This window comes from Tyto alba, unplaced genomic scaffold, assembly GCF_018691265.1.
Source record: "Tyto alba isolate M040663 unplaced genomic scaffold, T.alba_DEE_v4.0 Super-Scaffold_10, whole genome shotgun sequence".
NCBI classification, from domain to species: Eukaryota; Metazoa; Chordata; class Aves; order Strigiformes; family Tytonidae; genus Tyto; species Tyto alba.
The window spans coordinates 14,598,930-14,743,108 of record NW_024881262.1 but is presented as its reverse complement, the minus strand read 5'-3'; the positions used below and the strand labels follow the sequence as shown (position 1 = coordinate 14,743,108).

Genomic DNA, 144,179 nt, shown 5'->3' with positions numbered 1-144,179 from the left:
AGTTGCTCTTTGTTCTGCACACATGCCAGAACATTAAAATATCTCACAGTTTGGCACCAAAAAGACAGAGACCCAAAGCTAGAGACTGCTTTTGGAAACAGGAGCCATAAACTCTTTTACTTCTGTTTTCCCACGTGTAAACAGGGGATGCCAATTCTTGCCCGCTACTTAGGACTCCCAGGCATTTGCAAAGCACTGAGGGCATCCTGTAGACGACATAAAAGCGGCTTGCAGCACTTCTTGCTTCATCTGTTTCTAAAAAGTTAGTAAGGTGCTGGCTGGACACCAGTAATGTTTGCTACGTCAAGCACAAAATAAGATACTGTTGAACATGCTATAAAATAAAGTACTATTGAGCATGCTGAATACAGTGGTTGCTTTTTGACATTTAATCCGGTGCATTATATTCTATCCTAGACAAGGAGTAAGCGTGTGAAAATAGTTGAGCACCGGAGATAGCTTTAAAAGAAGAGAAATATAAAGTTTCAAAACTTTCTCTGCCTTGCTAGACTTTTTTGCACATAGCTCTCCCTGTAGAATTTTTGGGGAGGAATGTGCCTGCGATAGTATTTGCATTTGATAGGTGCCTTTTTGGAGCAGCATACCTGCGTTGCACGCACTGCTACGCACAGCAGAGCCGAGCATGCTGCTCTGCAGCGATGGGGTGTAAGAAATGAGCACGGAACTTTGCTCTGCAGCCAGTGTCCGTGGTCTGGATGTGTCATCTCGGCTAAGCGGGCAGAAACATGCTGGTTATTCACCGCTGATCAGTTCTGACGCCGTGATCTTGCCAGCACCCAAGGAGCTGTATCTTCCATTACAAGAGACCTGGGAACGGGCTTGATGGGCGGTGTCTGCTGCCGTGGGAAGAGGAGTGATCTCGGAGCTCCTCCTGCATAGGGGTTATTGCGGGCAGCAAGGATGCGGTGAGCAGGAGAGTGCCTGTCGCTCCCCACCTGCCCAGGGGTGAGTCCGGCAGCACATGTCCCTCACTGTCACACCCCACCAAGTCTGCTGGGACATGCCAAGGCCAGGGACTAGTCCTCACTGGGGCTTTTTCAAATAAGAAAAAAAAAGTTAAAAGTCAAATAAAATAGAGCAAGAAAATAAAAGTCTCATCTTGTGTTCTTCTGGTCTCCTTCATTCCCAGGAGTCTCTGATGCCTTAAAAGAGTGGCGACATTTCTGAAAGCAAACCTTTTTGATAAATGATGCAGTTATTTATTTTGCAGAAAGCCAAGATTTGTCATGATGCCGTTTTCAAAGTAACATAGCATCTAACAAAGAGAATCATAGGCAATTTACTGCATGACACTCCATTCGTCTCAGAGGAAGAAAGACCTTGTTTGACCCTCTCAGGATTTGAACCTGTAATTCCACTGAACCAAGGGCTTTGAAACTTGAAGCTCAGCAGTTTTCTCCCTGAAGATAAGACTAGGTTTTCCTGTTCCCCATGAATCACCACAACCCTGCAGACTGCTGTGGAACATGAATTCTCCACTACACAGGAAACACCAGCATCTGTACATCCCAACTGCAAAAGGTGACCAATGCAACTGTGCAGCCATCCACGACACCACCCACTCCTGTCAGTGCTCCCAGGTTGGATGCTGAGGTTGGGGAATGAGATCTTGCCCATGGGACACATGCTGTCTTCTCAGTGCTGCATACCTGCAAGTTGCTCCACCGTTTATGTCTGCTTCAGCTTCCCCCAAGGCATCTGACAGGCAAACAGAGGGTTTTTTCTTGCCTAAAAAACAGCTCTGCCCCATGCTATCTGTGCTAGGGTATGCTTTATTGATTCACCAGGAGCAACGTGTGTGCATTCAGAGGCAAGTCACCAGTGCCATCCCAGATTTGCATGATTTTAAACAGAAGATGACAAACTTGGAGCTAATCTAGGAAACCTGTTTAGCTTAAACCCCCTCTGCCCACTCCAAGACCCTGGCACTTCTCCTCCAGCTGAAAATGGAAATGCAGAGACAAATACAAACTTTACGGTCTGGATGAGGACCTTGCCTTCTCTGGGGAGTAGGACCTCATTGGTCTGAGTGTCAATTCTGATGTAACAGCCAGGCATTGCACCAGCAAGGACCTAAGAGACAAGCCCCAGGGCTGCACTATCACTGAATTGCTGAACAAAATCCTATGATAGTTTGAAGATGGAAGGACCTTGCTTTCATTTGCTGCTCCGCTGAATATTACACCTGTGACAAGCAAACCCACGCTGATGTGAAAGGGTTGCAGCCGCCCGGGGCATGGTGGCCGTCCTCAGAGGGAGCGACCCCGAGCTGGGCTGTGTGCAGGCATCCCTGTGCTGTGAGGGAGGGCTGCCTCTGGAAACCCAGCTACTCCCTCAGACACTGGCAGTGCCGAACTGTGGCAGTGAGCTGAGCCCAGAAAAGCGCTCTGGGGTTTCCAAGGAGAGAAGCATGCAGTTGTTGACAGCATTTTCCCCAAGTGTCACCCAAATCTGCAGTGAGTCGTAACAAGCTCGTCATAAATTTGGCCTGTCAAACCCTCCCTAGAAAAGTTTCTCCTGATACCCAGGAGGGCAGAGCTCCTGCTCTTGAGAGGAGGGAAGGAGGAGGAGGCTGAGGTGGGTAACCAGACACTTCATCGCTGCCTCTTCCCTCTGCTGTGCGTTCAAAACAGCCTGCCGTGGACACGTCTTTGGAGGTCGGACACCTTGGGAGGATGGCCACTAGCCAGGAAGGCTGTGGGAGCTGGGCTTTCTGCCTGAGACAAGGCCACGGGGAAGGAGAGGCTGACTCGCCCTGGGTGCCAGACCCCCTGCTTTTCCCCAGCTCTCTTGGCCAGTGACTCAGCCATACCGCCAATGCTGTGGTTCACAGGCCCCCTCTGTAGGCCCAAAGGCAGAAAACCCAATTTCCATCCCCAGGGGGAAGTGCTGCCCTCACACAATTAGGAGAGCTACTGTCTTCATCCTGCCTGTAGGTTGCTTTGAAGATCACACATTCACACCAAACAGCCTTTGAAATGGGGAAGGGGGACCAGGTGCGTTATATCAGGCTTTACTCTGTAAGAGGAGGGGGCTGTGGTTAGAGCACAGGACGAGGAATTAGGACATCCAGGGTAGCACCTCTGCTGACAGACCACGCAGTCCAGCAGGCATGGTGGCAAACCATGTCTGTGTAAACCCAATCCTGCTTAGCTCAAAGCCTCTCTGGTGAGGTCTCCTGTGCTGAGCTGATGCTGTCGCACTGGCATAGTGTGTGTGTGTGGGATCTGTGAAGCAGCTCTGAGAAAGACTTATTTTCCCCACCAACTGCCCCAGTTTTTACAGCCCAGCTGAAGTAAAACATTTCCTGATGTTTCGGTGTGGGGAAATTACATTGCCCTTCCCATTTTGGTGTTCAAAAGCACTGGAAATACCAAAGAAACACAGGTAGCTCCAAGGAGATTTTTCGCTGGAGGAGAAGTAGCAGTGTCATGTGCTGGGGAGGGGGAATTCAGGCCAAGCAGGGCTCTCAGATCAGTTCCATGTGCCTCAGAGAAGAGCATCCAAACCAGAGCTGAACTGCAGTGTGGAAGCAATTTACAAAGCGCAATCAGAGACCAACTAGCTCCACTCCAGCATAGAGATGGCAGAGTACCCAAGCACACGAGCTGCCGGGCAGGTGCCAGCAGCATCACCCCTGCTCTCCCCCTCTGTTAGCATCATCTCCTGCCCAACCAGGTGAGCAAGAGCAGGGTGAACACCTGCATCTTCCAGCCCCACGGACCTGGGGTCAGAGCAAGCTGCTGTGAGATACCTGTGCCTGTCCTGTCCCAGGAGCCAGCACTGCTGCTCGCCGTGGAGCCAAACCAGGGCATGCTGGTTCCTGACAGGGCTTTAGCAGCAGCAGAATTAGCAGAGAAGATTTTGTGGCCTTGGATCTTAATGAGAGTAATTTCCAAAAAAAAGCCCAGGGTCTCATTGCAGTTTCCAAGTAGAAAGGGATCACCTGAGGACTTTGAAAGGGAAAGAAGAGGTACTTCATTAGCACTACAAGAGCAGAGCTCTGCAGGAAGGGAGAGTTGAGCCCAGGCCACGCACATGGCAGGGCAGCATTTTGCTCCATCTGTGGTAAGGACGTTCGAGTATGCTGGATTCCAGGTTAAAGGAATACGCACTTGTGCATATTCTATAAGCAAGTGAGATGCCACTTAAAGGTCACACTGAAACTGGTCCCTCTGTGATTCCCTAGGAGTAAAACAGGATTTGCGGCTGTAGTAGTTAAAGAAAAAAATACCAGAATTGCTGTTTAGGCTGCACATAGCCTGGGATCTGGTTTCAGGGGCTTTGCAGGGACATTCCGTGCCACTTCCAAGGACTTGTTAAAAAATACTTCATACCAGCAGAGTTCTGTGGTATTTTTTTCCAGCTAGTCCTGCAGGCTACCATGGGGAAATTCACTAGCAGGATTTCTGTAGGACTCTGACTCACACAGGAACTTTTATTACTGCTTTTAAATATTTGACTGCCTTTTGGCTGCTGGCAGAAAAGTTATTAAATGTTTTACCAGACGTGGCCAGAAACTCTTTATAAAAACATCTTGGCCTGGCATAAAGCATATGTCTCTACTTATCTCCATAGCATGTGCTCAAAGCTTTCTCATGTCCCCTGGCAGTGTAAGAAACTTGGGACCTTCATGTTTCTAGGCTGTGGATAAACAGAGCATCCAATGTCCTGTGCTCGTGTGAGTAAATCTTCTGGTATGCAAATAGTCCTGCTGCAATAAGCAAGATATATCAGATTTGCAGGACTGAAGAGGCTGGGGCCCCAGTACAGATTGTAGGTTATGGTTAACGTGCACAGCTCTGTGGCCTGATCCTGTGAGAATCTGTATACTCAGCCACTCAACCCTTTCTCAAGGGATTAAATTGAGTAAGGAGCTCTTACTCTTGCAAGTAGTCCTGTTAATGTCACTAGGTCGGGTGACAGTTTTAGGACTGCATGGCATATTTTATTTTGCTCAAAGCCCTTTCCCCTCCTTCATTGTTTTTTCTCCCTTCATCTTCCTCACACAAATTAAGATGAAACAAAGAAAAAGCATCCCACAAAACAGAGCAGAGATGAACTCTGTTCCAGCGCTGCATGGAAGGAATCAGGAGTAAAATCACTGTCTGTTTTTCTTTTCACAACAGCAGTAAATCAGGATGTTCTGTTAAAGGGGCCGTTCGTCAGAAGTATTCGTGCCTGTATTTTGTTGCTCTACTCTTCGATTATTTTGCCGTGTCATATAGTGATCAAAAGCAGTGGGCTATCACTAAAAGTGCCTGCTGCTTACCTGCTGAGACAGCTGTGCTTCAGGAAAGCAACCAATGCAGCTTCAACTTCTCAGCATCCCTCTGCCGGCATCCTGGAGCTGAACACACCTGCAGCGGTGATAAACACAAGCGGGTAAGTGGAAGAAGAGAGGATTTGGATGTCAGGGTCAGAGCAGGTTGGAAGCACCCCCATTCCTACTGCATGGAGTGGGGGCATGCCCAGACTGCCCCCCACTTTACAGGTGTTACCTCTAAAATGACCAACTCTGGTACTGCTAACCACCTAACCTCAGCAGCTCTGGTTTGCTGGAGATTTCACGCTCAAGCAGCCAGCCTGCTCTGGGCTCTTTCCTATTCTGGCACCAGCGCTGGAGTAGAGCAGCCCGGAGCTAGCTCGGGGCTGTCCCTGCGGGCTTTGCTGTAGGCAAATCTCGCACGTTACACAGCTGTCAGTGAGGCTGAACTGTGCTGTAATGCAGCGGAGATTCAGGCCTATTGCAGATTAACCTCAAATTCCCACATTTCAGTGGCTTCTGCTGGTGTGCAGATGGCAGGATTGGGCCTCGCTGGGCTGGAGATGCAGAATGGCTCTGTGAGGATGCCAAAAGGCTCACAGGTGCCCTCCTGGGTGCAAGCCCTCCCTGCTCGCAGCCGCGCGTGTGCACTGCACCGACACACACCTTCACCCGCCGCACCCAAACCATCGCCCTTTGCACTTGTGCGATATCACTGACACCCACGCAGGCCCAGTGGGAGCGAGCCGCCAGCCGCGCTGCATCCATCTGCAGAAACCTGAGGAGCAGGATGGGTTTGGTTTGCATGCCGTTTCTTCCTACAGGTCCGAAAGCGCCCTGAGCAGCCCTGCACGTCCCGGGGAGCCAGGGTGGGCAGAGCCCAGCATTAGCAAGGGCCGCTGGTGCCCTCTGTTGTCACAAAAAAATATAGGAGCTGCTGAGAGCACGAGTGGGACATGCCACCAAGGACAGGGTGTAGAGCACCCACCTCTTTGGGCTGCAGGTGATGGGACAGGGCTGAGCCTGGCAGCTCCCAGGGAACAGCCCGGGCTGACTGCACCAAGAGCTCAATGGGCTTAGCTTTGGGTTTGGGTGCCACTGGTACCCACAGAGGGCAAGAATGGCTGCTTCTCGCCCAACTCCATCTCCAAAGCGATCTGCTGCGTCAGCCAGGGGATCTCAGAGCATCACAGGATATTGTTTCTGCCCTCCTATATAGTTATAGGGATGCATCTGAAACAGTCCATGGAAATCACATCTAGATTTCCCAACTAAATAGTACATGTGCAAAAGAATCCATCTTTTCATTAAAACAGGAGTGCCAGCATTGTGGTGAGTGAGGGCTGATGCCTCAATACATGCAGTGGCACCGAGTAGTCTCTGCTGAGAACAAGGTTCAGCCCCTGCTGCCCAGCTCAGTGACACCATCAGCTGATGCTGGTCCCACCACACGCTGGGTGAGGCTGCAGCGGGGAGAGGACTGGCAGGTAAATTGGGTTTGAGGTAGGGTGATGGGGCCAAATCTGAGTCCAGCTACTCAAAGAGCAGAGCCTGTTTTTGTCAAAGGTACTGAAATCTCCAACACAGGGGGCTACAAGGTGGGAGAACATGCCTAGAAAACCTCATCCTAAATATGCAGCCTATGATTTTCTTATGGTCCTGACCCAGAGACCCACAGTTTGGGAATTGCAGCCTGTGGCCTCAAAAGACATGTGTGACAGTCCAGCTTGCAGCACAATTTCCCCCCATCCTCTCGAGGGGCAGCATGTCTTGCACCCGCCTCCAAGCAACAGCAGAGCCCCAGGCATCACTCAAGCACAAGGTTTTGGGCTCCATGAAGCCGGGTTGCATCCTCCCACCCCATTCCCAGGTGTAGCCAGGAGCTTGCATTCCCTACTCACCTACTAACAGGAGCCCAGCCCTGCTGAATAGACATCTGTGTGTGTTGGAGAGTCCTCAGGCTCAGACGCATTTCAAGGCTTGCAGACAATATAATGATACAGCCATCACTTTAAAAATTAATATATGAAAACAGAGTCTTAACTGGAGTAGACAGATTTGATTCTATTCAGAGCAGAGCAGACACCAGCAAGAAATGGCTGGTTTCCACCTCTACAGCAATGGTCAGCTGTAATCTGTGTGCACATCACAAGGCAGCACTAGCTAATTATATTTTTAATACTAATTTATTTAGCACCTATCACCAAAAACCTCCTTATGGTCTATAATTTTTTGTGCAATTAAGTCTTAACATTAATTGTTATTGCAAATGAAAGAAATAATGCTACCTGGTCAACTCAGTATAAATTTTACTCTTTGTGAATTATGTCTGGAGAGATGTCATTTCTCCATATTTGTTATTAAAAGTAGCTGCAGCAATTGCAGCTTCTGATTGCTTGTTAACTTCTTGCTAATAACACAGCTCGGGAGTTTCAGATGTAGCAATTATGTACTGTATTTCTGCAGTTTGGGAATGGTATTAATGACATACAGGAAATCTCTCTTAAAAATTGCATTGCTTCCTTCAAACCCCACAAACTTTGGAGGCTCCTGCCTCCGAAGACCTCATCCTGAATATCTGTGGGAATTACAGGCTAAGGAGCAACAGACACAGCTGGTGCAACTCACCAAGACCTGAGAACAAATATCAATCAAATATTGGGCAGTGCTGTGCTTTGAGCACAGATGACCCTCCCTAGAAGTCAGAGCCTTATCTGAGAGGGCAACAGGACTCAGTTTTTCACCAAATGCAAGTTTTTCACACAGGCTGTCTTAAATCCTGCATCATTGCTCAAGCATTCAGTCACACAGCAGAAACGCAAGGTAATACAGCAATTTGGCCTGTTCCCTGTGTCCTCACCTGAATAACCGAGAGCAGACCTTACACTTGTCACGCCAGCTGCTAGACTGGACCCCAGCCCTGCGAGGTGCTCCCTGCAGACAGAGCCTCTCCGTGTGGGCAGCACTGCTCGCGGCGGAGGCAAGCACTCTCAGCCTGTACAGCCTACCTTCGGAACTCCTAGATCAGCACAGTCTTATTTATTTAACAATCCCATTTCCTTTTCCTGAATTTCTGGAGTGAGCCTGGCGCGGCTCCACATTTTTCTCTCTAAAGCACAGCCTACACATGGAAACAAAAACATTTAGAAAGGGATTGGCCATGCTAATTGGCTGAACACCTCCAGCAGTGCTGAGATGCTCAAGCAGCGGAAAGAGGTGTGGAGCTTCACACCTTCTCCTGTAACCGCAAAGACAGTCTGCTTGCAGTGTGAGGTATGTTTGCTTGTGTGTTGTCTCCCTCAGGTGCCTCTCTCGGTCCGTACTGGTGCCCTGCGGGGCTGTGGGCAGGGGCTGCCTCAGCTCCCGGGCCAGAGCTGCGCACACGCAGGGGAATAACCAGGTTTAGCAAAGACCACTTTCATGACAAACCCCATGTAGGAGCACAGCACGCACGGTGCTCTGCCTGCTGCAGACCACACAGACAAGCAGAACTCCTTGGAGCAGCCCCAATATCATTTAGATTAAGTAAATGCTAATACAATAAATAACAAGTAGCTTAATCGCACTGTGGAAAGGGGGGGCCTGATCTTGTAACAAAATCCTTGTGAACACCCCCATACATCTGTGTAAACTAGGTAGGACCAGGCAAACTGCTACAATGATCATGTTGCGGTGTTAAAATAACATCTTCAGGATGTGTGTAGCTTCATCAGGATCCACATCCCCTGAAAGTGCACTGAAAACGTCCCCTTCAAAAGGGCTCATCCTCTGCAATAATTTACAGAGGGGAGATAACAAAGGAGAGCAAAACCCAGGCTAGAACAGTGCAAAGAAGGACCCGAAGTTGCTCTGTCATGGTCAAGGTTACTCTCTGTGGTTCATCTGAACTTTCAGGGTCTGAGGGAGCTGGGACTGTTCAGCCTGGAAAAGAGAAGGCTCAGGGGGATCTTATCAATGTGTATACATATCAGCTGTGCGGGTGTAAAGAAGACAGAGCCAGGCTCTTCGCCACAGTGTCCAGTGAAAGGACAAGAGGCAACTGCACAGACTGAAACACAGATAATATTTAAACATAAGAAAATACATTTATACCGTGAAGGTGGCCAGACACTGGAATAGGTTGCCCAGAGAGGTTGTGGAGTCTCCATCCTTGGAGATATTCAAAACCCAGCTGGACACATTACTGGGCAACTTGCCCTAACCAACTGTGATTTGAGCAGGGGATTGGAATAGACAATCTCCAGAAGTACCTCCAACCTCAACCATCCCATGATTCTATGAGTAGCGATTAGAATTAATAGAAAATAAATTAGAAATTAGAATTAATAGAAAATTACACAATAAAAAAAATTGGAAGAAGTTGTTGAATGAGGCATGCCACACGTATTTCAGTGGATGCTTAAATGAAATGTTCTTGGCTTACAGATTTAACAAGATAACTGCTGTGCTTTTGTGTGTCCCAAAAGGTAAACACAGACCAAAGAGAAGCCAAAAAAAGAAAGCCAGTAGTTATCAAGCAGAGTGCTTTCACCTCTCAGGCTGCTTTTCTTCTGAATGGAACAATCAGGCCAAGCCATTGTCAAACTTACATTTTTAGGATCATGATCTTGAAAACTGTATTTTCAAAATAAAATTTCATTTTACTGGGAATATTTATCATGTGCTTCTTTCAAAGTAATATGCTAAATATAGCCTTTGGCCAGTGCAGTTTATTCTGTCTGACCCTGTACTTCTCATGGACAGTAGGATTTATACCCAAACTCAATGTTTTTGTGGGCTTTTAGATTCACAGGTTAAACACACAGTAAAACCAGATATCTCTCCATTGCAGGTAGAGAAAAGCACAGAATTCTTAGCATTTTAATCACTCCCTGAAGATCAATGGATGATTTTATGCTTTTTTGTGGAGAAGGACAGGACAGAGAAAAAAATCACATATATCGATTCCCAGGCATCAGTGAAATGAATAATAGGGTGAAATGTCCTACGTAAGTTCTTTGCAGGTCTTGTGAAAGCTGCCTGCCAAGGAAATGTAGCTGTGCATGTAGGTTGTGATTATGCTAAAGAGGCACTAAATTAGTACATTACATGCCCCATTTAGCACTACTGTGCAAAATCCGAGAGTGCTAATACATTTTGTTTCTAGGGTCAAGAATCATTAAAGAATGGATTCATGGTCATTCATTAGCCAGGAAATTAAAGTTTGACAGCTGATTTTCAGTTCTGATTTCTCTTAAATGGCAGTATTATATTAGAAGTCTTTTTTTTTTTTTCCTAAACCTTCCAGGCTGTAGAATGGTGAGTGTCATCCCTAAACCACAGTATCCCCAAGTCATCCAGCCAGACATACTTTGCAAGAGTGCTGTATGGCTCTTTGGGGTTTATTTGCAGGAGCTAAAAGTGTTGCTGTGTGCTACTGACAGTGGCTTCTTGCTCACCTATATGGTTGTAAATGATCTGGGTTTGGAGTTGTAACTCCGTTTCTGCTAGGTTTGCATTACAAAGGAATCATACATTGTGCAAGCAGAAACAAGGCCCTGTGGTCCTCTGTGGGCCACCAGTCCCAGGGGAGCAAATGGAGGTTATGCATGTGTATTTAGAGAGAACGAACCCTTTCATTAAAACAAAAGGAGCAAGTAAACCAACAGTCCTCTCAGCAGGGCTCAAGATAGGAGAAGCCCTGCTTGCCCACTAAGGTAGGCACATAACACTGGGCTCAGGGAAAGTCCTTAGTAACCCTGACAAAATTCCTTGGATTAGGGTCTCCATTCTGCAAAAGCCTCTGCACGTGAGAAGCCTCCCTGAGCTCAGGGGTACAACTCACGTGAATACATGCCACGCTGCAGACACGAGCGTTTGCCAAACCGCCATCCAGCTGACAAAACGCACAGTCCAAGGGAGAGATTAGCTGACACTTGAGATGGCTTTGTTTCCCACTCTGTATCAGCAGCCACTGCAAATATATAAGCAGAGGATTTCCTGTTTTCTGTTTTCCCATTTGCTTCTACTAAATTTGTATCAACAATAGGAAGGGTCTTTCTTGCCCTACACAACAGCCATCCTAATGAAAGACATGCTTTACACCTCCATAGCATTGTTCTTCCTGACATGCCTCAAAGCATTTTGTACATGGCAGCCAACATTCGAGCATCCCAACTGTCCTACAGAGCTAATTCTGATTCTCTGTGTGAACACAACTAGTTACGTGCTGATCTCTCTGAAGAACTGGTACCACTCTCTGCAAAAAAGCAGCACTGAAATGGCAGCTTTGTGTGGGAGAAAAGCTTAAGTAGGGAGGGGAAAAAAAATATACTATCTGGAAAAAAAAAAAAAAAAAGAAAAAAAGAAAAAAAGAGAAAACCCAGCAGCCTGGAGCCTTCTATTGATTAGAGCCCATAGGCCGCCTTTGATTAATAATCTCTGCATCAATATCACAACTGATGTAATACTCAAATATGTTGCATTAAAATGCCAACATCCAGTTGGATTGATCTGGTTATTTGAGACACTCAGTCCCAGTCAGAAGAATAGTGATATGACTCACTGTATTGATAAATAAGAAAACTTAGAAAAAAGTTATTTCACATTCCACTCACCACAAAACACTGTCCCTCCCAGACGGGCTAGCAAATAACCCCCCAAACTTACAAAGTACATCTGAAAAACTAGGACACTTACAGAGCAGAAACAGACTAAATCCAATAATTTATTCATTAGAAATTATTTCCTCTCTTATAAATTGGTAGAATCGAAAGGCCATATTTTATAGTGATAAAGCATTGCTCAGTTATAAAGATCCTGTGCTCTTTGATAAATTTATGCTGGATGCATTTCCCTTTTGCTGTGATGTTGTTGTCCCCAGAGAGCAGAGCAGCAGATGTGGAGCACTACCAGACTGACTTTGGGTTTAAGTGCTTTACTTAGTCCTGTCTTGGAGGTCTTCTGCACCCGAACAACCAGTTGCCTCTACCCTCAAGGATTACTCAGGTGCCCTAATGCACCTTGCTATTACTGTGCTTTCAGCCCCAAGGGTGACAAGATGCAGAGGCTGGGCCTTGAGCATGGTCTGGTTAGAAGGATCTCAGTGGGGATCCTTCCTCTGCGCGATGTGATCCCAGGGCACCTTCAGTGGCCACCTCAGAGCCTTCATGGTGTGCAGTGTTCTTGGACCCCATGAATTTATTTCCACAAAATGCAGCTGATGGTCTGTCATAACCAAGTGACTCCAGGAGCTGCAGCCCTCCTGAGAACACACAAGTACCCAGAAAACACACAAATATCCAGATCCTCAAACAAAACCACAGAGAGCTGCTGACATGCAGCTTTGGTGCTGGCAGCCTAGATGCTGCTTTTTCAGTCCAAGCTCACCTCCCAGTTGTCCTTGCCGGTACGATCACAGTTGAGCAGAGATGCAGACCCAGACAGCCCTGCTGTGCTGGGATCAGCCCATACAGCCCCATGGTCAGGTATGGGCAAGTTGTGCCCTTTCCTGTTGCTGCTGTTTTCTGCTGCTAGCCCCATCACACTACTCTGACAGCCAAGCTGCAAAAAAAACGACTCTAATTAATGTCTTCTGCAGAAACCCCCTCCCTGCCGCCCTAGAAAAGATGCTGCAGGAGGCAGATGTGCAAGCCCAAGGCAGTGGGGTGGAGAGGAGGGTGCTTGAAAATGCTCGATGGGTCTCCTGGGCCAAGTGTTATCTCCCATTTCCTTTGAGAGCCCACAAGAGACAAGAGACAGCCTTCCCAAAGCAACCTCTGAGGTGGCCTGTTCGTCTTTTGTCTCCATCAGTAAAAAAATTTCTGCCCCAGCGGCTCTGAACAAGGCTTCCATTAACTCCGTCCCCGCGAGGGCAGCACGTGGGACAAAAAGCCCAACACTGCATCCCAGCCCTCAGACAAGCCTGGAAACAAACGTTGCAGGAATTTGTCAGAATAAAATCACCCGCTCGGTGTCACCGCATACATTTACCTACCTCAGCGCCTATTCAGGGCCCTTCCAAAAGGGCAATATTAACAGAGAGAGATCGGACACCATCTCTATAGCAACACCACCCTGGAAAAACTACTGTTGCCCTAGCAAAGGGAATCCCTGTTTTAGGAGACCCACCAAGTTTAGGGGTTAGTCCTGATTTTAAAAACAATTCCCCTTTGACTTACTTCTGTTCTTTGTGATAGAAACATTTAAGCAACAAGAGAGCGGCAACCTGAGCAGAAGGAGGGCGACCGGAGGATGCCTGGTGCAGAAGGGATGTAGCAGAACTGTGGCGTGCAGCGCTGCAACACGCACGCCTGTCAACAAAGTAAATCACCAGCATGCTGCTGCAGGGACCTTGCAGGCAAGGAGAGCTTTTCTGATGCCATTAGACTTGCAGCAAATCCCAGAGCACAAAAGTTATCTGGATGCCGCACCTGAAAACTAGGATGAAAAGCATAGGTAAGAGTTCCAGTTTTCATTGAATCAACAATCACCTCTTTCCCCTCCAGAAAAGTTCTTGAAATTAAATAAAGTGTCTTTCAGTTGTGGGGAAAAGAATGGCAAGAAGAGCAAAGAAAGCTGTCAGAGAGCATGAAATGCAGGAGGAAAGTGGGACTCATTGAAATGAGAGCTTGATACTGCAGAGGATATTAAAGCCCATCTAGCCAAAGATCCTTTAACTCCTTAAATCAAGGAGACAGATCTGCTGTGTGTGGGGTAGAAATGAATGAGAATTTAAGTACGACCCAAACTAGATGAGCACAATGCCCCAGTTTGTGCATACGGAGATGTAAGCCTGAGAGCAGTGACCAGGTGACTAATGGGAACAAACATGAGAAACAGTGTCATTCGGGGAAATCAGCCCATGCAGCTTCCACTCAGGGTTTATACATTGCAGAGCCAGCGGCAACTCCCATCTGCATGATTTTTATGCTAGTGGCATGATCCAGACTTTAGCCTCTGGTAACACTTTCAGTGTTGGAAAGCATTCCAAACACTTGGAAGTTCGGGTCTCAGGTGATGAATTTCTAAATTTAGTATGCAGGAAGCAGTTCTGGAAGGCAGGCGGTCCAGCAGCCTCGCAGACATTTTCACTTCATGATTCTTGACAATTTACGACATTGATCTGCATTAAAACCAAAGGAGAAAGCTTGAAATAGCCCCATAATTATGCTGCAGAGAAGCCTTAGATGACCTTCCATTAACATCTGCTCTGCACTAAATGCTGAGCATCAATTCGAAGAAAGATGAAAACTAGGCTTGTAGCTATGTTTAATATGACAGAGTGCTCAGCACCCCACTGCCACCCTGGCTGCAGATTTGTCCACCTGCACACCAATATCCTAGTGAAGGTACCCTGAGTTATGGGAAAGGCTTAACAAGCTCTGTTAGAGGGGTGTTTGGGTGGACATTTGGAGGAAAGACCCTGAAGTACATATCTGAGCTGTGGCTTCACACAATGGCTTTCTCCCACTGAAGTAAAGACTTCAAGATCTGGAACTATCATAACCTACTTGGGGCTAATCTACCTGTCCAAGCTCCAGCTGGAAAGGAAACTTGTCCAGCTGAAATACTGCTGGAAAGTTTAATGCTTAGCAAATGCATTTAAGTCCTGGGAATGCAGGAGCTAAGTCCATCACATAAGTAAGGGGAAGTCTACTTCTAAGATGCATTTGTACAGTTATATTTCAAGTACACTTGCAAATATATATATTCTGGGATGGCTTCAACAAGTAGAAAAGATAAATTGTAAAATATTTGCACCTGATGGTTTCACTAGTGACAGCATGCAGAGGTGCATTCTCTTCTCTGTGGCTCCTTACTCTCATTGATACACCAGCTTCCTCCCTCTACTTGCTCCTCCACCCTTCCCAGGGCCCTGGGCTCCCCCAGCTCTGTAGCACTGGGCCCAGCATCAGCAAGGTCCTTATCTGGAGCTCTGGGATCTCCCCAGGAAAAAGAGTAGAACAGGTAGAAAAACTCTCCAGCAGAAAACCCCATCGCATAGCTCCTAAGACCTCATATCCATGGCCAATACACAATCACAGTTCATAACAGCAAACAGCCTGCTCCAGATACCTGCCAAAAGCTTTTAGAGACCAGTACGGTCCTAAGACATGCTCTCTTCCTGGTCTCTGTTTCTACCCTGCCAGATTTACTGGATAACCTTCTCTGCAAAGCGATTTTCTCAGACCCAATGGTAAGAAATATTTAGAGGCTGATGCTGTATGTGATAAACAGCACAACCCTTGGCAGCAGTAAGCCAGACCCTTCCCCTCAGCTGTGACCACAGCTTCTCCTTATTAAGCTCTTTATGTCATTAAGTGGCCCCGCTGGGAACAGCAGAAAGCACAACTCGGAACATTAATGAAGATCTACAGCATTACAAGAAAAAGCTCAATGAATCAATGCCTCGTGCCTTATTCCCATGGCTGTGACCTGTCCCCATTAGTAACAGGAGAGGGTTTGAAATGGGAGAGACCTCCCCTTCTCCTCTTTCTCCCTTGAGAAGTCTGTACTGCTCAGCACCGATAGCTGCTTGCAGGCAACAAGAGTGACTCTGGCTGACTTGTTGCCCTCCTGCATCCCCTGTGTCAGTCCTCACCCAAATGCTGCAGACACCAGCAGCTGGGACCAACACGGGCTCTGTCACACATCTCTGTCAGCTGGCGGCAGCCATGTTCACTACAAAAGCAAACACTCACCTTCTCTTGTGACAAAAACGAGCCGTCAGTGGGCACCGGGGGCTCAGGAGTTCAACCAGCAGGAAATATGAGGCAGAAAGGGAGGATTAGGAGATTTTAGGCTGATTTAGGAAAACTCAAAAAGCACACATAAGACACCGGCTTGCACAGATGAGAAGCAGCTCTTACCTCCTGAAATGAAGATCTGAGCCACATGTTCAAAGCGTACCATAGGGACGCAGGTGCATGGCCAGGGGATTAGGAAAGGGCTTTACACCTGCCCACGTTCACTCACAGCTGGGTTCATACACCGATCAAATAGCTCATGGCACTGAGAGGGACTGGGCACAGGAAGGGGTCAGGGGGATGGAGCTTTGTGACTGTTGCAAAGTGATTAAGACAGACCCACATCAGACACAGCCACAAGCAGTCATGCTCTGTGACTGCCACCAGCATCTCTCGTCCAGATCCTCTGTCCTGCTGCCTAGCCCTGGGGAATGAGGACTGCCTGAGAGGTTCCTGCACCAAAACTCAGAGGGCAAGGACTGTCTGCAGGAACAGATTTACGCTCATCTGTACAGGGTAACACCATAGGACATATGGGTTTCTATATGCAGGAATAAAGATTGGTGAAAAACTTGGAAACTTGATCACATTTGGCCTGCATTTTACATACATGCTTGGCCAATAAACCAGCAACCCTCAGTTATGTTAAATATTGTATGTTGGGTCATTCAGCCACAGGGTAGGGAGGTATATGCATGTGCCTACCCACGGCACAAAAGCAGCTCCAAGGTTGTCTGCACGGTGTTATTTTACTACACAGGCCCTGGTTTTCCCTTGTTCTTCTTAGTACTTAGTACCATATTTTTCCCCCAAGATTAGTGGCAAGGACTATATGAAATTATTTTGCATTTCTTTGCAAAGGATTTTTTCTGTAGGGATAAGTCCTCTCTCCAGCAATGGTAATATAAGAGCTCAGTATTCATGTAGGACAGCATTGAGTGGACACAGCAGTAATAAGACTTATACAGAAGGTAGATCAAAGGTAGACCTTCACAGCTTTCTATCAGGGTTGGCAGGAACCTTTATGGCATACCTGACACAGGTCCCAGGACACTGATACAAATCAATTCCATTCACCTTTTCCCAAGATCCTGCTTTTTTTTTGCAAAAAGGATTACCAATAATAGTTGCCTGTGGCAAGAAAGAAACAAAAATTTTGGATTTGTCTGAGCTCCCTATGAATGTACGTCAGACAGTCACAGCCATCTTCTCCCAGGTCTGCTATGCTTTTAATAGCAAGAAAAAGGGGAGCTGGGCAATGTGGCTGTCTTGTGAGCCTGCTTACCCCGCCACAGCAAGGAAACAATTTACCTGTGAAAACTGTGAAAACACTTAATATTTCCCCATCTTGTCTTTCCTTAGGCACAAACCACAGCTCCAGCTCTCTCCAAACCCTTCTCCTCCTCACCAGCCCATCATTTACCCTTAGTCCTCCAGGCTTCTACTCCTGGCCCCATGGGTGACCAGCACCATGGAGTCAGCCTTGATAGGGGCAGGACGTGCTCCTGCCACTTGACCCAGTGTTACTGGCATGGCAGCTATACCTGCTGCTCACAAGAGAGCTTTCCCCAGGTAACCTGTCTGGTGAACCACACAACCAATATAAGGGAGCTGCAGGTAGGGACTGTGGTACCACACAAACAGTTATCCAATTGTCTGTGATGGGCTTGTCCTGGCCTTGCTACCAGGCAATTTAACCTTAGGAATTTAAAAACAGTGTCAGGCTGAGAGTAGCTTCCCCTCAAATGGAAAATCCCAGAACAAGACAGTGCAAAGCAACCTCCTTCATCAGCCAGCAGCTCCCAGTCCAGGAGGGCCACAAATCTCCCTACATGGAGAGGACATAGCAGGGACCTAATCTGATTTGGCCCCTCTGATGAAAAGCACAATGAAAGAGCCCGTTAGCAAGAGCTCATGCCAGAATCTGCCTTTAACACCACTACGGTGACCAGTGCTGTACCTTCATAAACACCTTGAAAACAAAGTGCAATGCTGGGTCCAGAAACCCAGCTCCAGCTCATGCTGCCTCATTATCTTCTCAGCCTTGTTTAGCCTTTGTCTCCGATGTAGATGGTAAACTCTCAGGGGCAATGACCATGACTGACTTCACTGAATGCCAGACAACTGCTGGAGCTCAGTTAATGATGAGACAACTCCCATAGGCCCATTGTCTTAAGTGGGAGTTTTGGCTAAGTGAAGACTTCAGGGATTTGCCCAATAATGTCAGTAATTCAGGATGCACTTAAAGACACATTCAATGTGCCTTTGCAGCAACATCCTTGGGAAGTGAGCGTTTGTCCTCCAGAGCACAACTGTGAGGAAGTCTAATATTAATTAGGAAGCAAACTCAAGGGCCCTGAATAGGCCCTTATAACAAAAGATCTTTTATTGAATAACTGTAGAGGAGTGCAACGCCAAGGTTTTCATGCCAAAGTAACAGTAAACAAACTGCAATTAATGCCTTTAAGACCAGTCTGTAAATGCAATCTTAGCTTAAACAAAACAGGGAGCTTCTAAACATCTTTTAAAAACTGTAAAAGGAAAAAAGAATTAATATAAAATTAAATAAAATACACAGGTTGATTCAACCTGTTTCAGCTGATAAACGGCATGGTACTTGTTCTGTGCCAAAGTGACACTTGACCTCTATATATCTTCTTAATGAAGTCAGCAGAGAAAGACACCCAGTGAGCCTTTGTAACACTGCAAGCGAGTTGCAAGCTGGGCTTCACTAATGGGAGCTGTCACTTGGTTTTTTCCAGGTCACAAACTAAGAAGAGCAATTAAATCAAATTGGAGGCTGTACAGATTGGAGCAAGCCTCAATAGGCCAGGTACCTAAATCATTAAAGACATAGTTCTTTTCCATGATAAATTGTTGAGGAGAGTGAAACATGCTGCTGGTCATTAATCTAGGCTAATCAGCTTGAAAGCTGGGTTGTTTTATTTAGTAATTAACTGGTTATTTGAAAAAAATGATACATGGCCTATAGAGCTGCCATCCAGCAGATAATAATGCAGAGCAGTGGGGAATCTCTTGAGGGCAATTCATGCCTTTTCAATTATAGCCATTGGCAAACTCTGAAAAATGGCTCTAGGTTTGTATTGACACGTAGTAAAGAAACACACTCCAATGAACATAGCAGGCATCTTGTTGCATGCTGGTAATTGCTCTGGCCTGCCCCTTACACAAACTGCACTAAAGCAAACCAGACATTTTGGAGGCGTCCTTCTTCCCATCCCTTGGATTTAGAGTTAGTGTTTGTCGGACTCTTCTGCTGCAACTGGGGGAAAAGAGCTGCTCTGTGTTGATGGTCAGCCCTGCCATAAAGGTGTCCCTGGCATCTCCCCATACCGGTGCACAGTAACTAGTCTGGACTTTTCTAGAAGGGCTCCACGGGACCCCCCACTGGCTGTGACTAAATGCAGCCTAAGTTAAGAAGGTGAAGCCTATTTCCTTGGGAACCTGCTGAGCAGGGACACCAGTCGATCAATCCTTGCGGTCCCACATGTTTACTGATGTACAGAGTACACAGGACTACCTGTCCATCTTTGTGCTCCAGCAAAATCAGAGTGAGAAAGTCTCTTTGCAAGAACATACTGTAGGAACAGTGTGGTAATCCTCTAACCGAGAGGAACTAGCCAGTCCCATCTGCCACATCAGTGAAAGGTCAGGGTCTCCCAGATCCAGCCATAGCTATGCCACGCTTTTTCACACTCAGCCCTTCCAGTCATTTTGCACAGGGGCACCTCACAACTTTTCTCTAGACATGGATGTATAAACAAACATCTTTCCTTTGGTGACTGAGACAGGTCTTTTAGCCTCACCAACAATTGCTTCCAGGTGTCCCACTCAAATGCAGGGATCACGTAAATGAACCACATGTCCTCAGAATGGATTTTTGTCCTTTGTTAAATACAAAGGACAGGAGAGAGGTTAAAATTCTGCTGGAAAAAAGTCTCTGGACATAGAAGAAAACTCCATTAAGTTATATTGAATACATAGACAACAGCTCTGGCTCAAAAAGCTCCTGAACCACGAGTTGCTGGCAGATCACACCAGAGTATCACGCACACTTGTCTTGTTTTTCACTCTACCCTAGGCATGTGCTGCTGGCAGATGTTGGAGACAGGATACTGGGTTACCCGGCCCAGTGGTCTCATGCAGCATGACTGCTCTTTTGTTGGGTATGTTCTCTCTCGTAAGGTTCAGCGGAAAAGAAATGAATGACTGACACAGCAGCAATAGGAATCCAGGCTGGACAGTACCCTTATTAGCAGTCAGGTAAGCACTGTACAGAGGGATGGGCTTATTGCTCAGTCACTGTATCTAACCGACTGTACTTCAAAAAATATTTCCTCTTTTGAGAGTCTCAGACGGAGATTTTGGAGGCAGAAGGAGAAAAGAACAAACCTGTTCAGTGAGGCAGGAAGCAGCATCCACCATGCACACAAAACTTGCAAATACAGGCCATGCAGGGTTATTAAACCTGGTTGAGGGGGTCAGGAGAGCCCCAGAGCCAGCAGCATCCCACAGAGCAAGCAAAGCAAGCTCCAGCCAGCTTAAAAAAGCACCCGTTAATGAAAAACTTTACCAGGAAAGCAGATCACATCAAGGCCACACAGAAGCCTCAGATCCTTTAAGCTGCACTTTGAAGAACAGTGGTGACAGACCAACAGATAAAGGCAAGGTCACAGGCCATCAAGACCCCCTCCAACATACCGTGCAGCTGAGTTGGAAAAAAGAAGAAAAATCATTGTTGCTATTTGGCTAAACATTATAAACTAAAAATAGCTGAATATCTCTGATTAGGAGAATTCCAATGGCTTACAATCCTTGCCACTTGGGGTCCAATTTTTCTCTCTTTTATTATGGGCATTAGGTTTTGGACAATACCAGGGCTACAGAGGGCATATGTTAAGTTAGTCTAAGCCTGCACCACGCAAACCTTTGCACCCTGTAGGGTACTTTGTCGAATATTTCTGTCTCCAAATGAGCTGTAAAGGTTGTAGTTTTTCTGGCAGCAACCAGCACAGCTCCCATTAACACATGTTTCACAAGTATAATTTTCAACAGTATTAATAATTGTCCTCATAAAAGTCCATGAGAGGAACTTAATGGACTAGACTGTTTTTATTTCCATGAAATTCCTGCTCTTTTAAAAGCTCTCCATGTCTGGATTTAATATTTTCTACTTTCAGACCCCGACCAACTGTTTCCAGGCATAAACTTTCCTCTTTCAAATGTGCTAATGCCAAATGAAAAGCAAAGAGATGTGAAGTTCTGCCAGACCCCGCAAGTTGGGTTGAAAAAGTCAAAGATGAAAGGGGTGCACCTGCCAGTCACCCTCAGATGACCAGGGTGGGACTCTGGGGAATCATTAGCTCTAAGTATTTTTTGACTGCACCAAACACCTCACCAGCCTTTGGGAATGCCCACTGCACTGTCTTTCCCACAAGGGATGGCAACTGGCCAGATATGGTGACAAGAGATGTAAAACCATGATCCAGATCCAGACCAGGTTTTGGGCCTGCGGTCAGGTAGTGGAGGGGCAGCAGCCAGGATTGCTGAGCTGCATTTGCAGGTTTGGCTCATTCAGCCACTCTTAGTTTCCGTCAGCAAAGCAGGGTACCACCTCTGCGGGTACAGAATACTCTGATCATTGAAAACCAACAGCACAAAGTATTCTGGCTGTAGCTGGGAGAGTCTGCTTAGAGACCCAGCTTCAATACCTTTGCTTAGGGAAGGAGGGAACAAAATCACTAACCTCTAAGTTCAACATTCAGTCATAATTAACTCTCTGGGGAAACACATCCATTCCACGACAGCTCCTAATTCAGCAGATAGAAGGCAGAATGCGATCTCAGTGCTGGAAGCTACAGCACAAACTTAGTCAAAGTAGGGTGGTAATATTTATCAATGACTGTAATAAACTCAGCAAATTTACCTGGTGACAAGATCCATCATGGAGGATTGTTAAATCAGCCCTCAATGTTTCTTCATTGCATCTCTTTTAGCCCAGCCAGAAATTAGAAGTTTGGTGCAGATGATCACAGTGACCCATTCTGGTTTTACCACCTAGAAATGTCAAGCAGTAGGAATTGAAACATTTGTAACAAACTACTTACAAGCAGGTAATGGATTTTTATTTGTTCCCTGATGTCTCTAAATTGCCCAAGATCATCTGTTATAAGAAAATAAGGAAGAAATCTAAGATGTAAAAATACTTTATGAAGTATTTATCTTGCACTGGAAAATGGCTGTATAAAACAAACAACCAAACAAGAAAAAGCACAAAAAATTCATGCCAAGGATCACTGAACTCCTTTGATTTTCAGTGTCAGTGGAAACAAACAGCAGGAAGAACTTCACTTAAGTCAGAGGACCCCCACCCAAGCAATATCAAGCAACCTTGAAAATCCAAGATTAATGTTGACAGAAAAAACCATGATCATTGATGTGAATTATACCTCAGAATCTCTCCCCTTTTGACCAAGCAAACACCTCACTTCAGGTGTATCTTAGACTTAATAGGTGTGTTTTCAGCTTATTATAAATGAAACCAATGTGTGTTATCTTGAAAATGTTTGCTTGAAAAGTTATAGAGATAGCTGGCCAACTCTTTTCTCTTTATTATCCCCTAAACTCCTCAGTTTTGCATGTGAGTGTTTGACTGGGACAATCTTCTCTGAGGTAATTCTCCCCTTGTTCTTCATTAAGAGTAACTGCTAGGAAACTTCCCAGCACTGTGGAATCACAGTGATGACTGAGCAAAACATAACTGACAAGAATGACATTCTGGGGGACCTGAAAACATGAATAGTGGCAAAATTACTGAAAAGAGCAGGAATTCCACAAACACTTAAGAGCTTAAGCCATAGTTCTCCCAAAAGGTTTTTGACTTAGACTTTGCCCACCCCCCTCAGTCTTACATCATCTCACATGATGTGATTCCAAGGGGATCCTTTTGTTTCTTGACTGTAAATTAAGCCTTACATACAGGAAAGCTATATCCAGAAGGACTCAGAAAGGGGACTTCTGACACAGCATACTTCAGCAGTGAGGCGTTTCCAGAGAAAAAGGCCACACCAAAGCACTGAGTTTAGAATTCAAATAATCAAAAAAGCCACCCTTGTATTTCTCATCATCCACGTGGGTTTGCACAATTAAAACACAATAGTTTCTTCCAGGGCTTTGTTGAGGTCCAGAATAGCTCTATGTAAGTGTGCAGCGTGGCATACCATGCCTATTCTCTTCTCTCTGCATGTCTGTCTGCCCAAGGCAGCTCCTCTGCTCCATACAAACCTGTTTCACCCTGGCTGTTGGAAAGAAGTTGTGGTTTTACTTTGCTGTGCTCGAGCAGTGTTTCTGATCATGTCTAGGATCAGGTGTTGGTAAAGTCCAGGAAATATTTAGTTCAGGTCACAATGAAGCCTTTGTTCAGTGAGTATTTCTGTAAAGAAGGCAATTTTCACATTAGTATTTATTGTAAAATTATCAGGCCCAAGGAACCTGACAAATTCTGGAAAAACCCTCCTGCCATACAATTTGGAGGTCCATAAGGAACATTTTTGATAGAGAACAGGTATTATTCAGGGATTTCTAGCTACTTCTCATCCTAAACAACTGTGCAGGTAACAACCAGTGCAGTCAACAGTTCCAAGCTGAATGCTTACAATACACTCTGGATAGGACTTAATGCACATTTCCACTTTCTCTGTGGTGGAGTTGATATAGGCTACTTAAAGACTGCTTGGTTCTTCTCCATTATAAATTCCTGATTATCAGTGGCTGAAAAAGCATTACCAACATGTAACTGTTCATGATAAAGTTTCTTATGCTAGTTGGCTGATCCCAGGTGATTTCATTGTTGTTGTTGAATACAGAGTGAAAATGCTGAGACTCTCTACAGCTTCTTTACTTAGGAACGGGACTTCAGATTTATTAGGAGAAAGCCTACTTCTCAAATATCCTCTTAAAAAAAATTGGCTTTTTTTGGGTTAAGACATAGTTTTGGATTATTTTGAAGAACACATCTGAAGCCAACAGTTTCTGAAGAACCAGAGATGATGAACTGATGTTCGTCAACATGGGTAGTCCCAGGTTGTCATATACACATATGCAGTGCCTGAGGAGGCCACACACCAAACAGTTTAACTAAAAAGACTAGTATTTTAAAAGGCAATATAAAATGTTCTCTATTTTGTTTTGCAACAGCACCCAGTTGTCTTTCTGCACAGGAATGCTAGTTTGTTACCATACAAAAAGTCCTACTCCAAAGCCTCAACAGGGTGGAGGGGCTGCCACCAGCTGTATTTGGCCTGATGAGCTCCTGCTAGCAGAGAAGCTGGAAGATGCTGCCTCACACAGAGACCAACATTTTCACTAGGAGGCTGCCATTCCCGTGCCCACAGAAACTATTGTCTCCTACGGAAGCACCAGGCTGTCCTTTCCCCACTCTGCTTCCTTCATCTGAATAGCCCGCAAGCTCTGGCTGAGCCTTTCTGGGAACTGGTTCCTTCAGAAGGGAAGCCAAGGATCTGTAAATTCACTTGCAAGCCTCATTCCTAGCGTAGAGAGCATAGGGAAATATATCATCTAAAAGCAAAAATCACATCAGCTGAGCTTATTGTATAAAAAAGGATAGTATCAGCTTCGAACATGTGAAAAACTCAGACTCCTGAACTGGGTAGTGCCTGGAAATCAGCTTCTGTTATACACAACTTTGGCAGGCTTGGCCAGAACAACAGCCACTTCTGCCACCCGCAATTGCAGGTAGATGCAAAAATATGGAAGCTTTATGGGACATACAGGCTTTTTTCTCTCATAGGGGTGATGACTGCTAACTGCCTTTGTTCATTTCACAGCTATTGCTGGGAGGGGTGGAAAAGCTTGCTTTTGCAAAAGTGAGAAACAGGTCTGACTTCTAACTCCTGGCTGGGATTTTAGTCAAGGCCAGCACAGTGAAGGCCTTGTTCTCCCCTGGAAGTTCAAAACAGTTTTGTTTAGGGGACATAGGCTTCAGCAGCTGCTTTTTGATAAAAAGAATCTTATAGACAATAGGTGAATCATCCCCAAAAGCAGTCACTTGACATCAGACACAAAAGCTTCCAGCCTCATGATCAACGAGCCCCTCTGAACTAATATAGGAAGATTTACTGTGGTATTTTCCTAAAGTGTGGAACTTCGCCTCTCCCTTTTTGCTGGGAACAATTACAATCCCATCTCCCACTCCTCTCAGCTTTGAATTACCCCACACAAGCCTGAAACATGGCAAAATGTGAACAGTAGATCACAGGACTTGTCCCATCTCAGCACCTGGTGGTGAAATCCACTCTGGCCTCTTCCTTTTTGTTTGACCTTAGACTTCTTTTTAGCACGTGACTGCGTTAACCTCAAAGGCAAAGCTGTTTTTTTCTGAGACACAAAGGAAAGGGAAGCACCATTACTTTCAACCCCAAAAGGCAATAAGCAGCACATGCTATATCTATTTGTGTGTCCACTGAGGGTATAAAGAGCTGTGGATTAATTTTTTTGTACATCTGTGGAGGGGATTAATCCTGCAAGCTGGTGGGCATCAGCCTAGAGAAGCAGGGTCCAACTGTCTGCAAAGGCTCTCTTTCTTGCAGATTCACCTCTTAACAGTGTTTGGGTTAATGTTTCATATGCAATATTGTAACTGCAAATGTGCAGCTAGACACTTTTCAAGCAAATTCACTGTGATTTAGGTTATCTACCATTTTAGCTTGCAAAATGGCCTAAATAAAGATTCCATGCAGTTCACATGCAAAACAAACTGTAGGTGAAACTGGAGATGTGAAGCAAAGGAATCTTTACCCTTGACGTAAATATGAAATAAATAACAAAGCTGTAGTGAACAAAGACCAAAGGTAGCATGGAAAAAAGTCTTTGCTAATGACACCATTCTTCTGGGGCATGTCCCCACTGAATTGAACACAGCTGAATTACTCCAGTCTGATCCAGAGCAATGACTCACATTAGCAAACGAATGAGCCAGAGATGCTAGTGAAGCAGAAGGGAGAGACCATGAATTGAAACTATGGAGGCTGGGACTCAAGTGACACTGAACCTTCACAGAAGTCATGAGGAGGGGTTAGAGAGGACAAGGAAGAGGCAAGGAGCAGTGCTCTGCTCAGGTAATGGGATGCATGCAATGGAATTTTTTATCAGCTGTGTTTTGGCTTATAACCAGTTTGTCTCTTCTAACATGCTGTCATGGAAAAGAGAGAACTGATAGTGGGCTTACAATATAGCATTTCCTTTCCAAAGGAACTAGCATTAACTGTACTAATCCACAGTGACTTTTTTTCTATCAAGTATTATTCTTCTTCACTTTCAGACTCTTGAAGCCTAGTCTGGACTCCTCAACATAGACCTGCAGCATAATAAAGGATGGTGGTACAAGCCAGCTTTCCAAAAGAGAAAAATGTTCCTTGAACAGCAGCCATGCCATTGCCCTCCAGTGTTTTCAGGAAGAGAGTGGCTTGTTTCAATATCAGTTTGAAGTAACCATGGCAGAGACAGGATGTTTGGTTTTGGAGAGCAGGCAGTAAGTTTATATTGTCAGAGCAAACACTTGGGACTCCAGATCACAACAACCCTTGTTGTTTACAGAGTGTGTTATGCCAGAATCGGATGCAAAGATGCACTTCATGGTAACAAAAGAGGACAATGCCATTATCCTGCAATTGTCAACAGTGTTACAGTGCTGAAGACTTTAGTTCAATATTTGCCAAGCAGTAAAATGAGCAATGCCTGTCAGTTTGTTGACCTAGATTCATCAGTTACTAGTAAAACTATATTGAGCAGACAGCAGTTCAGTTTCAATTACTGGGGACCAAATTCTAGCCACAAAACTAAGTGCTATCAAGTTACATTCAGATTAGTAAGAAAACTGTTGAAATCTTGTTTGGATGCTGTCACTGGGATACAACAAACAAGCGCCCTTATGTTGAGGCACTTTCAAACCAAGTGTAAAAACAGTTTTGTCAGATCCAGGAACTACTACTCTTGCAGACTGAAATTCCAAGAAGGGATTTAAAAATGCAGTAAATATCCTTCCTGGAAAGGCTGAAAACCTTAAAAAAAGGAGCTACCTTCACATTACAGCAGAGTGATTGCTGTGGATTCATTGACAGATGTTCTGCAAGCTTTAGGCTGCAGCAAATGTTGGCGCAGTGGTACATGTGTACCAAACCACCAAACCATACTTTTGTTCAGTCACCTGTGTCTCAGTGCAGCTAGAAAGACTTCAGCTGGCTATCCCTGCTGGGAAGGCTGTGGGACCCGGGAAAGAGCCTGCCTTGCTTTATACCAGGGCAGATATAGGGAGGATTAGTACTCCAGTTGCACTCAGTTCTGAGTAAGCGGCACAGACCCTAGACTGACAGCAGCCTAAATGCCCTTCTCTTGCATTCAGTGTGATGATTCCCATTGCCAAATTACTTTATTACTGATCTGCAGCTACAATCTTTGTACAGGAAAATGACAGGCCAGTAGAATGGGCTTGAGCTAGATCACAGGACAGAGTGAACAGTACTGACACCAACATTTCTGCAGAGAAAAAGCATGCAACAACACTGAGTTAAAGCCAAAATCAACTAAGTGTTCCTCTGTTAACTGCAGGCACTGTTTCAGGCCTCAAAGGGCTGATAATGCTCAGGCTTCTGCTAAAGAGCTGACAATCATCCCTACCCCACCACACTGAACATGCAACTTCATGCCTGCAGGTAAAGTCTGTCAGAATCAGGAAAGGGTCAGCATTCATGAGAATCCCTCTTCGCCCACACCACAGTGAAAGCAAAACAATTTTGCAGAAGCATGATTGGTGAAACCTGCTATAGACTGTGCCTTTGTGCTTTACTTGGGAAAAGCTGGCAAAGTACTTTTCCCCGTCTTGGCCAAAGAATCTACCTTTCACAGAGCATCCTTCACCACTCACTCTCCTGTAACAGTGTCCCTGCATCAATCACATACTGTGACTGCTTCTAGCTGCATGGACTACATACTGGGTGTTTACTAACTAGCAAAAACACCAGAACGTGCATGACAAATACCTAGAATATTAAAGGCAGAGGCCCACCAGTTGGCTTCAACCCATGCTTTCCTAAGACAATGCACATATGTCACAGAGATTCCTCTCCAGCTTATCCAAGCTCTCAGAAAGGCTTTTCTTTATGTTTTAAAAGAGGCCTTGGATGCTAAGATACCATTCCGCTTTCTTAAGTAATGTCACAAGACTTCTGGTTTGGCCACACAGTTGCTCTTTAGAAATGAAAAGGAGAGTCCGTGCTTCTGCTTGCGACGAGTGGCAAAAACACTGCAATCTTTTTTATAATGAATGAAGGGTAAAAAAGAGGGGAGAAAAAAAGATCAGGAACTGAGTTCAGTCACTCTGGGAACCCAGCCTTTATGTACTGTTTACCAAAAGGATGAGCTGAGGAAAGGGGTGAGGGGCAAATGTGTGCATTAGGTCTCACCTGCTGATTCTCAGGAGTCATGAATATTCTTATAATCCCCGTCTCTTGGCCCAACAGGCTACAAGCCTTTTCATCACAAAGCTTGATTTCAGCAAGGATCCGGGAGTTGCTTTAAGCTTCAGCAAGTGCTATAATATTCCCTTCTTTCCGCATGAAAACAGCCTCTTGCCACAAACCACTCTCCAATGTTTCTTCTCTGTTAGTCATCAACTAATAGCATTTGTCTTTCAGACTAGATTAGATACTTAAATTCTGTTCTGGGCTCTGCAGAGACCAGTCAGCAAGTCACTATTTCTGAGGTAGTCAGCATGATTTTTTCATTGCACACATATGAATACATAGCATATATGCTGAGATACAGGTATATTTACAAAATGTGCTACACACTTTTAGCTAAAACCAAGACATCAGAAACAAAACTGAAAAGGGAAGTGAGCAGTAGTGTGAATTATAACATATATTTTTTAAGACAGACGGCACTATTGTAAGTATCTAATCTGACCTTCAGCACATCACAGGCCAGAGAATGTCACCTGGTGTGGGCGTAATTTACATGCCAATAGGGCAGAGGAGGACAGGAAAGGAGATTATGCTGGCAGGAAAAGCAAACAGGGTGTGTAAAAACCTGTAACAAAGCAGTATACCAAGATAAATCTTCACGAGATAACCTATGGCTAGTTGTACTTCCATAAACCTTGTTGAATTCTAATTTTCAGGCACCAGGCAATGGAAAATTATTTTATTTTACTGAAAAGGGAAGTGTTATCTACTCCAGCTGTAGGGATGGACTATGCATAAACTGACAGGAGGGAAAAAGGCCCCTTTAATTGGGAAGCTCTTACTTTCCTTATGGCAATAGTATCCAGTGGCAACCAATCTTGGGCCATGAAACAAACATATAGCAGCTTAAAAAAAGCTTCCTTGCAAAAAGATCTAATTGATCAGAACTGTCAGGAAAAAATTGAGAGAAAAATTAGTGTTTTGTCCACTGGTTAGAGAAGAGGTACTACATGATAAGAACAAAAGGTATAGAATTGCCTTCCTGGTTATTGGTGGAAAATTTTTTAAATTTTTAGTTATTTATATATATTTTTAAAGGGCCTTATACAGTTAATATTCATGCTGATCTTGCTTGTGAGAAAGTAGGCAAGGCCTCATACATCATCAGTACTGAAACCCTGTGAAAGTATAAAGTGTTTTAGCAAGAAATCTGAGGGGTGGGGCAGGGAAGTTATTTTATTTGGATGAAATATTTAGTCCATAATTAGTCCTAAACTACAAAATAATTTGCACATGCAAATAGCTTTCAGGTTAGGTGGGTTTGAGATGACATATGCTAGATGAACTCATCTTCCACCCTAGATATACAAACACACCACAGAGGAAACACAAACGAAGAATGAGCAGTTTGTTTTGGGGGTGCCCTGAATCTGTGCAGGAAGTTTGCTTTTCAAGCATAATAATACTTATTTCATAACATGTCGTTAACATGTAGTTCTATAAATGCATCCAGAAAATACATTATTATGCATAGGCATCAATAAGATAGAAAATATCCCTTATGTCTCAAGCTACACTCAAGCTACAGTCCACCGATATAATATCAATAATATATCTACATTTTTTAAGGCAACACCCTTACCTTGGGTATGACCATTCTCTTTCATCCCCTTTATGTCTGTGTCTTGCATACCAACACTGAGGCCTGATGTTCTTGCAGATTTGTCCCAATGTCTGCTTTGGCTTGTGGAAGCCTTCTGTAAAGTGTACATGCAACACAAAGTGATGAGCCCAAATGACAAACAGGCCTCTCACTAGATCTCCACTGGGCTAAGCAGATACAGATTGCTGTGCATCTCCCATTTTTCTCCCAGATGTATGCTGCTGTGGCAGTTTAAGTTACCCAGAACATTTCTCTTAGCAGAACACCTCCATGAATACTGAGAGTGAAATAATATAGATTGGTTCCTGTTGTGGTTTACTTACAAGGGAGTAATATTTTTCTGTTTGATACCTTGCAGTATCTGTGGTGTAAAATCAAACCTTAGGAATCAATTACTCAGGTAAGAATGACCCTCCAAACATCACGGCATTAACAGCAGAGGGTAAAATTACAACTGTGCAGGATAGCTGTGGTGGTATTCCCACTTCACATTTTGCTACTGGTCACATTCATTCAGTCTTCCTTCTACAAAAGTATCTTTAAGGGTGCACAGCTCTGGCAACCCTGGTATGAAAGGTCTCATTGCTACGATTCAATCCTGGTATGCAGGAAACCACTGCCTTCCTTACTATCACACACGTGATCCAAGATCAATCCCTAAACAAACCAACATGACTCTTCAAATCTAAGAGGTCCTCTTAGGTTTGAAATACTCCTTTGCAATCCATTGTTATTTAGTGTATACTGTACTCAGTTTTTGCCTCAGCCTCAACTTCTTCCCAACTAAAACACGTAACACTGGACTGTTCACAGATTGTTCTTTGCTTGCTTCTTATCTGCTCTTAAGACAGATGTTTCAAGGCATGAGAGAGGATATAAACACATGCACACTGGGAAGAAAAAAAAAAAAAAAAAAGGTGTCCAGGTGATGCCAAATGTGAAGTAATTCCAATTCACTGTTTTCTCCTTTAATATGGCTATTCCAAGGGACCAAGCGTGTCATGACTTGTATTCAGAATACTTTCTGCTTGGGTAAGTTCAGACAAGGTCTGCATTAACTCCCCAACCTGCAAGAAAATTATTTGAAACAAAAGGTTCAGATATGTCCCTTTCCCTCCGACAAGCCTGGAAACAAATGGTACAGGAATGAGGTCAGAAAGGAATCATCCGCCTACCATACCGCTGAATTCATTTACCTACCTCAGAGCCCATTCAAGGAAAGGGGTGGGATGGAGAACAAGGGATGATATAAAGCAGAATGAAGCTCTGGGGTCGCTCGCTACATGACAAGATTTGACAGGCCTTTGCCAGCCTTCAGCTTCTTTGTGTCTTTCACATAATAGAGAAACACAAACTGAGCAGCCTGTGATCTGGGGGTTGCACTATTAGACAGAGCAAACCCTTTGCAAATGCTAATAGTATTGTAGCATCCTGTCAGGCAGCAACACAAAAAAGGATGTTGATTTTCACATGAACCAGAACAGACTCATTGTAAGGAAGGTTGCCATGAATGTTCCATCTCTAAACATCAAAAGCCATAGGCAACTGGTTTGTGGAGATGAGGAAACATATTACTTCAAATGTTCTTAAATATAGGGGGCACACTGTTACCTTAACACTTATTTCATGAGGCTAGCAAATAAAGAACAGCTGCTTGAAATGGAAGTGAAAATGATCTTTGGTTATTATTTCCATAGTGAAATAATTTCTAGATCTAAAGAGGATTTTGTTATGCAATTTACTGTATTCTCCCAGAATGGAAGAGATGCTCGTCTATGAAACACAAATGTGCAGATTCATAGTCAAGGGTAGAGTTCATACCATTGCCAAATGGTAAGGTTGATAGTAATAGAGCACAAACACAATGTGCTTGTCCTTTGCAGTTCTAATGACGTGGTAGCTGTCAGTCTTGTCCAGTGATGCCCAGCTCTTTCCTGAAAAAAAAGTCTCTAAAACGTTAAAGAGGATACAACACTTAACCTGTTTCTGTTATAAAATTCATTATAAAATACTCTTTTGATTCAAACTTCACATCTTCCCCTATATTAGGAATAGTATAATCCAACGTGTTAATAAATGCACCACTCTGATTAACCTTCAAAAAGTTCATCATTGTCCTTTGGGTGAAAAGCTTGAACAAAGCTTGGTTTGTCACAAAAATCTGTTTTAAAGTCAGAATGTGAAGCTGACACACAGGATAGGATGCACTGCTCTGGAAGCCCTCTTAGATCCTCCAGTCTTCCAGCAGCAATAAATAAACAGCCTTCTATCAGTGTTCTGCAACACACACAACTATCTGTAGCTATGCACAGTAAACAGCTTTTCAGCAGAAATGTCTAGAAATACTTCTGGAATTGGGCCTAGAACAGGACCTAGAGACAATTCCAGAATCAGTCCCACAGCCAACGAACAGCTCATTTCTGGATTCATCTCCAGGACCATGTCTAGAACCCCACTGAGAGTCAATTCGAGAAACACTGAAACAGATGCTTGACACAACTCTTGGCCTTATTGTCACCATCACTTCTAGAGCCCCTTCTGGAAACGTTTCCCACTGACAGCACTAACCCAAGGAACTTACCTAAAGTTGATTTCAGAAATGTTTTTAGAACAGTTCTGAGGTTGGCGCTCCAGTTGTTTCACAAGCCATTCCAGAAGCATTTTCAGAACTATTTCCTGAATCACTTCTACAGCCAAGACTAAAATCACGCTTGTGATTTTTAGCATTTCTTACAGAACAACAGCTTGGATAATTTCACCTTCTGATATGCTACAGCACTGAGGTGTTGGCAGATGCAAGCAAGATTTGTGTATCAAGATCTGTGTGGGTTTTCCATTCCAGCACTACAGCATAAACAATCATTACAGTCTGTATCATCATGCTTCTTCCCTTTATTTTGTATAGTATTTTATACTGAAAAATTCTTGATGACAGCCTTGTTCTGTAAAAGGTCTGTGATCACATCCGTAAAGAATATGCAGCACTTTTGACAAACTACAGTTTTAGGAGGAGTTATCTGACTACACAGGACCCATTTTGGAAGGGCTTTACAATACATTTTATTTATCCTACTGAATAAAAGCTAGCAAGTGATTAATCATGGTCTGTAAAGATTTCTGCAAGGGAAGATGGATTACTGAGCTAATTACAAAATAGACCAGGATCCAATAGCTCTAAACTGACATCAAAAAATAACATAAAATAAACAAGTACCTTGGAGATGGTAAGTCATTGCAAGAGCATCCTATCAAGTAAAGTGATAGAATCCTTCAAGATTTAAGATTGCTTGAAATCTTCATGTCAAGATGAAAGTACTGTTGTGTTTCCCCCCCCCCCCCCCCCATCTTTAAGTGAATTATTAAGCTCTATAGAAAAATATATTTATTTCCATTCTGCAGGTGATCAGAGAGTGTGAATAAAACATCTCCTAGCCTGGAAATCAAGCATCAAGAACCATGTCTGTACACAGGACAGCAGTAACTGGAAATACAGTAGTTCAGGCTAGCATGGTAGTTTTTAATCAGAACTGTAGTTAAACCTCTGCTTTCTCTCCAGGCTTTGGAAATGGGCAGGTTTCTACCTCTCAGTCAATGGAGCTCTCTAGTCATACGCTTCCTGAGGAAATGAAAGTAAAAGGAAAATATGGGAAGCTAGTTTATTAGCTGCTGTTTTTTCAGATAGCCATACATGCTAAGTTCTTGTCAGCTACCCAAATATCCAAGTCATCTTCACCATCATACATCGCATCCATGTGAGGAAGCATGACTGGAACATTTCCTAAATCACCTCAAGACCTAGAAACACATTCCAAATAGTCAAAGAAAACTCATGCTGCAAGTCCACAAAAACACAGAGGTATCATCACAGTTCATATGGCAACACCTTCACTGACATAAAAATATCCCACAGACATCTCTAGGATCAAATCCCACCAAGAACACAGAGTTCTAACTGACTCAAGGGGCCCTGGGTCTGACTTGGAGATCCCATATTTCAACGTTTCTCAATGAAGCAATGAAATCTCTTTCATATTTTTAAATACAATTGTTAAGAGTTACTAAGTTACATTTAAGATATATGAAAAGTAAATTCTCTAAAATTTAGCTTTGGAAATATATCATAACTCAGTTTAGGTTCAAAATACGCTCAGTCAGAATTAATATATCCTTGATGGTGAAACAGAGCACACTAGTATGTTTGTAATGACTAAGAACTCCACTGGACATTTCTACCCTCTACCTTAACTATGCTTGCTTTTGACACTTCTACACATTTCCAAGTTTTTAATCTCTCTCGTGGTCTGATAATTTAGGATGAGGTTACCTGTAACCACTTGGAATAATTCTTGACATTTGAAAAAGCACCATTCGTATCTTTTTCTGAAGAAGCAACAGAAAAAAAAAAACAACCTGGCCATTAATATTTAAACCTTGCCTCAAACATCTCATTTCATGAAAAACAGTAGTATCTTACTATAGCTACATGACAGTAAACATCATGCTTTAGAAATGAAATGTCCATTTATGGAATAATTACTTTTGCATTTGCTGATCCCCTCCCTAATCTCAAAAAGCCACAGAAATTACAGGATAGTTTTTGCTCCTTATAATAAATTGCTTTATGCAGAATGTGAAGGTAGTATAGGTAATACAGAAAAGCATCCTGAACTTGTGCAAAACAGTTTGGATTAACATACTTTTCAGTATCACATGAATTTTAGTGACAGTTCAAATAATTGTGATTGCTACCTAAAATTTGTTGCAATAATCAGCACATCCTTCTTATGCTGCTTAACATAACTACAGCTAACTATCTACTAGGATACTCCTTACAAGGAGCAATTTTGATTTGGCCAACTAATAGCACTTATTGATTCCATTTTTACTTTTGCTAAGTGAAGCTAACTTACTAGTGAGATACGCACAACTTGCCCTAACTCTTCTTTCCTCTAACCTTAACATAAAATCCCATAAAGAACAGTATAAAATTACCTGTTGCTTATTTATCAAGACTGTTTTTGGTTAGTTTAATCATGAAATCAAGTTAATGCAATGTAGAGTTATAATCCTTCACTGATCCTAGCATGCCCATGTGTGCCATTTAAGCTTTGTGGACCAAATACGCAACAGCTTCAGTACCACAGTTTTACAGTGATTATTTTTTTGTTTTTTTTTTCCAACTGATTTTGTAAAATTTTTCTTCATCTGAAAGAAAAAAGATATATTCCTGAATTCATGGATTGGTAAACTGACTGGTCTTTAATTCTCAAACCCATTCAGAAAGCCTATTTCAATGCACCTGAAACTAACACTACATAACCAGTCTTCATTTATACTTTGAACATCAGTTTATTATCTAAACTTCCAGAGATAAGCTTTCAACATAATGATTCTTCAGAAGACTTCTTTGTCTGAATGTATTGCATAAGTGCTAATGTAATAATTAATTTATATAGTAAAAGATAACACAATTACCACTAAGTTGGTGCTGACACAGCACTTCTGAATCAGACATTTTAATATCATTAACAGTATATTTTTTCACAATTTAACAAATGAGAAAAAGAAGGCCAAAGTGACTTCTGAATTAGGTGCAACAGCACTGTGTTCAAACCCCATGTTTTATTACTCCTTCAGTTACATTTTTATTCAATAAATACCTAGTTTTCATGGAATACATCATGCTAAGTCTTAGATGAGCAGCACAGAGAAGTTGGAACTAGAACTACAGGAACATCACACTAAGAGAGATGAATGCTGGGCCACTGGATGCAACATTTTGCAACATTTACATTACACAGAAGTTTCAAACAGTGATCTCTAGGTAAATGCAAAAGGTGTTTTTTTTTTTTGTTTTTTTGTTTGTATGTTTTTTACAAAGAAGAATTTAACACAAGTACAGACTTACTTCATTTGCTATACAACCTAAGGACTCTGCCTTCAGAATTGTGCAAACTTACATTTCTGAAGTTTCTTTCAGAGAATGATGATGACATGAGCCTTTTTTTCATTTTTTTTTTGTTCTCAAACACTCATTTTCAGAAAGTAATTTTAAACAGAAAATCCCCAAACACTTAGTTAGATCACCCTGAAATACTTAACCTTTCAACACCATTTTATGAATGGTTAAACATTAACTTTTTGTCCACTTGACTAAACATTTTATGTCTGAACATTTGGGGAACATCTTACCAAATTTTGTATTGTTTTCTCTGAGAGCAAACAGAAACAGTATCTGTTGGAAAATGTTCAGATTCCTCTCTTTTAATTGCCACACATCAAAACTGAAAGCCTTTTCAAAAGGGAAAAATAAATCTAGGCCAATTTTTCAGTGTACATAATCAGACAACTGGAAACCAAACTGTTTCTGGCCTAATATCTTCTTCCACAGAAGTATTCAGAAGTGTATCCAGATCATTTATGGCAAAGTGTGGGCAGAAAAATATGGTGGTTATTAGTCACCAGGCACCTATGATACAGAGCCTATATCATGCTTAAATTTGCCAGAAGCGACATTTCTATGGCAAAACTGTAAGGCAGTAAAAGAAAGACTACTTACTATTTTTACTATATTGAATGATAGAAACCACGTGGGTGTGGAAGCACTTTGTGCATAACATTCTTATAAAAGCGATTTTGGTCTACAGTAGCTATTAGAAAAATGAAATTGATTATACTTTTCCTTTTTTAGTTAAGGAGGTTGGACAAGTTGGAATTGTATGGAGTATCTTTCTACATTTCACCTGTACTCAATCAGGTTATTTTGTACCTATGAAGGGAGGAATTAATAAGAAAATCAGAGTCTGTGCAATCCCAGAAATGTAATCGGCTATGATTCAAGAATAACATCATATCTTAGGGAAGAATGGGTAAAAGAAGCAGCTGTTGACATTATTTCCTGAGACAAACCTTTTAAGGTGTCACTGAATAGCAGTCTGTACTTTCACTTGAAAGCACTACAAGAATTGCTTGGATGATGTCTCTCAAGAGTTTAGGAATTTAACAAAATCCACAACTTCCTCTCAAGATCTCAATACCATGCTTTTAAATCTGTACCAGTGTGATCAGAGAATGCTTCAACACAGAGTATAACAAATACAAATGACATTACTCAGAAGGGCATTTTAATGTACATACAAATACTAAAACTTGATGTCAAACTCCCAGGATCACTTGCAGGCAAGAAAATGACAACAGATAAAATCATTTTATGAATCTGATCCAGCTCTACCCTACAAGACAGATGTCAAAAATAAAAGCTTTTTTCCTTTCATGAAAAAAACCTTAAATGTACAACTTCAGCAAGCTTCCAAGCCATCTCATTGACAGACAAGTCAGATTCTTCTGTCATGTGCATGTAGGTTCAAAAATTAAAACAGCAGGTGGATTTTAACTGAACTTTTCAATCCCATGAGATATCATTTTCTTTCTCCTCCAACATTTTAGGATTCTCCTCAAAAGATACGAAAGAGAATGGGACACAAAAGCCATTTCTATTCAGTCCTCTCTCTGCAAGGTATCCTGGAAATGGCTGCATTCTTGTGTAAAGTTGCTGTTGAAACAAAGGAGATTATTTTAAAATGTGTGCAAATACAACAGCACTTAGGCTTATGTTTTTGAGAATTAATACAGAACAAATTTGGAAATTACCTGCATGCAAATATTTTTGCTAACAACACACAGAGCCTTTAAGTAAAAAAAAAAGAATCAAAACGCTTTTATAGACAAGGAAAGTATTCCCTTAATTTTGATTCCAGCTAGTTATGCCTTTCTCCTAACACAGATAAAAATAATGAACTGAGACTAATCGAATAGCCTGCAGTGTTTCACAATATCACAATGACTAGCTAGTAACTGTCTTTCTACTAAGTTTCATAACTGCTTGTAGTGTAAAAGCTGAAAGTACAGTTCTGCAGATTAGAAGGAAGAAGCATCATCAGCCAGGCACTGGAATAAAACAAGGAGGAATTTTCATAACGTCTGTATTTAAAAAGAGATGGATAATAATCTTATACTGAACAATGAGAAACTTGTAGCAATCTTTTTATGATCTAAACATGATTACCTACTTGAACAATCTACTTTTCTTGATGCAGAGCTTCTATGAAGGCTTCAAGTTTTTCCTGGATTTCCCGAACTTTTTCTGAAGGAAATAAAAAGATTATTGTTCAAATACCTACCACTTAATCAAGGACATGCTCAGAAAGGAAAAAAAACAAACCAGAAGACAAACCTGTAAACATGAACAAAAACTAATGCTGTCGTCAATATCACCCTATGCATTTAGTTTCTTAATTATTAAGATTTAGGACATTTTTCTGTATCAGAAGAAATGAAACCCTGTCCCATTTGAAGAACTTCTACAAACATATTTTATGAGTATCATGGTGATTTAATAATTCAAAAATTTACCAAAGCCATCCAATACTAGAAATGCTGTATTCCAAAAACCTGAAATTTTCATCAGATCATGCACACCAGAACTACTGTATACGTGTAACATGTATGGAGTTGTTATCTTTTAAATAATGTTCACCAATCCCTTTCTCTTTTATCCAAATATCCTTATTCTCCACAGCAAGTGTCACAAACACTACTAATAATTTTAAAAATTATGAAAAACTAGTGCCCTGTCAGCAGGGAGAATTTCAGGGAACCAAAGGTCAGTATTCAAGGCACCTATTCAAAAGGGCATGCACAAGTTAAGAATGTTTAAAACTTGCACTTTATTTCCTTGCATTTCAGTAGTAACCAGATGGATGTGGGCAGAATCTTGTTTTATATAAATATTAAAGCTGGGAGTTTATTTCTCTACAAAAAAACACAACTTGAGCACAACTACAAATAGTTACTAAGAATGAAAAGGCAATATTGATTGAGAAAAATGCAGGGGCTTAGGCTTTTTTCCACTCTTTTCTCAATTCCATACAACACTTGTCATCATATAACCTATTTGATTTATTAAATTGCTTATGAAGCAAGATTTAGAATGTAGTTGGAATCCAAAGACTGCAAGATTTCCTGCTTCTCTCTCACCACATCCTCATTTGAAGCTCCTGTGTGTGATTATAGCCATGAAAAAACACGTACTTCAGAATCTGAAGGAACAGGGGGACAGCAGTAGGACAGACAAAAATAAGTCAGATGAGCATAAACACAGACAAAAATTTTTTTTTCAAGCTAAAAATACTACTGGATTAAAGCCATATGTTCCCTTGTATGAGATACAAGGTTTGAGCTTTTTTTTTTTTTTTTTTTTAATCTTTTATTAATGTTTTCTTCTCTTTAACAATACCATATGTTATAAACTTGCTTTGCTGAGCTTAAAAAACAGCAAAACAGAAAAATAAAACAATCAGCCTTAAATGGAATACATAAGCATGAGTGGAGGAAAAAAAAGACCTCCAAAGAGAATGCTCTAAGACTGTAGCTAAAGGAACTAAAAGTTTCATCCAGTAACAAAGTGACAATCCCACAGACAGTTATGAAATCTATTTTCGAATAATTATAATAATAATGATAACAATAATAAAACCTCAATAAATCCCTGTTGTCCTGTTCTAACAAAAGTAGAGAATTTTAGTTAACATTTGAAATAAAATATGGAAAATGGTCTGCATGAGGATGAAGAAATCTCAAACTTCTATCTTTATCATGCAGTTCTTAGGTGATGAAGGACAAACCACTTATACTTTCAACACTTCAGTGTCCCCTTCCCCAATGGTGCTTATCTACACACACAGATATACAGTGGGGCCGAATCACACTCTGGGTCCTAAAGAAAACACCAAAGAACTTACTTGAATTTCGGCTGATTTTGTTTAAAGTACTTTTATATTAAATGAAGATTACAGTTAGTGTGAGGGCAAAAGCTGTATCTTGGAAGTTAAGAAAAAGCAGTAGCAGATTTTTACAGGAAAAAAAAAAAAATTTGTAAAAAATGTCCTCAATTCAGCTCAGCAGAGAAAATCTCTGAAAAGCTGCTGATGAAAAAAAAGTAGTCCCATGATCACTTCTCCTTACTAAGCACATTCAAAGTGTTCTCATTACTATCTTTTTAAATAAAAAGAGAATATGTATTGTTTGTGTACTACTTGCACAATGAAAACATTAATTCTATGGCATTTATTTAGGCAACTACTTAGCTAGGCTCCCGATACCGGTGCTCTATGTACATTTACAAAATTAGCCTTTGAAATAATGTCCTGTTACCTTGGACAGAGTTCACATTTTTGGAAATTATTAATCCTGGACCTCACTCTCCAAAATGAGCATCAGCTGCCAGTGATAACTGGAGATTATATCTCATGACCTAGAAGATCTCTTCATGTTGTGCTTTCAGTAGCTTTATTTTTGATGTGGATTTATTTTTTTAATTGCTACACGCTTTCTCCAAGTATGTTCTTTATATTGATCAAGCCATTAGACTCAGTGAAAGTAGGCAGATTTAGCAGTATTAAATGCAAATATTTTCCCTTCTCAACCTCTTGTTAATGAAATATTCCAGTCCTGAAAATTAATAGCGTCAGCAAAAATCTGTAATTATTATTTCACCCTTAAAAAAAAAGGTTTGTGCCAACAAAATCTATTTTAATTTTCTGATTAGGGCATATTAAAATAACAGGATAGCAAATATGTATTCCACCAGAATATACTGAATCAGCTGTGTTTGCTCAGAGAACAGACATACTAAAATTGGCTCCATATTAAGAGCACTTTATTAGTTTTTATACTTGGACTGAATTGAAATGATTGCTTAACCGTAATAATTATGAGGTCTTGAGGTAATTTAATACTTTGAAAAAACATGCTGGCTATTCTTAAAAAAGAACAGTTACAATGACTGCCAAATAGCTGTAATTATTCATGCTATGCCCTGTATTCTTAGCAGTAGTAAAGCCTTTTGCAGCAGCAGACCCCAGCCAACCTGTAACATTCCCCCACAAGTCCATTCTGTAGCACAGAGCAGCAGTCTGCTAAATTGGTTTACTTTTAAAATAGGCTAATGGCAGAGTTATGCATTTACACAATACTAATCTTAATAAACCAGTAAATATAAATGCTCGTGCAGAACTTCTAATGACTGCAAGTGCAGGGTCTGCAATTCTGGGATAATTGCCCATAGTTTCATCAGCACCACATGACATTGCAATTGGAACAACAATTAATCATTACAATTCAGGAGTCAGATGTTGCCCATCTTTATTTAGGGAAACTCTCTCCTCTGTGTACCCATATTTGCAGGGTTTTGATTGACACCTAGATCAAAATATTAGTGACTTAAACTTGTAAATTATAGTACATTTTGTTTTGAGGAAGGTTTATCAACATGCAAAACCCAGAACATCATTTGCGTTTCAGGTAAGAATTCTCATATAGTAAATTAAGGGATAGACAAAGGTGACCTGTTGTTGTTTCTATGTTTTGTGATACTGTGTTTTCCCATGTACAAGTGAGCCACAGATTAAAAGTATTCAGCTTGCTAGCAAATTATCTTTGAACAGGTTGAACTACCCCAGCACTGTTATACAATGCTTCAATAGAGGGCTGTTAAAGTACTCCACTCTTATTATACAGTACTATGGAAGTTTAAAGATATACTATTGCTTACACTGGATTCTAGAAAGACACGTGGTCTTTGGTAGTTTTAATGCAGACCTGAAGTTACAAATACATAATTCTTCCAGCACCTGTTAAACAGTGATCAAAAATCAAATGAAATCAAGGAAGAATAACTGTAACTAAACCCTTGTTTCCATCTTTAGAACAGTAAAATTCACAGGCCTAGAGGCAATGAATGGCTATTCTACTCCCCATTTACCCCATGTTTACCTAAAAGATAAGCTGGTTCATACATCAACTCATTATGCCTCTTGATCTGGTCATGAATATTCCCATAATCCTTCCTCCATATCTCATAAAACTTCACTGACAGAATGAGGAAATTCTTTATTCAGATGTCTTGAGAGTCTCATTCAGGCACAGTCTCTCCTTATCTCCACATGAAATAATATTGCTACTCACTCATTTTCTTTTCATTAATCGTGATCCTAAATCTAAAAGGCTCAAAACCAGACTAATTGATCTGTAATGAGGACTTGGATACTCTGAAAGACACAGCCACTGATAAAAGTTTGCTTTTCCTGAAACCATAAACTGGTCAGAAGGAAAACTCCTGAAATATTCAGTCTTACCAGGAGTGCTCACTTACTGACCGCTGCTTTAGACAGCTGAGTTTAACTACTATTTAACAGTGCAGAAGCTGGGGAATCACTGCTAAAATGAAACAGCTAAATTATCAAACAAGTCTCCCAATATAAGTCCAAATAATCTCAAAATAATATTAAATACAAATCACAAAAGCAAAGTGCATTACTGATTTATTTCCACCATGCTCTAAGTAACAAGAATATTCTAGATAGTTTCCAGTTGGTTTAATAGATGTTGCCTCTGCCCACAAAACCTGTCTTGCTTATGCTTCTGAAGATAAGTGAATTTTGAGACATTCAAATCATACATACTTATCTGTAAAAAAAAAAAAATGGTTTTAGCACAGAATTTTTAAAGATGTTCATGTCTGTTTGCCAGAACAGGGAGAAAACTGCATGAGTATTTTAGGCAAAGCAAAAAGCTTTCCCTTCCCCTGTTTATGAGTTTGCTCATATGACATCAAATTGCAGCTGCAGCATCAAGAAAAAATGTAAAATCTTTCTGGACACAGATCCATCTTTATTTTGTACTTTGATGAAATTTACAGCATGAAACAACCATGATACAAATGTGTTAAGACCTCATTATAAATTCTCCTGTTCTATGTTGAAGTGATTTCTACCTCCAACTAATGCTTACATGGCTTTGGTATCTGAAAGCTCACGGTTGTTACTCTTTTTGCTTTGGATTGTGGTTAGACCTTAGTTCGCCCCCCCTCTTTTTTGTTTTTAATCTTCCTTCCTTTCTTAATCCCTTACTTGCCTATAAATATTCTCACTGCTTGCTGTGCTACTTCTGTGTTATGGTTAATTAACCATAGAGGCAGAAATGTTGAATTTACTGCTGGGAATGCATCATCTTTCCTCTAGTAAAAAGGAAAGCCCAGACTGTAGTCAAATTTCATCAGAACGCCCAGAAGTACCCCATTAAAAACTGGAAATGTTGATCCACACTTTCTGATTGAAAGTTGAATTTTAGCTTAGGGCTACCTAAGACACAAACCCCATAGTTGTATACGACCAGCTATGAGCAACCAGGTGGAGGAAGGGGGTGGGGTGGGCATGAGCATCTCTTCAGAGTTCAGCCTTTTGTACCACATTCCTGGATTTTCTAAGGGCTTTACTTTTTGCTTAAATAGTATGAGGCAGCATGCTCATAGCCACTTCAGATAATGCCCTAGAAGCAGACTTCACATCCACAGTTACAAGACCTGCATCAACATGCTTTCTCATATCTCACACAACCACAGCCTAACAGCTGCTGTAATTTACTGATCATTGCAAGGTCATGTCCTGCTGAATTTTAGAAAATCCTTTGAAACTACCCATCACATTTTTTGCCAGTTTCCTCTTGTTCACATATCATATTTTCCTCTGGATGAGGCCAAGAGTAAAACTAAAGTTTTAAGGGGGGAGGGGGGGGGGAGGGGGGGGAGACAGGAAAACCACCCAGGCTGCCCTTAAAGAGACAGAACATCATTTATCAGCTGCAAAGACAGATTTATAAGTAGAGGGCCCCCTCTGTTCCTTTAAGACTGCAAAACAGATGGGAAGTGAATGGACAGTCAAAGGGTCAAGAAAACACATGGGAGGTGCTGCTTGTCTGCTGTATGTATGTTCCCAGCATAAGAGGTCAAGATTGTAACTGCATGGCTGGGTGCTGGAAAGGCCTTTTCTTTAAGCTGTTACAAAGACAAACGCTGTTCCTCATCCTGCTGTCAAACTGTTATAAATATTAGTTTGTCAAGAGAGTTTCAGCAGCTAAAAGTTTTTTAAAAAAGGCTGAGCATCAAGATGAATCATGTGAATGATTCTTAAACAATTAGCTCATTAGTGTAATAAAAGCACTGCAGAACCCTGAAAAATTTAAATGGAATTTATAATAGTTCATGTAATAAATCAATGAATCATTAAAAATATACAGCTTTAAACTGCAAGCTTGCAGAAAATAGCTAGCATACTCTTTAGTTACTAGTAGTTAGACTGAATGAAGATGCTAACTGATGATAGATCATAGTAGCTTCCCTTTGTTACAAATTGTTTCTTCTATGTATTGCAATCTATATTGAGATTTTAATTTGTAGCCAGTTTAATTGAGTTCTTTCTATAAATTCCAATTTAAAAGTATGCTCACTGGAGTGGGATAATTATGATACAAAAATGTTGTAAATACATTTCTAAATCAGGCTTCCCATTGCTAGACATAAAAACCTAGATATCCACCATTATATTCACCAGAGTTACTGACAACTCTTCTACTAGCCTTAAATCCCTTTGTCATCCCGAGCTAAAAGGTATTTTAATATGAGTAACATCTAGCATTCCTTTTTTCCAGTTACCAGTTCCAGAAAGACACTGAGAAGGACAAGGACATGCTCTAACTATCCAAGTAGATTCAGGTGAGATGCTTTCATTATTAAATAGACAAAGATAATATTTCAGTGTCCTTTCAGAAATATTTATTTTAAACCCTAGAACAAGACAAGGCACTAAATATGTTATTTTAGTATCACTGTTAAAATCTCCAAGGGTCAGTCAACATATCAATTTCATGGATATGAGTTCATCAACTGCCTGCTGGTGACATGTTTGAAAATCTCCTTTTTCATGGCACTAACAGGAGAAAACGTCAAAGAGCCTGTTTCCCACAAAGACAGATAGGTATCTAATGTACATTTTGTCTTTTCTCTATTGTAGGTAAATCCACCTCTAAAACAGGAAAAGATCACCTCCAGATTGTATATTTAGTCTGCTATAGAAACATAATAAAAATCTTAAGAAGTCATTTTAGACAGAAACAAAACCAACACAGCTGCCATCACTGAAGTCACTTTTGTTGCAAGTATTATATCATATTAATTATTAATTTCTGTATATCGTATCTAAGCAAAGCTATCAGCTGCCTGTGCAAAACAGGATCACCTTTATTTCAGACTAAAGATAACCAGGCAGCAGTAGAAGAGATCTCGTCTGAAAACACTTCAGCTATTTTTACAAGGTATTGAGCACTGGAACATTATTTCAGCGTTACTAGTAATGCTTTTTAGCACCAGAAACAGGAACTGTGCACTGTGCTGATGAAACTGTAGATTACTAATCAATCAATGTCTTGATCTATAGCTGCCCCAGATTCACAAGCGAGATCTCTGCAGTTTAATGAAACGGCTTCAACAGCACATTTGCCCCCTCCTCAGTTGAACAGAACCTGACAGCATTTCTTGGAGCAGTCCCTGGGGCTCCTCAGGCTGGCAAGCACAAAGTCTTTCTGTCTCTGACAGAGCATATCAGAACTGAAGTGTGGGGCTGAAGCAAAACTGACAACTATGTACACTACTGACTTTATACAGGATATGTTTCTACAGGTTACACATCAGTTTCTTTTCTGTAGACAAGCGGGACTAAGTATTACCATGTGAGGTCACAAACTATTATACATTTCTATATTGTCATTGAGGTTAGTTTAATGTACGAATGATTGTTAATCTATATTAAGCTGCAAGTTTACAAGAGTCACAATGTCAGCAATAGCAAGGTAGTTCTTGGGCACATTTAGTCCGCTGTCTCTACCTTAGATTTTTAATTAAAACTGTTCTAACTACTCAATCTTTCAACAGAATTTAGTTGTGCTGCTTACTGGACAGCTAGAAGAAGTTTAGTAGCAGAATTACAAGGCAACTTCATAAAACAGACACGTATCTTGAATTAGATTTATGGACACAGAAAGATTTAATTTCAAAATCAAAACTGTTAAGCTGCAATGAATCAGAACATGATGGTGCTCATTATTTTGGGTGGGAATAGTGAAAGGTATAAAGGCAAACCAGAAATACTACACAATGATTCATCCAGTGTCATAAAAACAAAAGATTTACCTTTTTTTTTTTTTTTTTTAAGCAAAAAGGACATATACAGCTATAAAGGTAAACTAGTTCTGTAAAGGCTACTGTAGCCTTAAGGCTATAAAACTGTAAAAAGACTTTAACATAAGAAATAGCTGATTCATGTTGGTTCTCCACTCAGAATAAAGCATACTCTACAGTTACCTAGCTAATATAAAACATGCTATCAGGACTATTTATATGGAAGTCTCTAAAATACGATGTTGGAAAGTGAAATGGTGATGAGAAGTTTTGAGATCATAATAAAAAATTTCATTTTTGGTAGTTTGAAACGTAAGTCATCATGCCCTGAGGAAACATAGGTTGTTCTATTATTTTGTCTTTGTTATCATTCCTGGCTGAAAATACATCCTTCCCTTTTGTTTTTATATAGACTTCCAAATTCAAAGCAAAGTGGAGTCCACTACAACATTAACAATGTGCAACATACACGACACTGACATATCCAGCTCTTCGAAAGGTGAATGTTACACCCCACAGTTCCATACTAGTTCAAAACAAATACATACAGTGGTCAGTATAGAAGTCTGCATTTATGCAAGTAGTAATCTCTCCATGATAAGTATTTATTTAAATTTTGATTAATAGGTATACTCATAAGCAACCAGTACTAAAAAGAAAATACCATCCAATTAGATGTTTTGATCCTTGCATCATTAAGGAAATTTTAGGAAAAAAAATAAATTTGGCAGACACCATCAGAATGACCCTTAAGTACAGGGGATATAGGTCTAAGGTAAGATTAAAAGGCATTAAATATGTCATTACTCATGTAGCAGTTTATCATTATTTTTCAATGTCAACTTTAAGTGATAGGCTTCGCTTAGTCAGTGACAAACGTGCTGAACTTTATAAGGATCCATTTTAGAATCTGGACATCAGTGCCTAACTCTTCATCAATAACGTTAAGAAGTCATAGCAGACAGACTTTGGTCATCTGGGATTCTTAAGTAAACCATCACTCCATCACAGGAGGTTTATAAGTGATATATGTTCTCCCTTGAGGATTACTTCCCTCTCTGAGAAGATGGAGCTTTTTAAAGCACTTTCTGCCATGACACAAAGCAGGAACTACCTTATCTGCACTTTGACACAGACCGTCCTACACATTCTTCTGGTTTTAATTCATTAGTTTCATGCAGCTGCCCCATAGCTCAGAGAGAAAGGAAAAAACAAAACCAAAACTTAAACATTCAACCAGTGTCTTACATGTCACAGCACACTTGCTTGGGTTAATTTCACAAGTTATCTATATGGAATTAAAAACATTATAATCTTGCAAAAATAAGTAATTTTCATTCTAATAAAGTACCAGAAAGATAGCAAATCTACTAAAAATAATAGGATGCATTGTTGTTGACTTGCTCATGTTCAAAGGTAGGGGAAAGTGAAGACACAACTGCAGACTGATTCCAAGCACGTTGCCCCCTGACTTCCTGCGCCACAGAGCACCAGGACCTCTACAGAGCTCAAAGGGAGCACAGGAGCGATTCTGCCACCAGCACACTGGTGACACCAGCACAAGCTTAAACTCACCAGACACAAATGGCCCGCACGAGCACTTTACCTGACTGACTGAGATTTGGGCAGAAATGAATGTGCTTTAAGTGACAACCAACCCCTGATAAGATGCAGGCTATATTAATGTCCTGGGGGAAGCTGCTGGCAGGGAACTGTGAAGACAGCAGCTACCTTGCACATGATTATCCGAAGTCAGAGATCTGTTTGGTGATTCCCACAGGGAAATGGCTGCCCTGCTTCTGTCTGGTGAGAAGGCCACAACATCTTCTGGTGTAATCTTCTGCTAAATTGGGATCAGACTGTGAGAGAGTGTTCCTCACTGCTGCATAGTTGCAAGACAATTCAGTTGAAGTGGCCATATTTTTACTTATGTAGCTTCTAAAACTCCAACATTCAAGCATCATTGAAGAAATGAGAGCACAAAATAATCCTAATTCTAAAGATTCTAATAAATTACTCCATTATTTGGATTTCCTAGGATGCCTTCTTCTTCCCCATGTCTGTCTTTGAGCAGTGGGGGACAACATGTAGGCTCTATGTCCAAATATCTTCAAAATTATGTCCTTTTTTCTGTACTATGTAAACACCAAAACCCATGTTCGTTCTGAACAAGCACCTGAAAGACTGATTTAAGGACTAGTAACAGCCTTTTGAGCTCTTTAGTCCGTCTCTGGTTTCCAGGGGAAAATTACCTAAGATCTGCTTATTTGAGAGATCTTTCCCCCTACAGCTGAGCTTTGCCCCCTATGAAACACTGTGACCTTTTAAAAAAGTTGAAGCTCATAATAGAAGAGAAAATGGAAGCAAAGGCTTTAGAAAAGCCAAATCAAAGCATGATTTTAAGGAGCACATGTAATCAACAGTATCGTGCAGAGCAGAGGTAAAATCAAGATAGTGTTGACAGTCATCTCAAGGGACTGAAATTTAATTAGGCTACAGTAATGTCTACAACATAGGATTAATTTCACACAATGTTTTTACTCTGCAGCTAGCAGCAATGAAAGAAAAAAAAAATGTAGCCACAGAGCAAGTTATCATCTCCAAAGTACAGCTCACAGACTTTATCCCCAACTTTGCATAAATGCATAACAAAAAAGGAGACTTGCTTGGATTTAAATCAGTTTGTTACATACAGACACGACAGAGCTCACTCAGCTTAGCCAAATGCATCACAGGAATTCCAGATCCTGAGTCAGCAACTTGCATATATATGCAAGTACCAACCTTAGCTAACATTAGCTTTCTAACTTCATTAAAATAGCAAGTTTATTATATGCATATATGATATTAAATCATTAATGTTGAAAGTTTGCAAAAGGTTTACATTCAACACTAATGGATTCAACAAGAAAAAAAGTAAGTTAAAAATTTAATGCAGTGACTTTAAAGCAACGGCTTTAGATATAAAACTTGAAAGTATTTTACTGTAACACTGGTTTATTTAGTTTTTATATGTTTTAGTCTTTAGAAGAAAATAATTAAGTTCTGCGAACTGTTGTATTTCAAACCTTACAAATGTATGACAGAATTTAAACAAATGGCCCTAAGCTATCTTTTCTTCATGGGAGGGCTCACTCCTCAAAAGTCTCAAAAAGCTTTTGTGCAGAATGAAGTCTCAGCTAGCCCATGACACCTGTACAGGTGTCACTATTACTGACAAACGAACTTGGAGGCTGACCCCTTCACATTCATACCTAGTAATTTCAGGATCAAGTTTCCACAGGCATTCCACAAGTCCCTTCCCACCTCCTGTCAGTGACTCTCCCTGTGTAAATGCACATGGGTTTACTTATAATTTGGGGAAGTTCTGGGTTTTCTTTTTGTTTTTTAATTTGTGAGGAAACAGGATATTGGATGAATAGTATGCTGACCTATGAAAGATGCTTTGTATGTACCACCCTTATACGTGTTTATCCTGTGTACATAAAAGATGCCTTTGTAACATTCATAGTTTAGATATTTAAAATGTATAAAGGAGAAGAAATAAGTGAAGATAGAGCATGGGTATTTCTTTGGGGTCTGTGAAATTTCATCTCTAGTGAAGTCAGTGGCAAAACTCCTGCTGGCTGCCTGAAGCTAGGAGTCACCTTACATATTCAGTGTACATGTGCACCACCTAGCATGTTTTAAATGCTACTGCAATATGAATATATAGCTTAGGTTTAGGCTAAGACAGTGGAAGATCCCATTTCCTTCAGTTCATAACAGTTTTTTAGTAACAAAGCTTACTAAACTAATACCTTCCAGGCTAATAAGAAATGTGTAACTGAGGAAAAAATGACCATCCCTTACAATCTTCATAAATTTTACAAACAAACAAAAAAACCAGAGTGGAAAACAAGATGGACACGGCTAGGCAATAGCATCTTCCTTCCAGAGGAAAAAGCCTAACTCCCAAGAAACCAATGCCCACTGCCTAAGCCATGCTCATGCATCAAAAAGCAAGAAAACAGAAAACAGGAACCAGAGATGGGAGGCTCGGCCTCAGCTCTCCTGCATGCTCAGCCTCCCCACTCCTATCAAGGCCGCTTATTGCCATCTTGTGTTGGAAAGTTGTATGGCAACTTAATTACGGTACAAAGTTCACACTTGAGGAAGTTTGCTTTGGCCCTTTATCTAAAAAGAGCAAGTCCAGCAGAGTGGAATTCCGGAAACAGTTAGGTAGTTCTGGGAAGCCTTTCACTGGGAGCCCAACATTAAAAAAAAAAAAGCCATGTTAAAAAGTAATCTACATAAAGTTAAGATTTATCCACATGCTATCATTTTTGCATAGAACTATAGAGTATTTCTGCCAAAATTACTATATCATTTGTGTTAAAAATAAAGCAGCAGAAAATATATTCTCTTTAAATTATATTATTTCACATATGTATTATTTTCTTCCTAGAAAAAAAATGTATTACCCAATACTGAAAAACATAATTAAAACTATACAGTTCTAGGAAAGGTATGACCTCAAAGAATTGTATAAATAATCAACCCACTTTAGCATTGCCATCAAAAAGATCCTGAAACTCAGCAAATACCAGCAGCAGTTTTAATGTTTTAATAAATTTTGCAGAAAAAGAAAACCATTTAAAAATGAATTTAAAATTTAGAACCTTTCAGCAAGTTCAGAGGCAGCCTGAATAAATGTTTAGTGTCAATCACTTTGGAAAAGTTACACACGAATACAGGAAAAAACAGTGTAACCCAGTATATACTATAAAAGAGTATTACTGATAGAATTAAAGGATATATATTGACTGATCCATCTTCTAAGGTATTGTAGAAACAGAGGGTAGTTAACATTTAAAACCAAGATAAAGTGGAAAAGCTTTGTGTACAGCTACACACACTTGTGCATAACACAGTCATAGGTATTTGAAGGAACTGACTTGCCACCATTAGATACGAGATTTTCCTTCCAGCCACAAGCAGTGACTTAAAACCTGAAATACAAATGGGGCAGTCCTGACAAGAGGCATTTTTATAAGTGGAAATTCTCCTTTTAAAATATTTACTTTTGTGCTTTTAGCTCCCTCTACCCCATTTTGCTTCTTACAGAAGCTAGCACACAGTAGATGTAAGATACTGATTTATCTAAGCATACAGTAAAATAGTAAGTTGTATGGAGTGAGTTTCAAATAAAAACATTTTGTCCTTCAGCAATGAGCACAATTAAGATGCATGTGCCAACTGGAAAGTAAATGTAGTTCTTCCTGTTGCTGATGAGGCTATCCAAGGTAGGGTGAAAGACCTGGGTATGTTCTTCAACTGACAGACAACTGTGGTGAAGAACTTTGTTATAAATGATGGACTAGAGGTGTGAGGGAGGTTGTTTACAACTGCATTAAAACAGGTTCCAACCAACTGCTGAATATGCCTGAAGTACCCAGTTAGACATGTAATAGACAGACAGCAATATCCTCATGTTTCTGCATCCCGAGCAAAACAATAAACATCTGTACCTACAGTTTAAAAACATAGCATGGAAGATGACTAGGCAGATGGGCTCTGAACTGGCTGTTACTTCTCACAAAAGAACTTGGAGTCATAACAGATATTCCAGTGAAGCCATCAGCTCACTGTTCAGAAGCAGGCAAAAAGGAAATGGTCTGCAAGGAACTACTGTAAAAAGACCAGATTAAAAACCAGAAAGCATCATAATACAGTGCAACTGTATAAATCCATAATGCAGACACATTTCTAATATTGTGTGCAGTTCTGCTCTTTCATTTCAGAAAGGATTTAGCAGAATTAAAAAGGGGGAAACGAGTGGCAAGGCTGATTGAAGCTATGAAACAATGTCCATGCAAGGAACAACTACACAGATGAGAACTTTTCAAGCAAGGAAAAAGAAGAGCGAGTGTGGGTTCATAAACATCTATGAAGTCATGAGTGGCACAAAAAACGAATAAAAAAAGATTACCGAATGTTTTTCACAGTGCAAGAACTAAAGAGAACCAAACAAAACTGGCAGGTGGCTCAACAACAAACAAAAGAAGTACTTTTTCACACAATGTGTAGTTAAACTCTGGAACTAATTGCCACAGGATGTCGCAGATGCCAAAGTTTACATGAGTTCAAAAAGCAATTAGAGAAATTCACAGGAGGAAAAAAAGAAACAATAATCCATGAATGGCTATTAATCACAAAGATATTACCTCAGGATTAGGAACCACAGATTGTTAGATGCTGAGAGAGCATACCAGGAAAGTACTGCTGTATGCTTAACCTGTTCCTATGCTGCTCCCTAAGTACCCAGGGACAGGACACAGGGATACACTGACCATGGGCCTCTTGCAATACAGGTATTCTTATTGACTGATTGCATCTTAGGACATTTTCAAAGTAACTTTTTCCAATTCAGCTGCACATCTTCTGTTCTGTCCCTTTGTGTATCTTATGATCCTTTCTTCTAGACGGTCTCTAGACCTAGGGCTTCTTTCTTTCCATAAACATAGTAATTGTTTGCTGGTACCAGTAGCACGATGATACTTACAAGAAATACATTCACATTACATTTAAAGCAACCTTCAGTACATTATAAAAGATATAACTTGTTAGAAACTTTTCAAAAAGACCTGTTTGCACTCTTTAAAATATCAGAATAAAACCTGAGAAGTAAACACCAAGAAGCACCAAGATGCAGGGCCTAAAGTTCATCAAGGAACATTCACATATAGAGTTAAAATACCATTCAAGACTGTAGTACACAGATAACAAAGCTTACTTGAGCAGGTTTTGAGTCTTATATAAGCTTTCATTATGAGACTAGGTCACCCATGTTAGAAACAGATTGACATTAACCAGTATCCTGAACAAACAATAAAACTGCCAGTGTTTCAGCATTGAAAGACTGATGTAACAGACGTCAGACAGTGTTGTTGTATCATCAGCATCAAGAGCAAGTGTCCCAACTTCAGCTACATGAATAATTTAGATTTCAAATTACAGTTTCTAATCCCAGACTCAACTTTACAAATTTAGACTGGAAATTAAAAGACTGTTTGTAACCAGAGGACTGACATCCTGAAACATGTTTTCAGTGTGAATACTGAGCCCCACAAGTTAACTGATTTAAAGATGGAGCTCAAGGTATGTGAATGAGCTGGGCTATATAAACACAGCTGCCTGGAACAGAGAGAGACTGGACTTCAAGATTCAGGAGATCTTTTCCATTCTTAATTAAAATACAAATACTTTATGAATGTGTTGTTGTGGGAGTCAGGATTTTTTTTCCTTAAGCAGAGTCCTGACCATCACTAAATGCTGTAAGAAGGAAATTACTTGTATAGCCATCTGGGAGTTCAATGCTCTGTGCTATCAAAGTCTGTCTTGAGAGGATAAAAAAACCCCTGCACCACAGAAAAGCACTCTATTCACAAAAGGAAATACAAAGAAATCCCTTTTTCCTGTCATTTGTCCATTAAAAATTATAATTGATTCGCATGCAGAAAGTAGAGAGAACATTGCTGATTTGACTACAGAACTAAGTAGTGGTAGTTTTAAAATCTTCCTATAGGTACAATAAAACAGAACATTGGTTTATACCAAATAGCAATTATTTCCTTAGAATAATGCATGTGGGATCTGTGACCTTCTGAACCTAAAGAAATACAGTGCAGTGGTTTTGCTACATAGTAATTTATGAAATGCATACTACAAGCTTGAAGCATATATATTAATACACAGATACTTACAAATATAAACACACAGACCTGCTGTTCTTACAGATCTAGTCTTAGTTTACAAATAACAACTCCAGCTGTTATTGCTTTGAAAATGTGAGCTTATTAATGATGCTGGTGAGAAGCAAAACTGAAAATGAAAAAATTCCAAGTCAATTTCAGTGCAAAATAAAGACAGATTAATTTAAACATTATGTATTTACTAGTGCTCCTTTACTTGTTTTGAAACATTGAATATTTAAGGATAAATCAAAGTCACCAAGTTGCACTCTATATTAGTATTTTCTCAGGAAAAAAATTAACATCCAGCATCAAAGTAAGAAAGCAAGCAGCACTGCTCACTAATAAAAGGAGATAACTTCCTTATTAATTATCTGTTTCCTACCATACAACCTACCACTAGAGTTTTTTCTCAACATATATACAGAGAGGGGAAAAAGCCTTATTTTGTAAAACACATTCCACCTACTCTAAAAATCAACACAGTATGTTTGGATAGAATTATGAACCTATCCTATAAATTACATAGTCACACCAGCTGTTTCATAGACCTGTCAAGAAAACCAGACAATTTGCCCCAGATTCACTAAAAATACTACTCACAACTCCAAATTATTATAGCAACACTTTCCAAAGGACAACAAATACCATAACTGATTGGGATTTTAATAACAATACTTCCAATAATAAAGTAACTCTTCCAATGTAACCAAACCAGCACTATCAAAAACAAATTCTCAGATTATTAGTTTATAGCAAGCAAAACATTTGCTTTATAAGACATTTGGATGTAAAAAAAAAGGAAGACGGGAAACTAACAAGTGATTGAAGGCTTCTCTGTCCCACTGAACCCTGGATAACAGAATATAGCTAAAAAAAAGAAGAAACACTGACCACAGCATTCGTTTGTTCTGAATTAAATATTCAAAGCCATATTATAAGAGAAAATGAATTTCTACATCAAACACAAAATAAAGGTCTAAAGAAGAAAGGTCACCTGTGATGTCAACTTTATTTACCTTTATTTACTCTACTTACCACAAACTTTCTTCTTTTCCCTTTTCTTTCCCCTTTTGCACAGTATTGTTCCCCTCCCCCCCCTCCCCCTGCTACCAGTCCAGGTGTACAGCTGGGATTTAAGTGGAAGTCTCAGAGAACATTAGCAGAATGCTGCCAAAATCCCAACAATCTATGTGCAAGAGCAAATCCCATCAGCTAAAAGTCAGGCTAAACATTACTGAATATGCAGGTGGACAACAGGAGTTATCACCTCAGCCTGGACTGTCCCCTTAAAAACTTTCAAAAACTGTTTAAAATCTTACTATGTTAACCACAAAACCCCTTTGCACTTTCTGTGTGACTCAAAGCCTTAAACTACTGTAATCTTTCTGGAAGGTTAAATCTGCTAGATTTTCTTCCTTGTTAAATCTCTTAATATAATGGTCATCTCAGCTTAATAAGCACAACACATTAGATCTTCATGTCTGACATGTTTTGTTTCTGTATACATAGCCTAAAATGAGCTGTCCAGTAAGTCAGGGGCATTTCCAGCTAATCTGTGTTAAAAGTCAATATTATATGTGGGAAGGCTGTGTATTTCACCCAATAATTAAAAGATGGGATCAGAACCTCCTTAACACAGTCAAGACTGAATCACCCGGAGACAGGTCTCTGAGGTATGGATTATCCTTGTTGTACTAGAAAAACAAGAAGTTCTGTTTACAATATTACTCTGTTTTAAATACATTTTTCAATATACTGATTATATAGATTTATATCACTGAATTTACATCTAGTGTAAATTATGTTGTTTTATCACACTATACTTTTGAATCTGTAAGATCTGACCTATTTAAGAAAAAATCCATTTGTGATATTAATTAAATACTAGCACATGAACAACCCATATCACATTGTTCAAGAACAACGGTCAGAATTTTCCTAATTTCAAGCTAGTTCCAAAACACTATAGGAGTAGGTACTTACTGAGATCCTCTGCAAGCTGGACCCTCTTGCCAGTTAGGAGCTTGACCTTTTTTTCATTGTCCTCAGCAAAATCTTCCAGCACTTCCTTTACATTCTTCTCCAAGCGCCTTACTGTAAAAAATCAAAACAACAAACCAACAAAAAAAAAAACCCCAAAGTGAGTGGTAACACTTTTGCACCTGCAATGACCTGAGGACAGCATTTTGGGAAGGTCTGTGGGAGATGTAGTACATGTTATCAGACGAACTAATCTGGTTGGAGAAAAGGCAAACTTCTGAATACATAAGCCCCTTGTTTGGGCCATTAAGGCAGTAAATGCTTTGAGAAAGATGTTTAAGTTTCAAAGGATATCTTCTCTCTGGATTAAATTATTATTGGATGACTTTTTTAGGAGGAAATAAAAGTATCTGTAGACTGCTTTGCTGTCTATTAAATTCAGCAGTTTCTTCTCGGAGACCGTGTGTCCAACAAATCTTTTATTTTAAGCATCCTTGCTGCCTCCTTCTCAACAGTTACACTTTCACTATCAACATCACTCTCTTCAGATGAATCAAGGCCAAGTCAATTAAAGGTGAAAGATGGAAAAATAAGTTAATGATGACAGCAGAATGTGGTATTGAAGAATTGATGACACATTGCTGTATATAAGGCTATAAGGAATCAAAAGCTCTTTAAAGCAGTATCATGTCTACCTTAACAGTCATATCCTTGCCTTTAATACTTAGACGGAGGAGTACCTCCTAGTGAAACTTGCCAATTTTCAGCCCAGCAGTTGTCAGTGAGGTAGGTGGTTTGAAGAGACAGGACCTAGCTTTCTACATTTAGGGGCAATTTCTTCTCCATGAAGGGTAAACTTGCATCACATGACAAGGTTCAAAGATTTTACTTGCACCTTCTTCAAGAAGCAGGTTGAAAACTATTTTCCAGATCAAAGTAATTGTTCCATGGCATTAGTTGACTGCTCTATAAATGATGCTTTATTTTTGTATAAGCTTGTCTAGCTATTACATGCCACATTTTGCATGGCTTTAAAAAATACACTAGAATTGAGTTTTTACATCAAACATTTTAAAATTAAAATCTATAGCCAGATTGACCTGAGAAAAAAGAATATAGTCACTATTTATTGAAATTATTTCTGCTTGGAAAAAGATACTGACAATTGGCAATATGTAAGCTGAAAATATTGTAAACTGGGGAGTGTCTTATTTTACATTCTATTTACACTAAATCCTTTAATGTAAATAGAATGTCAAATTCTATTTACTCTACACCTTCTAATTATCTAATTGGGATACAAAAATCAGCTAGCCATGCTAAACATGATAGGACCACATAGCTAGAGGAACACTAGAAAATTTCTAAACAATTTTTTGTTTCAGACACCTGAAGTCACTACGAGCCTTACCTTCAGTGTTAGTAAGCTGCTGCCTCAGTGTATTTGCTGTAATTGCCAGCATTCGCTGTATTCGCCAGAAGAGGACAATATCATTACATTCGAGCTGAAATGAGGGAAGTTGTAGCGTCAGATCTCTGACAGCCAGTGACCATCCTACACTTACAAGAATCTCTTGACACTTTTAGCAGCAACTGTAACCTCATGTATACATACCCTGATCTTGCAATACTTAAAGAACTGTGTCAGTCCTATTTAATACACTGCATCGCCTTTACATCTACCATTTTCAACAGAAAAAGACGTATTGAGAGGTACCACTGAAAAACAATTTGCACACACTGTATGCAGGCTGGTGAGCATAACCTAATACTGAACCACCACCCTTGTTCATAACAAACACATTGAAAGCCAACAGCTGAACTCCATGTTGTGACTCCCTGTCTGACAAATGCTTCTGAAGCCAATGCTGGGCCAAGGGCTATATTTGTTAACAGGAGAGACAGTTTCTACACCTGCAAGGATGGCGGAAGGGTGCACTGACTTCACATTAGGACATCTTAAAAAGACAGTAACAGGAATAGGAGGTGAAGTGTCCCAGAGAGGCAGATCTTTATGGTCTCATTCCCTCTTATCTCTTACAGGCAAAGGTATTTATCAGTAGTAAAGATTTCTGGCTCCACAGGGATCATTGTTTCTTATTAAAAGGTAAAACAATACTCCACAGAAAGTGAAGAGCACTGCATTTCCAAAAATTTCTTTTTGATTTAAAATATAATGGTAAGAAAACTGCATTTTATTTTCTTTGTGTGATTTCATGCATACTGTCACTTGTTGCACAAGCTTGGGTTTATAAAACTGGAAAGTCATTTAAAAGATCTGTTTGTAAGCTCCATATTTTTTTTTTCCTGTTGATCACATGTGGTTCCAAGCATTAACTCTAAACACCTGTTTATCATACTTATCCCATAAACCCCCTTACTTAATGATTTCTCAGTTTTTCATATCAGTGAGGTAAATAACTATCAGTGGGAAAGTGGGAGAAATGGATAACAACAAGATATCAATAATTGTACAATACTGTTTTTAACAGTGTATTTTCAGTACACATTGATAACTAACAGATATTTATGTCAAGGCTGATATCTAGTGGTCATTTTATATAATTAGCACCAGGATTGCATTTTATCAATTACAAGACTTATGTAAAACATATCTAAGATCACCAGCTATCTCAAGGTAAAGGATTTAAAAGAAAGGTTAGGCTAGTTTAAAGTATTTGTAGAATCTTTTTTCAACTGAGATGAAAATATTAAGGCAAAACACCAGTGTACAGTTCTTCAGTTTACCTCTGAGTCCACAAAATGCCTCTGATAATAATAGAAGCCTCTTCGACATAGATTGCAGTGGTTCAAAGCAGTCTTCAGGAAATATCTTCTATAAATTTGGTGCCACGTGTCTTTAATCTAGGAAAACAGTACTTCAATTTGACTAAATACATACACTCACTATCGTGCATAGTTTAATGATCACATTTAATTTTAAAATGTAACTCCAAATTCCACTATCGCTGTCATGTAATATATGTTTAAATATTTCTCAGCAATTTGTCTGCAACTGGGATATGATTAATGTGTTAGTTACATTTGGCAAACATTACAGATGATTGTCAATTAAAAAAAAAAAATCTACTTTTCCATGCTTGTAACATAACTGAATGCTTAAAAATATTGTCTGCAGCCAAAATACATTTAAATTATATACTACAAAACAGGACAAATCATTCTGCTTTTGGCAAGGTACAATCTTCACATTAACACTGAGAATACATTTTTGAGTGGTAGCCATTAATTTATCAGTTAGAGCAGAATAAAGCATAGAGGAATATGTAATGGGTCTTATGTAAACAAACATACGTAGCTTTTCTTGATTAGGCTTCTTCATGTTCCAGTCCTTCAAAATTAAATATGCATATAGATATGGCTCTGCAAAAAACCTCATCTAATAAAATTAAGAAAACCAGTTGCTTAGCTGGAAAGGAAATTCAGTTTGCACTCAGTCTCCTCATGTGAAAATGCAGATCACCAATCTGACCTTTACAAAAAGGTATGATAAACTGTATAGGAAATGGGCAGCAGGTATTTCAAATAACTCTTCTACCTTGAATAAGAACATATATTAATGTTGAAAAGGCAGCCAAAGTTACTGCACTGCTAAAGGAAATCTACATCTATTACTTATTAATGTTTGAATTCTCATTTATTTAAAATCTTATATTTAATTAGATAAAGGGTCTAATTATGGTTAAGAGCCTTACACTGCAGTGAGATAAATAATCCTCCAGAACATTTTAAATGTACAATACAGTCCCTCAAAGCACTCTAAAAAAACCCTGCCTTCTTCCAAAATTTCCCTCTCTTCAATGTATCTATGAAACCACACTGAAAGCTTTGAAATGCACACGTTTTTATCCTATCTTGGTCACAAAGGTCTTGATTCCACTATATAAGATCTGAAGAATATTGTTAAACAAGCCTTGTCATAATGCAGGTGAGAAAATCTGCTCAGCAGATTCTGATTTCAGTCTAAACTGACAGATTCTAAAGCGTTGTACTGCATTTGTCCGACAGCCAACAGAAGTGTGTGAATTGCGTGCAAGCAGTCGTTTAGTTATTCACTTGGAAACATCTGGATTACAAATTCAGTATTTAGAGGAAGTCTTTTGTACACTATCTATAAAGAACATTCAAATGTTCACAGGGGGCTTCCATATGTTTTGTTACAATTCTGCATCTTACCAGACATGGGTCCACTGTTATCCCTCTTGCTTCAAGATTCTTTCTGACAGTCGTCACTTCATCATTTGCCAGATAAGCTGCATGTTCTTCATTGCATTTGATTAATTTCTCAAGTTCATTTTTTGTTTCATTACGAATATTCTAGGATAAGAATTATTAGTTAGAATTGATTATTACAGACTCAGAGATCATCAGCATCTTCTCAATAAACAGTCTACCTGCTGAATAAACCAGAACAGAAAATACACTTTTAACACTATTAACTATTACATTTAAGTGACTCAAAAGGGTGTTTGTGCAAAGATATCTCAAATATAGTATTTTAAAATTGATAATTCACTGTCAATTTTTCCTATTTTTTTTTTCTTTTCATTATGCACAGAAATGCAGAAGAGGAAGAGAAGGGTGGGGGAAAAAAACAAAACAAAACAAAACATAGGTGTTAGCCTCCTTTCCCCTCCATGACCATCCACTAGCAGCATCCACATTCACAAATCACCTGTGGCACTGATGAGAATTGTAATTTTTGCCTGATAGCTAGCAAAATCTCTCCATTGATTCATACCTTTAAGTTGCTGTTCATTAAATTCAAGTAAGATAGGCTGAAGTCACTGCCTTTCTCCCATACCTGGCTGCATACAGTTGACTGTAAAACTCCTTCCTCTGAAACAATTACTTTCTACTGTATTCTTTTAAATTCTACTTACTTCTTTAAAGTATGATTCAGTTTGAGAAATATCTAGAAAAAGTAACATAAAAAGCCCATCATCTCTGGGCATTGAACAGAAGGTGCTATTTAAATTCAACAGAAATTTCCAAAAGCTATGAGCAAACAAGAAGGGAGGTTACAATGAAAAAGGTCAATCAGAAGATACAACTGTGACTAGAATGCTAGTGATAATGCTATCACATACTAATTAAATCCAAATGGAACATGATAGGAAACTACACGTGACTTCTGCATAAAACCATACAGAAGAACAGCCCAGTTTCCATGCTGTTTTCATCAATTTCTTTCTACAGGAAGAACTTTAATATTCAGGTCAATGGCATAATAGTAAAGATGTAATTCAGCTGAAGAATAGGTAACAGTTTACAAACCACTATGTATCTGCAATATGAGAAAAGTATATGGAATTCTCTGTGGTGTAATATTTTAAACAATTAATAGTAATTGTGAAGTATTTAAAAGTAGTATTTTTTTTTTTCCAATCATCTAAACAGGGTGAAGAGTTTCTTTTTTTCTTCCCTTTTACCTGTTCTTTGGTGCGGCCTATCCAGTATAACCATCTTTTTTTCCAGTCTGGACCCACCATATCTTCAATAACAGATTCAGCTAAAAATGGAAATACGATACTAAGTCTCAATCAAAATATATATAGCCAGCTAAATTTATAGTCCTAAAATTAGGTATAAGATCAAGAACTGACATCTTATGTTTAAGAACGTAAGATACAGGATACTGAGTTAAGTCAGATGTCTTTTAATTAAAGCAACAGTTGATGTCTTTTACTAAAATTTAAAAATGACTGTCAACCAGTAGATACTTTGAGGAAATATATAAAAAACATAACATCCCTCTACTGAGACAGCCCTCCAGGTTCCAAGTCAGGCATTTAAAAAATTTGACCTTGTTGCAACTTGCATCAAAATTAATTATTCCAGATAATCATAAATGGATCATCTTCTTTCCCTGAATTTATCCTATTCTTCTACATGTGTGTTTGCATCATTTTTTGACTCTACAGATCTCTATTACTTATCTTTCAGTTGCCTCACTGCAAGAGCAAGACCATTAGATTCTGAGGCTATCTGTTGCTAAACATTTCTGTCAGTATTGGTACTATTTTAAACTGTCACCACTACCTCAGCTGTGCTGATGTAAAAGCCTGCACTACAGTGAAGTGAACAAGCGTGGAACACATCACACAACTCACTGTCTTTGAGACGACTTTGGAGCGTCTCTTCCATAAAATGAATAGCTGCATCCCACTGCTGTTTATCAGATATAGACCGATCTTCTAAGGCATTGTGCTGGATCACCCGCTGCAATAGAGAGCATACTTCTAGCACACAATAAATCATTTACTCAGGATTTAGTAAAAAAAGATTTGTGACATTCTCTTCATTTTTTGATGTCTATAAAACCAGCATATATTAGTCACACAGGATTTATTCAAGAGGCACCTTTTCAAAGCACTGCCAAAAATATTTTCTCGTGCCTTTGACTCTCTTTGTAGCCTAGCATAAATAATGTAAAAAAATATAGCAAAAAATATGAAATCCCTCCACATTACGGAATATATAAAGATGGTAATGAAACGTTGTTATGTGGCTATACTTGACTGAACAAACAAGCTGATGCTAAACAATTCTCACAGAACTCTCCTTGGGCAGACAGTGGATGATGGAGGACTTTTTCCCAAACCAGTCAAAACAATTTTATTAGATGTTATTTAGGGCAATAATTAACAAAAGGTAATAATAAAATGAATCGAGAGACACTGAATTAGAAATATTACATAGAAAAGAAGAGAGTGACACACCTTCCTATCATTTTTTGATTACATTAAAAGAATGCAGAAATAAAAAAGATTTCAACAGCACTTAATTAACAATGCAAAAAATCCCACTACATTATACCAGGCTATCCTCTGCTCTCTCATTCCATTTATGTCGTTTAATACTTTCTTCTTTGACAGCTTGTTTCAGTTTATCAAAGATATCATCATGCTCTTTTCCTTTTTGTTCTGTCATGAAACGCGAAAATTCTTCTTGCAAAGTCTCCCATGCCACCTAGAAAGTGAGCAAACAATGCCTACTGAAAGGGACCATTATACCATGCACTAGTTGGTAAAGGAACATTTATGATAATTCTTGCAAGTATGAAAACTTGCATACTTTCTGAAAACAACGTGCAAGCATAAGCATTGACTTTTCCTTTGCTGCCTTATCCATTAGTAAACATCAACACTAAACTTTGGTTTGCTACATTGTAGCAAGTGGAATTCTGTTAAACTTGCATAAATCTATTAAATATGAATATGCCAAGCTTGAAGGGTTTGTTTAACCTTCTAAAAGGGGTTTTTTGGTCTTTAGTAAGGAAAATTCACCAGAAGAGCAAAATACAGTGTTCCTGCTGCATATGCTTCATAACATCAAGATCTTCCTAGCTTCTTCTGACATGTAAGCAGCTTAGAACTGCAGTCAGCTCTTCAATCTATCACCTTCTTTGGAGCTATGCTTTAATTTCAACAGGCTTTGCGCATTTTTTTTTTTTAATTAAAAAAAAAGACTAAATTCTTACCTCTACCGCTTTATTGGGCAGTTGTTTGTCAGTCCACTGCTTCAGTTTGATGTCCACGGTAGTGTTAAATGTCCCTGAGTTCATAGTCTGTGCTGCTGGAAGGTATATATTCTCAATCACATGAGTAGATACCCTTTCCCATAAAGTTTTCTGAAGAATCTCCTCCCTAAAATGGAAGTTGTAATGCATATGATGGCTTCCAATACAGAAGTGTCTAACAGGTATGCATTCAGTTTGTTAGAAACACTGAGAAAACAAGACTACTACAGAACATGGAAAATACTCCTTAAGATCAGGATACAACTTCATCCAAAACCTGCTTGGAACCAAGGACACAAATACACTATGTTTTCAGCAGCAAAGACAGCTTCAGAAGTTGGCCTCTGACTCTCATGGCTGCCACCGCACTGCACAACAGCTCCTTGCAGCCTTTAATTGTACCAGCATAACCAAGCAGAGCTGTGTCTGCATATGCATGCCAGGTGGGGGAACGACCAGGGGGCAGACTGGAAAGCATTGAAATGATTTGACTAAAAAGTCCATACTCCCAAAAAAGCGTGTGGGTTTTGTTTCTGTAGTATTCTGATTTGTTTGTTGGAACACACTGTAGTTTTCCATCTGAGATTGTACCCACAATTGATAAACAATGAAGCAAGTTGAGAAGTCCAAACTTTAACCAAAACTTATACTGACATTCATTTACAAATGTGCCTCATGTCACTATAAAACTAAGCATCACTTTCCTATTTATGATGTGTTTCAAGAAGTAACAATGGAAACATTCTAACTTTAACCTTTTTTAAATGACAATAAACTTATTTGGGAAACTTTGCTGCTGCAGTAAGACAACTCAGATGAGCCAGTGTAACACTCAGCTGGTACCCACAGAGGCAGTCATGCTCCTTCTGCTCCTGCCACAGTCTCCAGTACAGGTTGTGGGTTTCTTGAAGGTTAATTTTATGCTAGCTCAGCATGCTAAATCAGCTTACCCATAGGTCATATGAAAGCCAGACTTGGTAGAATGGTGAGTGCTAACAGCTGAAGAACAAAAATTGACTTGTTTTGGTGGTACAAGACTCAGATTCACTCAAGCCCTTTTCCTCCAAATGGGCTGAAGTTCAGGACACAAGCCTCATCCCTGACAATGTCCCTATTCTAACTGGGCCATCTGTGGACAAAGACTGAAGAACTTCTCATAAATATCACTCTTCCCCTCATTTCAACAATGGCATAATTGAAAATTTCTCTTTTGTGTTTAAAGCATCCATGAGATTTAAAAATTTTGAAGCTGTCCTTCTGACATACCAGTATAAATGGGGATCAAAGCCACTAGTTTTTCTACTGTTGGAACAGATCTTTGGCATATTTGGGGTAGTAGAAGTATGTATACAAACTTAAAAAAAACTCAAGCATTTAAATCTTGAGAGAATACACTATAAATAAAAATTAATATTGCCGCCAGTAAAGAAATGTTTTCTTTAAAAAGCTTTGTTTACAATAGGATGATTTGGATAGTGTTCAAACAAAGATCCATTATTGATCATTCTTGATCACCACTAGCAAATTAATTTCACTCACAGGGTGCACTGGAAACTGTCTGTTACGGATATTACCACTTACAAATGCACTGTAGAAGGGTAATCCTCCAATTAAGAACAAATGCAATCTCATTCCTTCTTTACTGACATGTCAATAGAAATACATTTTTGTTTTGCTTAATCCAATCATACTTAATTGGAAGGAATGAAAATTTTAACAGGATAGAAATTCGCATTCATCAAATGCACTGCTGTTTTTAGGCTGCATATAATGGCTAACAAGCATTTTTTTCATGACTTAGGTTTCCAGTTCTACTTTGCAGCTTATTAAGCATTATAAAACTAGAATCACCACTACATTTTAACTTTCAAAAGAAATGCACAGACACATTCATGTTAGGCACCCACCCAGTCCACAACATGAAATGAAGCATACTAGACCTTGGCCAGAGTACTTCAGCATCTACTACACGGCAAACAGCAGCAAACACCAAAATGGCAAACCTGCATTACATTTGGACTAGAACATAACTCTGGACTAATACACTACCTACAACACTTTTTCTGAACACAACCACATGCCCAGAATTATTCTAATGTCCTTAAGAGTCACACATTTTATCTTGGTTTTTAATCTATGATGAAGTAACAGTTCAATTCAGGTTGATAAGGGCAAAGGCATTAAAGAAATCTTTTCTTTGTGGTTCTTAGTTGTGTTACAGACTGTCAAAGTAATCCTTTACATTGGCTATTCTCCTCTCAGGCTGCACCTACAGTTGCTTTACTATGCAGTGATCTACACTGCTAAAATACGTAGGCTAAGCTCTCTCTCACATCTATGTCTGCCTTACAAAGATGCAGAGCAGCGTAATATGGTGCTACTTGGTTGAGGCTACCAAGGAGATCCACATGCTGAACATGCAGATCAGCACTTTTTACAGGCAGGAATTACATCATCTTTCAACTTCCAAACCTCTGATTCACATAGATACAGAAGTTATTTTTTCCAAGGACATATATATTATTTTGATATGCACACTGATAATCCCCAAACATCAAGTTAAGAGGAATTACTGATTCATACTTCAGATGAACATGTGAAAACTTTTTTATTATGACTGTTACTTTTCATTTTTGAAGAATATCTAATGTTCATTATACTGTATAAAACCAGAACAAAATACAAACTGACATCATATAATTTTTGTTGAGGGATTATACAAGTATTTGCTGATTCAGAATAATAAACATAGACTACTTCCACAGGGACAAAGGACATAATAATATATTGTCCTAAGAAAAACAGTTCCTTATTTATACTTAAGAACTTTATTTACTAAAACACCTTAAAATATGAAGGCAAACATCTGCTAGTTAATTAAAAAAAAAAAGAAAAAGGCAAAAAGAAAAAATTACCATACCAATGCTTTGGTGTGACCTGAGTCAAACTTATGACTTCATCAAGAATCTCATTCTTTGCTTTTTCAAACAGTTCATTCTATGCAAAAGGAAAAATATGAAATAAAAAGATTTTAAGTATAGTTTGATCATGTTTCCATACAAAAAGTAAACAAACAAGACCTTTTTCCTACAGCCTTTAAGCCTAAAATGACACCTTCTGGTCATGTTCTACACAATGTATGTGCTTGCCAGAAGGTACTCTGGTTTACCATGTATCTTCCCCCACACCTCTTGCATGCCTCTAGTCAGGCATGGTATTTGAATATTCAGGATCTCAATAAAAGAATTAGAGAATGGGATCATAATTGTTGTGTTACTCTGTCTGATTGAAAGACCAGGGAATGTAACTTCTCTTTGCCAGCTCTGCCATGATCAAAGAGACACTGACCTGTGGGCAAGCTAGGTCACTTAACTGTACAGCAGAAGAGTGAAGGGCTTGTTAAGCCTTAAAGTACCACTATTTTGAAGCATGCTATTTCATAAAAGAGAGAGCTCAGTATTTCCTTCTCCTAAATTAATTTACACTGTCCTCACATTTTAACATATCAGTACTTCACGTTAACTTTAAGCAACCTTTAAAAATGAGATTAAGTGGCATAAATTTTAATCCATAATCTTCAACACTTCATAACACACAAATAAATGGAGTAGTGTAATTTACCCTGTCAAGTTCTCGCAATCGGGGGTAATTGTTCTTCCATTCAGTCTCAAGATTGAAGCGTGTGGCTGCAAAAATCAGAAACAAAGCCTTAATTTTTTAAATTGTCCATATGTACTTCATGACTATCCTAAAAGCTTAGTAGTACCTAAAATTACCACAAATCTTGCTTATGATAAACCATCCAAGAACTTTAAGTGCCTCTGCAAATGAACAAAGTTTTTTTCTGTCCATGCTTGGATATTCTGCCTGCAAATTGCAGGATCCATGCATTGAAAAAAAATGTACTGGAAAGAAAGCCATTCAACTTCCAGCTCTGTACAAGACAGTCCTGCCCTGGCTAATCAGACAGTATCTTTATATAGGAAGCCACTTTAAACAACATCTGAAGCCAGTGAAACAACTGTGTTTTGCCCACAAAAAACCCCAAATTTTTTGCTTCATACTCATTTACTCCTTTGGTTTTTAGAGCAATTATTAATTATTTTTTTATGTGTTTTTGTAAAAATTAACAGGGGCAATTACCAATTAATGATAAATGGTGACCATATAAAACATATAAAACACAATTACCCAAGCATGCTGGCAAAGCAGTATTATATGTATGTGGAAGAACTAACTGTTTAACATCAAGTTGCTATTTCACTTGGTTTTTGAAAAGATGTTTACCTTTAAAAGCATCTGCCTGCTGTTCCACAGACTCTCTCACCATTTTCCAAAAGCAATCTGACACAGCAAGACTTAAATTCTTTGTTGTTACCTGGTGTGCCTTCAGCATACATGTCCTGTAGAGAAAGACAGCTAGAGGAAATGCTTCTATGCATACCCAAGCTTTCTGGCCCCAATTCTTCCCTCGCAAGAATAACGCTTTGCTTTTTGTAACAGAGAATAACACATCAATGTGCACCTAACCCAAATTCCAGTCTCTTCCTCCAAAATATTCAATGCAGATAATCACCAAAACAAGGGAAAAAAACCAAACCAAACCCACCACAAATATCTTTTTATTCTAGAGCTTGCAGTGCAGGTACTGCTGTCCCAAAGACCATGCAGCTTACTCTCCTAAGAAATACAAGCCTGTGAAATCAAATCTCTGCTCAGTGAACTTCCAGCAGAAAACACAAGCTAACTCTTTGAATACAACATTGTTGTCACACCAAGACAACTGATATTTAGAGGCATTACAGCTCATATTTGGTCTGGATTCACTCCTCCCAGCTGTATCAAGTGCCTTGACACAGGCTGGGAACTTAGTAGTTCTAAAGCCAATGGAGAGACAAAAACCTTTGAAGAGAGGCTCAGAACCGCAGCAGAATCAGTTGCTGCCTGAAGATGCCTTGTCTCTCTCCACTGACTTACAGCAAGCATTAGGAAACCAGGCTAACTTGGTCACCTCAACAAGATACTTAATTTAAGCAGATTAAATCTCAAATTGTGTTTTTACACTGCAATCCTCTTTTTAAGTTCAACAAGAAAAACTGATGCTAGCATTTACCAACACAGGCTCATTTCAGTAAAAGGAATAAATAGCAACATACTTTAATAGCTTTGAATTTTGAAAAAATTCCTCTTCATATTCTTTAATAGAGTCAATGCTTTCACTGCTGTTTCCTAGAGAAAGAACAGAGTGCTGCAACAGTTCCATTTAGACAGTTTTCGAAAATAAGCAGAGTTAGAGCTTTCTTTACCTTTTCCAGTAACAACTGCAAAATAACCCAAAGCTTTCATTGGGAAGAGTTTGCCTTCAATTATTTGCTGGATCTATGAAAAGAAAGGATTAAAAAAGAAATAAGTGGTTAACTTTGCACAGAGACATTCCTTCCTTCAGTGCAGTTTTAAAGCCAGACGTAGTTGTATCTATGCATAGACTACTGTAAGAAGTAGTCTGTCATGGGACTATGAATTCTACTGATATTTAAAAGAAAAAAAAACAAGGCATAAACCAAGTAAGGCATAACATAGCAAAACACAAAATAATGTGAAAAAGACTATTCCAGAATATCCTAAAGCCTTCTCAGGAAATGGAACTTGCTCAGATCACTTGCACAAGAGGAACTAGGATCATAGGAAGCTGTGACTGCAGCCATGTGGCTGATCACAAAAAGCAAAGCCTGAGAGAGATTAACAACCACCACCCAAAAAAATCATACCGAATACTGAAATAATCACTCAAAACCATCTAAAGCAGGTAGGTGAGGTCCAATATTTCTGACAGCATTTCAAGTATTTTTCCACGTGTGAGTTTAGTCATCACAACATCAGAAAGATAGTTTCAACTCACCCTGCTTGGGCTAGCCACGTTTTTCTCAGCAAGATCAACTTTAGTCAACACAAAAATTGTCCTTTTCCCTTGGGGATCCATTTGGCTGACTAAGTCTGTGACAATACTGCGTTCTGCGTCCACTGATCCATCTAAAATAAACAAAACCAAAGGTATATTTTAGGGCTTATGTAATCTAACATGCAGTACATGGAGGATAAAGCAGGTATCAAGTAAGTTTCATGTTACAACTTAAAAACAGTAAAATTACACTTATATTCATTTCTTGGGTACACACAGTGAAAGTTTACTTTGTTCCCAGTATTATAAAAAAAATTTACTTTGTTGCAGTTGTATAACTTTCGAACAACTACTAGCTTGCTCAAAATACTAAACTCTATTATTGTCTCTTGTCTCCAAAAACACTTTGAAGAAATTTTGGAATTTTATTATCACCAGCATTTTTTTTTAATGACTAAAAACTCTTATCAAAAAGTTGATTTTTGCCACAGATACCAAAGGTGTCTTAATTTATAAACACATTCCACAGCATGCTGTTTTGTACACTATACAAATTACCACAAATGGAAAAAACATACATAATTAAGAGAGTTCCCAGAGTAACATAAGAATCACAACTAAAAAATAAAAAAAATCCTGCCAGATGGATAATCATCTAGACTCTTATTACCTTGAATACAAAGGATGATGGCATTAGGATTCTGCATGTAGGCCTTGCTGATGCTAAAGATAGTTTCCTTCGTATCTGGAGCCATACCTGATGTCACAGTCTTTAATATGTATATGGATATATATATATTTAAAGGAAAAAAGAAAACAGCAAGATGTAAAAAAGAGAAACACCACCAATAGCACTACCTCACTTAGATACATGTCTTAAAGATTTTATTTGTTTATTGCATACTTACACTGATGACTCCAGGTAAATCAACCAATACCATTCTCTGCAAACCAGGACCTTTCACACTTAAGGAGATGGTCTGTGAAGTAAAATTGAAATTAAAGGTTTATACACACACCTACTTTGTATGTAATTACATACACAAACACACATATATAAAATTACATAAATGCATATTTACACACACATATGTTTTAAACCAGCAACAGCCTGTAATTTTCAACAGGAAGTCCAACTTTATATGCATATAATTGTGATAAAAAGCTGATTTTAACAGTCCAAATACACTTTTTATAGTGCAAAATATTAAGTATACTCAAACTGGATTCACCAAGGTCTCCCTGAAGAATACTTTCAAAAGATATACATGTACAGATATATGCCACTAAATATTTGACAAGTCTTACCTCAGTGCTAACAGTGCACCCTTCCTTCACACTATTTCTCATTCTGATTTCTATTTCATTTCTCAAAGCTGCAAGCTGTTTTGAGAAGAACAAAATATCAAATAAAAAACTCCTTATAATTGTGATAGAAATCACCAAGTAAAAGAGTTTACTTAGGAATTAAGATCTGTTTATAAATTCTATCTCAAATGCATGTTAAGTAACTAAATCTGGTAAATGGGGTGCTAAATGACAGATTACCTGCAGACCCCTGCATACTCCAAAAAATGCCTTGCCACAAGAGCTCCTCCTACATTTTATGCATTTCAGTGCCAGCCAAAAACCACACTAAAAGATAATTTAATAATGAATATAATGCCTTGCACCACAAAACATATTCCACTCTAATTAAACAGGGACTAACAGCTCATAAAAACACAACATTTTTCAGAGAATTAATAAAAGTCACATTAACTTCCAGTCACTTTTTTACACTTACATCCTCTTCCTTGGTCAGATCAAACTCGCGAGAACTGTCTTTGAATAAAGCCACATGGTGGGGACCTTCACTGAGGGTTACCTAAACGGTAAAAGCCTTATATAAGAAAGTAAAGTAAATCTAACAGAAACAGGAGAAGTACACAGCATATGAACACTTCCTCCTGCAGACACACAACTATATGTAATGCTTATTCAGCACACAACTAGTGTTGGTATGTACTACTACTCTGATTATACAAATATAATATATACAGGCCTGAAAAAGTTTTGTCACTGTGTGCAACAACTCACTTTCTTAGAGGCCATTTTATAAATGAATGTTCACATATACTTCAATTAATGGCATAATCAGATGGAGAACAATAGAGCAAATGCTGATTCAGAGATTATGATGATTCTTACCTTAACAGGAGAACGTGTCATCATCTCCCCAGACCCTCGAGGGAATATGCGGGCTTGGGCGATCATTTCTAACACGCTGGTTTTTCCTGCACTTTGATCTCCAACCACCACCACCTTAAGCAAAAATTTAAACAGCCATTGGCTTTTGGCAGGACATTTTGGAAGCACAGACAAAAGCTGACTAAAAATATGTTAGTCTGTATCAACACTGCTGTATTATGTTTGACAATAAATGCATTGATTTAAATACGGAATCCTTGAAGAAATACAAACTTTTAGTAATGCAAAAAAAGGACTTTTGCTTAAGACACGCACAGTCCACAGAGCACCCTCACAGGCCTAACCTACCAAGCCACCTAACGAAGAGAGGAAGGGCTTTTTTTTCCTCATGGCAGGCAGTTCTTATCTCCTTTTACAAAATCCCTTCAGCAGGCAAAACACTGAAAACTACTCTGGTAAATGCTGCTTCTGCCTGGAGAAGGTTGAATTCTGATGTAGTTGCCGTCGTTTCCCCATTGTACTGGCTTCCGACAGAAGCCACTAGTGCTAGAGGTGGTTGTGAAAGCAGTAAGCATTCCTGGCTCTTCCTTAAACCAGCAGTCAGCCTAGCCAAATCCCTTCTCACACTCCCCCCTCCAACAGCAGCACTCTTGTGGGGAGTTAGCCAGGGCACCTTACCTTCTCAGCTCCACTGTTACATACTGGGAATCAACAGTCATTTTACAGTGCTGAGAAGGATGGGGTGACTGGGCTGAAACAATTTAAAATGAAAGGCTGAGCACAGCAGCAATATCTGTATCTAGATAGGTTTTTATCTATGAGCCAAGACAAGACTTAACATAGTTACACTGGTTATTCTCAAAATTCTCTTGTTGTATTTAAAATGGAGAACATGTCCTAAACAAACCCCCTGGAATTACAAGAAAACAGCCTAGCAGTAGCTCTGGATTATTCTGGAATATAATGAAATGTTCAATCCAATAAGACTGGTGTTTCAGTAAAAAACGTTGAACTTCTTTATCCACTTACTCGAGGTAGGTGATCTTGAGTGTTATAACTGGCATCATAATCAGACAGGATGTCAAGTACTTCAGAATACATGTCAATCAAGGATTTCTACAAAAAAAAATACAGAGAAGAAACACAGCCAATTAACAGAACAAAGATTGGGTTTCAGACTACATCATCTGTATATTCTGTAAACTCACCTGTAAAAATGTGTTTATTCTCTCTTGATGGTTTGAAACCTAAAATGTGTATCTACTGCAGCACATATCTCTGTTTTATAAAGTAAAATACCAAGTCAAGTCATACCTTGCCTTCTGTGGATGAAAATACTACAGCTGCAGATGCATCTTGCTGAAGGAGCAAAATGAGAGCTCTTACGTGCAGCATAAGAGAACAACAGTGCTCAGACTTCAGTTTCCAAGTTAAGAAGCTGAATTGAGTTTTTTCCATTAAATATCTAGACTTACATTTTCAGCCTGATGAACAGTAAGCATTAACAAGGGTACAGAGCTATAAACCTCATTCTGTACAAGTAAGAGCTCCTTATCTTCCAGTTCCCAGAGGAAAAAGGAAGATCCCTATAGGTCAGCAAGTGACACCGCGAGAGGCAGAAAATGTTTGGTTTTTGAATGCTTGTGATGTTGGCAGACAAAAGCAAAAGCATACTTATCTCAATCTCCTTGGGCTTTAAAAGATGTTTCCTGACACTGTAATTATTTTCCTACCAAACTCAGACCCATGACAAAGCACAAAGGTATCAGACTGTGTGTATAAGAGGAGTTGGAAGCATATTCATTGGCAAATACAGTGAAGCTACATCAAAAAACCCAATCCACATTTCCCACTTACTTTGGTAAGTTAGTTAGACCTGGCAACCCCTTTGTGCTCTTCAACTGAAATCATTTCCCAAAGTTATATAGTTAAAAAAAAAATTATGTATAAAAGCCTTAACATGTCAAAAAAATAGCATAGACATCAATAACGAATGTTAAAAGTTCATATATGAATTAACAAATACAATTTAGAATAGCATTATGGAAAATATGGCATAGTTATATTTCTATGCTGATTTCTAACACGTAAGTACCTTTAACTTCCTCTGATGAATTCCCTTGTCATCTCTTTGCAGTACTAATTTTCTTAATTCTTTGTTTTCCTTCTCTAGTCGCTCAAGCATTCTTTGGTATTTGAGCTACAAAACAGTGGTACAAATATACTCTTGTAATTACAGAAATAGCACACTTAGATAAGCAAAGTTTTACCTATGAAAAATATATCATCCTTTAGGCAAGTCTTTCAAAAATATAGAAACCTTTGTGATCACTACAGTTTATTAAAAATACAAGTCCATCAAGAGAAGACTGAAAATTTTTTTTCAGCAACACAACACCTTTGCGTCAGAAGCTTTAGTAAGACCACAATGTTCAGACTTGGGGATACATAAATCAATCTTTAAGCGTCTTAAACAAGCATCATTTTCAAAGGAGATACACACATGAAGTCAGACAGAAATTAGTGTCAGTGGGAACTGGCTTTTCAATCAAAAAGATCATAGGGCTTAAATGTGAATTTGCAAGCCTAGTTTATACCCTTTATTCAGAAAACAACCTCAGTTCAAGAAATAAATGTACCAGCTCAGTTCTGTTTAGAAGAAGATTATGATAGTCCTCTAAAGATGACCCATGGATATAATTTTGATACCTACTCTGAAAACTGTTTTCTGTGATGTGGAAATGTATTTGGCCTGAGTGTACTTTTAAGAACAAATCAAATTTCAAGCTCTTCTAAAAAAAGATAAGCAATATATGCCTTCAAAACTAGAAAATATATAGAGGTTACAAAATGCTGTATCAAAATATTGTGGTTGAGCCAAAGAGATAATCAATTTAGAAGCCTACAGATACAACAAAAAATTAGTTTTACATTACCTTAAGAAAAGTAAGCAACCAAACCAAAGTAATGACTGATATGCACCAACCTAGGAAAAACGTCTACCTTAAAAGTAACTAATTCTGTCTTGTTAATAAGGAGATTAAAACTTTGTTGGAATGAGATTTGGTGAAGTTCAACACAATTAATGAGACAGGAATGAATCCCACCTTATACCACATTTGTACTGAAAAGCCTCATTAACGTCTAATATATGAAACTCTTATAAATTTGTTGTAAGGCAACACAACTAGGAGGAAAAAGTGTTGCTGTCTAAACAAGAACTGTCAATCTTATAGCTGAGGAGTCATGGTTCCTGTTCTGTAAGGACTGCCTAAGGGATGAAATACTTCTTTGTAAACCAGATCTGCAGCTGCACACTGCATTGCCCAATATTACAAAAGCTACCCACCAGAACGACTGGAAATGCTCTTTGGTTGAGCTGATGCAGGGAATTCTTAAATAAGCTACTGAATGCAAGACCAAATTTCAGAGAACATGAAAATTATTTAATTTTTATTACTTTGTTCTTAAATAATGTATGCTCATATATGCTTGCATCCTTGATGGAAGATACTAGGTTTATTACTATCTTAACCTTGTCAGGTTATAAACATTAAGTTTTATGTAAGAGGAACAAAGTAGCATGTACGTATTCACTATATACAGAAGTTAGACCATGCACTCTTTAAAAGGCCAGTTTGAAAAACAGCGATCTTAAAACTGTTCTCTACCGATTTTTTTCTTTTCTGACAGCTAATAAATCAAGCTTCTCTTTTGAGGAACAAGGAAATACCAAAAACCGGATTTCACTTGCAAAAGGACACCTCTCAGACTATATTAAATTACAACAACTGAACTGGATGGAAGATGTTAGTGGCATGGGTTTTATGAAGTAATGTCTTTTAGAAACATATATTAAAAATCCTACCAATAGCTATCATTATTGTTCAAATTTTCACTTTCTGATTTTTTTTAAAAGATACCACTTTGAACAGCACCATCCTCTTCAGCTTCTTAAAGGGATTAAATGTTCTCTTAAATCCCACAGAGAAGACAGAGAAAAAGCTTTTAATCTGCCCACAGCAATTTTCATACCAAACAGTCCAATCATAGAAACAGCTTTCACGGAAAGAACTGCTTACTGCTTCACAAAACAGATTTTGATTAATACTGCAGGGCTTGTGTACAACTCTAGCACTGTAATTGCAATTATTTTTCTTGATGAAAGAAAACAAAAAAAGTATTTTGGTTTTCCTGAATGCCACTGTAGTATAATCTGAATGTCTCACCCACATATCCCATAAGATGTTTATTTTTCCTCTTGAACCTCTGATGCTTGGTCACTTAATAGCTTTTTTGCTTTACTCGAAATTATGTTTCCTAGATTAAGGGATTAAAATGTAACTCCTTAATAAGGATACTCATTTCCTTTCTGCAAAAAATGTGCCATTTACACATACAAGGTATCACAGATATTTTTAGTAGCATTGAAATTGTAAAAGGGAACTGGAGAATGTTAGAAACAAAGTTATCATGCATAACAAGTTAAAAACTGGAATATCACCACTGTAATTACGTAACACTCATGGGCTAGCTTGAAATTTCAAGAACATAAAGCACTGAAGGCAAGGAAAGTATTTTGGGAAAGCATGATCACACACTTGCCCTACTCTTACACTTCCCTCTCGCATACTGTCAGTAACTGTGAGAGAAAGACGAGACTAGACTGACCTTTGGTCTGTGCCGACACAGTCAACTTTTTTCAATCTTTATCAATACAAAGCACTGCATTTTTACCAAATATCTTCTACTTTAGGTGTGCTTTCGTCTAGTAAATCTGAGTCTGTTGCATATAAATATCTACTTAAGACATCAGTAACTGAGAAAACTTACCTGAGTGCGTAAAAGTTCTTCCTGAAGTTGATCGATCTTCTCTTTGTCAGAAACCTACAAAGAAAAATAATCATGGCTACTAACACATAGTTTAGTTTCTCCACTGAAAATAACCAAATCACAAACTGAAAGCTTCATTCCATGTAAGAAAATTTACTTTACATGCATTTTAAAGCAAGTAAAATTCTTCAATTAGCATTTGAGATTTAACACTGATGGAAAGTTCCACTTGCAACAGGCGGCTCACATTAAAAAAAAGTCTGAATTCCAGTACATGCAAATGCAAAAAATAACCCTTCAAGACTTAATACTATGAAAGGGGGCCTAGAGAAAAACAAACTCTATATGGTGATCAGAGTTTTCTGGCCACTGTCCTGAACGCAATTTTAGTGGTCAAACTCTCATTTCCTGAATCAGAGCAATCTTAACGAGATATAATCACTAAAACTCCTACTTGCTACAGAAACTACTTTCAGCTGAGTATTCACTATTTCTGAATATTCAAGGGAATTCTTACTTCATGTTTGTTTTGCAGAATTATAATCCTAAACACACATGCACAACTTCATAAACTGTAGGTAGTTAGGACAGTCTGGAAAGGTTATTTAAAAATTATTTACATTACATTAAAAACTGGGAAAATTAGGATATTAGAATAAAAAATCTTTTTGAAGTTCAAAGCATAAATGTAATAAGATCAGGCAATTAGAGCCATTCTTTGTCAAATATTCTTAAAATAGGTTCATCAAGATGTAATCAACAGTTGTTCAAAACAATACTTTTTTAATAACAGACAAAAGCATAAACGGTGCAATACAAAATCATAGGATGTAAATATTTACAAACAATGTAAAACCTAATGGTTGACTGATGAAATACTAGATTTAAAAAAAAAATGTAATTTGAACAATTACTAAAAGAATAATATAGGTAAAAGCTTTACTATTTGAATAAAGGTCACGTAATAAAGCTCACGTGACATTTATAATTTGTTAGCTTCTTATCAGAAAGAGCATATTATCTAACATGCAGAGGACAGTTGTCATTTAGACACAAATCAGTTTAGTTACTATAATTTCACACCAGTTGTTACAGATCAAGCACGAAAAAAATCCATAGTTATTCAGAGTGATTGATATGATTTAGCTATTAAACCTGTAATGTACAGGACTTTGTCTGCGTATTACAGAAAACAATCCAAGCTGACACTTCCATCTATATCCAAATGTTTTCTTACTCATAAACAGCAAAGAGGAAGTGTTGTGAAATGACCTCCTTTTCACTGCTGTTAATTAGTTCAGCAATAGCAAAAGTGCAGAAACAGGGCTAGTTTAGCATACAACTTGATGAGTGCAGCCACAAGGTGGTATATGTAAATAAGCATTTACATATACATATACTTTAAACACCTCAGAGACATAAAGGGAAAATAAAAGATGAAGGGCAAAGAGAATGGCGTGGAGAGTCAGAAGAAGCAAGAAAATAAAGGACAGAAAAGGAAAACAAAGAGTTTCCACGTGCTGTAGATTTTCAAAGCAGTTAATGTTTTCCCACTCTCTGCTCTTAAGCAACTGTTCCTGAAAGTACTTCTGGGGCCTTGATGCATCTCTGAAGTAATACTTACAGATTACCTCTAACCACATCAGCACTGCCTTTTATGTACAGTATGCTTATGTTAAAAACAGCAAGCAAAACTACTGCACTCAGCTACATGTTGCAAATCTGAAGCAAATAATTATCTAGCACTAGATGATAAATTCTAACAAGGACAATTAGGTAAGTTATGTCAAAAATAACAAGCAGCTATAGAATGATTTATATGCTTCAGCATTTGGTTCAGCTGTGCTTTGAATATTAGTACATACACTATTTTGAACATGTAATTCATAACATCGCTAAAAATTTTTAAGTTGCCAATAAAAGCTAAAACTACCATTACAGTCTGAAGTACTAACATTCACATGACTAATCTATGATTTCTACTCAAAAATACCCCCAACTATTAAAACATCTCCATATAGGCACATCTATTTGTTTAATCCAGTTCAGCATGTTTGTACATCAAGATTCTTCCTTCTTTCCCCACTGCCACCATAGTTATAAGAGAAGAAAACTGTAGGGCTATTTTTAATCAAGGGCTCCTGCACACAAAGATGCAGACACCTGGTTACTAAGATTACCAGGAGCTCCTTACAGAGTTACTCATTTTGCACAGTGGGTGCATTCCAACAACCTTTGTCACATATTGTGTACAATATGTATGTGTCTCTGAAAATTCAGTACCTTTGAAGCCACAGTTATTGGGTTTGTATATTCTCTAACCAGACTATAAAAAATTCTAAATTGATAATCTAAAGAAGAGCTACAAAGATTTCCGGTAATACAAATTAAAATATCAAGGCCCAGACAAAATGCATATAAGAAGCAGCCACTCACAGTGCAGTTATACAGGACTACTCAATTTTACTGCTAAATATTTATCAAAAGGTTGACACAAAAAAATCAACAGGAAACAATTACATTTTTGTTTTAAATACCCTCTCCTGATTGTGAGATGTTATTCAGTTTACAACTGAGCTAATTTAATATTGAGTAATTAAATTAAAATGGAAAAAGTGCAAGTAAATTGGGCAACAGAACTTCCAAGAACAGAAAGATCATTTTCTAGTAGACAGGAAAGCAAGCCAAAAAATAAATACGGTTAGTTTATGCCCTGTCAAAAGGCTATGCAGTGACTTATTTCAGTGACAGTAACAATTTCTTCTTCCAAAGGAGAACATAGATCAATGATGAGAATCTTTAAGTTATATCCTCAGATCAAGATTTAAAGAAAACAGTTTACCATTTCTTTGAATTTTACAGCTATTTCACAGCTTGGGAATTGTAGGATTAATTGCAAGAAATTACTAACAATGTATAATTTCAATCAGAAACAAATGAAATATCAAGATCATTTTTTTCCTGATTGAATTTATAAGGCTGATACATTTTTATATAGCAAAGATTGTATTGCCTTTGCAGTAATTTTTCCACCTTCATACATTTTATTATAAACTCCAGCTCTCTTAATAAGCTGTATACAACCTGACAGAGGCTGAAGGCGCTACCTTTACTAATAAAAGGACAACTGAATACATAGAGAATATTTAGACAACTGAAGACATCTTTACTCTTCTACTAAAATACACATCTGGAAGGGAATGAACACAAGGACATTTGTAGGACATCTATTGAGATAAATAATTGCTTTACCATTATATTTTGTTATACAATGCCTAGATTCATATGTGAGGACAGAACACATCAGTGTTACTTTAAATCCAGACAGAATATTAACTAAATACATTTGAAAAACAAAATATGAAGAAAAACCATCTTTCACTTTTTTTTTTTTTTTTTAATTAAAGGAAGATTAACAGTTTAGAGTGACCAGGGGTTGTAACTAAACCATAAAAAAATAATACGGCAAGAAAGTAAAATATCTGAGTCTAAAATGATACTATAATTTCAGAGAACTGATGTCCTCTGCTGACGGACTGAAAAGCATAACAATTGCAGCTATGCAACTAGGTCTAAAATTTTAATTCACATTTACTGTGTTCCTCTTTCTGTGGGAGTTATCTTCAGATGTACAGAAGCAGCTAACAAAGCAATGTGATTAAGAATTATTGGTTGTAACAGATTAGACAACTAAAATATCCCAATTTAGGAAATATTTCCAATTTATCTCAGATGTATAATAACAAATAAAATTATCAGAACTTAATTTAAGTGATGTGCAGATGTTCAACCACCACAGCATATCAGTATAAACTGTGCTTTAAGGGGAAAAACAGACAAAGGCATATCTTTGGTGAATGTACAGTGGAGACTGTTATTAACAGCAGTATTTAAATATCTTTGCAAAATTGTTTCTAAGGAGCTGCTGTCATGTTCAGATTGGTAACGCTATAAAGCAGGAAAAAATGATCCCAGAGATATATTGCCTGTGAAAAGCTATACTCTTACAAGATAGAGCTACCGTAAGCAAGCAGCAGTAGAGAAGACAGATTTGACATTTATTCACATACTTTCCTTAAATGCATTTTAAGTGTAGGAACTTTAAATAACAGTTTTTATAGAGGTAGAGAACATACAATTTCAAAGTGACACAAAGCACCTGTTCTGCTTTTAACACCATGCTTTAAATGCAGCTTGGTTAGCTGAAACAGGACTACACATCTGTAGTGAAGTTGGCTGTAGCAAGTATTTGGGCCCATGACTTAATTAGTTACATTTTTCTAGTTCAAATGTAGAAGGCTGAAGGATTTAATTAGTGTGAATACAGTACATATTGTCCCTTAAGCCATCACCTTTCGCTTCTGCTGGGAAGAGCCCATGTTATATTGGCCAGTGGCTCTGCGTGCTTCCTCTTCGTGCTGCTGGATTTGTTGTTGTAACAGAATGAGTTCACCAAGCAGGCCCTGCCATGAGTTTGTAATAAAAAGGAGAGGAAAAATTTGGGGTTTAAGGAGAACAAAGTTAAACCAAAAGGCACAACAAAGACAGATGAAAAACAGGTATGAATGGGTCAAGTCAAACAAAAGTGACATTTCATTAGCAAGATCTCTTGCTAGCTAGCTGGGAGTGGATATAGCCAGAAAAACCATGCATTTCGCAAATCTAGGTAGAACAAAACAATAAACATTTAGATACATTTTATAATTATATTCAACTTTGACTAAGCATGTAAATACTAAAAAAACTCCCAACTACCCTGGCTTTAAAATATCCTCAAAGTTGTCAGGATTTAATTTCAGTTATTCATACCAGAAGTTCCTAAGTATAAGCAATTTTTTTCACAACCATTCATGTATTTCAACAGTTTTAGATACTCTACACAAAGTTGTGCGCAATAGCTAATAGGCTCAACTTTGTCAGTAATGTAAAAGCTCTGATTTTGTTCTTATTCCCAGAATCGCAGACAGTTCATAGAAGTGATTTTGCCTGCTACTTAACTTTCTTGAACTAGGAGAAGAAAAAGTTTCTAGAGCATAAAGAAAGAAAAAGCACCCTCTCCACTTCTGTAGCACACTGCAGTTTAAATTCATGCTGTCATAATCCTTCCTGATCACTTCAAAAATCCCTGCAACTTGATGCTTATTCCTTTACTTATTCAGAATTTCCATGAACTTTAGTTCTTCTCCCTTTAGATACAATTTATTTCAGAGAATATAGACAAAAGTATTAATGAACTATATAAATAAAGCTCTTTAAAAAAATACTACAACTTCTAAGAAAACACTCAGTGAAATCAAAGTTTCAAAAATACACTTCAGGAATCAAAGCAAACCCTGAAATAGAACTTTGGTGTAAGAATTCAAGACATCTACCATCAAGTTATACATTTGTTGCATGAAATACACACACAGGCATGTACACATTAGGATAAACAACACAGGAGAGAATGGATAAAAGAAGAGACACAATCAAATGACCAAATATAAACATTTGTTAAATAGTGATTTGTATAACATTTCAAATATAGAAATATGAAGATTCTTCTATTTTACTGAAGCACATTAAGATTTAATAAATTTCTACACTGCCAGACTAGAAAACATATTAGAGATGTGCCAAGAACTCAGGCAAAACAAAAGACTTGATATCTATATAACAGCAAGGAGAGATGTCTCCTGGCTACACTTAATATTAGAGGAGCAGTAATAGTATTTTGCAAACAAGGAAACTCTCAATACAACCTGACACAGTCCCTTTAAAGATTATGCAATGGGTCAAGAAAATACAAGAAAAAACACTGAACAAAAGCTGTCACGAAGGACTTTTAGCATTTAAACAGGATCTGTAACAAATGTTTGAAGTCACCAAATCTAACTAATGCACAATTACTAAGACTGGTTCATGTGACTCTTACTCCATAGTTAAGTATGAAAAGCAAGTCCTTGCAGGAAAAATAATGAAATGCTGAGGAGTGTAAAGGGGTGAAAATGATGAGGAAGGTAATGAGATAATTTAAGAATTTTAATAAATACCACAATTTTATTGAGAGTATCTGTAACATGGAAACTGGGAATTAAGTTGGGAATACAATGGTGCTATGACTAGAAAAGAGAAAATTACAGAAACTTGAAAGAAAGAACAAAGCAAATGAGATTTTTTTTTTTTAAAAAAAAACAACACACTCAAAAGATCCGAATCAAGTGATATTCCTTACTAAAGCTTCTTTTTCACTCTCCAGCAGTAGCTGTAGCGAAGAGCTGTAGAATTACTGTCACTTCTTATATGCTGACAGAAGGTGGCCCTGTGCTGGCTGGGTGAGGCAGTCTACACGCTGCCAAATCCTCAACTGTGCATCAGGTTCTTCAAGGCATGAGGTTTTATTAAAGTACCAAAAGCACAGAAAGGACTGCGTGGTTGGTTTTGAATTATTTCTTTATGTGGCTTCTAATCCCCAAATCAATATCTGAGGCGCATTTTTTCACACCCACTTCATCACAGCTATAATCACTTTCATTAAAAATTGGGCTAAGCTTTGCAATTTGTTTGCTTTAAAGAGTTTCAGCTTCCTATTAGGAAATTTTTTTTGGAGACAGACAAAAGTGCAAGATAATTTTCTAAGAAGGTAACGCTGTCATTTCAAGTGCAAGCCTGCACTAGTCCCACACATACAATACAAAATATTTTACTACACTATCGCTTTTGTAACTATCCTCCCTCCTCTTTCTCCAAGAACAAAATTTCTTATTTAATCCAAGTAGAAACAGATTTAAACTCCATTTATTTAAATTACCGATCTCCAGTAATTTTACTTTAATTCTGTTTTCAGAAAATTGTACCTTTGTCTTAAATGAGAGATGATGAGATAAACACATTAGCTGGCAAGAAGCATTACAGTCTGATTCGGTGTTCAGGACAATGTTCACTTGCTCAGTTATCTTACAAACTAACTCGTTTCTCAGTCATTTCCCAGGAATTTTTGAGACCCATCTGAGGACCATGCCTCGTAACAGTTCTATGGAACATTCTTCTTGACGAGGAACTCCTAGATTCCTTTACCAGTTACTCATCTTTTCACAAGGAAACAAAGAAAATCAGCTCATCAGACACATTTAAAACCATGCTACAGCACTTTATGCATCCATATGATCACAATTATTAAACTCGTATTGGTTGGGAGTGGGAAGCATTGAATGAAAAAAGGCCATCTAACCCATTGCCTTGAAAGTAATAATTTTTCTTGCCAATAAACTAAGTGATTATGCTTTGTTAGGTATTTATAGGTGCCTTGTTTGAAATATTAGAACCAAAATTGGTCATATTAGCAAACCAACAGCTTCTACGCGCAACATATCAGATATAATTGGAATAACAAAAATTAGTACACCAGCCTAAATTTTCTAAATCATACTGATTTAATATGGGCTGATATTTTCCATACTACAGCCAATGTTTTGTTGGCAACATTAAAATGCAGTTCTCCCTGCATCCAAAAAACCCCCAGAATAATAATAAGTATTAGTGATGTTACTGGTATTCAGTGAAACTGTTAATTTAGTTATCAAGGACAATAAACGAAGATGGCCACTTCTTCACAAATCAACAGTATTTTTTTATGTTATAAACAGTGAAACCTGTGCCAAGCAATCACTCAAGAGAAAGTAAAACAATATATATATACAGTTTACTGACAAAGGGGAAACAAAATGCTAGCAATTCTCAAGTAGAAATCCATTCCTCTAAAGGGAAAAAAACAGTTGTAAAAAGTGAGCTTTGTACAGGTTTCACTATATATTGCCATGCAGAATTAATGTAGAATAAATGTATACATGCCTGCATATACAGAAATGTCTTTTATGTAAAAGCCCCTGTTAGAGTTCAGACACTTTCAGTTGCAAAAATAAATACATAATAATTTACAAAGTCCACGATATATTTTATTTTCCTTCCATTTTTTAAAAGAATTTTTAAAAATATACACAGGAATAATGAAAAGCCTTTAAAGAATGAGTAACAGTACAATTTAGGAATTTAATAGAAGTAAGATCTACTATTCATGAAAGCAAAAAAATTAAACTTCACCTTCTTTACTTCAAGGAAAAAATGCTAACACTTTTCGTTATCAAAATACAGTAACAATTTTTCCAGAAGATAGGAACAAAAATGTGATGTATGCTTTATCTGAATAAAGAAAGTAAAGACATATTGCTTTAAGAAATAGAAATTCTTTATTAAGGCAGAAATCCTTAAGTAAAAGTCATAACTGTGAAGATGTCAACAGAAATGAGGTTGCAAGCAGAAATGCTTGAAACTAACTCCAAGAGATTATATCATCTTCAGTAATAAACTATAAACTCAAGTGCCACTGAGAACAAGCCCTGAAAAATTCCAAATGCACACAAAATACCTAACTAAAATTGCGTTTTTATTACAAACCAATTTTCTTAAGAATGCAATTCCTAAAGTTTTTTATGACTGCCCTGTATTTTCCTTACACCAAAGTGTTTATTATCATTGTACTGTTTATGTATTAAAAACAACAATGCATACTCAAGTTGTTTTCAATGATAAATTCTATTCAAGCTGCTTCAAAGAAACATCTACAACTAGATAAAAAAGCACTTTAAAAAAAAAAAATTACACACTGTCAAGACATTTTTAGTTTTGCAAGAGAGAAATTACCTTCTTGTACTGTTTGTCACTGTCATATCCCTGGTCAGTAGCTCTGAATGCTGTTTCTCCTGGAGAACCTAGGACATAATTACAGAAACTCAATATAACATGCAAAAGGCACTTAAAAATTCTCAAACTACACCTATGATAAAGTTTCAAACCCTAAGAATTATTAATTCAAAAATCTTTGAAGTTCCTATTAAAAAAAATTTATATACCTTAAGAAAGTGGAAAAGAAACCCAGTTTAAAACTCACCTGAAAATTTTATATCTAGTTTGTGACTCAGATTAGTTACATCACAAGGGAGTAGGCAGCTTCAGTTAGACTATTAAAGTTCTGAAAACATTGTAAAACTAATTATTTCTGATGAATATGAAAGGATAATACAAAATCCATTGGTATTATTGTAACGAGAAAAAAAATATTCTTTCCTATTGCAACGACATAGGTTTTCAAAACAAGCTTCTGGAAAAGGCAGGTTAAGGGCAGTAAAAAGGGCTTTTACACACCTAACAACAGAAGTAGATCAGAAGCTCCTATGACTTCACTAACCAAATTGTAACCTGTGAAAAATCAGCAGAAGAGGGGAAATAAAAATTATAAATACAAAACAAAATGCAAAACAAAGATGAGGGATCTTTGTCTCATTTGGAGGACCACACAATCATAAATGGCAATTATGCCCATGTGAGTATGATAACAAATAATAGGTGACATCTCACAGTACCAGTCACTAACACCACAATTTTAAACAGCCAAAATTTTAAACAGCCAAAATACATAGGAGATTGTAATCTACTTGTCACTCTGTTGAACTTGATCCCTACTTACGTGCTCGCTGAGTTTCCAAGATTAATAAACTAGTTCTGCCATTGACAGTATTTTAAGAAAATGAAAATATATTTCTTATGCACACTGATACAGAAATATTTTCAAACACACTTAGAGCAATGACTATAACAGCTCACAGATATAATCTTTCATAAATACAAATGTATGTGGTTTAATAATCATTACGGTATATAACAGGAATAATCTTGCACTTTATTACAAGAATGACTGGGTGAAGTTTTGAGCTGTGCTCATTAGTAAGTCAGATATGATGATCAATAATTTTTAGTTTTGAAAAGCCTACTGATCAATTTAAGTCTCCCCAAACCTGAAAACCACTAAGCCTACTACTACCTGGACACACTGAATCGACAAACCAATCCCCTGTCTTTTGCGAAGGATTTAGAACTCCTACCTATTTCACATGCTTGCAACATTAAGAACAATCATTCATAATAATCCAACTTTTATCTCCTGTAACAGCAGCGGTACTGTGCCTCTCTTACCTTCTCCAAATTCCAGCTAATCATGTGCACTGAAGCAATCTTGTTTTCAATCTGTTTGTTTAGTGTTGTACAAGAATTCTAGTTTTCTATTCGAGTTCACATTTTGGTTCTCTGTACTTGCTACTAGAATTCTTGCTTTTAAAAATATATTACACTTACCTGTGTTCATAACACTTTCAGACGAGATATTCAATGAAAAGGCATGCATTTTCAGGATCCACTTTCTTTTAGTGTCTAAGGATATATCTGTAACCTCATATTGTAATACTTTATGCTTTCAAAATTAAAACTAAGCAGAAAAATTGTTCTCACCAGGAGAAAAAAATCCTTTCAGTGAGGTGAAGCTCTCCCCAATCTTGTCAAAGTCGGGCAGAAGTTTGGCAAGGTCATCTGCATCAGGAAGGGCTTTGATAACTTTTTCTAGGAAAACAGTACAACAGCTAATGAGTAGGGGTTTTTTCTTATTATTTTTTTGAACAAAAATGGCTTAGACTGTAAAACCTAGCAACTGTTTCAGGACATGGCTTTTTAAATTAAAAAACAAAAATAAAGAATTGAAAAGTTTCTTTCCACATGCACCTCCCCCCATTAGTGTTGGGAAATATTATCAGATCTGAAAAACCAATTGCTTTTTTAGACTTTGAACTTCCTGGTAAGTTGGTTGCCTCAGGTACTTTAAAACTGTCTGAAACTTATTGCTACATATCATCACCTTTCATACATTATTCTCTCACATTATTCTTCTTTCCCTACTTTGTAGAGGTTGTTTTAAAATTACACAACACCTCTCGTACATTTTAGGAAAAACTTATTTTTCAATTTCATAAATAAGCCAGTTTTGTCATCCTTTAAAAAAAAAACCAAACTTCTTAGCTTTAAAGTACTATAAAAATGTAGTGTCTATGAGCAATAAAAACAAGAAAATATTTGTCTGTTATTCAGTCTCTGCACTTATCTATGCAATGCTCATACATGTAGTAAAAACTTCATAAACTTTTTTTTTTTAGAACACCACCTCACTACCCTGCATATGTAAAAAGTAACTCAATGATTGTTTTTTAGATTTATCTTTCATCTGAAAGTACACAAAAAATCTACTGTAACCAAAAGGTCCAAGGCTCAGGAAAACAGAATCTGTATTTTTCACTTTCTTTTCTTCTGAGTCTTCAAGATAATTGTGTAGACAGGTAGGTCCACTATGCTGCATTTTCAATTGGTCTTTTATTCATATATATCTTTTACTTATCTATTTATATTTTTTACCTGTAAGTGTCATTCATACAGAAAGAATGAGCTTTGTACATAATGCTGTCCAAACCTGTGTAAGTCCCCTTCATCATGCTGCAATTGTCCTTTCAATAATGGGATTATATGGCCATATGAAAGGACAAGGAACATTCTCAAAGGAAAGGATGATTTATGGAATGCCAACACCAAACAATGTTTAATTTCTTCCTACAAACATACTGTTACAAATACCCTGGTAAGACACACACCAAACTCTAAAAATGTAAGTTCAGTCAATTTATAGCTATAAAGATACTACTGGAGAGAGGTACTGAGGATCTACACCTTCATGTTTAAGTTTTACACACGCTAGTCTTTAGAGAGAGTAACATTTTAGCTTTTGTGATACCGAAGTCAATATGCTCATCAAGCTCCCAAATGAAGTCAGGAACAATCCATTTATATTCATCGAGATCTGGCATCATGTCCTTCCACTGATCATACGTCTAATACAAAAAGGAAAAAAAAATATAGTAGAAACAGAAAAAGAAATGTATGTAGAGAAGCATATGAGCAATCCATTGAAAAGCAATACCTACATATAAAACATACTACCTCACCAGCTTTTAGATACAATACTACTTGAATCTTAAAAAAAAAAAAAAAATCTATATTAGTTCTCTAAACAACCTGTTTTCTATATTCACTCATCTTTACTGTCATTAATTAACCAAACAATGATATCTTGTATTTTTACAGATATACCAAGAACTATTGTTTTGAAGTATATAACAACAAAGACAAGATGCATAAAATAGCTTCCACAGATAAATACCTTCTTAGCTGTATAACCACCACCTACAGCAGATCCTAATATAAGATAGCGAAGTTTCAGAAGCCTTGATGCTAGTCTAGCTAGCCAAAAGTTCCTGTGGAACTGGTATCCATATTTTACACTTAAAAGTTTTGTTTTGCGCAGGGGAAGGCGATTAAGAGAAGAGAACAGCTGAACGGATATCCTTAATGGAGGTCTTTGAAATTTTGAACTTGGATAGTAGGGATGATGTATACTTCGGGAAACAAGATGCAAGTTTTGAAGAGGTGATTTTCTTTTTATTCCATAGCTCCTACTTGCTAGACTCCGGCAGATGACACTAGAAGAAATAAATAAAAATTCTAAGTAACGCACTTTCTCAACAGAACATCCATTCAATAACCTAATAACCTCTTTAGAAGCAAATCACATTACATTTTAGCTGGCTACAGGTAAATTAGACCATCATTCTGAATATACAATTTCCAGCTATCATTGGTATGCTACCAGGAAAATAAAAAGCTGTAAACATCATTAATAGGTATAGCATTTCTAGTGCTTACAGACATAAAACCTTAAATACCATTTATGAAGTCTGTTACAAATTAAATTTAACTTTCACACTGGATTAAGGCAAGTAACATGTCTGTGTTAAAACACAGTTTGGGCAAACAGGAGCTAATGGTCCACAGCAAGACCATTGCATTGATCAGCTTGCAAAATAGAAGAAAACTCGTCAGTTTGGCTTCTCTTGTTATTCAAAACAAACTTTTAGAGAACATCAAGTCTGTAGAGGATGTTAAAACTTCAAAAAACCAATACACATAAAAAATCCCTTTGTAAAATACATTTGTCCTTTTTTGGCAAAGCAGATTCTCCTTTGGAGTTCAAACGTGTACTTTATGACATCTTTCAGTTCCTTTCACTCTAATATTCTGCAGTTCTAGGATTACAGAATTATTGTTTTGTCCTAGGTCATGCATAGACAATATTATTTCTGGAGATGGCTGCACCATGTCTGCTGAAGACTTCAATAAAGTAATTCAGATTTATGAAAGAGGGAAAACTTCAGTCTGAAAGATTTGACCCTGAAAACAGAGCTCAGCCATGAAAAGCACATGTGAAAACACAGGAACCTTATCGATCTTGGCTATGTTAAAACAAATACGTATGTTGGAATAAGGCTTCTTTGCATTTTCAATTACACTATCTGCATGCTTCAATATTTTGTGGTAGTTTGCTAGTCTAGGGAAAAGACAACTGCTCTGGGAAAAGCAGTTTCTTCTGTAACTGTTTAGTCTCATCATCATATCAGAATGGTTAATATTAGATAATTTACTGGATGAAAAATTTGAGTGAAGTTCTTGAAATTTACAGAAAATATGAAATATTCTGAGTGAATATATTGAGTGAAAATATGAGCGAAGTTCTTGAAATTAATGCTTGTCCCTCGATGCTTTTTTCAGGGTTTTCAATATTATCAAGCACGTTCACTTACAAAAGAAGAAAGTGCTACACACCATTGAGAAGACAAATTATTCAGTCAGTAATCCTAAATAATTTAAAATTAACAGATTTTAAAAATAATAAGTGAATAATATTAAATGGAAATTATTACATCATTTTCTAATAACATGCTCTATAATCTATACAGTTCTTTGTCTTGAGATTTTCCATGTACTAGAGATGACATTGTCTATGACAAGCATATTCTTAATATCCAAAGAAGTAGAAGACTGTTAGAAAAGCACATTTGATCCAGAAAATTGAGCTTTTGCAATATAAGTTAAAAATCAGAATTATGTGAATTGAGACATTTTCCTCTCTTAAAAGACTAATTCTTCTGATAATCTGTTTAGAAATTTCCTTTAGTGTAATGGAAAGCTTAAAAAAAGGGAGCTCCATTGACTGTTACGAAAGTCCTTGTTCATAATAGTCAGTATGATTTTGCAGAGTATCCTCTTGCTGCTATACTAAACTATCTAAAAGGCTGTGACTTTGCAATAACAAACATAGTATCCAGAAAGGGGATAATAAGCAGGAGCAGAATAATCCCTAAAGTAGCAACAAGTTTCTCCTCTGACATAGAATCAGAAGAGGCTCAGAAATTAACCAGATACTACCAATACAAAAGTGGCTACATAATACAAAAATTAAAGTACCTCCACACTAGAAATGTTTTATTGCCTGCTTTTGAAGACCAATTTTTAAATCAGGGTATGGTAAAAGCCTGTACAAAGCAAGCTGATGACTGGGCCAATACTTTTATATAATGGTTGTGATTGCAAAACAAATATTTAATATTTTCAGCAGGGACCAAGTGGTAGTACATACTGTGGCAGCCACTTTCCCATTATTAGTCTTCACCTAGGTTAATGGCATTTTTTAATATTACATAATTTCCTTTTCTGTGATTGATCTTTTAAAATACACTGTGTTTTACAGCACTCTGTATGTTTAAACTGAAGGAAAGTGAGTTCCATCGCAAATTGTTATGGCAAGAACTTGGTCAACAATTGCCTTCCGAGTGCTATTGCATATTTCAAACCCCACCTGCTTTAACTGCACATATAAAATCTTTTAATTCATTAAAAAACCCCCACTACTCCATGATTATACCAAAACTTCAATTTTCTCTTTTCTTCTCTCTTCCTCCTGCTCAAAACTCTCGAAGAATACTAACAAAAAGTCACCTTAAGATCTTCACTGAAAAGTGCAGTTAGACTGAAAAGAGTGCCAAAACAATGCTATTAAATGAAGTATTTAATGAGTTCCAAATTTAAAGCCTCGGGAAATCTGTTTTTCACAACAGTAACAAAAATTAGCCTTCCAGACATGAGTAGCTCTGCCATTAGAATCTGCCTGATTACAGGCCTGCAGCCTGACTACTTTTGCATTGCACTGAGATTCCAGACAGCTTGTAAAACACGAAAAAGTTGCCTGTCACTGATAGCCAAGCATTGCACCTGGAAGTCATACCTAACATTTTACACATATTGCTCCAGTTCAAGAATTCAAAAAATCCCCACCTCAGCTGGGACAAATTTTCTGTAAAGATAGATTGTATACACTTTTAATAGCTATGACTGCCAAGCAGTCTTTCACATGTAATGCAACAAAAAGCACTGGGGTATTTTCTTTTTCATTCAGCACTAGACAACCCATATTTTCATTCTGCTGCTCCTAAATGTGCCAAGGAGCATTGTGACATTACCAGCCGTTCAGTTTCACTGCTCCTGTCTGAAATCGTGTAGAATAACAGGGAAAACCAAGAAGAACGTAGGGCAGTTACTGGGGAGGGCCAACATCTGGACACGAAGGCGGCCTGAACTCCCAAGAGCGGGAATGCGGGAGACGCAGGTACCTTCCACATCGCACCCCCAGGTCCCAGTGGAGATGGAGGATGGGGTGGGGAATTTCCCCTCCTGGGAGCGGCAGCCGCAGCCCCGCAGCCCCCAGGCTCCTCCCGCGCCATTCACGCCCCCACCCCCCCTCCCACCCCCCACCCCGATCCCTGCGCGGCTCCGGCCTCCCCCCCGCGGGCAGCCCCGTTCCCACGGGTGCCCAGGGCTTGCTCAGCCGGGACGGGTGCTACAACCGACACGGCGCCCGGGGCAGGGGCCCTTGAAGTCGGAAGAGGCGGGAGCGGCCCCGGCGGCCCCTCGCTCCGAACAGCCGCCGCGCTCCCGGGGCCAGGCCCGCCGCGCCCGCCCTGACCCCTGCCCCGGCCCGCCCCGCTCACCAAGCCGCCGCCGCCCGCGCCCGCCACATTCTAACGGCCGGGAGGGGCCCGCGGGGGCCCGCACGCACCGCGGCCGCCGGCCGGGGCTCCGCAGCCCCGGGCAAGGGCAGGGGGAGCCGCCGCGGCCTCGGGCTGACAGCGCTGCCGCCGCTTCCGGGCGCCGCGGTCCTGCGGCGGCCCGGGCCCGGCTGGAAACGGCTCCTCGGCGCGCAAAGGTTCCGGGCGCGGCGATGGCGAGTTTTGTGGGAGCGGAGCTGGGGGCGCTGCCCGAGCCGGGGGCGGGGGGGTTATGGCGGCTCCGCGGCGGCGCCGAGCGCCAGCGCCTCACCCCGTGCCCGCCCAGGGCACCCCCGGCCACCGCGGGTCGGGGCTGGTGCGGGCCGGCCCCGGGGAGGGGTGGGAGGCGAGACCTGTGGCCGTGACAGGGTCTTCCACGCCACTTAAATAAGACTCCCACACGAGTTCTCAGGTGGTGTTGCGCTGAAGAAGTGCGTGAGGTGGGTGTCAGCGCCGCTCTGAGCGCTGGAAAACCCAAGGTGCGGCCGGATGGGCTTCTGCGAGCTGTTGGGGGTGTTTTGCCGGCAGCGCGGCGCGGGAGCAGGAGGCAGAGGAGGAGCCGGGGGATTCGGCAGATCCGTCTGTCAGCCCCCAGACAGGGTCGCCTCTAGCAGTGTCATTTCTGAGAGGTGCACGCCTCGCCGGTCCGAAAAGACCACAGGCGTTGGAGTGTTCGCTGGGCCATGCCAGCGCCTGCTAACATTAATAAAAAATTTCCCCTTGAGCCTGCTTTGATTCTTTCTTGCAGCGAGTTAAGTCTATCCACAGTGGACATGGAGAATATTATTTTCTCCATTTATGTGTTTGAAAACTATTGTCATGGCTCCTCTCTGTGTCCTTTATATTTAACAACCCTAAATCCCTCATCCATGTTTTCTGACTTCTTTGACATCCTTCTCTGTGCTGTCCTGTGGACTGTCACCAGCTGGTTCACAGCGTCCTTTCTGTCATATACCCTGGACTGAGTATCATGTGCTGAATTAAACGGAAAAAAAAAAAAAAAAAAAAAAAAGATTTGGTGTATTTTATAAGTCAGGCTTCTGTTTATACAGTGGGAATTTTCAGAGCAAAGTAAATTGCACAAGGATCACAAAATACATACATGTATTTTCAGCACTGAGATGAAAGTTGTAGGGATGAGGTGAGGCCCATGTTTTGTCTCTTGCTTGCTTTTATTTAGATTTATTTACTTATAATTTTAAGGGACTATTGATTTTAAATCTTACCTTTGCCTTTATATTTTAACTTGACCTGTTATTTTTGTGATTTATATCTAGGTATTGTAGGCAAATTTAAATTTAAAAATAAGAATGATGATATTCCATAGCACATACTATGAATAACTGTTTTTATTTATAGACTAATATGTAATTCTTAGCTTGAACAGTAGAGGGCATCATATAACTAAAAGTTCCGATTTAGGATGCTTTAGAGGTGTTTTCTCCAGGAGAAAGTGAACCTGCTTAAAATCAACAAATGCCACCATCTTCATTGGTTCTGGATGAACAGATTTTGCTGGAATATTATGACAGGTTGAAACTATGGAAATGAAGAATGCTTTACAGCCTTAATCTGTTTTTTTGTTTTCAGTTGTGAAGATATAAATCTCCCTAATAAGGGTGTTCTGCAGGAGCAGAAATTGTCAGTGGGAGCTGGACTAAGTCTATGAATAGTGAATAGATTGGATGAACTTTGATTCTTTTCTGGAGACCTAGGTTTGGTGGGATACTCTGCATGCAGCTCGTCTCTCTTCTCTGTGAAAGGGCAACCAAGGACCCCTACCGCATCCTAGTCTTCTACAGACACGAGGAAGAGCAATGCTGACATTTGGGGAAGCAGCAAAAGCTGACCAGGCAGAAAATGCACGTGTGGCACTCCTGTTTTCCACCCCTGGCACCTCCCAAAAGAGTGAGTCATTTCCCCAAATCATCAGCCTACCTTGGAAAAGGTACCTTTGCAGTTCCTGTCTTTTATAGCTTCTAGATAGCAATGCTCAGTTTTTCTGTATAATCAGGTTTATCAGAAATAGATTTTATTGCATTCATTCTTTTTAATTTTTGATTGAAAATTGTGATTCTTGTGTAATGACTGGAGTTCCTGTTGCTGGGTCTCAGAAGAACAACAGAAAAAGTTGAGAGGCTCAGAGCTAGCCTCAGAATTTGCAGTGTGGGGAAGGAAGGTGTAACACTGAAGCTGGGGTATGGGGAGCACCTTGTTCTCATTTGATCTTGTCACAACAAATCACCCTTAACACAGCTAAGTGCAGTTAATCTTTTTCTGTCCAGCCTCAGGTATAGGTTCCTTTTGAAAGTGTGCTTGGTGTCAAGACCAAACAACTTGGCTCCCATGTATTCTGCTTGTCACCGGCATTTTACAAACATACCTGACCCTGTGCTGTGCATACATGCAGGTCTGTGCCTGGCTCACATTATTAGCAATGGACAACTTTTATTGTATTAGTTGACCAAGCTCCCTCATTTTCTCTTCTCTATTCCCTGCATCTCTCCCATCTCAGTTTCTCTGAGCCTGCCCACTGCAGGATAGTCAGTGGTCTTTCCTGGTGCTTGAGATGTCTGGGACTTGTACAAGTCCATGCCACATGGAAGTAAAATGCTAATGAATAGGAACTAACTTGGCACCTCTAGATCTGTTTTAGTCATCCTAGAAATAATATTTTAGTTTCCTTAACATATTTTCTGGAAGAACAGGTTTGCCTTTCCTGACCTCATTCCTTAGACATTTGGTGTGTAACTTCTTAAAAAGTAGCAAAGGACAAGGAAATAGTAATGAGAATGAGAATGAATCACAAGACTAATAAACAAATGCAGCCTGGCAGTAGCAAAAAAAAAGGAGGTGATAAAACCCTCAGTGCTGTTTTTCTGCCAGCTTCCTTTTGGCACTGATCTGGAGGACAGAGACATTTGTACACAGCTCACTGACATCAGTGGGGAACTCCAGTTTCCCCCAGGAGTGAGTAAATAACCTCAGTGATGTTTCCCAAAACCATATGGTGAAGTCAGAAGACATTCTGTGATGATAATAATGGATAAAAATACTGGTTGCAGATGCTACATGGCTGGATCCTGAGACGTAGTCAGTACATAAATCCACCAGCACAAACTGTGACCCCTGTTTACAATGCCAGAGCTGAATTTTTCTCCAAGGCATATGTGGGGATCACAGCTGGACACTTAGTTCAGGCTGGTTGCTAAGAGTGTTAACAGCAATGCCTATTTTCCATCTCATTTGGACTCACTCCTGATCTCCAGTGATTCTGTAATCTCTCAAATAAAAATATTACCCTCTTACCCTCCCCTGAAAGTTGCATGCTAACAGCACTTGCTTGCACCTGTCAGAGTTATGACCTGGAATCATATTGTGGCAAACACTTGTGAGATCTAACTTTTTCTTTCTTGCAGTGTCTTGGAGTGATTTTTGCATGTACCCTTACAGTCGCAAAACTCCGACAGCAGAACAAAGGGAGGAGGGATAAATGCTACCTGCTAACCCCACAGAGAGGGAGGAGCTTCATTCTTCAAACATCAGCAGAGTTATAAGGAAGGTGTGTACTTAGAGCACTTCCTCAATGTGGAAGTTCAAGCACACAACGCTGAAGACCTGTCCTAAGGGTGCTCTAGAAAGTCTCCAGAGGGTCATTTCATGGGGGAAAACCCTGCCAAGAACCATTATGCACAGCTTAACCAGGGAGAAGAGAATGAGATGGTGAGTCGTATCTCTGTCTAGGTCTTTCTCAACTAGAAGCAGCAAATGGCACATACTCTGCAATAAAGCGCTACAGTCTGTAATTTAGTTAAGGATGGTGGAGGTGTTCCTATACCAGAAACATACAATTAGAAAGGGATATAATTTTTTTAGCAGAAAGATATAAAGTTGTATGTGTCCACTGGATTTAATTTGTTATCCTCTCTAGCAGGGGATAGCTCAACAGATTATTAATGTGGCATTATAAATCCAGGTGGAGGTGGTCTTATATGAGCTTGAGGGATGGGTAGAAGCAGTGTTCCTAACCATTTGACAGCTAGGGTCAGCTCCAGTTAGTTGAGGACTGGGAACCTTGGCTTTCTATGGAGCATAAAAACACTTGTTAGCATAAATTATTAGCAAATGCAGCCTGTTGAATTGGCAACGCTATTCCAGCCTGGGTGCCTGTATAAAGCTGGATTTTTAAATGCAGAACTACCATACGTCTTTCCAGAGTTTCTCAGAGAGTTGTATGTTTACATGCATTCTGTAACATGTGGAAATAAGTCCTATGTTTACATTAAATGTTTGACCTGCTGCATGGTGCTTCTCTTAAATAGTAAGCATGACTGTAGTAAATTCAGTGCTTCTTAGCTGCTTTGGCATCACTGCATGTTACAAATTAGCTATTTGTCACGTATACATTCTGTCCATCTTAACAGATTCTGCTGGAGATGTCAGACCCATGATGCAGCTGTACAGCAACAATTCTCATGCATGTTGATAAATGCAGTGCTTATCAAAATTCCTGTGCTGCAGAGCCTCTGTAACTCTGATATGAGTGCATGTAGGAGTTCTGGGTGTACAACAGCCTCAGCAAAGCTAGTGAAATACAATCACTTACAAGCTGACAAGACTGTTCGCTTCCAGAAATCCTGGAGAAAACTTCAAAATCTACTCACTGAGAATTCTGTTTTAGTGAAAAAGAGACCAGGTCATGGAAAACATGGACATTTGTTGTCCCTGGATACAAGCATAGATTTTCAGTCAGCTGTCTGCCATCCAGGGTAGGGGAGATGTCATATTTTGCGTAATGTAAACCTAGGTAATGTGGGATGTTCTGGAGAATGCAGCATAGAGTCATCCAGCAGCATGAACTGAGCAGTACAGAAGCACGAGGCACCGGCTGAGGGTGGGGACTAATTAGCTCAGTGCAATGCAGAACCCAACTGGCCCTGCTGCTGAGTTACTAAACCTGCTCGCAGCACCCCGCTGCTGGCTCTAGCCCTGGTGCTGATGTGCCACTGCTCCCCAGCTCCAAATGGCTGCTGGTTTTGTGTCTTGCTCCACCCTGCCCCTGTCCTTCTAGGACCATAAACACCCTGTCATTCTCATCCCACTACTGGCACTGTCACTAGCAATGCCAGAATTGAGCCTGAGCTAATTAGATTTAAGTGGACTGTCTGGTGCTGTGTAGAGCCACACTGTTGTACTCTGCAGGTCCATTTCCATCTGTGCACTACTGAGACACCCAAGTTGTGCTTACATGGAGCCAGCTATCCCAGTAATGTTCTTGTTTCTGACCAGTGTCATACTGAGCACATGTGCCATGAGTCCAGTGCTCAGGGATCTGCACTGTGAATTGGAGGTTTTCCATGTGTGTGCAGTGTTGAGGCAGTGTGCACTGTGAATCCAGGGTGTCTGGCGGTTGCCACACTTTCCATGCCTGCAAGGAGCGTGAGCAGTGCTCATTCACCTGGGGTTCCCAAATGAAAATCAAAGAAAAAAAATGTGATAAAGCAGTTGAGGAGTAGGTGCAGTTAAAACCATGACCAAATTGTGTTAGATTTGGCAGGTATGTGTCTTTGTTACATATGTGTAAGAAAGTGAGAAAAAAGTTACAAGTATGAGAGAGAGGAAGATACCTGTGAGGGTGTCTGAGGTACTGCAAGAGGATGAGGAAAAAACCAACGTGTGTATAGAGAGAACAGCTAGTGTGCGTATTTGTGTGAAAGAGAAAAAGAAAGTAATATGTACAAGAGAGAAGTTGTGAAGAAAGAGACCAAGAAGGTGATGTTTAAACAGAGGAGAGAAGGAAAGTAAATGGGGTAAAAGAGAATTACATGCAGACATTCTTTCTTTGTTAAAATCGTGTATTTTAAATTATTGGCAGCCACAGCAAGTGGAACTAGCACAAAATGTCTCAGTGACCCTGCAACATTTTTTTTTTTTAAATTCTAAGTTATGAAAAATATTTTTTTACATTATTTTTAAGAGTCAGTTTAATCCTCCTGACCAAATTATTAACAAGCAGCTCTTGACTCCTCAAACAAGATTGTATCACTTGGTGTAGTAATGGAACAGCTGACATTGTGCAGGTGCCAGTTCTTCCAGAGTGAAATAGTTCAAGTAATTTTGAAAGCATGCGAGTAGTTCATTTGGATGCTGGACATGCAATGCTTTCCTGTGTTGAACTAGCTGTCTGTTTTGCTGAGGAAAGTTGGGGACCCCTAATGAGAAGAAATACTTCCACGTTTTCTTCCGTGTTTACATTTCTTGGTACAGCTGAAATGCTAGATGGTCTTGTATTTAAGAATAATCACTCTGACTTAGGAAATCTACTCTATATATCCTTGTCTACATCTTTGGGATTACTTTATGTGGTTGGAGCACATTTGCTTGAATGAGAGTTCACTCTCCTGGTACCCAGCTAAAACTTAGCAATGTATATTTGGAGCATGAGATAATCCCTCTCTTTCTTCATAACCATTTATAGTACTGGAAAGATGTCAGTAATGTGAGAGTGCTCTGGACACAGCAGCTTGCTTCAGAGAGGGCTAATAGGTAGGGATTTATTTTAGGAATTAGCTTGGGGTTTTTTTGATTTCCTTTCCTTCAGAAAGAACTTCTTGAAGGTGTTTTTGGGAAGAAGAAATTGTTGGTGGAATAGGAGAAGGGAAAAAAATCACAGCTTTATACCCTCTGCTAATTTGATGGTCCTCTCTGTACAGTTTAGGACTAATCATTCCCTTGGCACAAACCCTAAAGTGAAAAGCGTAAGTCTTGCAGTGCAAAAGATTACAATACATTTCAACAGGATGCTGCTTCAGGAAAGATTTGCCAGAAGCCCGTCTTAAGCAGGTGTTCCCCAGTTGCTTATATCTGAAGGAATGGGACAACTGCAGTCAGTCAGCTGGTGAACCCCAGTTTGCTGCTGCATATTGGCAGCTGTATGCCTCCTTTGGGATGCCAAATTCTGAAGGGAATCCGATCCAAAAATTTAGGAATTTTCTACATTTTGAGTTTGAAAAATTTAACTCTTAAAATTAAGATAGAATCTGAAAGTCGTAACATTGTTCCTAATGGAACAATAATGGGTGTTGCTACTGGCTTCAGAGGGAACAGAAACAAACCACTGATGAAAAGGGTTCTGGTTGGTAAGAATGAGATTCAGTTATTAAATTCCTTGTGAATCTTAACCAGTCTTTCAAGTCTAATCCTATTATGTGTTGTTATAGCAACAGGTTGTTCATAATAGGGTACTTGATTATTGGGTTGCCAGAAATATGATAGTTTGCAGTTACTGTTTAGGCTCCTTCGTGGTAGCTACAGGCCTCGTTTTCACCGGAGAAAAGGGTGCCTGCACTTGTTTGACTTTTGCATTTAAATTCTGCTGTGCATATGACCTGGCAGTTACAAGCAATTTTTCTTTTAAACTTAAGTAACAGAGACTTGCTGGACACTAGAGTGATAAGGTCTTGAATGCTGGCTTTGTATCATTGTAAAAGCAGCTAAGAACCTTTCTTGGAATAAGCACATTTTCTGCCAACTGAGCAGGTCTGGGAGCTTTTTCTGTCCAATAATCAATGGCCCCTCCCCAGGCCCTTCACTCACAAATTAAACCATTTCATTTTAGTCACTCTTCTGACTGTTGGGAGTCTCAAAAGAAAGGGAACGTTAACAGATGAGGAAAGAAAGTTTTACAATACGCTACAATTTATTAAAAATTATCTACGGAGATGAGATGAGCCCTGCATACCATACCAGCCTCTTTTGTAGATAGTACTATGTCCTGTGAGATAACGAGAAGCCCTTCGGAGTCTTACAGATAGCTAATCTTAGCTTTGTTTTCCACCATCTCTTAGTCTGGTACCCTCAAAAACCCAGGTTACTTGGCTGTGCAATGTTATGTATGCCAAATGCACACACTGAGCCCTAAAATCCTGCTCACACAGTAGAAAAGTTGTTAAGGTGCAAGTGTGTATTCATCAGACCCATCTTCAAAAGAAGCATGTCTGCATCAGCACAGCCTCTTTGTGCAATGAAATACAACTCAGCAAAAGTTATCTCTTTTCCTTAGCAACATAAAACCCAACCTGACAGACATGTTCTTAGTGGTGACATCAACACCAGGATTTCTGCCAGCCCTGGAAGTATTGTTTGCCATAGTGGACATGCATTTACTTGGAGATCTTTGTAATATAGGCCCAGTGAATCCTGGATAAGCTTGAAGAATTTCCAAACCCTAATTACTATAAGGCATTCATGTGGCTAGATAAACCTGCTGAGAAACCTGCATCATGTGTGTGCCTGTTTCCCCCTTCTTCGGGCACATTGTGGATACCTCTGTTGTGGGTGTAATATCCACCTTTTTTTTTGAGAAGATAATGGTTGTGAGAATTCTTCTAAAGAATTCCACTGTTGACTTATTTGACAAGTGAGATTTGACAATCTGTCATTTGACAGTTCAGCATTTCAGTGAAGAACACTGCCAACAGAAGATGATCTCAAATGGCTGCCAATCACATGCCGAGTGCCCACCCTTTCCCTTCTTAATTGCATTAACTGCAGCCTTATTGATTTCTCAGACTTTGGGTGTAAGGCACAAAAGCTGGAAATTAAAAGAATGATTCACTGGCAGCAGCAAGATGCACATGGCAGCAATCTCGTTCTTCCCCACCCTGATATTCACACCCATCCCAATTTGAAAATATTATTCCAGTTATTCCAGGTCCAGCCATTTACTGGAGGAAATCTGAAGGCATGTTCTTTTAACAGTTCTTCCCTTAGGCTTCTGTCTCCTTGTGAGTTCCTTTGCTTTGCTGACAAGCTGTAAAGTCTGGATCCAAGCATCTGGATCTTGCTAGTAAGCCAGTGCTATGAACAGTAAGTTCACATCATTCTATGTACTATTCTGTATGTTGGTACTGACACTAATTTTGTAACCTTTTTGTTAAGGATATAGCTGGACAGAGGTGAATGGAGAAATCTTCACCTGTTTTATAGGAGCATGTGAATATTAATAGCACATGACTACCAACTACCTTCTAGCAACCTTGCCTATCTGCTGTCCTCCAGCAGATGTCCTTCCTTCTTTCTGTTGCAGAGTTGCCTTGTTCTCTTGGGTTGCTCAGAGATTATAGATGCCTTTGAAAATGCTGAGCATGTGCAGCTCAAGGTGGTATAACCAGGTCCTGTGCTGTGCAGGTCACTTCCCTGTGTAGTTTACCATACTTTTTCCCCACAGTTGCCAATTTCTTCCCTTTAGAAACTCCATGGAGATTACCCAGGAAGATAGAGTCTGTCTTCTGGATAATAACATAGAGCAGGTAGGCTGAGGCAGTGTGTGGAACCACTGGGTAGGGCCTGTGTTTCACATAACAAGCAAAGACACCAGCACAGAACCAGGAATTATGCATTACTCATCATCCCAATTACATTGCCTTTTCTTCTCACCTTATGAATGGATCTTGCAATATCTGTGGCTGCAGATATCTGATCTTAAGAAGCAGATTGCACAATTGCTGCAGATATACTAGGAAGAAGAAGATTGAGGAATCTTAACCCTTATGTTATCAAATTCTCATGGTCACCTGATGTAATTGCAGCCATGCAATATACCATCTTATATCAGGGCTGAATCTCCTCTGTACATTCACAATATACGTTTATTTTCACCTTTATCAAGTCCCTTCTAGCACTACTGAGAGGGAATTTGGCCATGGTACTGACACCTGGCAGCTCTTAAACTGTAATGCTGACAGTCATCTCTTTGAAGTTTTGGGCAAGTCACCTTGCCCCACTGTAACAATTTCTCCAGTTTTAAAAATGGAATAATACCTACTCATGCAGCTAGCGTGAGTAGCTTCCTTTGGCCCTCTGAACATGTAAAGCATTCTGCAAGTGTTCATTAGTTGTTCTTACCAACAGTTATTATTATTATTTTGGGATGTTAGTGCAATGGCACGTTGGCAAGGCCTAAAATCCCCATGCTGGAGTTATGGAAGATGGTAACAACCCTATGAAGACCGTGTCTGTGCTGAGTTGTGCATGGCAGCTGCAGCTGGTGTAGCCACACAGTGTCATGTGGCACTATGCAGAGACACTAGCTGATAAGTGTAGGTGCATTAATGCAGACTCACTGCTATGGCAGGACAGCAGTAGTGCTTCTGATTCTGAAGCAGACACTGTCTCAGCTGCTGCAATGGGTCTGCACCACTCTCCATCCCCTAGTGCAGATGAACTCAAGTTCTTCAGCTGTCTCACCCAGGGACCTTAAAAAAGCTGACCAGGCAAATCTGTGTTCCTGACTTGGGGCCTAATGGTTAGGGCTTCTATATTTTGATACCATTCCAACTCATGCACATACATAGCAGTGTCTCATTCTGAATTTCACAGATACACAAAAGTATTTTAGAGGTTTAACCAGACTACAGCAATCCAGATTTTGTGAAGGTGGATGAAAACTTCTGTGAAACATGAAAATTTTTTTTCTACTCATATTCAGGACACATAAAGGAGCCAAATACAAGTTTTATGACTTGTTTTTTCACAGTACCATACCAAACAGTACCTATGGGAGAGCAGTGGATGATAGGAAGGTATAGTATTCCAGGTGTTTCTTTAAGAAAAATAGCAATGATTTTTTTCCTTGTCTTTGCTGCACAGGAGATTTTTGGCTACAAAACTCAAGGCTGCCGAAAGGCCTTGTGCATTGCTGGATACATCTTGTCCTGTGGGGCTCTGCTGCTGCTGTTTTACTGGAAGCCGGAGTGGGATGTGTGGGCAAACTGCATCCGCTGCAGCTTGGAAGAAGCAGACGTTGTTCTGCTTAGAACAACAGTATGTGTCTACTTTATTCTGTAAATTAGTCCCTAGTATGTAGTTAATTGGAAGATGAGTTAATTGGAAGGAATGTAGTTAGCTGAAATCTCTTACATTGCTGATTTCCTGCAATAATATCTTATACTTACCATCACTGATCTAAAGAACTCTCAAGTATTCCACAAATTATGCGTAGGATGATGATTAGAATGGAGGGTAACAGCTGATCAGACAAGCTGAAAGAAATTCAGGTGAAAAAAAAGCCAGTAATATCTGTAGTTTCAAGACTGTTATTTACTCTCAATCCTTTCTTCTTCCTTCCACCATCCCTGTGCTTTCCACATTGTGGATCTGTGCTTCAGAGTTTAAAGCATCTGTTTGATTGGCAGTGTCCAGCAGATACCTTTTCCCTCACTTGGCTGTCCTGATGAAGCTGCCCCTCTCTGCCAAAATTTTGCCAGTGGGTCAAACCAAAGATTTGTCTGGCTCCAGCCCCAGTGTCCAACAGTGCGTGGTGAGGGATCAGTATAAGCAAGAGGACAAGCTTAGACTGCTTGCTTACTTGTCTGTATGTTTCCATTTTCCATCAGCCCTTCCCCATGTCCAATAAGCCCGCAATCCTACAGTTAATGCTTTCAGGGCTGTTACGTTTTGCTAGTAGTTTCCTAATACAGATTTCTATCTGTTGAGGACAGTACTGAAGCACTGCAACATACACAAACCCTGATTTAATTTAATGGAAGCTACTGCAACACTAAAAGAAGCAAACTGAGAGTTGACTCTGAATCTCAACTGAGCCTGAATACTTCAGGAGCTGGCAGGGTTGGTTTACTTCCAGAAGTTTGATTTGTTCTGCTTCAAAGATTCCTGAACAATGGCATTTGCAAAATGTGCAATTGCAAAATGGATCACTCGCTACCACTGTATTTGAACTGCCTTCTTAAATGAGCAGAGCGGAATGCAGTTAAAATCTTGAGTTTTGAAAATCACAGATCTGCTTGTTGAATATTTTATATTGAAACAATCTGCATCCTAATAGGCTGGGGGTATGTTTTGTTTTTTAAAGAAGCATATTAGGTTTAATCTCCCTTTTTAATCTTCACTTCAGTTTGCATTTTTAATTACCTATTCTTGTGTGTCACTTTAAATGGATTTGCCATGCCAAGCACTTTTCAGATAAATGAGGTTTTAAATGATCCTTTATGCAATTAAACAAGAATCGAATCATATTGTATGTTCTTGTTATGAGGAAGCTCTCTCAAAGCATGCTCTGGGCATTTGGTAATTTCAGATTTCCTTTGTGGTTCTTTGTATTAAAATGACAGTTTTGATTTTTCCTTACATTCTGATTATGTCAGTTCTCAAATGTGATGGCTATTGCTAATGAGGATACAAGTAATCCCATCAGCTTGATCTTTGGAATTCTCTTTTGCTTCACATAAAACCTTCATTCATAATTCATCATCATCTCTGCAACTGCAATATAAGAGCCTATTAACTCACTTTTGTTACTGAATTTTGACTCACTTTAGTTCAAATAATGAGCACCTGTGTTATTCACTGCTTCCCATCTCAATGTCTACTAATCCTGAAACTTCAATTAAAGATAAATGTCGGAAAATAAATGTTATTCTACTCAGAATACCAGTTTAAGAAGAAAAGTGCATAAATAAATAATCATAGAATCATAGAATGATTTGTGTTGGAAGGGACCTTAAAGATCATCTAGTTCCAAACCCCCTGCCACGGCCAGGGACACCTTCCACTCGATCAGATTACTGAAAGCCCTTTTCAACCTGGCCTGAACACTGTCAGGGAGAGGGGGCAGCCACAACTTCCCTGGGAAACCTGTTCCAAATATAAGATATTTTATAGATATATAATGTATATATAATATAATATGTATAGTAAATATATAAACATTATTAAAGTTCTCTTTTTGAACCCTTATATTATTCAAAAGAACTCATATTTAGTACAGAATCTTTTTTCTCTGTTGTCATTTCCAAATTAATTTTAATAACTGTATTTTGGAACCTGGCTGGCTGAGGTAATCAGCTTTTTCCATCTGCCAAATTGCTCACACACTGAATATGATATGTAAGTCAGTCTCATAGTTGGCTTTAATGCATGGGATTCAGTGTTCAGGACTGAAACTTAACATGAGTTACATTACAGTACTTGCTATAATTTCTAAGACTGTACTACCAACACTAGTTATCAGGCAGTTCCAGTGTTGAACTTATTTTATAAAAAATAGCAAGATCATGAACTCAGTTTGTGGCAAAATCTTGTCTAAAGTACCATAAGGGAGACATAGTGCAAACACACTTGTTCCAGTGAAGTGCTAACACAGGAATGACCGTGAAAAGGTATTGGCACTAAACATCCATTTTGCAATACAGCGCTATGTTCCTTTTGATCTTCCCTTTACAGTATGGTCACTGCATCTCAGATTGCCCTGTACTGCTTGCCTGTCCTAGATCATGACCTGGGTGTTCACATTCCGTCCTTATCAGCCAGTCATCAGACCTGCGGTCAGTGCATTATTTGCAGTACTCTCAATTTGACAGGACAGTGGTTCCACTCCCGTTCTGCTGATTTATCTATCAGTCACAGGTCCTGGGAGGCCCCTGTTGGTTAGTTCTTTAAAAAAGCTGGAGCAGTGCTCCAGAAAGGCCTACTGTGATCATTCACTCCGAGGTGATAGTGGGTTTGGTCTGATTCTGAGGGAAATTGTGACACTTCTCTTTTATATTCATTTAGGATGAATTTCGGATTTATTCTCGTAAAACTGTGACAGGCATCTCTGTGTCTGCACTTATCAAAAGTAGATCGGATTATCCAGCCACTGCTGAGGAAGACTCAGTCTTCAGCAAAGCCATAATGAATCCAAATTTGCAAGTAAGTAAAACACTTCGTGCTGCATCTGGGAGATGATAGCAAATCTCAGACACGCTTCATGGAGTGGAAGATATCCAGATAAGAAACTTGCAGCTTGATGAACACAGTGAACTGTGGAAAAACAAGCTAGAGATTTTGGAGAACTGTACTCGCCTCTCTAAAAATCCTCTTACTCTGAGGTGGGTTATGAAAAGAAAATCCTCACTACTCCTGAGAGAAGACCTACATTAGAAGTAGGAGAGCTTCAAGACACTGGGTTTGGCAGTGAAGAATCAGAGTTCCAAATCAAAAACTCATTCCTGGCATAGGAATTAAGGAATTTAGGGGTGGCTGTGTGTCTGAAGGGAAGCTGTGAGGAACTGAACATCACAGCTCCCACAGTAACATGAAAACACAGATGAATGCAGCTGAGGGGGAATAGAACAGAAAAGTGCCTAGGCAGAGCTGCATCGGTTTTTCCAAAAATGTTTCATCAAGGATGGTCTGAAACACACTTTTCTTTCTTGCCTTTGTATGCATCAATTTGTGCTTTAAAGTACATTTGCTGGAGTCAGGTCTTGCACTGTTGACTATTCCTGCAAAAATGTATCCTGGTCTCTGCCAGTTCCATAGCTTTGAGACCCCAGTGAGGCACTGGGGAGAAGGTAGACAATTAATTGATCCAGGCAGATCACAAGGTCCCTCATAAGTTGAGTAAATATAATTATCCCCATTTTAGAACAAGTACCAGACAGTTCAGTTATATGTCTTGCTTAGCATTACACGTTAAATTGGTGTGAGCACTAGGAATGCAATGGTACATTTGTGAATGTCTGGCTTTTGATTATAGATACTAGATCACTGCACTGGGGAACCCATAAAAGAGCTATTTTCCCTTCCAGGAAATAGATTTCTAACTTGTTAGCATTTATTTTTATATCTACAGCAATTTGTAGTAGATATTTTCATTATAAACCTACCTTTAGCTGAGCAAAGATGTTGCTATTACTGCTGCTATGTGTGGGCATATATTAATGTACATAAGAAAGTTTAGTGCCAGCTAGTTTAATCAACTGGCACAGTATGAAAGTGACAACTGGTTTGTAACATTCTTCATAGGATTGAATTAGTAACATAAAAAAGCCCAATATAGCCTCAAATAACAGGCCCTTTGAACACCACTTTCATATCAATCTAAACATCTAGATAGAAAAGAACAGATTTCAAGGCAGCAAAGAGCAAACTGTTTAATCCTTCACTAGCAATTCAAAAGCCCCTACTTATAAGTCAATTATAAAACCTTTTTGCCATTTAAGGTACCTAAGTCCACAGAGTAATGCGCAGTGCCCAAGAGCTGTCCAAGGACCTGTTCTGGCAGCAAGTTGAATCCTTCATTTCCCACTCCAGTTTTTAGCATTGCAAATATTGCAGCTCCCATTGCATGAAATCCTAACTACAGACCTCTTGTTAGTTTAATGACTGTGGTTATAGCTCCATTTTGAGCCAGTGTATGAATTGAATATAGATTTCATTGGCCTATAATAATGCTTATTGCACTGGCTAGGGAGAGTCCTCCAGAGCTGATTTCTTTATTACTTATGTGTATAGGTGTATAGCCTAGCCTTCTTCCAGCTGATGTGAAGTGCCATTATCTCTAATAGGCTTTGTTATTGTTGCACAGGACAGGACAGACTCCTTTTGCAAGTTATAAATGGCAGCGTGTGTTCCTAATGGATAACTGCTCTGCAAGGGCTTAGCATTAGCAGTGACTCAGGAAGTATCCTGGGATGGCCTTTCTTGTCTGTTAGTATATCTGTTCAGCGGAAGGTTTGCACCATTCCTGCAAACTGCTCAAAGCCAGCCAGAAGATAATGGAATTGTTGACTGAAGACAGGCTTTGACAACTGCCTGCATACGAACCACTGCATCAGTGATCTCTTCCTTTTATTCTGTGAAATGAGAGTGAGGACTGTATTCCTTCACAAAATGGAGAGAAGAATGCTGCTTCATACTTGCTTGACCTAAAGATCTGTAAAGCTTACTGAAACCTGCACTGAGGTTGGATCTCATTCTGTAACATAACTGGGGCATTAGTATATGCAGTCCTATCTTCTCTCCCTCCCTGCCCCCCATATAATTTACTTTATCTGTGCTTGACCCCAGTGAGAATGCCTAGCTGAGATCTGGGAGTATTTTTGTTTGCTGTGTTGCATATATATTGTTGTACCTGTTTTGTTTTGCAGGTGAAAAGTATCCAAGTACAAAAAATCCGCTATGTCTGGAATATCTGCGCAAAACAGTTCCAGAAAGTTGGGTAAGTTCAATTCCCTGGTTACACAAGTCTCCGAGGAAGTCAAGCTTCTCTGTGAATAATGTCCTAAGGAACACACTCCTTTTATATTTTAGAACCCTAGAAGACCACCTCACTTGCTCAGCTATACATTCCAAATTTGGTTCTGGTCTCACCTGCAATGAACAGAATATCAGGTACACATTTTAAAACACAAATACTCAACATATGTATTTCAGAGAGATGTAAATTCACTGCCATTGGTGCACTTTCCTTGAGTTTATTGTGTATCCACTAATATGCACATAATTTTAGATGAAATGGGCATGCATAACAAATTGAATGAAAAGGGCTAGAGAATGTTGTGTATTCCTTGTCAAAGTTTTTGAAATGTCTCAGTATTCACCACTGTTATTTTTCTCAATCAGGAAATAACTGTGTCCTGTAACTAACTCTAAGCAGTTCTTATTTGGAGTAAGACAAAATCTTCATGAGACAGTGCAGATAAGTTTTGTGTGTGCTTTTTCAGTGGGGGCCCATGTAATTGTATTGAACTTTTAAATCAGTTAGTTCTGGTCATTGAATTTATTTTCACAAACTACTGTATCATTAGACAATTAACAGAATAGGTATTCCTGAATCTGCTAAATAAAGACATGATCTTCAGTTGATTGAATACTGAAAATCCAGCTCCTGACCTTAGCTCATGTTGAATCTTACATTCAAATCACCCTTAACTTTATGCAAAATTGTTTGGGTTTAGATCATTTAGTTTTAGGTGCAGAATTCCTTAGTTTATGGTGCTTCAGAGGAATTCTTGTATGATGGAAACATTTGCCTAAAAGGCTGTGTTACACCTCTGTCTGTTTGAGTAGATTTTACTGGTACAGTCATCTTTTCTGACATAAGCACTGTAGGGGCATTTAATTTTTCATGTTTTCTTGGAGGAATATCCTCACAGCCTTTAAACTGGGACTGATACAAGCTCTCAGGACTATTGAAAGCTGCAGCTTCTTGAGTGAGCTACATTGTCACTGTTTTATCTGTAAATGATGTATCTTTATCCCATACAGGAGAGTCATATGTGGGCCAAACATTATTGATGTTCCAGTGATCCCTATATGGAAACTACTTATCAAAGAGGTTAAACATTTCTGTTGCTTTTGTTCTAGGCTACTTGGGGAGGTAGAGTGTGCATGTAGCATATAATGGATTCTATGTCCTAATTAGCTTCCCAGTACTCACTCATCAAGCACAGTCCTTTTCCAAATACTGTTTAAAGTTGTTCCATGAAATCACCATAAATTAATTTATTCTCCATTGTTCCCTATCCTCCATCCCCATGCCTGTATGGCTGCTTGGTATTTGTAGGTATCTGTCCTGGGAGCTCATTCTGTTGGCCTTACAGGGGTCAGTGAATGTTTACAAGCTGCACTGGAAATACAACTTTCCAGGCAAAGGCTGTCTCTTATCAGCAGAGATTAAGTGCACAGCAGTAGCTGGTATATGCCTACAGCAGCAAAGAGATCCAGTGAGCTCATGACTCTGTTCTCAGCACCATGTAAAGCACCAGTATCTTTTTCAGACAGGAACTGGCTGTATGTGGCCTAAACAGTGTTTGTGAAGATGTGCCTATGGTATGTGAGCTCCATCCTTATGGCACAACCTCTCACCTTCGTTACGTTTCTTGTAAAGAAGCAAGCAAAGCAAGGCTTGGGCAGAGCCATTCACATCCCAAATAACATCCTACTGGTCCAGATTATTTAGCCCTTCTGCTAGATGGAGATGGTCCAACCTGATTAGACTGAAGCGACTGCTAGCATAATTAGGAGGGTTGGGACACACAACATTTAAAAGCTTTTATTCCAGCCCATTTCTGACAGGGTGGACTGGCTGGGTATACTGGAGCCACTTAAATGTGGCCAGTGCTTGAATATTGCTCTCTCTCCAAACAGGTCTTAAATCCATTTTACGTGTTCCAGCTGTTCAGTGTGTGTCTGTGGTTTGCTGAAGATTACATGGAGTATGCCACTGCCATCATAGTCATGTCTCTTCTCTCAATTTTTGTGACTGTATATGATCTTAGACAGGTGAGACACCTCTCCTTTTTCCACAAGCAGGATTCATTTCTAATGTCTGGGAAAGGACAGGATGTTACAACATGCACACATATAATGCTATGAGAGTTATTCAGAGGTTTAGTCCTGTGACATTGTGTAGTAGCAAGTGCAATGGCCTGGCTTCCTAGTCATCGTAATCTCTGTGTAGTTCTCTACCCACATCCTCCCTTCCCCATTCCAGTGCTTTGCTTTGTAAACTTTTACACCTTCTCCGTAATTAGGGTGGGGAATTTCTTTGTATGATTGTATAGTTCCTGGCAGGGCCAGACCCCAGTTCATGAGGCCTCTCATAACCACAAATAACAAAAGGGAATAATTGTTAGTAGTTGAATTGCATCATGTAAGTAAGATGTAACACTTTTGTGTGTTCTCCTTTAATTTATAGCAATCGGTTAAACTGCACAGACTGGTTGAGTCTCATAACAACATCATGGTCACTGTCTGCAGAAATAAGGAAGGTGACTCCTGTACACTTCTTTCTTTAACGTGTTTAATTTCTATGACAACTTATATCAAACCCAAGAATGTAGAGTATCAAATTCTTTCTAGAGCAGTTTCATCTTCTGTCTCTCAGCTCAATTAACTGGCTTCTGCAGATTGGGTTAACTTGACCTAGAAGTATGTTGTGGCACATTGATCATATTCATAACTGTTTGAGCGCAGCCTTAGCAAAAATTTATGAGAAAAAATGTAATTTTTTTTTAAAGCAGTTCTGACAGCCAACCACATAGCTGTTAAATGGCTGTGAGTCTACCTAATTGTTCCATGCAAAGTCTGTTCATTGCCATGGTATGTTGAGCACAATCCAAAAAGACAGAGTCAATCTAAGAAATGTAGATCCAAGCTTCTTCAGTTAGGTCAGTATATTGGAACAGTAACCATTGGTTGGGCTCCTGAGGAGATAATAAGGAATTCTACAGTTCAAACTGATGCGTAGGCTTTTCTAAATATTGGAGTTTGTATTCTTAGGTCCTACTTGTAGTCCTTTGTTTATCAGTCATTATAAAGAAGTAACAATCTATTCAGCGGGTAGTTCCTTGTATTTTTTCCCCTTACCACAGAGAAATATAGGAAGCACAAAGTTTGCATTACATGTCACCTACAGGTTTCCAAGAGCTGGAATCACACCATCTTGTTCCTGGAGATATGCTGGTTTTGAAAGAGGGCAAAACCCTTTTGCCTTGTGATGCCATCCTGATCAGTGGGCAGTGCATTGTAAATGAAAGCGTGCTGACAGGTACAGCTCATCTCTCCCAGATTTACCATCAAAACATCATCATAGCCCTATGGCTTCAGCCAGTGGCAGAGAATATACAGTTTACCATGTATCGCCCTTATTATGAGACATTCCATAGCTAGCCTAGAGGGGGATCCTTTCAAGTGTTTGCTATAATAACGACTGAATTGTAGTTAGCCCCAGTTTATCTAAGTAGACAAGATGGACTTTAGGAAGGGCAGTTCATCCTTTTCTCCTTTCTGAGGTATGGAATTTGGGAAGCTATCCTCTGATTAGAAAGGAAAGAGTGGACAGTGAAGAGGAGTGAGCAGGACAGGAGAAGAAACAGTAGATAAGGTGCAAAGTTCTTCCCACACAGGACCCATAACCCACTCAGGGGTTTCTCTAGGTCACTCTCAGTGTCTGATTGCTGCAACATCTCCAGCCTGCTGTTTAACCCTCCAGACACTTAGCTCCACATTCACGTGATAGCAGTGGAGGATGCAGCAAGTGGGAGAGATCACCGCAAAGCAGGATTTTTGGTGCAGGAGATGTTCATAGTTTTGTTTCTTGTCTTTAAATTTGGTCTCGCTCTGAATTGAACTGAAATCCGCAATTCTGAAATTTCATGTAAATGAGAAATTCCAGAAACCCCTTTAATTTAGAATGCTTCAGCTGTCAGAAAATGTTTCTTCTGCTTCAACTTAATATCCGCTCTGACATAAATAGGATATTTGTCAGCTGTCAAGCACTGAGATAAAGGCTCTCATTTTTACTAGGCAGAGGAAATAAAGAATGTCATATTTAATCTGACTAAGGGAATAGTGTAGTGACCTGCACATGAGGTTCAAACTTGTGGCCTTCAAATGGAGTCGTGCAACATCAGTTCAGGTCTCTTTTCAAGTCTGTATATCTACAGCCAGAGTTTGGAGCCCTTGGACTGCTTTCAGTTCTCAGAGTTACTTAAAGTTCTTGTACTGATGCAAACGAGAGCTTTTCTCTGGCAGAGGCTGTTTGCTTGCTAGGCTTCAAACTCTTATTCGCTCTGAAGATTTCACAACATGAAAGTAACACTTCTCTGAACTGGTTTCTCTAGTAAATACCTTTAACTTGATGTCTAGATACTGTACTTATTTGAAAGTCAGCAGGCTGATTTTAGAACGTACTGCAGTTTTCCTCATCTGAGCTAATCTTCCCTAGGGGAAAGTATTCCAGTAACAAAGACCCACTTACCCCAAGCTGATAACTTCAAGCCCTGGAGAATGCACTGTGCAGAGGATTACAAAAAACATGTCCTATTCTGTGGAACAGAGGTCATACAGACCAAGGCAGATGACAGAGAAGCAGTGAAAGCTGTGGTGCTGCGGACTGGTCAGTCAACACTTCGGTTTGCTTTTCCTTTTATGTTTTTTCATACTGGAACAATCTGACTTAATGTGCCCAGTCACATTAAGTAAAAAGCGTTAATCCAAATTCACAGCAGTCAGATGGAGAATTGATATCCTGGGCTGGACTAAGCTATTATGCATTGTTTCTGTTTGCTTGGCATAACTTTTACAAAAAGCACTAGCATATGATTACAAAGAAGAATTCTGCTTTGCTTCTGAGACACTGAAAAAAAATCTACCTCCTTAAGACAAAAATAACTTGTTTCTGTATTCTGCAGAGTAGGTCACACACTGAAATGAAAGATCTGGGCATTCTTAAATTACAGAGATTATGGGTCATTTTAAAGCCCTCCATTCTTTGTAGAGAACTTCTGGAAATGTTTTCCCCTCGGAATGATTTTAGTTTGTCTTTCAGGTTTCAGTACAGCCAAAGGGGATCTGGTGAGGTCCATTCTCTACCCTAAACCCATGAACTTCAAGCTGTACAGAGATGCCTTCCGGTTCCTGATGTGCCTCATAGCATTTGCAGCCATTGGAATGATCTACACAGTATGTGTATTTGCAATTAATGGGGTGAGTTACTAAATGCAGAAGAAATGGTCACACCTAGTTTCAAGAGACTTGAAACTTGAGTGGCTTCATATACATTTATCTATAAAAATATGGTCCTTGTCACTCTCCTTTTTTGCCTTAGTATATGAGGCCATTTTACAGTGTAATTGAATTTGTGACAGTACACAAGCTCTCATACATTCAGTTCCAAGGTGCCAAAACCCACTGTTTCCCGATAGTCATTTCTTCTGAGGTTTTAGCAAATCCTGTGCAAGGACTGCATGTCTTATCAGCAGCCTTCTGTACATTGACTGCCCGTTTGTATGTTCTCTGCGCTGTACTTGCTGATACATGTAATTACCAATGCATGTAATTAGCATAATGCTTTCTAGACCTCTAAAAATGGGACATCCCAAGAACTTAGCACTCTGCAAGCAGCTTTTCCTGAGTTTTTGGGGCACTTTTTGTACATTCCTAGGAAAATCACAAATGAGGCATGGGTTAATTGGGACACAGACTGATGTGTCATTGTGAAAAGGCAGCTTTCCAAAAACTTCAGTTTAGATCAAAGACCCATCTATCCCTGTCCACCGTCTCTGAGAGTAACTGGCATAAAATGCTTATGGAAAATAAGGGGGGGGGGGGGGGGTGAGGGGGGGAAGGGAGATAACCTTCACTTAATTATCACTCAGCTTAATATCCTTGAGAGCTCTTGAGAAATAACTTTTGCAAAGCCAACTATCCTGTCAGTTGCGTCACCCACATCTCCACTGATATTTTTTCCCAGAGATCTTAAAGAAGTTTATGGGGTATTAATTCCATCTACGAAGACAGTATTAGCTCTTCTATAACGTGCCATATATCTCAAAGGTTGATTAATTCTGTATTATAATTTTAATCAAGTTTCTCAATGTAGAACTGGGACTTACTGTGTTAGGAAGCAGCAAGGGCCAGCTATTCCATAGGGTAATGCAAGCCAGGAGCCGAGGGTGACCAGCACACAGTCACAGAGTATCAGAACACAGTTGGGAGAGCTGGGTGCTGGTAACAGGCCAACGGTAGTTCCATGCAAGGCAAAGTGGTAAATAATCCAGGCAGACCAGTCAGAAGCGGCAGGAAATGAGGACAAGAGACAAGGCTGTAAGATATGTCTAAAGATATCTATCCAGAAGGCAAGTACACCTACAACATGGTTCAGACAAGGACTGAAAGCACAGGCCCGAGCTTAAATGGAGTTCCTGAACCCCTGAGCAGAGGGTGTAGGTGAAGGTGAGGTTAATGAGGGTAATTAAGCCTTATTAGTGCACTAGAGCCCTGCCATATTGGTCTCTAAATCTCTGGAGGGTTCACCTGAAACCCTTTTAAAAACAGTTCACTCGTTCTCATACATCAAGGTCAGTGTAAGAAATAGCTGTACACTGTAAACAGTAGTTCTGCAATTTTTAAAGCCTAATTGCTCTGAAATTCTTCAGAAACTTTCAGTAAGTCATTTAATACCTTGGTAATTATCTGCCAGTGTAAAGTCCAAGTCCTGAGTGGCAAGGCTGACTCTGCAATTCAGCTTTTAAATATTTTTTCTTCTTTGGGATAATCGACAATCAGTTGGCTCATAAAAATAATTCCCTTCGGGATATCAGAGAAAGTGTGTTTAATAACATATCCTGGTGTCTGCTTTGCAGTTTTTCCTTTTTTTTTTTTTTTTTTTTGGTTTAACTTCCCCCTTGTATTATGTAAAATACATGTTGATGTTATCACAACAGCTCAAACTGTCTTGCCAGACTGGTGTAAGATTCAGTCACATGATATATACTAAAAGCTTTCTCTTCTGTGAATGTGTTTATCTAATGGTGGTAATTGCTTCGTTCCAACATAAAATAGATACAAAATATTATCAAACTGTTGCCTTCTGTGGTCTGAAACAATATCAATGAAGGGAGAATGAGAACACGATGGAAATTCAGTACATCAAATGCAGCATGATTTACGGTCAAAGTCCCCATCTCAGAAGCAGTAGTGACAGAACTCTCTGATGGTTTGTAGATCCTTCTGAGCTGCAAATTTGCTTTAGTTTGCAGCATCTTGGTTCTGGGACCCCAATTTGACATGCATCCAATCATTTAGCAGTGATATCAACTGCCAAGAATAAGTGCCAACATTCAGCATACTGACAGTCAGTTTTACATCGACCTCTAAGCTCTCAAATTAGAGACTGCTTTTAGAAATGTAACTTTTACTTCCATGTCTCCTCCTGCAGGTAAAACCAATTTCCTTTCACAACTCCTAGAACATAAGGTCAGAAGAAATCATTAGCTCATGCATCTGCCCTTCTTTTCAGCACCATCCCATACGTCTCACCTGTCACCCTAACACAGACACCAGAGCTATGCCTGTAGGCAGTTGGATGAATGCCCATATAAATGGCAGGTTCTTGTGTGCTGTGTCATGGGAAACTGGGCTTGACTGAGGGTGTAATAATCTAGCTGGCATGTTTGAACTCGTGTGCTTTGGAAGAGACTCTGAGCTCTACCTGTCAGGTTTGTTGGTATGGAGAATGAAGGCAGGCCTGGAGGCTGCTCATTAACAGTGATGTAGCCTTAAAGCCTTTAGTTAAATTAAAACAATTAATTTCTTAGGGATATGAATATGTGATGGACCATGGGCAGAAAACAACACACCCTGAAGCACCTGTGGTGGAGGGATGAAGAGGACTACACTCAGACAGCCCAAGCAGCACTCCTTGCCACCCTCTTGCTGATAACTGCCTTTGTTTTTATGTCAGGAGGAGACAGGAGAAGTGGTGAAGAAGGCTTTGGATGTTATCACTATTGCAGTTCCCCCAGCTCTACCAGCTGCTTTGACAACAGGGATCATTTATACCCAGCGAAGGCTGAAGAAAAAGGGCATCTTCTGCATCAGCCCACAGAGGATCAACATGTGTGGACAGCTGAACCTCATCTGCTTTGATAAAGTAACTGCTAAGTGGTTGTTATTCTCTTACTAGTAATGGGAGCCATGCTAGGGATGGGAGAGCATGGGGTTTGATCAAGCATTTCCATTATATTTTAGAAACACACTGACCAGTGTGACAGACTGCATACTTTTGTGTTGTCTGAACAGACACTGTTGTGAATTGTTGTTTTTCTTGTAATCTAGGTATTGGCTGGTAGCACTTTTTCTCTGTAATGTGCTGGCATCTTCTGGACAGTAACTTCTTAATATAAGTCTTGCTTTTTATTCCTCTTGAAGAGCTCTCATGTAGGAAATTAATTTAAATGTACATTTTAACTTAGACTGGCACCTTAACAGAAGATGGCCTGGATCTCTGGGGCTTGCTGCCCTCTGAAAGAAACTGGTAAGGCTCCTTGACACACCAGTGGCACTTAAATTTGGTGGGATAGTGACTGGAGTCTCCTCCTAGACATACAAACAAATCTGAAAAACAATTAATGTCAAACAGAAGTTTGAAATTCACTAGGTCTCCAGTATTATTTCTGTAGTCTCTGGAAAATTAGTTGTTTGCCTTATCCCAGGGGTCCTGCTCCACATGAAAAGATGCAGCCACTGTTGTCAGCATTTGGCACAGTGTGCCCAGATAGTGTAGTCTGCAGTAGACATGCTAGGTTAGATCTCAAAGCTACAGTGGTGCCCCAACCCTTTATGACAGGAAGTCACTGTTACCCACAAGATTGTTACTCAGTTCCTTCAGTGCCCATGTTTTTGCCCATCTGCATTTCCAGAAATGTGCATGTACAAAGATGCTCAAACTTATGTCAGCCTCACAGCTCAAGAGTCTTTGCACAAGCCTCAAGGAACATATTTTATAATATTCTGTTCCTCTGTCCATCCCAATGGATTCCTTAAGTATGCAGAATACACCTATTCTGAGCATGTGTATCCCAGTCTTTAACGGGTGCATGAGAAATAGCTCATGGGGGAGGACAAGTCCTAAGAAACATCCTTGTCTGACCACAAAAAAGGACTTTAACAGCCCCCTGATTTAGGACATTTTTTTCTTTTAGTCATACATTGTTTGGTGTTCTCTGATGGTAATTTTTATATTCTTATTTGCATTAGCTTCCAGGACATTCACAGCTTCCCTTTGGACCACAGCCTCCCTTGGGGCCCAGCACTCAGAGCAATGGCAGTTTGTCATTCACTAATTGTTTGGGAGGGCAAGATCCAAGGAGACCCACTGGATGTGAAAATGTTTGAGGCCACTAACTGGGTAAAGCTGTGCTCTTATGCAAATAGTGATGGAGAGTTTTGTTATTCTTGAAAAGGAGAAATGTCCCAAGCCCTCCCATGCAAATAGCCACTTCCCACACAGAAGTAAAATAGCTAAAACCCAGAAGAGATATCACATGACCAGGCTTTTGGAGAAATGTTCCTGTTTTTGCCTTGAGATTTCACCTAGGGTACTTTTGAGTACTTAATTCATTTGACTGGAAGCCAAATCATGCAAACCCCAGTGGGGTATCAACTCTGACTGTGGCTGCTGCCAGGTAACAGGAAGGACCAGATGTGACTTATACACAGATTAAGATTGCTTTTACAGATAATGTAAAAGACTTTTGCCATCTTTGAACTAGATACAAGATTTTGACATTTATTAGAGCTCTGTCAGCGTGGAGGTATTTCTACCATATTCAAGGTTTGAAATCTCATGCCCCTATGAAAGCACTCTGTTTGCAGTCTCTGTCCCATTACCTACAAACAACCATCAGTGTCGCTATTTACTCTCTGATCAGTTGAGGTGGGGGGCGGGGGGAAATGAGCATTTATGAAAACTAAAGGACTGTAAATCTGAAATGGATAAGAGGAAAACAGCTCATAATTACCTGGTGGAAGGTATAGCCACAAGACATTGCTGATGCAAGATAAGAGATTCAGGACAGGATTAGCTAGTTACGTGGGTGACATTCATACTTAACACCTGTCTGTTTTGTATCTGCAAAATATGTAAACCAGCCAAGTTTCAAGGAATAAACTACCCAGTAATGACGGGAGTTAGAGGGTGTTTTTCCCCAGGCGGATCACCTTGCTGTCTCAGCCTGAGGCAGACACACATCAAAGTTGTAAATTAAAGAGGAAAAATCCTGTTAAATAATTCCTGTGAAACAGGAATAATCATGTGCCCTTTGACACCATAAAATATTTTTTGTTCCTCACAGTTGTGTTGTGATGATTAAAAAATCCAGCTGATTTGTAGATTACTTCAGGAGCAGAGGACGATGCTTCCTACATTAGTACAAATTCTTATTTATTATTTTCCCATTGGGTCTATGTTATCTCTAAAGATTTTTGCACATTTAAGTGGGTTGTAATTAATAAAGGATCTGTTGTCAGTGAGAGGACATAATCTATTTGCTGTGCAAGAGTACAGTAGCATCTTGGTGAAGCTCTGGGTTTGATTGCCAAGGGAGGCAGTGAGTTTTCCATTACTGGAGCTTTTTAGTGTGAGATGAGGCAGCTTCCACTCAGAAATTATTAAGATACCTTGTTTTGAGGGAAGGAGAAGCTCTAAATGATTCCTTAAAGTTCCTTTCAGCTCTACTGGTGCTGCAATCTGAAGGACTTTTGTCTTTGAATACACAGGTGATAGATGATTCCAGTGGACACCAGATTGAAGGTCAAGGATCCACACATGCCACAGTTGTTAGACCTGGGCCTAAAGCTAGCAGGGTAAGCTATTTGCAAGATTCACATTCATGATCAAGTTAAACTGTCAGTGTAAGAGTTACCTTTCAGTAGAGAAATGCTTGGTTGTCCTAATCCAAGACAGCTCTTTCACACTTTGTCTTTCTTGTGCTGCCTGCACAGAGAGTGCCTTGCTCTTTCTCATTAAAAAGAGATGCTTAGGGGAGATTGCTGCTCACACCAGAAGCAGGGGCATGTTGGATGACAGATTGTCAGGCTCAGGAATTTGACTGTCATGGTGGCTCGGGACCCAATCCAAACTCAGATGAGTGGTGAAGATCTCTAAAAGCACTTGGGACTGCAGTGGAGTCCAGTAACTGATGTCAGACATTGGTGACATGCATCAAGGGGGGCACTTTCAGACATTTTCCCTTTGCAAGACCAGTGTACGACCCATCAGAGTCCTGTTAAAGAAACAGGACAAGTGAGTTTCTGTCAGTAAATTACATCTAATAGTCTGCTAAAACTGTCAATGAACTTTTCCTACTGCTTAAGCTAAATATTTCTGTACAAATTTCACCTCCTCTTTATATATCAGTCCTTTCTGTCCCACTGTGACAAAATATTATACATGTTTGGCTTCTTACCACAGCCCAAAGAACGGACCTAGAATCCTTTGGCCTGAGTTTAAAATCCTTGTTGCAGTATCTAATCTACTTGCTTTTCTCCTAGGCCCCAGTGGAAGGAGTTACCATTTTACATCAGTTTCCATTTTCTTCAGCCTTGCAAAGAATGTCTGTCATTGCTCAGGAAATTGGTGGGGAACAACAGGTCTTCACAAAAGGGGCTCCAGAAATTGTAGCCACGTTATGTAGAGCAGAAACAGGTAACTAACATTTATAAATGCTTCCTAGAAACACATACATGTAAGTGACTTTTGGTAGTGCAATGAAGTTGAAGGTCCAAATGAGATTTCTGGGTCTAAGACTTTATACCTCAGCCTGACAAGTTAGAGTCTCTCTGCTGTGCTCTAAGGCTAAGCTCTCGTACAGCCCTTCTCAGCAAAGGACTGCTAAGAGATAAAAGCCTTGTACCTTGTACTCTTGTACAAGGTCTCTGCCAGAATAGATATTTGGAAAAGTTGTCTACTGGCCCAATATACACCAAAAAAAGTTTTCATTTTTTCTCCAAGCCTGGGGAGGACAGCTAGGAGAGCACAGCTCCTTCATGACACACTGGAAGAAGGTAAGTCTTTGCAGCATTGTGTAGGATCCTAAGTGCAAAGTGGCAGAGGAGAGGCAATGATTTTCTTACTGAGCAAAGTTCCTTGATGTCCTTGGCCTATTGTAGACTCTAGGTGTACCTGCCTTCTGGGACAGGAACCTTCCCTGCTCCAAGGCTTCCTTATATTAGAAGGCAGTCAAATGCCCTGATGAACTGTCTTTTCCTCTTTTGCACAGTCCCATCAAACTTCGAAAGCAAGCTTCTGCTCTACACAGCACAGGGCTTTAGGGTCGTTGGACTGGCATTTAAATCTCTACAGTCAAGGAAGCAATCTACTAATCTAACAAGGTAAGCCATAGACCTCTTCTGATCAGCCACATTCAGCCACGGGCTAGTGGTGCCTCACGTAGTACCATTACCACAACACCCCTGCAAAGAGCAGGGCTGTAATAGAGTTTTGTTAGATTCAGGCCAGAGAGAATCTGTTTTAATAACCGGACGTAGATCTGTCTTAGAATGGGTAGAGGGCACTTCACTACTCCATGCTTATAATACATGTCCAGAATCCTTACACATTTCTTAACTTTGGATCAACATAGGAAGTATAAGTCTAGTACACTCTGAAGTCTAGTACACCTCTCTCTCAGTCCATCATTTCTACCAATCTCCTTACAGATTTATCCAGGCTTTCAGCTGAAGACAAGTCTCTTTTTTGTTTTGTTTTGTTTTGTTATCCTGGCTCCTTGATTAAGCAAAGGCAGCAGATGACCCCCATTACACTGCCTGTTCTCTAGTCCAGTCAAAGTCAGCATACTATGTTCTGCTGCTGTCTTGGTCCAATCCTTTAGTTTTCTAGCTTTAGCTCTCTTCAGTTTCTAGAGAAGCCAGCAAACTCTTCTGCTGTGTTCATGGTATTAGTTTTCCACAAGCCTCACACAAGAACACCTACACATGAATCCATATGCTTTTACTCAAATCCCTCTAGCTTTTGCCCATGATATTCCAGAAACATCACTTCTGAAACATCTGTGGTTACTTAGCATCTGTTGTCCTCTCTGTTTACTAGCTGCAGGTCCTAATCCAGATGGGGCTCACTTGCTCCTTCACAGGCCACTTTGCTTTGCTGAAAGGGCCAGTGACACTGAGGCAAAGTGCAAGTGGTTTGTTTAATTCTTGTGACAGGTGTTATAACAGACCTATCCAACCCACTGAGCAAATGTGTGTGATGTGGCCCAGATTTTTCAGTTGTGTGTGCAATTATAGAATGCACGATATATATACTGCCAGGAGAAAAAAGAAAACTGGAGGTCAAACATGACATCTACTGTGAAAGCAGTAACTATTCAGGCACCACCTGAATCAGCTACTCTGCCTGCCATGCAGGTGTTTGGCATCACCTCCTGCTTCCTACAGTGGCTAAAATAAGTGCTTGAAAGCATTGCATTTTTTCAGACTTCAGTCAACATGTCTTCCTGAGAGATCTCTAGTTTATGACTTGGGGATGAGATTGCTTACCAAACTCTGTTCTCAACTGGATGTATTCAACTGTAAAAGAAGCAATAGCACAGGTGTAAAGAAGAGTAGGAGGGAACAGAACTTGAGTTTCCACATGCTATTTGCTCAGGTCCTACTGTCAAGAGCAGAAGATACGTTTACTAAGGTGTGTTTCTTTGTTGTACAGTCCTCAAATGAGAAGGACTAGTGTGCATGAACTTTCCAAATCAGACCACCACAGTTTGGGAATCCTGCAGGAAATTCAGGGTGCTTTTTCATAATGGCTAAGGATGGCGCATGAATGGAAAACAGTCCATCAGGCTTCATGTTGCTGTGTGGAGCAGGTAGGTCACAACTGGCTCTTTTTTGATTTGGTAATTAAGCAAACACAAGCTGGAAGCTGGCTGTGTACTGAAATCATTCTTCAAAACAATGAGAGAAGAGAACAGAAGGATGAAAAATCAAGTGAAGATCCTCCATACTGCTGCCAGTGGGAAGCCAGCCCTGCTGGTGTTGAAACAGCATCACAAAAGACATTCAGCCTGGAACTGCTGAAAACTAACAATTTATCTGAATTCTTTTGAGTTAGGTAGGATGGTTAACAGTTATAACCAGCTATCAGCAAATTCAGTGCTGATAAAAATAGGCTGAAGGCAAAAAGAAGACTTAAATCTGTCTGTGTTCTTCACTTCTAGGGAGGAGGTAGAATCTGATCTGACGTTCCTGGGTCTGCTGATAATGGAGAATCGATTAAAGAGGGAGACAAAACCTGTCCTGGAAGAGCTCAGTGCTGCCCGCATCAGGAGTGTTATGGTCACAGGTATCTAAAAAAGGGTGGATTATTTATGTGGCCACTGGCCCAGACAGGGAGTTCAACGATGTTTGAGTGAACAGTCTGCTGCTTTGTCACCACCACTGGTAGGAAGGCACAGACATTTGTATCTTTCAGACAATTACAGTCCAAGAAGCATCTGTGTTGTAATAATGACGTGAGCTGAACCGTACAGCTTTATGTCCCTGACAGCTTAATCAGGCTGTGTCAGATACCTAACTGTTAGTCTGTCCCTCTTTCACCACAGATCAGAGCCTTCCTGTCTCTCTGATGCTTTCCAGTGAGTCCATTTGTTCTTCCTGGTAAGGTTATCAGATGACATGCACAACAACATGTCCTGCAAGATCCCTTACTGATTCTTGCAGATATATTTAAAAAGTCAGAATTCAGGAAAAGGCTAATGTTTCCTTCATAAACAAATACTCACTGCAGAAATTTTCAGGTAACACTCCCCTTGGTTCTTCTAGGTGACAACATTCAGACAGCTGTAACTGTTGCCAAAAATGCTGGGATGATTTCTCCAATGAACAGAGTGATTCTCGTGGAAGCAAAAAAAATGCCTGGATCTTTTTCAGCATCTATAACCTGGAAACCACTAGAAGAAAACAAAATTGAAGATTATGGAAGCCTGGTGAGTGTATAAGAAGCAGGTGTTGTGCAACAGGAAAACAAACTAAGAGGGAATGCTTTAAATAATGCAGTGGGATTATGCTAGTATACCAGAGACCAGTCATTCACCATCATCTGCATGTTAGAATGTTATATGCTAGAAAAGTGTTTAAAAAGAAGGGATCTTTATAAAAATGTACTCCCTTGGAGCTTCCTTCCTAGGATATTATCTTGTGAACACATTTTTTCTAACTGCCTAGCTCGATTTGAGAACATCTTTGCAGAAACCCAGGAAAGAGTTGTCTCTGACCCTTGTGCTTAGCTGATGCCAGTTTAAAGCTTGTTTCCTTTTCCTGTAACGTAAATTTGATAGCGTAGATGTGGACTTAAAATCTGTGGATGAATGAATGAACCGGCCCTGTTCAAACAGGTAGAGTTAGCACTTCCCCATACCTACAGAATTAAAACACAGATCAGCTGCTGAGAAATTGCATATACACAGTGAAACATAAGCTAGCTTTACTGAGAAATTATATTTCATCAAGCATCCCCACAAAGAAACTGAGACAAAGACCAGTTACTGTCTCCCTGAAGAGTATGTCTGAAGGTGCTGACCCTTCTCTGAGAAGTATTAGTCAGGCAGATGGTAGGGAATCTCTGCAGGGGCTGTTGAATGACTCCTTTCTACCAAAGCTCAGCCTGAATAACATCTTCACTGTATTTCACTGCAAAAAAGACATGCTATGCTATGGTGCTCATATGCTCTCTCTAGTCCCTCTCACTCATAATGCAGCTCACCAGATTGGTACTATTGCATAAATTCTATCAAATGTGGCAGTGCTGAGGGCCAGCTTTTAAGACATATGAAGCACCCAGTTCACACTGAAATTAATGGCATTATATACCTAAATCCCTTCACAAATCCAGGCAAAGGCAATGGGCCTTGAATCCAGATCTCCCAGCGTCTTCACAAGTGCTCTCTCCATGGTATGTCCTTTTCTTTGTCAGTAGTAGGGCTTGTGTAAGTGCTTTTGAGGGCCTGGGAGCAGCGCTCATTCTGTCTTGTTTCATAGGAGGATGACAGTCAAACTGAACGAAGAAGCAGGCTGGCATTGGGATCAGGCCAGTATCATTTTGCCATGAGTGGAAAATCTTACCAAATTGTAGCACAGCATTTCAGGCACTTACTTCCAAAGGTAAGATCTGGATTATTTAACTGGAGTAGGCTTGCCATTCAGTAGATTCGGAGTGCCCTGATATGATTTGCTGAAGAGATCTGTAATTTGCTGAAGAGATCTGTACCAGGACATCTTTTGGTAGCACTTCTAACCTTGAAGTACTTATGGGCTGGATGAATCTCTGATATTAATGTATGGGGAAGGATCTGAAAATCTCTGGATTTTTTTCTGCACGTGAGAGAAGCAGACCTGCCTTGTGATATGAAGACATGAATTAAAACATTTGTGCCCATATGCCTGGCCTTTGCACAGCATTGATTCTGTCATATTTTGGAGAACATGAAAAAGCATGGTATTACACAGCATGCAATTCAGCATGACTACTGTTTCCGTAAAACAGACAAGTCTCATGAATTCTCTTCTAGTAAATCCCTGCCTAGTAATCTCTGTTCATCAAGTAACTGAAATGACACACCAGGCCTCTTGTCCTTATTGTGATTGTTATTGTTCCAAAATATTAATTTAGATGTGATTGTTATTGTTCCAAAATATTAATTTAGATGCCTTCTATCTTTGATCTTTCCTGCTTTGGAGTCTAGCATCAGTTGTTTGGAAATGTGAATTTTGTATGGTTTCTATTCTAGATTATCACTGAAATCACTGTGACTCTTACCTCAAGTGCTTAAAAAATCACTTCATTTTTTCTCCTTACAGCTCCTGCTGAATGGAACAGTTTTTGCTAGAATGTCTCCTGGACAGAAATCCAGCCTTGTAGAAGAGTTTCAAAAGCTGGAGTAAGTTCATAATGAGCACTAAAAGTTAGGAATTTTTTCATGAATTTCCAGGCTTGAAAAGAGTCTAGTAAAAGCTAGCTTTTGTCTAACATACATTTTCTTTTGGAAGTACACAAACCTGGAACTTTCACAGACATACAGCTTGGCAATTAAATTCCAAAAGCCTGTTGAAGAAGAGACACTGAAGTCCATGTTGGTTTGGCAACTCACCAAAGACCTAACACTGCCATGATTCTTGGTTTCGTTTGTTCACATCATCCATCATTCTTACTTCTCTTTCTGGGCCTGAAGGAGGGGCACTTGTCTACCCAGGATTTTTAGGAATATCTCCCAGCACTGAAGCTTCTCTGATGCTAGCAGTGTTTTTACTGCACTATTGCTGACTCAGTGTGATGGGTTAGAAAACACGGCAGGGCAATCTGGATTGGTATGATTTGTGCTGCTCACAGTCACAGAGGTGCAAATATATTCCCAAGTCCTAGGTGTCTTGTTGCCTGTTATTTAGTTGTTTCCCAAGTCTTTTGAAGACCCCCACCCTCAACTCAACTAGCTAGTCTCTGGCCTTGACCTATCAACTAGCTAGTCTCTGGCCTTGACCTAGAGCAGGGTAAGGTTTAGGCTGCTTCATATTATCAGTCTGGTAAGAGCAGTTGTGAGTATCCCAACCACTGTCTGGCATCCCTGGACCACCATCAATGCCTCCCAGTGAGAACTTCCCTTGCACTGAAATCCAGGACTCAGCAGTAAAAGACACAAATGAGTCAGCTCCTGAAGTACTATGCTGACGTTATTTGGATGCTGTAGATACAAGGACTTACTCTTAGGATTCATCATTTCACAGGGTTATTTCAGCCTCAGGGTGGGGAACTGTCTCCAGATATCCTGCTCAGCCCATATTCTCCTTCTGTCTGTACTCCCACTGCCTCTGTCACTCTCCATCTGCCCCAAGAGATTCTGGCAGGACTGGACCCCAAAACAGAGTCCCCATTCATGTCTGTTCCCAGTGAACATGAGGTACCAGTACCTGCTGTCCTTCCTTTCTTAGCAGGGCTTTCACCATTAGCCCTTTCCTCTGTTATGATTGACCTTAAACCCAGTGATGTGGGAGACCGAGTCTGTTGTAATGAACATAAAACTTCAGTCCATCACAGCAGAAACTTTTTACTGTAGGCACATCTAGGGTGCAGGCCCAAGGCCTATGCACAATTCAGAGTCCTGAGCTTGTATTTCAGTCTTTCAGCTTTCCAGAAAGGCTTTTAACAAAAAGCTTGTACGACTTGCATAAATGACTCGCATGGATGAGGCTCTGATTCCCTCCTGTTTATAGGTCTCATTTTCCTCAGAACTGAACTGTAGGTCACTTTATTTTTTAGTTACTTTGTGGGCATGTGTGGAGATGGAGCCAATGACTGTGGGGTAAGTGAAAATTCTTTACAATATATTTATTTAAAAAATGAATGCAATGCCAGTAGAATATCCCAAACTGAGCAAAAGCTGTTAATGGAAGTGCTCTGCTTATTCACAGAGGAGCTGTACTGGCACCAGTACTGATTTAGGCCTGATCCCACAGTGTGGTCTTTACCATGCAAGAGCTTTCCTAGGCATAGATTTTTGCAGTTTGTGGTCTGAAGGACTGATTAATTACTTTTGCAAAAACCCCAGAGGATTTTCCAAATCTTCCACTGGGGTTTCTGTCATCTTGAGTGTCTGAGGGTGGAGAAGACTAGGGTGAGGAGGAGTTTCCATGGGGAACAGCTGTAGCTTTACAAGGTTTTTGTAAAAGACATTTTAGAAGTGCAAAAAAGTTGTTGTTGTTTCTGTTTTGTTTTTGTGAGAGCAATGCCCCGTAGGCAGTGAAGCACTCGCTTGCCCTAACACAAAGTCGCAAGGATTCTCCCAAGGGAAGCAAACAGAGAACCTAGTCTGTCTGTATAAGGTTTGCCTGCAGATAAGTGCTGAGAAAGAAGGCAGAGCCAAACCTGTCTTCTGCAGCTGGTAGGGGATGGTTTTGGGGTCTGTGGAAAATGGACTTTCCTGTGCTGTCATCTCCATTCTTCTGAACCTGATGCCTCAACCACAACCCACTGGAGGAACCTTTTGGGTGGAGCACACCCAGGGAGTGAAGAGGGACTGCTGTTCACAGATCACATCCTACAATAAGGGGTCAATTCTTGGCTGACTGACGGTTGCTGTGTCTTCCTGGTTTATGAGTGCTGAAGAATAATGTGACTTTTAGGCTTTGAAAGTGGCGCATGCAGGGATATCACTGTCAGAGCAGGAAGCATCTGTGGCTTCACCTTTCACATCGAGAACCCCCAGCATAGCATGTGTGCCAGAGCTAATCAGGTAAGCATGGGTTTTTGTTTCCTATTTCATAAAGACGACAGTTCCCACTGCTCTCAAACATGACTGTTGGGTGTTCCCAGCAGGCCAGAATGTACATATCTAGAGAAAAATAAATGTCTTTGACCTTGAAATTGACATTTGCCTAGTTGCCTTCTGGAGTTCCTTTAAGATGTATTAATTCCCTCAAAACTACAGGAGGAGGGCATCTATAGCTGAGCTTCATGTCATTAGCATTTCTCTTGGTTTACATGCAGCCGGCAGCCAAATACCATGCAGCCACTCACTCACCCTCCCCCTGCCTGGGGGTTGGGGGAGGAATTGGAGGGGTAAAGGGAAACTCATAGGTTGAGATAAAAACAGTTTAATAATTGTAATAAAATAAGAAAAAAAAAATAAAACAACAACCAATAATAGAAAGTACAATTGGGTAATGCACAATACAATTGCTCATGACCCACCACCCAGCCCGTTCCTGGATAGTGATCCCGAAATACCAAGATCCCGCAATTGCAATCCTGGAAGTGAGTGAGAGGCCACTCTTCCCGTCTGCCCCTCCTTTATATATTGAACATGATGTTACATGATATGGAATATTTCATTGGCTAATTTGAGTTTGGTGCTCTGGCTGTGCTCCCTTCCAGCTGCTTGTACTACTGCACATGGGCAGGACATGGGGATTTGGAAAGTCCTTGCTCTCTTAGCAACAGCTGAAAATATCAGTGTATTATCAGTGTTCTTCTCATACCAGATCCCATACTGAATCCAAAACACAGCACTATTCTAGCTACTAAGAAGAAAAATTAACTCCATTCCAGATAAAACCAGGACAACAGTATTTTAAATGCAAAATAAATAGCAAAATGAACAATGCTCCATAAAGCTGAATCATATGTCCACAAATCAACCTGTACACTACTGTTAGGCCCTGCCTCTGATTCCCTATGCAATCAAAACATTGGCACCTGTTATGGCAAGATCCTGATTTTGCTTACTGGGGCAGATGAATAACCAGGGAGAGTGCATTACCCTCATTGGATACTATAAGTTCACTGCAGGAGGAGAGGACTTGTTAGTTTGAACAGCTGGTTGGTTTTGTATGTTCTTCCTTGCATGGAATTGTTACCTTCACTATTAATGCCAGCAGGAAAACTTGCTGGGGTAAATTGTAGTGTTTGGAAGATAGATGACTGGAATGAAGCTGTTTTGCTTGCAGCAAGATTTCTGCAAATGAAGATTTTACTTTCATTCAGACCAGATTTTATTTATTTCAGCTCCCAGCAAGATCTACTTGTGAGACATGCCTCGTGTTTCAACAACGTTTTGAGAGGACTGGCACCAGGAGCAGACCCATCACCTAAATGCTTTAATAAATGTCTTTATTCATGTCTTCACACAGGGAAGGCCGTGCTGCCCTTGTCACTTCCTTCTGCATGTTCAAGTACATGGCACTGTACAGCACCATTCAGTACCTTGGTGTTCTCCTACTGTATTGGGTATGTCTTGGGAACATGTTGGCTAGAACTGAATAAGCTACACTTCCTTGTAGAAGAAACATGGCATAAAAGCCACAATAAAACTAGGATATGGAGCTTTACCTTTATCTGAGCTGCCAACTCCTGTGGTGTGATCATACAATCCTCCAGTACCCTCAGCTGAAAATTGGAAAGATTCTTCCCATTAACTTCAGCCAGCGGGCTCAAGATCCAAGCTGGGCAAAAAGAAGGCTGAGATACTGAGCAGTGTTTTGGATGAACGCATATGTTTGTGAAAAGGGAGAATCTGGTGTAATCATATGCTGTTGCAATTTATTCAGCATTTAAAGCATGAATTAACTTGACAGTAAGCAAAATCCCCTGCAGTGTCTTAAACGTTTTTGCGTGTCTTCTTCCCAAACAGAGAATATGGCTTTGCATTCAGAAGTAACCCAGCATTGAGAAAGCATGCCTCTTCAAACAGCCTTCTTTTTTATTGCATTGAGTTAACTGGAAACGTTGTTCATCCAAACAATGTACAGAATGAAAGTATTCACTGCAGGCCCAATGGTGACAAATCTATTGGCAGGATGGTGGATTGTGTGGTCCCCTTATCTGCTGAGTAGCATTTCAGAACAAACAGCAGAACGTTAGCTCCATGAAAATAATGCTGCTTTCTGGAGATGATATAAACAAGCCCATGGCAAATGTCTGATTTGTGTTTTTATTTTTTTTTTCTTTGTGTTCCTCTTTTCAGCAACTAAACTCCTTTGGGAATTACCAATTTTTGTTCCAAGATCTGGCTATTACCACTGTAATTGGTGTGACAAGTAAGCCCTTTAGTCATCCTGTGTATTAATGAGAGAATGATCTCAAATATTTTTCACCTCCTTGAAAATGCATAATTCTGTGTACAGAAAGGAAAAAAAGAGAGACTACATAGAGTACAGGGTGTTTAGTAGAAGAGGCATCTTGTTTGAGAAAAGCTCTAAAATAAGATGGGCAATTCTTAGTGGTGCATTTGCTGAGTATATAGGTTGTTGATAACTGGGATGTTATCTCTAGAAGGAGTAAAAAGAGACCTAATGGAGTGGAAAGTCTATTAAGGCTTTTTCCTGTTGGATTAGGAAGGCAGATTAAGAAGATACCTAAGGATCCATGCTCAAATGAAAAAGTGTAGGGTTTGACTGTTTGGAGTCCAACTCATGTTTGAAGCTGTGTAGGCAGGAGGCACAAGAGGAAAGAAATGAAAATAGAGAAGAAAGAAATGACAGATGTCAGACACTACAGAGCAGGAAGTTGTAAGACAAGAATAAAAGAGGAAACCAGTGCTGGAGGGGAAAGAGAAAGACAGGGTTGTTGAGATAGAGTAAATGCAGGGAGAGGTTTAGAAGCAAGAATGGCAAGGGTGGGGGCATGAAAAGCATATAGAAAAAACACATAGCTGTCTTCCATCCCTGCTGGAACACAGCTGGAAAAGGCCTCGATTAAATCAAGCCTAAAAGGGTCAGCCACAATACTGAGTGCCAAAAGCTACCTTGCTTAAGTAGTCCATTTGGAACACTTCATCAAGGCTTTCCATATAGCTCTTTTACTTAAAGTCTGGATAACTTTGTTAAACCTCAGAACAGAGGAAAATCTGTTGGGTCAGCTAATGCAGTCCTCTATCAGCTCAAACAGAGAATGCACAGAACATGGGGAACAGAAAATCCCAAGCCACAGTTGACAAGTGACAGAAAGAGAACAGGAAAGCTTGAGTGTATCATTATATCCTTGGGCCTGACAGCAGCCAAATAAAATAAAATTCAACATTTCATTTTCCAAAAATGCCTTGTGATAGTCAGATGCCATTAATTAACCTCTTCTGTGGCCTGTAAGGTTTTGTAAGAAAGCAACTCCGTATTTTGTACTTGATATATTATTTATATGTATTATAAAGAACATTATAGACCGTAAAAGTGCTGGCCACTGATAACAGTCAGTAATATACAGCAGCACTGTTTGTGTTTTGGACACACCAGTAAACATGTCTGTGCATGTTTCAGTGAGTTTCACAGGTGCCTATCCAAAGCTGGTTCCCTACAGGCCTCCTAGCCAACTCATCTCACCCCCGTTGCTGCTCTCTGTTGTACTTAACATCCTCTTCAGCCTCAGCATGCAGATTTTCGGGTTTGTGGTGGTCCAGGAGCAGCCTTGGTATTCCAAGAGCGATATACACAGGTACGTCACCTTCTTGGGACTGTGGGTGACACAGAGCAGGCCTAGTGACACAGGTCTGCATCATGCTATTGATCAGCTTAACTACAGGCCTGATCAGCAGCTGCAGGCTGTGCTTCCCCACAGGGTGCACACACATTAACCAGTGTTGTCTGCAGGTCCCTAAGCTCTCCAGCAAGTCTGCTGTGCAGCACAGTGCATGTGGTGAGAATGCTTCTCTTGAGCACAAAGAGGAGTATTCGATTGCAGGGAAGACCAGGGTATCCAAGTAGGTTTGAGCACAGGCTCTGCCAAGTTCAGCAAGCTCAACGCAGTGGGTAAGATTGAGGACATCATTGCCAATAACCTACATCCTTGTGATGTAAGGAGCAAGTCATGGTCGTGAGGAAGGATTCCTGATAGTGGCAGTGGAAACTGGGGCAAATAACCAGGACAGTGATCATTCGCTGACCAGCGTGACACTCTTTTTCAGTGCCTGCCTCTCAGTGAACAACCACATGGAGAATTCTTCCTCTATTTCCAGCCTGGAGCTCCATGGGATGAGAGATGAAGCCCATGGACAAACAGTCAATGGCTACAAGAGCTATGAAAACACCACAGTGTGGCTGCTAAGTACCATCAACTGTCTCATCGTAGCTCTAGTGTTTTCCAAGGGAAAGCCTTTCAGGCAACCCATCTACACAAACTGTAAGTATGGGGAGAGAGCGAGGGATCTGTGAATAAGTCAACTCAGGAGGTCAATTCACTAGGGAAATATTAAAATCTGTCCAAAGTGATGCCAGCCAAAAAAGCAGGAGCCCAATATTAGATTTCTCAATGACTAAAGGTCACCTTTTCAGAAGTTTTAGTGTCAATGGCATCCTGTGATCAGCAGTTCTCTGAGCCGGGCCCACACTTTGTGCTTCTGTACTGCTAAAAATTTGTCCGTGGCATTTGGATTTCCAAAACAGACAAATGGAGTTTGGTAAAAAATTTTAAGGAGTAGCAGGAAGGTGGTATTGCCTGGCAGAAGCATCTTGTTACTTAAGGCAGCCTGAATGAGACATCTCAGGAAAAGCCAGAACTAGGTGGTCTCACTTTGCTTTAGTCTTTAGAATAATTCTGGAAGAGCCCTATGCCTATCTCCCTGAAGCATGCTGGTTGAGCAGTATTTGAGAGAACTCATGTTCAGGGCATTCTTTTGGGCCTGTCTCAGAAGAAAACATACAATAAAGTCTGCACAGTTTCCTGTTCCAGAACCAGAGATGTTTAGCATTTGCTAACTATGACCAGTAACTTCATTAAAAAGGAAACATCAAAGGAGGAAATCACTTGAAGGGGCTGTAGTGAAGTCTAGTAGATCTGTTCTGCCTCTGAAAGACTGTCATGTGAAGGCAAGATTAGCACATGTGATTGTGGCAGTTCTGGAAGTTACAGTGAGACATAGGAGAGCTGCTCTTTGTGGGACAAATCCTGCAGCTGTCTTAGGCAAAGCTCTGCTTGGTTCTTTTTTTTTTTGCTGAAGAGTTAAATGCAGGTTTCATGGCTTTTCTCTTTTAGTATAGTAATAGTGAGGAGGGGACATTCCTCCGAAATAACAGAAGCGTGAGTTGTCTCCCAGAACCAGGAAAAACCAGAGTGAGTGGCTGGGGGATGAAGTTTGGTGCATGCCAGCTGAAGGAAAAATTAATTTACTCATCATTAGAACATTTGCCTATGGATGGGGAGAGCAATAGATTCTTCATTACTTAGACTTTAGATCCTGATTGAGAGCTAAGTCTTGATATCACTGAAATTGAGGGCAGAATTCCTAACCGTATCAACAAGAGCAAGACTACATCCTGGACATTTTTCTGAATTACAGGAGACACTGAGTTCAGAGTGAGACTCATTGTAAGGCTCTAAGGCTTCTCAGATGTGAGAGGTCAGATCAAATGTTCAAAATATTCATTTGGTGTTTTAAATCTGTGACTACAAGGCTTGTCTGAGCCTTACATATATCTACTTGACTGAGTAAAGCTGGGGTTTTACTCTGTTTATTTTTCTTTTGCTGGAAGTTCCTTCATTTCTCCTGGATTTTTTTTTTTTTTTTAATTGTTTAACATAGAAAATTATTACAATCTTCTGTAGTAAAGGCAAGCAGCTGAGATTGCTCATAAAGGTATGGTTTTATTTGCTTGTTCTTGTCCCTTCAGGTGTGTTCATACTGGTGCTCATAGGGCAGCTGGGCATTTGCCTCTTCTTGGTGTTTGCTGATATTGATGACCTCTACTCTAAGATGGATGTGAGTATTGTTCCAAGGTGGGTTTTCTTCCTACTGCCAGCCCCATTGTAAGTGCACTGGGATTGTTTTTAACAGAAGGCACAGACTTTTGCAGAGATACATGGCACCTCTAAAGGCAAATCAAATTGAAAGAGATGGATTTTAGATGATGGGATTGAAGAACCTTCTGGAGATACAGTAGCTCCAAACTAAGACCTGTGCATTCTGACACCTGGACAACTACACATGTACACTTGATTGTTTCAGCGCATTGTCCATGCAACAGAAGATGACTTGATATGTTGGTGGCTTGATAGTTGTGAAGCCATGAGAAGAAAGGGACTAGGGCCTGCAAGTTTAAACTAAAGCACCATGCACTTGTTTATTTCAGGCCAGGCTACTCCACACACAGATCCTCTTGCAAAGAAGATCTGCCAGTTGGCACTCACAGCAGCTCTCAGTTCTCAGTCCCCAATATTTTCAGGCTCCCTGTTTAAATTTTAGAAAACCTGCATTTTCCTAAAGCAGCATTTGGGTTTAGAGAAAGTTGTAGAGAAAGTTGTGGTTCAGTTGTAGAGAAAAACTAGTGGGGCTGTCATGGCAGTAAGTGATCTGTCTCAATCCTTGATTAATAAATACCAGTAGGGCTTGGCTTATTTGGTCTGGCAGAATGCAAGCTGGGAGTTGCCTTGTGCAAATCCATCCTAGGGAAAATGCAAGGGAAGGGTAAGATCTACATGGGCCATAGGATAGGGTTGTCAGTGGACCTGGCAATTAGTATGTTGAGGCTGGGAGATGCTAACTTCCTCCACTGTGACACTCTCACAGCCTTGTAGTAGGAGTCACAGGAATAAATCAACAGAAGCAACATGCAGCTATTTTTTTCAGTACATTTGTAATCAGAACGATGAAGTGTGGTGACTTTGAATAACAAGTACTGAACATGATGCTGCTTCCAGTTCTGTATGTTTGCATGAAAATTAGAAAGTGGATTTAGAATTGGAAATAATGAAACATGAAAGGAGAAACATAGATAAGGGGAATGGACCTGGATTTTGAATGCCAAACAGCCTAGCTAAAGCTGCCTCACCGTGTAACTACAGAGTGGCAGCTCAGCGGGAAACCCAGTTAAAGAATCTGCCACGAGATGGCACTTTAAAGCAAGTCTTAGTCCTGTTGTGGACTTTGGTGACACGGGACATTGTCAGCAGGGCAGCTGTGAGGGGCTAACATGCCTTTGGGGGGAACTGCAAAACTCCCAGACTGTCTGGAGGGAATACACTGGATATGCTGGGAAGAGAAAAGGAGGGAGTGGCAATAAGAAATTGCATTAGCCCAGCCCTGGAGAAACTGCTGATCCAAATTTTGGATCCGAGCTGCATCTCCGAAATAAGTTGAGCCACAGCCAGAAATCCAGTGCTGCCAGCTGTGGGAAGCTGAAGCTGGGTTTGGAGCTGACATACTCTGATTTCAAACTATTTCATGTATTAGAAACCGAGCATTTAGATTTCCTGTTGAAGTTCTGGAGTACGGTTCTCTCTGCTGCATCATAGGTTTAAAAGCATCTTAATCAGTAATTTCTCAAGACAAGTAGCATTATTGGCTCATCAGCAATGCACAGCCAGTGTGGGATTATGGCTTTTGATGACACGAAGCTGTTGTAAGGTCTAGAGCACAAGTCTAATGAGGAGTGGCTGAGGGAACTCGGGTTTTTTAACCTGGAGAAAAGGAGGATGAGGGGAGACCTTGTCGCTCTCTGCAACTACCTGAAAGGAGGTTGTAGTGAGATGGGGGTCAGTCTCTTTTTCCAGGTAACATGTGATAGGACAAGAGGAAATGGCCTCATGTTGTACCATGGGAGGTTTGGATATTAGGAAAAATTTCTTCACCACAAGGGTTGCCAGGCATTGGCACAGGCTGCCCAAGGAAGTGGTTAAGTCACCATCCCTGGAGGTGTTTAAAAGACGTGTAGATGTGGCGCTTAGGGACGTGGTTTAGTGGTGTTATACAGTTAGACTTAATAATCTTAAGGGTCTTCTCCAACCTAAATGATTCTACAATTCTGTGACACAAGCTCCCACCAGTGTCTAGTGTGCACACATGTTGTTGAACTGCTCCTGCTTTTTTCCCAGCTTGTTTGCACCCCTACCACGTGGCGGATCTCCATGGTGATAATGCTTGCAGTCACACTTGCTGTGTCCTTCCTTGTAGAGGTGAGCATGCTTCACTGAATGTAACCGTCAGCACTATCTGGAGAGAGGAAAGGGTCAGGGCCTCATTCTTTATCCCTCCTCTTCAGCACAGCTTGGGAATATTTAGTAAAACAGGAGCCATTGCTGCTGCCTCGCCCTTACTCTATTTTCGCAAAGCTACACATCTGAATGATCAGATATAAGGAAATGCAAGGCCCAACCATCTTTTCTTTCCTCTGGTGAGTGCGGATGTATCGGGCCCTTCCCCAGGATAGATAAATATGGGCAGTCTTTGGTGTTTTCTACTGGGCTCCTGAAGACTGTCAGGAGGAGCTGGTCCCAGTTTTCTGGTGGAGCTGGTATGAGAAGTGGTCAGTAAAAGGGCATTTGAGGGATGGGGATGAGCAGGACAGGGTGGGAGATCTGGTTCTTCACTACTTCTGTGTGTGTCCTTTGGATGAAGAGGGAAAACTGCTGTCCGGGTCCTCCAGAATCTTCCTTTTGCTCTTGCTTTTACAGGAGGCTGTCATTGAGAACAGACCCTTATGGCTGCTTTTGAAAAAGACCTTCCGGTACCACTCAAAGAGCCATTACAAGAGGCTGCAGCGAGCGTTAGAGCAGGACTCAGCTTGGCCACCTCTGAATGAAACCTTCTTCTCAGATTCTGTGGCAATATCAGTAGAGGGAAATATGGGAGGCCATAGCAATCCAACATTTGACAGCAATGAGGACGCACTCTGAAGGAAACTGCAGAGGACACGTGTCCAGGGCAGTTGCAGTTGGCTGTAGAAGGACTATCTCGGCGATGTAAGAAAAGAGGAAGGACCAACCCATCAATTCCCCCCATTCTGAGACTAACCAGCTCTGGCTTATCTTTAACTGGAAGCAAAATTGCTGGCTGCAGTAGCATAAAGCCACAACAGTGTTTATCCTGTCCCCTTGCCCGTGTATGAATGGCTGCCAGCTGTAAACGGAACAACATGCTGAATAATGGCAAAGTATTCATGGTTGAAACACCCCATTGCTGCATCCCTCTCTTGAACTGCATTATGCAGTTCATAAAGGTGGGAGCTGCTTCAGGTGAGAAGGAGCTAATTCAGACACCAGCACTCCGCTGAGGAGATCCCCTTTGAGAAAACAAGTAGAACCTATTCCTGATAGAGGCTGCTGAACATAGGCAGGTTCTGGGGTTGCTGTAACTCCTGGGGTTTCAGATACTGATACCTGGTGTCTGGTGTTTGTTGAGGTTTTTTCTCCTTCTGGCAATCCTTGGCTTTCTGGAGCTGGAAGGAGCTGCGAATAGCAGCACCATTATGCTCTTCCCATGATGAGAACAATGCAGAGCTCTGTTGCTAGCTCACTGCTACCAGGCAACCTGTTTGCCCTCTTCTCAGTTTAAAACATGGTACTTGCATTTTCTGGGTAAAAAATCTATTGACCTATGGAGCAGAATAATTTAATTGTTTAACAGTTCTTTTTTGAGGGAGGTATTTGTTTGGATTATCCATTTTTAAAAAAGTAGAAAGAAACACATGATAATTGCAAATTATGATCTTGTCCTGTGGGTCTACAAGGACATGCTGTTCCTCGTGCTGTGAAGTTGCTCTACTAGAGCTGATGCTGCACAGCTGGGCTGCCACCTGGCATTAGCTCCTGGTTTACCAGTGCCAAATTACTACACCCAGGGGCCTAAGGCCTGAATTAAAAGACAGGGGAGTCAGCTAGGTCTCAGAATAATTTTATTAATTCTGTGGCATGCATGTAAATTGAACCATCTGAGGTTTTGGCTCTGATTTCCAGCCATAATTGCACATGCTACTTACCGTGTACCATTCATCAGCTCATACCTCTCACCTGTTAACCTTTGATGGTGGATTTTACTCACTCTGCTGTGCTGCTTCTGCTGTACACAAATGCAACAGCACTGCACGTTGCTGCTGGTTTTACCTACTCAAAAAAAGCATCTTCTACCAGTGTGTATTCTCGTAGCCCTCTGATGCTAGGTGGACTTCCTGCTCACTGTATTTTGTAATCTCAGTCCCCAGCTGGGTAAAACAACAAGGTATCAGTCAGGCTTTGGACCAAGAGGGATACTTCCTTCTTTGAATAAGGTGTGCAGGGGGGTTGTCCTCTCTGAACTGACTTCACAAGTTGTTTTTCACAGCTGGAGCTTGCCCATACTTTCCCTGGGTGGGGCTGAGGAGAACTTTGGGAGCACCTCAGTGCTGGGGGCTGTATGTTCCCACTATCTGATGCTAAAGCACTCTTGCATTGCCACAGAAACGCAGAGAATCAGGCAAGTTGGGAGTCATGATGAAGATTCGTCTGGTCTTTTAGAGTAAAAAGTAGCTCTGGAAAACCAAGTGCAAATCAGAAGAGATTATGGATTGTTTTGATTCAACATGTCTGTACCAGAACAGTGTTTGAAAAGAATTTAGCTTGAATCAAAAAATAACTAATAGTATTTTTCTAAAAATGAAAAAAAAAAAAAAAGTTTCAACTTGAATAAAACATTTGACGCAGAGAAATTTTTTCCCCATTTTAGACAAGTTTGACATAAGCAAATGGAGTAAATACCTTCCTATCTACTGCAGTTTACCTAACAGTAAATACTTGTTGCAAAGCCACACAAACCAGAAATGGTTCACATTTATCCATAAAAGTGTCTCCAAAGCTAGCATGAGTTCCCAGTTTGCAGCAAATTCCATTGGAATGTGAAGGCTAGATGCAATATGCGCTCCTTGCAGTTTAAGGAGAAACCGAAGAGCAGGTTAGTGGAGTTATTCCTGCTGTCCTGTTTGAGACACAGTAATATTTTCCTTGGAGACAAAATTCACTGTCCTATTTATGAACTTCTGCACACAGGAAATATGTTGCTGCATGTGATAAATGCAGCTGCACTAGCATTGCAGACTAGGCATGTAATTTATGTCACAATTGACAGTATAAAAATATAAACTCATGGCAAACCTGTGGCACTTGTAGGGTCAACAAGATAAAGACCTGCTTGACTGCTGCTGCAATACAGCCTTACCTGCAAGAGAACAGAATTCAGATGCTAGGTGATACTTAACTTCTGCCACTCTTTAAGATGTCAGTCTTGTGTTCCATCTTCCTATGCAAGGCCAATGTCTCCAGCCACACTGGGACATGTTTTATTATCTTCCCTCAGTGATACTGGCCACAGTTCAATCAGCAGAGATACACAGTGTGTCCCAGCTGCACGGAAGTGCTTATATAGCGTAACTCAGTGGCCATCAGGAGACAAGTGATGTGTTAGGTGCATCCTTGCTGCAGAAGCTGGCTCATATGCACACATGAAAGCCCCTGTGATCTGCTCTGGTGCAACATCAGAGGTCCTGGTCCCCTCAAACTTGAGCTGAATGTATTTAGGGTCAGGATGAGGAATAAGCAAAAATAAAAGCTTCAAGTGTGCTTAGGATTCATGTCTGCATTTTGCATTTTGAGGTTCTCTGTAATTTTAAAGGATCTTATACTTCTGGAAATCAGGGTGGCAAGAAGCAGCTTCCTGCCTGCACAGTCTGTACCAGGCCCCTGCCCTGCTCCTGCCCATCCTTACTTGTGTGTGCAAGAGAGGCAGGTACCATGTAGGTGCTCAGTTCTGTCTGAGCTGTTGAACTTGCTGCTTGGCACTCCCGGCTTCTAACACTGACAGAACAGTACAGAAACAAATGAAAAGTAGCAACTTAATGAAAAGAGTTATTTTGTAGGGGTATTGTAGGGGTGTTTTGCAAATTCTGAGGCTGCATAATGACAGAGACAGGTTGACGGCCTTGGATGAGGCTTCCACAGACCCTGTCTGCAGGCCAAGCTATCCAAACAGCTGGAGAATCCTCTGCAGGACTGATGCTCTGGGCTTGCTTTCTCCTTTTGTGACTGGCAGTGGACATTGGTTGGAAAGACCCTCAGTGATCCTTGCCAGCAGCCACTGTCCATCCTGGTTAGCTTGCTACAACTGAATTGAAGGGGCAGACTCCCTGGAGCACAGCCAATCCACTGAGCCATGCAGCCACTCTGAACAGCTAATTTCAAAATTTGATTTTCCTTTACAAATACACTTGTCTTAGTTAATGAAAGAAGGAAATTACTTTTGTCCTTCCCATTTTTTTATGACTTACCTCGATACAGCCATCCCAGTTTTGGTCTGTTCATCAGCACTGTAGAGCTCAGCCTGCTTGGCAGCACACACAACCAACGGAGGAACAAAGCTCCATTTAAAAAGTGCAGACCCTCACCAATAATAGCTGTAGATGTACATACTATTAACAAGTCAGAACCTTTTACAAAACACACCAGCTTTCCACTCACATAGCACTTTCTGTCTAAGGAACTTGATGCACAGCACAGCTCTTTGGGAGAATTACAGAAGAGGCTGCAGAGACAAAGCACCTGCCAAGGTTCAACCAGGAAAGGAAAGCACAAATAGCTGGTACCTAGACCACCCAGTTCAAGGAAATGAAACAGAGAATTCAGTTATCATATATTGCAGGTGTCTGGTGCCAACAACTGAATTTAGAGGACTCATCAATCGTTCTTATGGCTTCTAAAGTCTTCATCTTGGAAAAATAATCCTGGAGGATTCTGCACGGACAGTGCTTAACCCTTCTACAGCCTTTGTCTAGTTTGTGGGCAGACAGCGCGCAGCCCCTGCGCGAGGAAGGTAGTGCTGTGCTGCATGATGGTTTACTGCACCGTGGGCTAACTGCCAACTGCATACAAGGAACAGTGGCACTCAAACACACTGTCAGCCAAGCCAGGCTGTGGAAATTTGCTTCCTGGTTGGATATCAGCAATGGGGACACATTTCCTCTTCTGAGAAAGTAACTAAATGTCCTATGTGTCTAAAATACAAAGCATATTTGTCCCTGTTTGGGAACATCCGTGCTTGTCACTGACAGCTTTGATTACTTGGTATGTGTCACTGTAGGCAAAAGAGTGTCAGGAAACATCCATCTACCTGTCTTGTTTAAATCTAATTAATAAATCTCTTCAGTACTTTCTAGATGATTAGCAGACAGGGTTAGAATACAAGCTTCCCATTTTATTGTGTAATTGTCCCAGCCTTTATTCTATGCCAGATGGTAGATTGCTCCAGGTAAAGGAGCATCCAATTTCAAGAAGAGAGTGAGGCTGGAGAGAGAAAGAGGACATCAGGAGATCATAACAGCCTCTTTCTCCTGAACTTCCAGATTACTTGTGAGGTGCTGGAAGAAGTGCTTTTGGGCCTGGGAAATGGTTCAGAAAACAGGAGAAACATTTCAGTTGTGTCTTATTCCCCTCTTGCACCCCACCCAAGGCCAGGTAAATCTCAAATAGATAGCTCCAAGGCATGAAAATCATCAGTGGTTCCTCAGCCATTCTCCAATAAATAAAGCTTTACTATTGCACGCAGTTGCCACACACGTGCCAGCCAGTGTTTAACAGCTACTCTGAGCAGAACTGCCTGTTGCTGTGAGGCAGCAGAGCTGGGCAGAAGTCACAGAAACTGCACCCCTGGGCACTGACAGCTGCCTTGTGTTGCTTGCACTGAACCTCCAGCCTGCCACTTGGTTCCTCCTTGCGATCCCCCTTACGCAGAGCTCGCTGCCCACTCGCTGCTGACTTACATGAGAGCCTCATGCTGCCTCTCACGATGCTCTGTTACTGCTCCTGTTAAATCTTTACAGCCTTTCAGAGTACAAGTCATGCAGTAGTGTCCCATCCCTTCGATACAGATCATAGAGCAGGAATGTGGACATGCTGGCCTATAGATGGAGTCCAAGGCTCTAAGCAAACCAGGCATCCATCAACCGGACCAGTCTTTCTGCCCCAGTGACTGGGCTGTTGTGAGGTCAGGCAAGCACACAACTCAGGGAGGAACACGAGGACATGTGGAACTACTCATGCAAGGCTTGGTGGCCATGTCCTGGTGACAGAGGGTACATCTGGAGGGCTGAAGGCACCACGGTACTGTCTCCAAAGTTTGGGATTATTGATATAGCACATGCCATGGGCTGATGATTGTCTTCCTCTGCCTGGAAGTTGTGCCACAGGGAAAGAGCCCTGGACACGGGCAGGATTCTCAGGAGAAATGGGGAACATCTCCAGGAACAGAACAGAAATGAGGCATGTCACACATGCACCCCTATGTCCTGGAGGGCAGCTGGAACAAGTGGTGGGTTACCAGCACGTAGTCTGTGGTGTGAGCTGTGAACACTGGAGAAGATGTTGTGTTGTTACATACCAGAGATACTAAATGCTTGTTGTAGCTGCCTTTTAAACTTCCAGGGAGTGGAGACTGCTCATTTGTATGGACCATGTTGTGTCTGATTAACTGTATACATTACACTGAATACAGCCTGACTTATTTGCTGAAATAAGTATAAATTTAATTCTAAATCTCTTTTTGCTTCTTTGGGGCCAGAGGGTGCTATTCTACTGCTCTCTGTAGACTACCTGCTAGTTTCTTTATACTTCAAAAGAACATTTTGGCATGGGTACAGCTTCACATTTCCTTGATGCTGAATAGAAAGCTGGTACTTGGGCAAAAATAGAGCTTTATTAAGCGCACAAAGAAGGAAAAAGACCTGAAGAGCAGCAAGGTGGGACTTCTGGTGCACCGATAAAGGAGGAGAGTCCAAATTGTAAAAAGTGAGAGGATGAAAAATCAGGCAGCCCCAGCATTTCCCTCTCCCCGTCTCTGTGCCTCCTCCTGCCGTGGCTCTGGGCAGAGAGCTCTTTGCCCTCCAGATTTGCCCCAGTCAGAATCTGCCAAAATTCCCCATTCCTGACTAAGCAATTGAAGACGGACTGGAGCCGTGTGTCTCCAGCAGCTGTTCAAAGCTGGAGTTGAACTGAAGAGGTTTGGATTGCCCCGTGAAAAGGTTTCCTCTCTGCTGCCATCCAGTGAAGCTCAGGACACAGCCTTCTGGTTTGACTGTTCAGTTGGGAAGGCTGAAAATGCCTCTTGGCATAACTCCCTGTGCAAAATGAGGGGCTTTGCCTGGCATCTCAGGGAAATGGTTGCAAAGGCAGAGCTCTGAACAAGCTCTCCAGGGCTTCCACCTTACCCTTGCTGCCCTTCTCTTGCTCTCTGAAATACCCGACTCTGCCATGCTTCTTCAGGGCCTGCAAAAGCCAAGGCAGAGATCCAACAGACCCAAGCTGCCTTCCCCACACTACACTGCAGCCTCTCCTCCCCCTAAGTCAGTGAGGCACATAGATAAGATAACTAATAGAAATATACAGCCAAGACAGTATGTGTTTTGGTTCCAGATGCAGGAATTGCACACAAAATGCCCAGATCTCCTTGAGGAGCCCTTCAGTGATGCTGCCTTGGGCATGCCCCACCGTATTTTTCCCGGATAACCTACAGCCCTGCAGATGCCTGCTGATGCTGAGGGTTTCACCTGGCCCGAGCTCTGCAGGACTATCTGCCAGCTCTCTCCCCTCAGCCAACATTGCCCCAGCAGCAGATCAGGCTCCTGTGTTTCTTTGGGAACATGGCAATGGGGACAACAGGATCTTCCTGGGAAGCAAGTCCCCCATCACTGCCCTGGGCAGCGCTACGGAAAGGAGAAGAGAAAGGCTTTCAGGCAGGCTGTGATTCAATTTTCTTTTGATTGTTTTTTTATGGAGAGTGCCAAAACAGTCTGTCTTGGTAAGCTGAGAGGCTCAGAGCAGCGGGTGCTTGTTTGGGGTGAATAGACCTGGGGGAAGGGACCAGGAGCCAGCAGTGATTCTGAGATGCCTTTGTCCACCCATTTCCCCCAAGACAAAGCACCATGCTGTGTCCCCTGTCAACATTCAGCCCATCTGCATGAAGGTCCTAATGTTTTGTTTGCTTTGCTGGTGGGCAGCGTGTTTTAGAGCAATTCCCCAGCTCTTTCTTCCCCATGTGTGCACAGCTGAAGGGGGTACTGCAGAGAGCAGCACGCTTCCCCTGAGCTTGCTAGGGATGAGTTATCCCAGTGCTGGAGGCATCTGGCCCTGTAAAAGCAGCAACCTGCATGGGTTGACCCACTGTCCTTTCCAGGATGCTGGATTAGTGCACACAGGGTGTTGTAGTGATACAGCTACACCACCTCTGATACCTGAACCATACACAGGGTCCATAGATACCCAGCAAGTGTTTGAATCATTTTGGCTGTTACTGGAAAGTTCACTGTGCTTACCAGCAGCAGGTCTCATCCATGCTCTTCAAGAGATCAGGACAAACCTGGATGACTTTTAAGTAAATTTACCTTCTTGGCACCCCTACCTGCAGATGAGGTGAAGAACGCAATCATTAAGACTGTGTTCTGTTTACAAGCACTAAAAAAATGTAGATCTCAGATATCTGGGAGGAGGGCACTCAGATAACCCAACCTGTGAGATGCCTGGGGTACAGCGGGTAGAGGTGGAGTAAGGACA

The 144,179-nt window shown here is 40.1% G+C and overlaps 2 protein-coding genes across 12 annotated transcripts; one reads left to right on the top strand and one right to left on the bottom strand.

Annotated features, from left to right (window-relative positions):
• Window positions 1–35,764: 35,764 nt before the first annotated feature.
• Window positions 35,765–92,406, bottom strand: OPA1 (OPA1 mitochondrial dynamin like GTPase). Of its 6 annotated transcripts, none has more exons than XM_042799798.1 (31): window positions 92,287–92,406; window positions 88,498–88,816; window positions 88,072–88,168; window positions 86,748–86,855; window positions 85,608–85,661; window positions 85,107–85,174; window positions 80,780–80,890; window positions 76,428–76,481; window positions 73,690–73,794; window positions 72,624–72,710; window positions 71,595–71,708; window positions 71,191–71,271; window positions 70,713–70,787; window positions 70,313–70,384; window positions 70,075–70,174; window positions 69,405–69,535; window positions 68,812–68,884; window positions 68,662–68,734; window positions 67,793–67,908; window positions 67,127–67,191; window positions 66,426–66,502; window positions 63,467–63,632; window positions 62,803–62,955; window positions 62,097–62,205; window positions 61,416–61,495; window positions 60,160–60,300; window positions 58,711–58,827; window positions 57,374–57,467; window positions 55,966–56,076; window positions 38,247–38,320; window positions 35,765–37,729 (listed from the first exon to the last, which is right to left on the bottom strand). In XM_042799798.1, exons 3-30 carry the CDS (start codon window positions 88,145–88,147, stop codon window positions 38,256–38,258), a joined length of 2,676 nt encoding a protein of 891 aa, XP_042655732.1. In that variant the 5' UTR covers window positions 88,148–88,168; window positions 88,498–88,816; window positions 92,287–92,406; the 3' UTR covers window positions 35,765–37,729; window positions 38,247–38,255. The 6 variants fall into 6 exon arrangements, with proteins under 6 accessions (XP_042655732.1, XP_042655729.1, XP_042655749.1 ...); XM_042799795.1 differs by having other exon boundaries at window positions 92,219–92,394; XM_042799815.1 differs by lacking the exon at window positions 80,780–80,890 and having other exon boundaries at window positions 92,219–92,394.
• Window positions 92,407–95,703: 3,297 nt separating this feature from the next.
• LOC104366773 (probable cation-transporting ATPase 13A4) lies at window positions 95,704–137,219 on the top strand. Of its 6 annotated transcripts, none has more exons than XM_042799753.1 (30): window positions 95,704–95,837; window positions 102,926–103,099; window positions 105,848–105,985; window positions 108,208–108,278; window positions 108,371–108,451; window positions 109,328–109,397; window positions 110,210–110,344; window positions 110,760–110,832; window positions 111,480–111,611; window positions 112,791–112,961; window positions 113,394–113,551; window positions 116,310–116,498; window positions 116,821–116,882; window positions 117,605–117,755; window positions 119,126–119,212; window positions 119,900–120,053; window positions 120,628–120,739; window positions 122,581–122,705; window positions 123,185–123,348; window positions 124,400–124,522; window positions 125,219–125,298; window positions 126,672–126,714; window positions 127,535–127,644; window positions 129,041–129,137; window positions 129,874–129,946; window positions 131,162–131,336; window positions 131,857–132,020; window positions 133,508–133,596; window positions 135,708–135,788; window positions 136,287–137,219. In XM_042799753.1, the coding sequence occupies exons 1-30, from the start codon at window positions 95,769–95,771 to the stop codon at window positions 136,506–136,508; spliced, it is 3,573 nt and encodes a 1,190-aa protein (XP_042655687.1). In that variant the 5' UTR covers window positions 95,704–95,768; the 3' UTR covers window positions 136,509–137,219. The 6 variants fall into 6 exon arrangements, with proteins under 6 accessions (XP_042655687.1, XP_042655677.1, XP_042655697.1 ...); XM_042799743.1 differs by having other exon boundaries at window positions 131,806–132,020; XM_009973755.3 differs by having other exon boundaries at window positions 95,799–95,998; window positions 131,806–132,020.
• The last annotated feature ends 6,960 nt before the right edge of the window (window positions 137,220–144,179 follow it).

Bases quoted from the DNA above. Each gene is read 5' to 3' on its own strand.
- OPA1 (XM_042799795.1), bottom strand. From the start codon at position 92,247: ATGTGGCGGGCGCGGGCGGCGGCGGCTTG. The intron at 85,175-85,607 runs GTGTGTAAAAGC...ATTATGTCCTAG, and splicing joins TGATCTACTTCTGTTGTTAG to GTTCTCCAGGAGAAACAGCA. The intron at 73,795-76,427 runs GTAAGTTTTCTC...ACTGTTTTGTAG, and splicing joins AAGAACTTTTACGCACTCAG to CTCAAATACCAAAGAATGCT.
- LOC104366773 (XM_042799743.1), top strand. From the start codon at position 95,769: ATGCTACCTGCTAACCCCACAGAGAGGGAGGAGCTTCATTCTTCAAAC. The intron at 108,279-108,370 runs GTAAGTTCAATT...TTTATATTTTAG, and splicing joins AAACAGTTCCAGAAAGTTGG to AACCCTAGAAGACCACCTCA. The intron at 120,740-122,580 runs GTAAGCCATAGA...CTTCACTTCTAG, and splicing joins CAATCTACTAATCTAACAAG to GGAGGAGGTAGAATCTGATC.